This window comes from Rhinoraja longicauda, chromosome 14 (assembly GCF_053455715.1).
Source record: "Rhinoraja longicauda isolate Sanriku21f chromosome 14, sRhiLon1.1, whole genome shotgun sequence".
NCBI lineage: Eukaryota > Metazoa > Chordata > Chondrichthyes > Rajiformes > Arhynchobatidae > Rhinoraja > Rhinoraja longicauda.
Genome location: NC_135966.1, coordinates 9,308,136 through 9,452,314, shown reverse-complemented (window position 1 = coordinate 9,452,314; position 144,179 = coordinate 9,308,136). Strand labels below are relative to the sequence as shown.

Sequence of the window (144,179 nt, the reverse complement as noted above, 5' to 3'; positions counted from 1 at the left end):
CTGAACTACTATCCACCTCATTGGTGACCCTCGGACAATCTTTGATCGGACTTTACTGGCTTTATCTTGCAATAAACGTTATTGCCTTATCATGTATCTGTACTGTGAATGGCTCAGTTGAAATCATGTGTACTCTTTCCACTGACTGGTTAACACACAACAAAAGCTTTTCACTGTACCTCGGTACACATGACTATAAATAAACTGAACTAAACTAGACTGGCAATAGCTCTTTCGAAAAAGTCCCTAGTATGAAGAAAAAGTAAAACGTGGCCTAAAGGTATGTAGTGAACTGCAGAGTTTGTACTTACAAGAATGATCCCAGGAATGAGTAGGTTAACCTATGATGAGCGTTTGACGGCACTGGGCCTGTACTCGCTGGAGTTTAGAAGAATGAGGGGGGACCTCATTGAAACCTACAGAATAGTGAAAGGCTTGGATAGAATGGACGTGGAGAGGATGTTTCCACTAGTGGGAGAGTCTAGGACTAGAGGTCATGGCCTCAGAATTAAAGGACGTTCCTTTAGGAAGGAGATGAGGAGAAATTTCTTTCGTCGGAGGGTGGCGAATCTGTGGAGGCCAAGTCGGTGGATATTTTTAAGGCAGAAATAGATAGGTTCTTGATTAGTACAGGTGTCAGAGGTTATGGGGAGAAGGCAGGGGAATGGGGTCAGGTGGGAGAGATAGATCAGCCACGATGATTAAATGGTGGAGTAGACTTGATGGGCCGAATGGTCTCATTCTACTCCTATCACTTATGACCTTATGTCCTTATTGCTGGTGACCACTCTGAAATGACAGTGGTTCCCAATGATGCACATTCGAGCCCCATTGTAATATAACATGGGTTGCAGGTTTGCTCTTCCCACCTTCTTGATCTCAGACATAGCACCAAGAACAACAGCCTGTGTTTAAACAACACGGTTAAAATGATTTGAGGTACCACAGCAGAGTTGACATTCACAGGAACTAGCATGGAACGGAGCGATATAAACCACATACAGGCAGTTACACAGTTTACATTGGCATCATTTAGAAGGATGAGAGGGGATCTTATCGAAACGTATAAGATTATTAAGGGGTTGGACACGTTAGAGGCAGGAAACATGTTCCCAATGTTGGGGGAGTCCAGAACCAGGGGCCACAGTTTAAGAATAAGGGGTAGGCCATTTAGAACGGAGATGAGGAAAAACTTTTTCAGTCAGAGAGTTGTGAATCTGTGGAATTCTCTGCCTCAGAAGGCAGTGGAGGCCAATTCTCCGAATGCATTCAAGAGAGAGCTAGATAGAGCTCTTAAGGGTAGCGGAGTCAAGGGGTATGGGGAGAAGGCAGGAACGGGGTACTGATTGAGAATGATCTGCCATGATCACATTGAATGGCGGTGCTGGCTCGAAGAGCCGAATGGCCTACTCCTGCACCTATTGTCTATTGTCTATTATTATGGGTCGGCACAGAAATCGCGGGCCAAAGGACCTGTTGCTGTGCTGTACGGTACTGTTTTCTATGTTCCAATGTTCTATTAATCTAAAATGTTCTCTGCAGGAAGGAACTGCAGATGCTGGTTTAGACACAAAAAGCTGGAGTAATTCAGCAGGACAGGCAGCATCTCCGGATAGAAGGGATGGGTGGCGTTTCGGGTCGAGACCCTTCTTCTGATGTACCAAGAGGCATGAATCACAGAAAACAGGAATGAGCATGTAATGGTAGGTCTGATAATATCCCAATGTTATTATGTTTTCATTTAAATTTGTCCACTATCAAAATTCCTTGTGAATTGAAACAGGCAGGGAGCTGTTAGAAATGTAAAGAAGCAATTAGGCCCTAATATTTTATTTGCGACTGAAAGAGAACCAAGTGACCTACAATATCCTGATTCAGCACTCTCTTTCTCTGAAGAGACCGCTTCTTATTCCCTTCACTTCACATTCTCCTCTCCAGCTTCCCTCAGATTCTCAAAACCCAACAATTAAATCATAATGTGTAATAAGGAACTGCAGATGCTGGTTTAAACTGAAGATAGACACAAAAAGCTGGAGTAACTCAGCGGGACAGGCAGCATCTCTGGAGAGTAGGAATGGGTGATGTTTCGGGTCGAGACCCTTCTCCACAGTTCAAATGATAGTGATTTGTCCAACATAACTTAATGTATGAAATATCTTTTGGCAATTAGCTCCATTATTTTATCCTTACCACAGTGGGGTAGCCTGGTGGCGCAGCGGTAGAGTTGCAGCTGTTATTCCCTGTACATTATTCCCTTATCATGTTTCTATACAATGTAAATGGATCGATTGTAATCATGTATTGTCTTTTTGCTGACTGGTTAGCACGCAAAAAAAAGCTTTCCACTGTACCTCAGTAAAGGTGACAATAAACGAAACTGAACTAAGCTGCCTTACAGCGCCGGAGCACCCGGGTTCAATCCTGACTACGGGTGCTGTCTGTACGGAGTTTGTACGTTCTCCCCGTGAGCTGCATGGGTTTTCCCACACTCCAAAGACGTGCAGGTTTGTAGGTTTATTGGCTTGGTATAAATGTAAAATTGTCCCTAGTGTGTCGGGTAGTGTTAATATGCGGGGATCGCTGGTCGGTGCAGACTCGGTGGGCCGAAGGGCCTGTTTCCGCGCAGTATCTCCAAACTAAACTAAACTAAACTAAATTATAGATATCCAGTGAATTTCCTTTAAGAACAACCAATGTCTCAACAGTACAGGGAGTGAATAAGCAAATAAACATAGTTTGGCACAACATGTGGACTGAGGGTGGTGGGTCTATGGAGTGAGCTGCTGGAGGAGGTAGTTGAGGCAGAAACTATAACAACATGTTGAATTTGGACTGGTACATGAATAGGAAAGGTTTCGACGGATATGGGCCAAATGCAGGCAGGTGGGACTAGTGTGGATGGGATATGTTGGTCAGCATGGGCAAGTTGGACCGAAGGGCCTGTTTCCGTGTAGTATGACTAATTTTAAAACTCTTGACTTGACTCTAAACTCTCTCCTGTAAATACTGTGGATTATGTTTTCTCATATGTGTTTTCGTCAAGACAGCAAAAACCTGTTAATCAAACAAATAGACAATAGACAATAGGTGCAGGAGGAGGCCATTCGGCCCTTCTCAATCAGTACCCCGTTCCTGCCTTCTCCCCATACCCCCTGACTCCACTATCTTTAAGAGCTCTATCTAGCTCTCTCCTGAATGCATTCAGAGGATTGGCCTCCACTGCCTTCTGAGGCAGAGAATTCCACAGATTCACAACTCTCTGACTGAAAAAGTTTTTCCTCATCTCAGTTCTAAATGGCCTTATTCTTAAACTGTGGCCCCTGGTTCTGGACTCCCCCAACATTGGGAACATGTTTCCTGCCTCTAACGTGTCCATCCCCTTAATAATCTTATACGTTTCGATAAGATCTCCTCTCATCCTTCTAAATTCCAGTGTAAAATCTTTTTATGAAGTATTCATACGGAATCTGGCTTGAATTGAACTGAATACAAGAGAATATATCAGGCCAGACTGCGTTAACTACAAGAAAGGTGAAGGTGTGACTTTTAATGTTGCCTCTCTATCACTAGGCCGCAGAGTTGGCGCAGCAGATAGAGCCACTGACTCACAGCGCCAGAGTCCCATGTTTGATCCTGACACCAGGTGCTGTCTGTGTGGAGTTTCAATGATCTCCCATGGGTTTCCTCCGGGTGCTCCGGTTTCCTTCCACACTCCAAAGAGGTGCAGGCTCGCAAGGTTAATTGGCCCTCTGTAAATTGCCCCGAGAGTGTAGGGAGTGGATGAGAAAGTGAGATAACATAGAAATAATGTGAACGGCTGATCGGTGGTCTGAGTGGACTCGGTGGGCCGAAGGGCCTGTTTCGAAACTGAATCTCTGCACCACGGCAGAGAAATAATCATGTTTTCTCAAACACCAAAATATGCATTAAATGGGCAATATCATTTATCAGGAAAGTGGGACATCTCAAACAGAATCAACAAAGCCAGGAGCATCAACATAGTCTGGAAATCATCAAAATACACATTGGAACCAAACTCCAGGTTTATCAGAGTTGAGCATTTTCAACACTTCGCCATAGTGCAGAGTGTTGGGAAATGAAAGCGGGTGGCACGGTGGCGCAGCGGTAGAGTTGCTGCCTCACAGCGCCAGAGACCTGGGTTCGATCCCGACTACAGGTGCTGTCTGTACAGAGTTTGCACGTTCTCCCCGTGACCTGAGTGGGTTTTCTCCGGGTGCTCCGGTTTCCTCCCACACTCCAAAGACGTACAGGTTTGTAGGTTAATTGGCTCAGCAAAATTGTAAATTGTCCCGAGTGTGTGTAGGATAGTGCTAGTGTCGGGGGATTGCTGGTTGTCGCGGACTCGGTGGGCCGAAGGGCCTGTTTCCGCGCTGATTCTCTAAACTAAACTAAGTTGGTCATTCTGTCTACATTTCTTCTGCCTTCAACCTGGTACTTTGGTCCAGTACAATCATTAACCATTAGCCAAGAAAACAGCAGCACCATCATTACCAGAGACAATGGAGATGAATTGGCCGAGTGTTTCAGAAGGAAGTTGATTCCATCACAAGAACAGCAATAAGATGTACAGCAGAACGCAAGCAAAATCAAGTTACTCTGAAAACAAGAGCAGTTGAAGTCAAGTTTAAGAATTTGGGGCACGGCTTGGGAGGGGTGAGAAAGCTTAATTGATGGTAGTAACAGTGGCACAGCGGTAGAGTTGCTGCCTTACAGCTCCAGAGACATGGGTTCAATCCCGACTATGGGTGCTGTCCGTACGGAGTTTGTACGATCTCCCTGCGTGGGCTTTCTCCCAGATCTTCGGTTTCCTCCCACACTCCAAAGACATACAGGTTTGTAGGTTAATTGGCTTGGTATAAATGTACATTTTCCCTAGTGCGCGTAGGGTAGTGTTAGTGTGCGGGGATCGCTGGTCGGTGCGGATTCAGTAGGCCGAAGTGTCTAGTTCAATGCTGCATGTCTAAACTAAACTAAACTAAACTAAACTAAACTAAACTAAACTAAACTAAACTAATGCCTTTAATACCAGAGGCACAACGGGAGTAAATAAGCATGTAAACATAGTTTGGCACAGCATCTGGACTGATGACCTTCAGTTTCTAAAAGGCACACAACTGTGATGGTGTTATTGGTCAACATATTTCAAAGCAATTCACAAATTTACGACACGCCGCATATTCTAAATTATTCATAAAGGAAATCTACCTTAAAATATTGCACTATTATTCACATAATATTACACTATTATTTTCAAGAGAGAGTTAGATTTAGCTCTCAGGGTGAAAGGAATCGAGGGATATGGGGGAAAAGCAGGAACGGGGTACTGATTAAGCAGGAACGGGGTACTGATTATTAGATGATCAGCCATGATCATATTGAATGGTGATGCTGGCTAAAAGGGTCGAATGGCCTACTCCTGCACCTATTTTTCTATGTTTCTGAGAGATGGATGGTTTACGGGTTCAGTTCTAAGAATTTATGTTGGAATAGTGTGCCACTAATTTGAACTAGTTCACAATCTCCCTGAGAAATAGACCACACTGATGCAGGGCAGGGTTTATTGAAGGAGCAGGAGATCCCATCTTTGACCTTGGAATAATTGATACTAAGAAGCACAAAATGAGTACTGCTCAATGGCTTGGCACTAAATCCCTCCTTTAGGTGTTAACAAAAATGGAAATGTGAAAATTGTTTATCGTGCCACTTCTAAGTGGATGAGAGGCTGACCACTGTGGTTGTAGCTAAATTGTTTTGTTGTAACAGTGCTATTTTTTTTGTGTGCAGAATTTGGTTGTTTGGAAGCTGTGCAGATGAGAGCTGGAAGTTCTCAAAGGGACATCCATTAATTGTTTGGGAAACATTGTGGCAGAAGATAGTTTCATTGGATATGTTGCAAGATTACCCACTTTGTAACTGGGGAAGGTAAAAGTATTTTCGAACAGCGAAATACCAGGTATTAAAGAAGAACAGTGTGATATTTGGTCTCCAAATTTGAGGAAGGATATTCTTGCTATTGAGGGCGTGCAGCGTAGGTTTACTAGGTTAATTCCCGGAATGGCGGGACTGTCATATGTTGAAAGACTGGAGCGACTAGGCTTGTATACACTGGAATTTAGAAGGATGAGAGGGGATCTTATCGAAACGTATAAGATTATTAAGGGGTTAGACACGTTAGAGGCAGGAAAGATGTTCCCAATGTTGGGGGAGTCCAGAACAAGGGGCCACAGTTTAAGAATAAGGGATAGGCCATTTAGAACGGAGATGAGGAAAAAAAAATTCAGTCAGAGAGTTGTGAATCTGTGGAATTCTCTGCCTCAGAAGGCAGTGGAGGCCAATTCTCAAAAATGCATTCAAGAGAGAGCTAGATAGAGCTCTTAAGGATAGCGGAGTCAGGGGGTATGGGGAGAAGGCAGGAACAGGGTACTGATTGAGAATGATCAGCCATAATCACATTGAATGGCAGTGCTGGCTCGAAGAGCCGAATGGCCTCCTCCTGCACCTATTGTCTATTGTCTATATTGTCACACTTGTCATGCCTGCGGACACTTGAGACTCTTTCCACACTCCTCCCCTGAGCTCTTTGGAGTTACACCTGCATTTGATCTGCTCCTCTAATCTATCACTTGGTATAAATACCTGAGATCATCACCAATTGGGTGCTGACGAATCAGTTCTGCATTGTGTTGGTTGGACAGCAGTTTGTACTTGGCGCAAGTGTGGCCCGTCCCTCCCTCCTACGCCAAGGGGATCACCCGGGCCATTTTCCGCTTCATCTGGGGGTCGGCGATGGACCGGGTGCGATGAGCCACAATGCACAAGTCGGCAGACAACGGGGGTAAAAGCGTGCCCAACGTCGCCCTCATTCTGATGGCCACCTTCGTGTGTGGCTGCATCAGGCGGAGCATAGAGCCAAGGCACGTGGGCACCAAATGCCACTACCTGCTGAGGTTCTACCTGTCCCCGGTGTTGCGAAGGATGGGCCTGGCGCAGATGCCACGCAATGTGCCAGTCAGCTGGACATTGCCAAACAATCTGTCATTTGTGGAAAGGTTCTTCCGGACCAACACCTTTGACCACGTCCATCGGGCAGTGGTCAGCACGGAACGTCCTGCAGGCACTGCAGGGGAATAACTCCATGGATCCTGTGGCGTGGTTCCCAGAGCAGACCGCCCAGCTTGTCTGGCAAAATGCCTCATCGCCAGAACTCACCAACAAGCACCAATACCTGGCTTGGCTGGCGGTGAGGGGAGCCCTCTCAGTCAGATCCTTCCTGCACCGCCGGAACCTCACTACCAGCGCACGCTGCCTCCGGGACGGCTGCAACGGAGAGGAGACGGTGGCCCACCTCTTCACAGAGTGTGGATTTGCCAGGAGAGTCTGGAGAGGTCTGCGGGGGTCCCTGTCACGATTCATTCTGAGCAGCTCCGTCACAGAGGACTCTGTGCTCTACGGACTGTTCCCAGGGACGCATTCCGAGACTGACATCGAGTGCTGCTGGAAGGTCATCAACTCGGTGAAAGACGCTCTTTGGTCTGCCCGATCCTTGTTGACCTCCCAGCGGAGCGAGCTGTCCGTCAAGGAATGTTGCCGACTGGCCCGCTGCAGACTGCAGGAGTACGTGCTGAGGGACGCACTGAAGCTTGGTGCAGCCAACGCTAAGGCCCTGTGGGGGAGGACCACAGTCTAGGGTCCTTCCGCTGCTGGACATGGGGAGGGGGCAGGGTGTGGTGGAGAGAGACGCCTCTCCAAATAAGGGATACTGGGTAAATGTCTAAATGTAAGTAAATGTCTAAGTGAATGTCTGTATCAAATGTAACCTCCGGAAATGTCGGATGGGCTTGTTTAAAAATATGTTTTGTGAATGATATTTATTATTTGAATAAAGTATTTTTTGATATTAAAAAAAAAAAAAAAAAAAAAAAGCAGTTGTGTCGGTTCCTGGCCTACATCATTGGTGTCTGGGTTTGGGGTTTCCTTCAGTACTTCTCAGTGAGCCTGCATTTGTGTCCTTTCCATTTTGGGGCACTCTGACAGATATAGGTTCAGGGTTAAGTTTAGGTTTATTTTGTCATGTGTTCCATGGTACACATGACAAAAGTACGGTGAAAAGGCTTTGTTTTGCATGTTATCCATGAAATCAGATAATACTATACACTAAATACAATCGAAGCAAACTCATGTACAATAGGTAAAGCGAAGGGCAAGGTACAAGGTGCAGAATATAGTTCTCAGCTTTGTGGGGCATCAGTTCCATTTATAATAATAATAATAATAATTCATTTATTTTATATAGCGCCTTATCACATGCTCAAAGCGCTTTACAAATACAATTAACATAGAAACAAACAGACAAACTATCCTAACGGAAAAGCGGCAAATACTCAACGCCAGCGTCCTCTCACGTCAGGGTCCGGCAGTAGACATTAAAAAGCACAAGACACACAGATATAATTTTTTACACAAACAGCCATCACAGTGATTGCTCTAGGCACACCCTCACTGTGATGGAAGGCAAAGTCTTATCTCCTCCTCATTCTTCTCCCGTGGTGCCACGAGGTGATCGAGGCTCCCAACTTTTTGAAGCCCCCACCGGGCGATGGAAAGTCCCAGGGCCGAGCCGAGCAGGCCGATGAAAGTCCTGAGCCCCCACCGGGCGATGGAAAGTCCCAGGGCCGAGCCGAGCAGGCCGATGAAAGTCCTGAGCCCCCACCGGGCGATGGAAAGTCCCAGGGCCGAGCCGAGCAGGCCGATGAAAGTCCTGAGCCCCCACCGGGCGATGGAAAGTGCTGTGGCCGAGCCACGCAGGGCGATGAAGGGCCTGCGGGTGGGTTGATCGTACCTCGCGCTTCGGGGCGGTCGAAGCTGCTACGGCTGGAGCTCCCAAAAGCCGGTCGCCAGCCAGGGACCTGCGAACTCCCGATGTTGCGGTCTGCAGGGCCCACGGCCGAAGCCTCCGAGATGGTAAGTCCAGGCCCTGCGACCGGAGTCTTTGAGGTCGATCCCAGCTGGAGGCCGCCGACTCCACGATGTTAGGCCGTAGCGCGAATGGAGATACGACACGGTAAAGGTCGCATCTCCGTTGAGGAGGAGATTTGAAAAAAGGTTTCCCCCAACCCCCCCACCACCCCCCTACATACACAGAATTAAAAATAAAACAAAACGTACATTTAACAACGACAATGACAAAAAAAACAACAACAAAAACGGAGAGACTGCCGCTGAGCCGCAGCTGCAGAACACAGCCACGCCCCCAATTTATTGAATGGTGATGCTGGCTAGAAGAGTCGAATGGCCTACTCCTGCACCTATTTTTCTATGTTTCTGAGAGATGGATGGTTTACGGGTTCAGTTCTAAGAATTTATGTTGGAATAGTGTGCCACTAATTTGAACTAGTTGACAATCTCCCTGAGAAATAGACCACACTGATGCAGGGCAGGGTTTATTGAAGGAGCAGGAGATCCCATCTTTGACCTTGGAATAATTGATACTAAGAAGCACAAAATGAGTACTGCTCAATGGCTTGGCACTAAATCCCTCCTTTAGGTGTTAACAAAAATGGAAATGTGAAAATTGTTTATCGTGCCACTTCGAAGTGGATGAGAGGCTGACCACTGTGGTTGTGACTAAATTGTTTTGTTGTAACAGTGCTATTTTTTTTGTGTGCAGAATTTGGTTGTTTGGAAGCTGTGCAGATGAGAGCTGGAAGTTCTCAAAGGGACGGCGGCACGGTAGCGCAGCGGTAGAGTTGCTGCTTTACAGCGAATGCAGCGCCGTCGACTCAGGTTCGATCCTGACTACGGGTGCTGCACTGTAAGGAGTTTGTACGTTCTCCCCGTGACCTGCGTGGGTTTTCTCCGAGATCTTCGGTTTCCTCCCACACTCCAAAGACGTACAGGTATGTAGGTTAATTGGCTGGGTAAATGTAAAAATTGTCCCTAGTGGGTGTAGGATAGTGTTAATGTACGGGGATCACTGGGCGGCACGGACTTGGAGGGCCGAAAAGGCCTGTTTCCGGCTGTATATATATGATATGATGATATGACATCCATTAATTGTTTGGGAAACATTGTGGCAGAAGATAGTTTCATTGGATATGTTGCAAGATTACCCACTTTGTAACTGGGGAAGGAAAAAGTATTTTCGAACAGCAAAATACCAGGTATTAAAGAAGAACAGTGTAATATTTGGTCTCCAAATTTGAGGAAGGATATTCTTGCTATTGAGGGCGTGCAGCGTAGGTTTACTAGGTTAATTCCCGGAATGGCGGGACTGTCATATGTTGAAAGACTGGAGCGACTAGGCTTGTATACACTGGAATTTAGAAGGATGAGAGGGGATCTTATCGAAACGTATAAAATTATTAAGGGGTTGGACACGTTAGAGGCAGGAAAGGTGTTCCCAATGTTGGGGGAGTCCAGAACAAGGGGCCACAGTTTAAGAATAAGGGATAGGCCATTTAGAACGGAGATGAGGAAAAAAAATTTTAGTCAGAGAGTTGTGAATCTGTGGAATTCTCTGCCTCAGAAGGCAGTGGAGGCCAATTCTCTGAATGCATTCAAGAGAGAGCTAGATAGAGCTCTTAAGGATAGCGGAGTCAGGGGGTATGGGGAGAAGACAGGAACAGGGTACTGATTGAGAATGATCAGCCATAATCACATTGAATGGCAGTGCTGGCTCGAAGGGCCGAATGGCCTCCTCCTGCACCTATTGTCTATTGTCTATATTGTCACACTTGTCATGCCTGCGGACACTTGAGACTCTTTCCACACTCCTCCCCTGAGCTCTCTGGAGTTACACCTGCATTTGATCTGCTCCTCTAATCTATCACTTGGTATAAATACCTGAGATCATCACCAATTGGGTGCTGACGAATCAGTTCTGCATTGTGTTGGTTGGACAGCAGTTGTGTCGGTTCCTGGCCTACATCATTGGCGTCTGGGTTTGGGGTTTCCTTCAGTACTTCTCAGTGAGCCTGCATTTGAGTCCTTTCCATTTCGGGGCACTCTGACAGATATAGGTTCAGGGTCAAGTTTAGGTTTATTTTGTCATGTGTTCCATGGTACACATGACAAACGTACGGTGAAAAGGCTTTGTTTTGCATGTTATCCATGAAATCAGATAATACTATACACTAAATACAATCGAAGCAAACTCATGTACAATAGGGAAAGCGAAGGGCAAGGTACAAGGTGCAGAATATAGTTCTCAGTATTGTGGGGCATCAGTTCCATTTGTCAGGTCCAATGTCCGCAATGAGGTAGTGGAGAATCAGACTGTACCTTAGCTGATGGTACAACTGTTCAGAAGCCTGATAACAGAGGGGAAGAAGCTGTCTGGTGGTGCAAGTTTTCAAGCTTCTATATCTTCTGCCTGACAGGAGTAGTGAGAAGGAATGACTGAGGTGGCAGGGGTTTTTGATTATGTTGGCTGCTTTCTTGAGGCAACATGACATGTAGACGGAGTGAATGATTGAGACAATGATGTAGGAGACACAGGAGACGAGGAAGATTTCTTCAAAATCAGCATGCTTGGAAGAGACATGCCCTGACATAGTTCGGCCCATCAAGTCTACTCTGCCATTCAATCGTGGCTGATCTATCTCTCCCTCTATAGGAGCAAAGAGGTCCTTCTACAGTTGTACCGGGCCCTGGTGAGACCGCACCTGGAGTACTGTGTGCAGTTTTGGTCTCCAAATTTGAGGAAGGATATTCTTGCTATGGAGGGCATGCAGCGTAGGTTCACTAGGTTAATTCCCGGAATGGCGGGACTGTCGTATGTTGAAAGGCTGGAGCGATTGGGCTTGTATACACTGGAATTTAGAAGGATGAGGGGGGGTCTTATTGAAACATATAAGATAATTAGGGGATTGGACACATTAGAGGCAGGAAACATGTTCCCAATGTTGGGGGAGTCCAGAACAAGGGGCCACAGTTTAAGAATAAGGGGTAGGCCATTTAGAACGGAGATGAGAAGAACTTTTTCAGTCAGAGAGTGGTGAAGGTGTGGAATTCTCTGCCTCAGAAGGCAGTGGAGGCCAGTTCGTTGGATGCTTTCAAGAGAGAGCTGGATAGAGCTCTTAAGGATAGCGGAGTGAGGGGGTATGGGGAGAAGGCAGGAACGGGGTACTGATTGAGAGTGATCAGCCATGATCACATTGAATGGCGGTGCTGGCTCGAAGGGCTGAATGGCCTACTCCTGCACCTATTGTCTATTGTCTATTGTCTAAGCCCCATTCTCCTGCCTTCTCCCTGTAGCCCCTGACACACGTACTAATCAAGAATCTGGCAGTCCTGGTGCAGGGTCTCAACCCCAAATGTGGGCAATACCTTTCCCACCACAGATGCTGCTCGACCCACTGAGTTTAAACATTACGTTTACTTTGGAGATACAGCGCAGAAACAGGCCCTTCCACCCACTGAGTCCGCGTCGACCAGTGATCCCAATACACTAGCACTATCCGACACACACGAGGGACAATTTACAATTTTACCGAACCTGTATGTCTTTGAAGTGTGGGAGGAAACCCACGCGGTCAGGGGGTGAATGTACAGACCGCACCCATACTGGAGTGATTGGGCTTGTATACACTGGAATTTAGAAGGATGAGGGGGGATCTTATTGAAACATATAAGATAATTAGGGGATTGGACACATTAGAGGCAGGAAACATGTTCCCAATGTTGGGGGAGTCCAGAACAAGGGGCCACAGTTTAAGAATAAGGGGTAGGCCATTTAGAACGGAGATGAGGAAGAACTTTTTCAGTCAGAGAGTGGTGAAGGTGTGGAATTCTCTGCCTCAGAAGGCAGTGGAGGCCAGTTCGTTGGATGCTTTCAAGAGAGAGCTGGATAGAGCTCTTAAGGATAGCGGAGTGAGGGGGTATGGGGAGAAGGCAGGAACGGGGTACTGATTGAGAGTGATCAGCCATGATCACATTGAATGGCGGTGCTGGCTCGAAGGGCTGAATGGCCTCCTCCTGCACCTATTGTCTATTGTCATACTTGGGATTGAACCTGCGTCTCTGGCACTGTGAGGCAACAACTCTACCGCTGCGTCACCGTGCCGCTGGCTTCTAGCAGTTTCTTTTGCTTTAGCTTTTGAAATTGATTTAGGAGTCCACATATATATACAAATCATTTGACATTAACAGACGGGTACAAAATGCAATCAAAAAGACTAAAGAAAAATCGACCTTCATCTTATAGGAAGTTGCCAAATGGTGGGAAATAATATCTCGCCTGTGCGTTCAGTTTTGTCTATTGTGGACTGCACCTCAGGAAAAAACAGCCTGGGATAGTGCCCCAGAATATTACCAGGGTTAGAAGATTAAATAATGAGACCAGGTTGCATAAACCAGCCTGCAATCCCTTTAGCGTTGAAAACACAAAGTGAGATCTGGTTGAAAGATTTAAAAAAAATTAATATGATTCCATTAAATTTGTATAAAGAAACTAATCTATTGATGGGAACCTAGAAAGATCATAGCACTAGGATATCTATGTGGAAAACCAAGAATCATTTCACCACAGGTGGGGATTCAGAAATTTAAATTCTCTCCACCGAAACGCTAAGGTTGATGAACAGCACCTTGTATTTCGCTTGGGCAGCTTACAACCCGACGGTATCACTATAGATTTCTCTAACTTCAAGTAACCCTTGCTTTCCCTCTCTCTCCATCCCTCCCCCATCCTAGTTCTCCAACTAGTTTCACTCTACTCCTGATTACATTTTACTGATTGAACCTTGTAGTTGTCACCTTCCCCTCAGCTAACAATGATCCATTCTACATTTTCCTTTTTGCCGCATCCCCTTTGATCTCTCATTTTCACACCTAACTCTTCCATATCTCTATGGCTCCCTCTCCCCTGACTCTCAAGCCAAAATGTCACCCATTCCTTCTATCCAGGGATGCTGCCTGTCCTGGTGAGTTACTCCAACATTTTGTGTTTATATTTGAAGACTCAGACTGAAAAAAATATTGTTTGATACAGAAATTAAGAGGCATGGAACTAAAGAGAGGAAGTGAGGTTAAATAGAACTGAAACACAGATCCCTGCCACAGTAGGCAGTGGAGGCCAACTCACTGGATGTTTTCAAGAGAGAGTTAGATGTAGCTCTTGGGGCTAAAGGAATCAAGGGATATGGAGGGAGAAAGCAGGAACGGGGTACTGATTTTGGATGATCAGCCATGTTCATATTGAATGGCGGTGCTGGCTCGAAGGGCCAAATGGCCTCCTCCTGTTTTTATGTTTCTATCTGTTGTGATGACGCTGAATAGTGGAAAAGATTCAAGAGGTTGAATGAATCACTATGTTTCCACAATCGCAATTTTTTTTTCCCATGACTCACTACTTTCATTTTAAATAACTTTAAATTGTGCACTATTGTTTTATGCAGCATGCCATCCAATTTCAATGAAAAATTAACCATTGGTTGAAAATCCATGCCCAGCCAAATGTGCAGAGGATCCAGGATAAATGTAGTAACATCCGGGGAATGTACACCTTGACTAAAGTTGAAATATTTTCAATTCCATCTGGATGGCCCACACAATCTACAGGCTGTCACAAGGACAATGGAACCTGCTTCTGAGAGACTCAAAGGGCGTGAACCTGAATAGGTCATAAGTGATAGGAGCAGGATTTGGCCATTCGGCCCATCAAGTCTACTCCGCCATTCAATCATGGCTGATCTATCTCTCTCTCCCTCCTAACCCCATTCTCCTGCCTACTCCCCGTAACCCCTGACACCCGTACTAATCAAGAATCTATCTATCTCTGCCTTCAAAATATCCACTGACTTGGCCTCCACAGCCGTCTGTGGCAAAGAATTCCACAGATTTGCCACCCTCTGACTAAAAAAAAATCCTCCTCATCTTCCTAAAGGAAAGCCCTTTAATTCTGAGGATATGATGATCTCTGGTCCGAGACTCTCAGACTAGTGAAAACATCCTCTCCAGGTCCACTCTATCAAATAGGGCCCAGACACATGCAGGGATCCCGGATTCAGTTAATTTCCCCTTAAACTATTTTCTCAAGCTCTCTGCCTGGTGTGCCTGACCCATCTGTGTAATGTTCACCCCTGCCCCCCTCAAGTATGTCCAACCGACCGCTTCACCCACCAGTTCCCCAAACTGACTTGACTAAATACTATACCAGGCACCAATCTGTTGAACCAACCTTACAACCCCAACTCCTCACACCCCTAATAGAGACATAGAGTCACCGAGTCACACAGCATGGAAAATGTCCTTCAGCCCAACTTGCTAATGCTGCCCAAGATGCCCCCTTTATGCTATTCAAACTTGCCCATATTTGGCCCGTATCACTCTAAACCCTTCCTATCAATGTATCTGTCCAAATGTATTTTGAAAGTTGTTTTAGTACTTGCCTCAACCACCTCCTCTGGCAGCTTGTTCCATCACATTCACCACCACCCTCTGTGTGGAAAAGTTGCCCCTCAGGTTCCGATGAAATCTTTCTCCTCTCAACTTAAACGTAAGTTCTTGTTTCCTCTCATCTGGCTAATTCCCTTTCTACAGACGACTAGGCACAAAATGCTGGAGGAATTCAGCGGGACAGGCAGCATCTATAGGGAGAAGGAATGGGTGACATTTTGGGCCGAGGCCCTTCTTCAGTCTGAAGAAGGGTCTCGACACAAAACATCGGCCATTCCTTCTCTCCTGAGATGCTGCCTGACCTGCTGAGTTACTCCAGCATTTTGTGATGAAAGAATGGGTCGACTGGGCTTGTATTCGCTGGAATTTGGAAGGATGAGAGGGGATCTTATAGAAACGTATAAAATTCTTAGAGGATTGGACTGGGTAGATGCAGGAAAAATAATCCTGATGTTGGGGGAGCCCAGAACCAGGGGTCTCAGTTTAAGAATCAGGGGTAGGCCATTTAGGACTGAGATGAGGACAACCTTTTTCACCCAGAGAGTTGTGAATCTGTGAAATTCTCTTCCACAGAAGGCAGTGGAGGCCAATTCACTGGATGTTTTCAAGAGAGAGTTAGATTTAGCTCTGAGGGCTAAGGGAATCAAGGAATATGCGGAAAAAGCCGGAACAGGGTACTGATTTTGGATGATCAGCCATGATCATATTGAATGGTGGTGCTGGCTCGAAGGCCTGAATGGCCGACCCCTGCACCTATTTTCTATGTTTCTATATTTCTATGTTTCTTAAATGTTGGGATAGTCCCAGCCTCAACTACCTCCTCTGGAAGCTTGTTCCATACACCCACCACCCTACGTGTGAAAAAGTTACCCGTCAGATTCCTATTAAATCTTTTTCCCTTCACCTTGAACCTATGTCCTCTGGTCCTCGATTCACCTACTCCGGGCAAGAGACTCTGTGCATCTACCCGATCTATTCCTCTCATGATTTTACACACCTCTATAAGATCACCCCGCAACCTCCTGCGCTCCAAGGAATAGATTCCCAGCTGATGGAAGTCGATGTATGTAATATATTATACTCTGTGTATATCTGTGTGTACACATAATATCTGTGTGTAATATATTATGCCCTTCCCTCATGTTCTCTGGGTCATTTATGATCAATCTCAAGAGTTTCCTTAAGTTTACTACTGATGTGCAAAACTGCATTCTACATAGTGTGCTGAGTGGTGATGGAGCTCATGCCATGAGGTCATAGGTAATAGAAGCAGAATTAGGCCATTCGGCCGATCAAGTCTACTCCGCCATTCAATCATGGCTGATCTATCTCTCCCTCCTGACCCCATTCTCCTGCCTTCTCCCCACAACTCCTGACACCCGTACTAATCAAGTACTGGGGGCGGCACGGTGGCACAGCGGTAGAGTTGCTGCCTTACAGCGAATGCAGCGCCGGAGACTCAGGTTCGATCCTGACTACGGGCGCCGTCTGTACGGAGTTTGTACGTTCTCCCCGTGACCTGCGTGGGTTTTCTCCGAGATCTTCGGTTTCCTCCCACTCTCCAAAGACGTACAGGTATGTAGGTTAATTGGCTGGGCAAATGTAAAAATTGTCCCTAGTGTGTGTAGGATAGTGTTAATGTGCGGGGATCGCTGGGCGGCGCGGACCCGGTGGGCCAAAGGGCCTGTTTCCGCGCTGTATCTCTAAATCTAAAAAAAATATTTATCTCTACTTTGAAAATCTCCATTCACTTGGCCTCCACAGTCTTCTACGGCTGTGAATTCCACAGATTCTCCACCCTCTGACTGAAGAAATCCCTCCTCATCACCTTCCTAACGGAACGTCCTTTAAATCCTGAGGCTACGACCTCTAGTCCTAGACTCTCCCGAGAGTGGAAACATCCTGGTGGGATGAGGATGGGATGAGCTGATGGGAGGGAGGGAGGGAGGGAGGGAGGGGGGGGAATGTGAGGGGTGGGTGGTCCATGTCCTCAGGAAGTTTCCAGAATTATCATTCCATTCCTCTTACATCTCGACAAGGGAAAAAATGCAGTGTGCTGTGTTCTGGAACCGTTTCAGAACTACAGCAATTAACGTTGATAGTCAGATTGCTTCAGCCCCATGTCATTTAACTGTATATGTTAATCTAATCTCATTATTGCTCAAAGAATCACATTTAGAATCCTGCAAGATTACATATAACCACACAGTATATGCTTATATTCAAGAAAGCAATGCAAATGCTACAACCTGCAAAATTCTATTGCTATCTTGAATAGAATGTGTCTTTTCTTTGTGGTTTAAAATCTAAGGTCCTTCCCACCTCCATTAGTGCCAATGCTGACTGCGAGCATTGCTCAACCACAAATATTGGACGTACTGACTGAGTTACTCATACAGTTTGTTTGGATTTAACACTGAACCTTACATGGTGAAGGAGCTCACACAGCGAATGCCAAAGAGCCAGATGGAAAGAACGGTTGATCAGACTACCTTCATTGTGCAGTCGTGTGAGGATAGCGGAGTGGACGAAGAAGGGAGACAGAGTAACTGGAGTAACTCAGCGGGCCAGACAGCATCGCTGGAGAAAAGGAATAGGTGACGCTTCACAGGTTCACTAGTTCTTGCTATTGAGGGCGTGCAGCGTAGGTTTACTAGGTTAATTCCCGGAATGGCGGGACTATGGCGAGTCCGAAAACTTGTTGGTTGTAAAGGAAGTTTTTTGCAGCCGCAATATTCGAATACAGAGTTAAACAACAAGGTAAAGGACAACCATCAAAAACTTACTGTCTTCTTCGAAGACTTCGCCGAACTGGCTATTTCGAGCGCCAAACGCGCACATGACATCGCTGGCCAATCAGCGATGTCGCTCCCTGGACCAATCCCCATGGTCGCGTTCACACGTGACCTCGCTGGCCAATCCGAGGGTTCGACGACCTGGACCATTCTCTATGGTCGCTACATGACCCCCCCCAGAACCCGAGGTGCGGAACCTAGCAGGGAGCCGGATTTCGCGACCATAACGAGTACGGAGAGGGACAGCCTGAACCACAGGAGCCGGGGGTTCCGGACTTGGCGGAACAGCCGGAACGGGAGGTCCTGGAGGAACTACCGGAACGGGGGGTCCTGGAGGAACTGCCGGAACGGGGGGTCCTGGAGGAACTGTCGGAACGGGGGGTCCTGGACTGAGCGGAACTAACAGAGGTCGGCCTCTCCTAGGGGTTTGACCGACCAGGACTGGTTGATCCGGATCCAAATGTGCAGGTTTGAGCCGGGACACCGAGACGAGCTCACTCTTGCCGCACATGTCTAAGGTGAAGGTAGCTGTTCCCTTACGCAAAACCCGGAACGGCCCTTGATAGACCCTCTGCAACGGGGCGCGATGGGAATCTTTTCGCAGAAAAACGAACTCACAGTCCTTCAGGGAAGGCGGTTCATGTACCATGGGACACCCATGACGTGAAGTCGGAACTGGAGCCAGGGAGCCCACCCGTTCCCGGAGAGATGCTAACACTGATGGGACTGTAGGCAGCTGGTCTGAAGGGTCCGGAAACAGATCTCCGGGTACTCGAAGTGTCGAGCCATATACTAGCTCTGCGGACGACGCACCGAGATCTAGCTTAGGAGCAGTCCGGATGCCCAAAAGAACCCAAGGGAGCTAGTCTACCCAGTCCGGGCCTTCAAGCCTTGCACTGAGGGACGCCTTAAGTTGGCGGTGGAACCTTTCTACGAGTCCATTTGCCTGGGGGTGATATGCAGTAGTGGGTTGTAACTTGGACCCGTACAGTTCTGCGAGCGCGGCCCAGAGGGACGAAGTGAATTGTGGGCCTCTGTCAGTGGTAATAACTGCCGGGACCCCGAAACGAGCTACCCAATGAAGGGCCAAAGTCCTAGCACAAGACGCTGACGAAATATCAGACAATGGGAAAGCCTCTGGCCACCGGGTGAACTGATCCACCACCGTGAGGAGGTGGGTGTAGCCCCGGGAGGAAGGCAAAGGACCGACCAAATCCACGTGGATGTGGAAAAAACGAACAGCCGGGACCTCGAAATCCTGTACGGGGGGCTGGACATGGCGCTGGACTTTAGCGGTCTGACAGGGAACGCAGGAACGTGCCCAACCCGCTACCTGTTTCCGTAGGCCATGCCAGACAAACCGAGCTGCTACCAAGGCAGAGGTGGAGCGGATGGACGGGTGCGCCAGCCCATGAATGGCATCGAAAACCCGGCGCTGAAGGGAGGGCGGTACTACCGGCCTGGGACGGGGAAGAGAAACATCGCACCAGACTTTTGTGCCTTCCGACCCACAAGCTACCTGGGCCAACTTCAATCCCGAAGTGGTGGACCGGTATGCCGAAACGGTATCCGCTAGAAGCTGTGCCTTCGCAAGCTCCTGGGGATCCACTTCGCAGTCCACCGCCGAAATAGGGGGAAAAGCGGGTCTAGACAGGGCGTCAGCAACGGCATTAAGCTTACCCGCGACATCGGTGGTAAATTCGGAGATAGCAGTCAGGTGCCGCTGCTGGCGGGCCGACCATGGGTCAGACAATTTCAAAAAAGCAAATGTTAATGGTTTGTGGTCCGTAAAGGCCACAAATGGGCGGCCCTCGAGGAAGTACCTGAAATGACGAACAGCTAAATAGAGAGCCAGAAGCTCTCGGTCAAATGCGCTATACTTCAGCTCGGCCGAATTTAGTTGCCGGCTGAAAAACGCTAAAGGCTGCCAACGGCCACCGACCTGCTGCTCCAGAACCCCGCCCACCGCCACGTCAGAGGCGTCAACCATCAGGGCCGTGGGGGCGGAGGGGCTCGGATGGACCAACATGGTGGCGTCTGCCAAGGCTGCCTTAGCTGCTGTAAAAGCCGCCTCTGCAGTCGGGGACCATATCAACTCTACCGGATTCCCTGCAAGGCATTGGAAGAGTGGGCGCATGACTCGCGCAGCTGCCGGAACGAACCTATGGTAGAAATTAACCATGCCTACGAACTCCTGCAGCCCTTTTACTGTGGTGGGCCTAGGAAATGCCCGGATAGCCTCCACCTTCTCGGGCAAAGGGGAGGCGCCGGCAGGGGTAATTCTGTACCCTAGAAAATCAAGAGCAGGAAGGCCGAATTGACATTTGGAGGGTTGGATAATGAGCCCGTGGTCTTGGAGCCGCTGGAACATGGTCCGCAAGTGGGCCTGGTGTTCCTGCACTGATGGGCTGGCGACCAGGATGTCGTCTAAATAAATAAACAAAAAGGGTAAACCCCGGCCCACGCGGTCCATCAGTCGTTGGAAAGCCTGTGCCGCGTTCTTTAAACCGAAAGGCATACGCAACCATTCAAACAACCCGAACGGAGTAATCGTTGCAGTTTTCTGTATGTCCTCCGGTCGCACCGGGATCTGGTGGTATCCTCGCACCAAATCGATTTTGGAAAACACCACCGCTCCTTCCAGCCCAGATGAAAAGTCCTGTAGGTGCGGTATGGGGTAGCGATCAGCCGTGGTGACAGCATTGAGACGCCGATAATCGCCACATGGTCTCCACCCCCCAGATGCCTTGGAGACCAAATGTAACGGCGAGGCCCTCGGGCTGTCAGACTGGCGGACAATTCCCATTTCCTCCATCTTCCTGAACTCCGCCCGTGCCACCACCAGTTTGTCTGGCGGTAGTCTCCTGGCCCGAGCGAAAACGGGAGGGCCTTCGGTGCGGATGTGATGGACCACGCCGTGCTTGGCCGAAGGCGTGTCAAAACGTTGAATGAGCAGCTCTGGAAACTCTGCCAGAATCTCAGCATACGAGTCGGGGGCCGCGACGACGGCCTGGACAGTAGGGCTGGGCGAGGAGGCGATTGTCGGAGCGACGTGCTCATCTTCGGTGGAGGGTCGGAAGTCGTTACCGCGGACATCAGGAACCAGTGAAAAAGCCCAGAGAAAATCTGCGCCCAGGATCGCTTGTTTGACGTCGGCTATGATGAATGGCCATTCGTACGTGCGGAGGTCTAACACAAGGGACATCTTCCGTATACCGAAAGTGCGAATTGGGCTGCCATTAACCGCGATGAGGGTGGGACCTGTCTTACCCGATCTGGTTTCGAGGTCGGTCGGCGGCACTATGCTGACGATGGCTCCCGTGTCCACCAAAAATGCTGTGTCCGTGAATCGATCATGGACATAGAGGCGCCGGTTCTGGCCAATCGTAACTGCCCCTATGTACGATCGGCCGAGGCATTTCCCGCGAAGGTACAAGGCAAGCGGCAGTTGCGGGATTCGCTACCCCATCGTAGGTGATAATAGCACCAGCCGCGCTTGTGCGGATCTTTTTGGCGGGCTTTCGGAGAATTGGCGGGAGACGTGGCGCCATCTTGCCGTCGCTGTGGCGTGGTCACTGATGTCGAGACCTTGTTGATCGAACCGCTTGCCTTGTTTTTTGCCGCTATGAGCGCGTCCGCTCTCGCTGCATATGCTTCTGGGTCCTTAAAAGAACAATCCGTGAGCAGCAGTCGGACATCCTCAGGAAGTCTCTCGCGGAATGCCTGTTCGAACATAGGGCAATCCGTATGCTCACCGGCTAGCATCATCATTTCGGACATGAGGACGGAAGGCAGTTGGTCTCCAAGATCCGGTAGGTGCAGAAGTCTTGCCGCACCACCATGCTTATTAAACCCGAAGATTCGCAGTAATACTTTCTTCATGGCCTCGTACTTGCTTTCCGCAGGTGGATTCACGATGAACCGCATCACGCGCTTGGTTGTGTCCGGCGATAGAGCGCTGACGAGGTAGTAGTACATCGTGGATTCGTCCGATATCTTCTTTATGTGAAATTGAGCTTCGGTGTGGATAAACCAAGCTTGCGGTGCGTGCGTCCAAAACAACGGAAGGTGAACGCTTTCCGCGCTTAACTCCGGTGTGCCCGGCGCGGTCATCGTCAACGAGGCGTCGGGTTCCTGCTTAGTCGGTGATCATCCAGATCACGTCGGGGTCACCAATATGGCGAGTCCGAAAACTTGTTGGTTGTAAAGGAAGTTTATTGCAGCCGCAATATTCGAATACAGAGTTAAACAACAAGGTAAAGGACAACCATCAAAAACTTACTGTCTTCTTCGAAGACTTCGCCGAACTGGCTATTTCGGGCGCCAAACGCGCACATGACATCGCTGGCCAATCAGCGATGTTGCTCCCTGGACCAATCCCCATGGTCGCGTTCACACGTGACCTCGCTGGCCAATCCGAGGTTTCGACGACCTGGACCATTCTCTATGGTCGCTACAGGACTGTCATATGTTGAAAGACTGGAGCGACTAGGCTTGTATACACTGGAATTTAGAAGGATGAGAGGGGATCTTATCGAAACGTATAAGATTATTAAGGGGTTGGACATGTTAGAGGCAGGAAACATGTTCCCAATGTTGGGGGAGTCCAGAACCAGGGGCCACAGTTTAAGAATAAGGGGTAGGCCATTTAGAACAGAGATGAGGAAAAAAAAATTTAGTCAGAGAGTTGTGAATCTGTGGAATTCTCTGCCTCATAGGGCAGTGGAGGCCAATTCTCTGAATACATTCAAGAGAGAGCTAGATAGAGCTCTTCAGGTTAGCGGAGTCAGGGGGTATGGGGAGAAGGCAGGAACGGGGTACTGATTGAGAATGATCAGCCATGATCACATTGAATGGCGGTGCTGGCTCGAAGGCACCTATTGTCTATTGTCTATTGTTTATAATAGTAGAAGTAGGACATTCGGCCCATCGAGTCCACTCCACCATTCAATCATGGCTGATCTCTGCCTCCTAATCCCATTTTCCTGCCTTCTCCCCTTGACGCCCGTTCTAATCCAGAATTTGTCTATTGCTGCCTTAAAAATATCCTCTGTGGCAATGAGTTCCACAGATTAACTCCCCTCTGACTAAAGAAGTCCCTCCTCACCTCCTTTCTAAAAGAGCGCCCTTTAATTCTGAGGCTGTGACCTCTGGTCCTGGACTATCCCACCAGTGGAAACATCCTCTCCACATCCACTCTTATCTATGCCTTTCATTATGCTGTAAGTTTCAATGAGGTTTCCCCCTCAACCTTCTAAACTCCAGCGAGTACAGGCCCAGTGCTGTCTAGTTCGGTTCAAGACCCTTCTTCAGACTAGAGTCAGGGGAAAAGGAAATGAGAGATATGGACGGTGATGTAGAGAGATATAAAACAAATGAATGAAAGACATGCAAAAATGTATCGATGATAAAGGAAACAGGCCTTTGTTAGCTGTGCGCTAGGTGAAAACGAGTTCCAGACAATGAGACTTCAAGAGCAAAGAAAGATGGATGGAGATAAAGCAGCATTTGAACTTCACATCTTGAAAGAATTATTTTTTAAAGAAATTAAAGTTTTTATTTGTTTCTTGGTTTTTCACTTATCCTGATCCTGAATGCTAAAATTCTGTATCAAATCATTAGTTTCCTAATATTCTTAATTCTCTCCTCAGTCACTGGTATTTTAACTTGTGCTAGCTAAAGGCAGCTGTATCTGTAGATTATAGGCTTTTTTAACCTTGGGGAAATAGGTGGAACAAAATTACAATGAAGCTTAAAGGATAATAGACGTGCTGGAGCAACTCAGTGGATCAGGCAGCATATCTGGAGAACATGTGCAGGTGACCTTTTGGACCGGGGGCCTTCTTCAGACCCGAAGAAAGGTCTGAGGAAGATTCCTGATGAAACGTCCTCCACAGATACTGTCTGACCCGCTGAGTTACTCCAGCACTTTGCATCTTTATTTTGTAAACTAGCATCTGCAATTCCTTGTGTTTACGATCAAGCTCCTGTTGATTTGAATGAGATCAGTAAGGTCCTGTGTGGCTCTAATGCTTCCAATGTTAAATTAGCGTGAAGGTGACCATTTCTGAGGTGACAATTTTACCAGTTACTTCCAGTTCTGCTTTCCCCATCAGGCGCAGCTGGTAGAGCTGCTGCCTCACAGCTACCTCAATCCTGACCTCGGGTTTTGGCTATGTGGAGTTTGCTTGTTCTCCTTGTGACTGCTTGGAGTTCCTCAGAGGGCTCCTGTTTCCTCTTGCTTCCCAAAGATGTAGGGTTTTGTACGGAATGGATGAGAATGTGGGATAGCAGAGAGCAAGTGTGAACAGGCGTGGACTTGGTGGGCCGAAGGACCCTTTTCCTTGCTCTACCTCTAAACTGTACTATAAACCCCTCCTAGAATGACAAAGCGAAGTACTGTAAATGCCTGCTGGACTGTCCTCAGCTTGGCTGAGATGAGAAGGCAGGATTGTGGATGCATGTAACACATTGCTATTGTTTGCTAGGTTTACAGGTATTCATCCACACAGCAAGCTTTCAGATATTTATTTGCATTCCAAGTCAGAGGCGTCATTGCTAAGAATGGAATGCTTGAGTTTTGTTTTCAACTAAAGGACACTTGAAATAGAAGGAGAGTAAATCATCAATCTGGACCGACTCCTAAACTCAGATATTGGGCTTGGGCCTGGATAGAGTGGATGCGGAGAGGATGTTTCCACTAGTGGGAGAGTCTAGGACCAGAGGGCACAGCCTCAGAATTAAAGGATGTTCCTTTAGCAAAGGGGATGAGGAGGAATTTCTTAAGTCAGAGGGTGGTGAATCTGTGGGATTCTTTGCCACAGAAGGCTGTGGAGGGCAAGTCAGTGGATATTTTTCAGGCAGAGATAGATAGATTCTTGATTAGTACGGGTGTCAGGGGTTACGGGGAGAAGACAGGAGAATGGGGTTGGCTTGGAGAGATAGATCAGCCATGAATGAATGGCGGAGTAGACTTGATGGGCCGAATGGCCTAATTCTGCTCCTATCACTTATGTACTTATGACCTTATATAAATTTCAACTGCAGACATATGACATTGCCATTTCCAACATTCTGGAGTCCATTCTTGAGGCTTCCCTGTGTCAGATTGCCAGCCTGGTATCAGTTAGCATCAAATTATGGGCCATTTATTGTTGCACACTTATGCACTTAAAGAAAAGTGTTGAGATGTCTCTAAAACTATTTCCTTTGATGTCTCTAAAACTATTTCCTTTGAGCAGAGCAGGCTGAGGAGTTGGGAAAATATTATTAAATTGGTCTCGTATTTGATTGAGGTGCCAACTGGAAGCCATTCAGCCTCTGACAATAAAGTACTTCTGAACTGTCTTAGAGCCCAATATAAATCATTCCAAGTCCACTTTGACAGGCTAACTTTACAGTGACATTGATTGCATTTTTCTGAACTGCAATCAGGCTCAAAGGAGGAAATGCTGTGTTGCAGTTCAAAATGTTGAGATATCAACCAGACAGATGCATCTTTGGTTTTCCTGTGTCTAAGCCTTTCTTGCGTGCAAGGTAACCACAATGCAATAGCTACAGGTTAGGACTCAGATTAATAACGGCATATATTAATTAGTTCAGTTTCAGTTCAGCTTAGTTCAATGTCACTTGTACCGAGGTACAATGAAAAGTTTTTGTTGCCTGCTATCCAGACAGCAGAAAGATAATACATGATTACAATCGAGTCATTTACACTGTACAGATACATGATAAGGGAATAACGTTTAGTGCAAGGTTAAGCAAGCAAAGTTCGATCAAGGATAGTCCGAGGGTCACCAATGAGGTAGATAGTAGTTCAGCACTGCTCTCTGGTTGTGGTAGGATGATTCAGTTGCCTGATAACAGCTGGGAAGAAACTGTCCCTGAATCTGGAGGTGCGCGTTTTCATACGTCCAAACTTTTGCCCGATGGGAGAGGGAAGAAGAGGGAGTGGCCAGGGTGCGACTCGTCCTTGACAATGCTGATGGGCTTGCCGAGGCCTGCTTTGGCAAAGTACAGCCTCAACTGTGAGTCACCATTAGAATTTGAGCAGCGCCCAATGAAAAATGAAAATTAATAGTACGGATATTGTTGAAGCAACCATCGATGAGATCTCTGGGAAATATATATATATTTAAAAATATGAAACATATTGGGCTTCATTTTCTTTCTTTTTGTTGATCAGAATTTGTTTCTGTAGTATTTCCTTCCATTTTTCTGCTGGTGGAGGCAGTGGTTTGAAAGAGATTTTTAGATGGGCGCGTGCATGTGTAGGGAATGGAGCTGCCTGGATCATGTGCAGGCAGGTGAGATTAGTTTAGCTTGGCATCATATTCAGCACAGACATTGTGGGCCGAAGGGATTTTAATGTTTCCATTAGTGGTAATGTCTCCATTAGTGGGAGAGTCTAGGACTAGAGGTCACAGCCTCGGAATTAAAGGACGTTCTTTTAGGAAGGAGAGGAGGAAAATTTTATTTAGTCAGAGGGTGGTGAATCTGTGGAATTCTTTGCCACAGAAGGCAAAGTGGATATTTTTAAGGCAGAGGTAGATAGATACTTGATTAGTACAGGTGTCCGAGGTTATGGGGAGAAGGCCGGAGAATGGGGGTTAGGAGGGAGAGATAGATCAGCCATGATTGAATGGTGGAGTAGACTTGATGGGCCAAATGGCCTAATTCTACTCCTATTCCTTATGGCCTTATGGCTCCTAGCCCTCGAGCAATGTTATCCTAAAAGGGCCAAGAGAGTGTATGATCAGTAACTCATCATTGACATCACAACATGCTGGAGTAACTCAGCAGGTCAGGCAGTATCTTGGAGAGAAGGAACGGGTGACGTTTCGGGTCGAGATCCTTCCTCAGACTGATGGAAGTCAGTCTGAGGAAGGATCTCGGCCCGAAACGTCACGCATTCCTTCTCTCCAAGATGCTGCCTGACCTGCTGAGTTACTCCAGCATTTTGTGATACCTTCAATTTGTACCAGCATCTGCAGTTATATTCCTACACATCATTGACATCATTTCCTTCCCATCACTGCAGCACATCTTTGCATTGTTAATAATATTATAATATAAAAGTTCCTTGCAGCTTACTCTGAGGATATGTTTACTAATTGGTTTTTTTAGTTTAGAGATACAGCGCAGAAACAGGCCCTTCGGCCCACCGAGTCCATGCTGATCAGCGATTCCCGCACATTAACATCATCCTACACACTAAGGGCACTTTCATTCATTGTTCTATTTCTCTCTACATCATCGTCTATATCTCTTATTTCCCTTTCCCGTGACTTTCAGTCTGAAGAAGGGTCTCGACCCGAAACGTCACCCATTCCTTCTCTCCAGAGATGCTACCTGGCCCATTGTGTTACTCCAGCTTTTTTTTGTGTTTATCAATCTGGTAAGCCTTTGTATCCTCTTCAACGCCTTTACACCCTTGCAAAAAAAACATGGCAACCAGAATTATTCACAATGTTGCCTCTAAGGCCAGACCAGTGATTTGTAAAGGTTTAGTATGACTTTAAAAAAAAATACAATTATGTTTTCTCAATGAATTGAACATTACTATCTTGCAATTGAACTATTTATCCCTTTTCTTTTGAAATGTGTTTAACATTTGGTTTCCCTGATTGCTTAAACAGTTCACTTGAGACTTGGGCTCCTGAACAATGTGCCAACAACTTTAAAATAGCACAGGAGAAAGGATGTGCCAATAATTGATGTTAACTAACAGCTATCTTGAAGACTGTTTAGGATTAAGGATTTAAAAGGGCTATACCTTCATCGGAGAGTACTGTATTTTGAAAGTATAAATACCATTTGATGGCATGATTTATTTGAGAAGAAGCAATAAATGATTTTAGAAACATAGTAAATAGGTGCAGGAGAAGGCCATTCGGTCCATCGAGCCAGCACCACCATTCAATCTGATCATGACTGATCATCCAGAATCAGTACCCCATTCCTGCTTTCTCCCCATATCCCCTGATTCCGTTAGCCCTAAGAGCCATATCCAGCTCTCTCTTGAAAACATCCAGTGAATTGGCCTCCACTGCCTTCTGTGGCAGGGAATTCCACAGATTCACAACTCTCTGGCTGAAATTTTTTTTCCTCATCTCAGTCCTAAATGGCCTAACCCTTATTCTTAAACCGTGACCCCTGGTTCTGGACTCCCCCAAAATCGGGAGCATTTTTCCTGCATCTCGCCTGTCCAATCCCTTAATTTTTTTAAAATGTTTTATACGATTTTGCAAACAAATTCTTAATGACAATTAGCTTAGTTTAGTGTAGAGAACAGTATATATCTATCTTCAGCAGAGAAACTGCCCCTTAAGTCCACACTTACCATCGGTCACCCAAGTTCTATGTTATCCCATTTTCACATATGCATTGTATATGTTAGGGGCATTTTTAAAAAATATACAGAGACTAATTAATCTCTCATCAGCACATCTTTGGAATGTGGGAGAAAACGTGCAAACTGCACTCAGGCAGCACCTGAGGTCAGGATCGAACTTGGGTCCCTGGTGCTGTGAGGCAGCAGCCCCCTCACTGCTCCAAGCTTTTGACAAAAACCAAATCAAAACTGCCCCTGTTATTATTTTTACTGTTAGTTTGGTTGGAAAGAGAAGTGGGATTATCATATTTTCCATTCATTGATTTTTGTTTCCACAAAAATTAATGAGAAGATTAATTTGGTCCAGCAGTTGCTCGGGTAGGAAGCAGCATCGCACGATTATAGAGCCCAATAGCTTAACGATTTCACACTCATACTCCCGATGCTACACAGGTTGGTGAAGTGCATGAGATAAGATCCTCCAAGAAGGTCAAGGCACTGCCTTGGTCAGGGTTAAAAGGTGACAGAAGTTAGACACAAAATGCTGGAGTAACTCAGCGTGACAGGCAGCATCACTGGAGAGAAGGAATGGGTGACGTTTTGGGTCGAGGCCCTTCTTCAGACCAAGAGTCGGAGCTGAGGGAAACTGGAGATATGGAAGGGCACAAAGAGAATGTAAGGTGTGAAAAGGATAGATCAAAGTAGACGCTGGTCAAGGAGATGTAGAATGGAGCTGGAAAGCGGGAGGAATCACAGAGGGGGCGCAGCGAGAGAGGGTGTTGCAGAACTCTCGTCGGAGAGAGAAGGAGAACTTCTTCAAAGTCTGCATACCGTGCGAAGATTTCGCAGTGGAGCTGACAAAATTTGTAGGAGGCGACTGCGGATGCTGGTTTACACTGAAGAGAGGCACAAAATGCTGGTGCATCTCTGGGGAGAAGATGCAGGTGATGCTTCAGGAGCAGGAAGATCTGGCTGAGTTGCTAAACACAAGACCAATACTAGAGGTATTTAGATAGACATGAAATTGGAACAGAATTATTAATGACTGAATAAGGAAAAGAGCTTCCATGTTCAAACAATTTAGAGAAACGATTTGTATCTCAGCTTAGGAGTTGTATCAGACAGCAAATATTTAAGTAGTATAAGAAAATAACTGCAGATGCTGGTACAAATCGATTTATTCACAAAATGTTGGAGTAACTCAGCAGGTCAGGCAGCATCTCGGGAGAGAAGGAATGGGTGACGTTTCGGGTCGAGACCCTTCTTGGAGAAACGTCACCCATTCCCCCCCCTACATCAAAAATATTCTAACCCCCCTCTCTAACTCCAGGTCCCTCAGGTCGGCCGACTTGGGGCTACTCACTATCCCGCGGTCTAGGCTTAAGCCCAGGGGTGACCACGCTTTTGCGGTTGCAGCTCCTAGACTGTGGAACAGCATCCCTCTCCCCATCAGAACTGCCCCCTCCATCGACTCCTTTAAGTCCAGGCTCAAAACCTATTTCTACTCCCTAGCGTTTGAGGCTCATTGAGGAGGCGCTGTGAACTGTTTGCGTGCTACTGTATGTTTCATTTTTTCCCTTAGTACCTAATCAGATGTACAGCACTTTGGTCAACGTGGGTTGTTTTTAAATGTGCTATACAAATAAAATTGACTTGACTGACTTGACTTGACATTCCTTCTCTCCCGAGATGCTGCCTGACCTGCTGAGTTACTCCAGCATTTTGTGAATAAGCAAACATTTAAGTGTGCCACGCATCAGGTCTTTGTTGGAAAAACAGTCGCTTGGGTTTGTTCTTTCGTGACCCTTTATTGTTACCAGGTTCCTTGAGTTTATGCTGCGCTGATGCACAAAGGCACCCGGATGCGCAGAGTGCCATTTAAAGGTTTAATGTGCGAACTTGGGCAGCAATTCTACAAAGTTTAATGTACAAGCTGCAACCTGAGACACAAGGAACTGCTGACGCTGGTTTACAAAATAAAAACACAGAGTGCTGGAGTAACTCAGCAGGTCGGTAGCATCGCTGAGAGGACATGGTTAGGCAATGTTTCAGGCCAGACCCTTCTTCAGACTTTGGACAGAAGTATGAAGAAGAAAGGTCCTGGCATGAAACGTTGCCTATCCATGTTTTCCGGAGATGGGGCCTGGCCCACTGAGTTACTCCAGCACTTTGCGCTCCGTGCAAGATTCCACTCTCTGGAGTTCCTTGTTACTGCAGTGTGGAAGGTTTTCCAGGTATGTCCCATTCACAAATTCAAATACAATCCAACTCATTACTGCCTAATCAATCCACTCACTCCAAAGACGTATAGGTATGTAGGTTAATTGGCTGGGTAAATGTGAAAATTGTCCCTAGTGGGTGTAGGATAGTGTTAATGTACGGGGATCGCTGGGCGGCACGGACTTGGTGGGCCGAAAAGGCCTGTTTCCGGCTGTATATATATGATATGATATGATATGATAATCAGAAAGGTGATGGAAGACATCATCAACTGTGCTATTGAGCAGCACTGCTGGATCAATAATCTACTGATACTCGGTGTAGGGTTTGCCTGGACCATTCCACTCCAGACACAAGCACAACATTGGTCACCACCTTTGGAAACTACCTTTGAGGCAGAGTTTGGTTCAATGTAGCATCAGGACCATTGCCAGAAAGACTGCAGCAGTTTTGTTTAGTTTAGAGATACAGTGCGGAAACAGGCCCTTCGGCCCACTGAGTCGGCACCGACCAGCGATCCCCATACACTAGCACTATCCTACACACACTAGGGACAATTTACAATTATACCAAGCCATTTATTCACAAAATGCTGGAGTAACTCAGCAGGTCAGGCAGCATCTCGGGAGAGAAGGAATGGGTGGCGTTTCGGGTCGAGACCCTACTTCAGACTGATGTCAGGGGGGCGGGACAAAGGAAGGATATAGGTGGAGACAGGAAGATAGAGGGAGATCTGGGAAGGAGGAGGGGAAGAGGGGGACAGAGGAACTATCTAAAGTTGGAGAAGTCGATGTTCTCTTATTATACCAAGCCAATTAACCTACAAACCTGTACGTCTGGAGTGTGGGAGGAAACCGGAGCTTCCCGAATAAAACCCACGCAGGTCATGGGGAGAACGTGCAAACTCCGTACAGACAGCGCCCGTGGTCAGTTCATGAAGATAGTGGACTGGCGTCTCGTCGTTGTCTCTCGACAATGACTCCTCTTTGTCACAGGTCCTCTGTGATGCCCAGGTCTAGAAAATGATTATTTTTAAAATATGCATGGCCTGCAAATGGCATAAACCACTCATCCAAAAACAGGCTTTCATCAAAATGTAGGACACAGTCCAGCTCTGAAGTTTGAAGTCAACAATTGGAGCAATCCAGACACAAGCCCCATTTTTTTAAAAAAATCGATTTCCCCCTTATCACACATCTTCACTGAGCTCGCTCAGATCCCCAGCACAATGGCAACTCTACCTTCTTCACCAACTGTTCTTAACCCCAACACCCCTTTACAGTCAAATGTATTCTGACTCCACCTTCTACCTGTTCAAGCACCTCATGCAGGCCCATCAAACAATACTGATCTCCACTCTACCTTGTCCTGGTCTGACCCTTGAAACCTTGACCACCCCCACAACCGCTCTGACCCCACATCACCATCAATCGCAGGTTTCCACCCATGTTCACAATTGATAGGAGCAGAATTAGGCCATTCGGCCCATCAGGTTTACTCCGCCATTCAATTATGGCCGATCTATCTTTCCCTCTCAACCCCATTCTCCTGCCTCCTCTGCATAACCCCTGATCCCTGTACTAATCAAGATGTGGAGGAAAGGTTTCTGCTTGTGAAAGTGTGCTGAGTATTATTGCACATAACACCAAGGGTTTGGAGCTGGGGTCCCCTGAACAACATGGCCGCTCGCTGCCTGCCATTGGTTTCAAAAACTATTCTTGCCTTTGGACAACGTGGGTATTCTTGGCAATCTGATGGTGAATGAACACTTTATAACTCTGCCAAAATATGTGCGAATTTCATACTATGTTTCAGTATGTAAAGGAACAGTTTTGTACCAAGGGTTTTTAATTTAATTATACAAACCAAGCAGATTAGAAATGGAATTGATTGCAGGAAAGTGAAGCATTCATTTATACACCGACAGAAAACGAAACGAACATGTTCAAAGGAGCATCAATATAAAATCAGCATACATCTCTTGTAAATAACGGCACACTGTGCAGTAAGCAGCCACAGTCAACAAAAGGGCGACGTGGTGGCGCAGTGGTAGAGTTGCAGCCTTACAGCGCTTACAGCGCCAGAGACCCGGGTTCGATCCTGACTACATAGAAACATAGAAAATAGGTGCAGGAGTAGGCCATTCGGCCCTTCGAGCCTGCACCGCCATTCAATGTGATCATGGCTGATCATCCAGCTCAGTATCCTGTACCTGCCTTCTCTCCATAACCCCTGATCCCTTTAGCCACAAGGGCCACATCTAACTCCCTCTTAAATATAGCCAATGAACTGGCCTCAACTACCTTCTGTGGCAGAGAATTCCACAGATTCACCACTCTCTGTGTGAAGAAATGTTTTCTCATCTCGGTCCTAAAAGACTTCCCCCTTATCCTTAAGCTGTGACCCCTTGTTCTGGACTTCCCCAACATCGGGAACAATCTTCCCGCATCTAGCCTCTCCAACCCCTTAAGAATTTTATGTGTTTCTATAAGATCCCCCCTCAGTCTTCTGTACGGGTGCAGTCTGTACGGAGTTTGTACGTTCTCCCCGTGACCGCGTGGGCTTTCTCTGAGATCTCCGGATTCCTCCCACACTCCAAAGACGTACAGGTTTGTCGGTTAATTCGCTCGGTATAAGTGCAAATTGTCCCTAGTGTTAATGTGCGGGGATCGCTGGTCGGCGCGGACTCGGTGGGCCGAAGAGCCTGCTAACGTACTGTCTCTAAAACTAAACTAAGCTAAATGGGATGTAATCATATGAATGGTGGCATGAAATTGTGCCATAGTGGTGTATGGATTTTGCATTGTGCTTCAGGAATTTAATGCCATTGAGGGCAGTGAAAATGAATTTCAGAAACAGAGCAATGATGGGATCTCTTATATTGCAAATGAGATATTGAAACCGAGTGTGAATCTTCCAAAATTCCTAAACTTGTTTTACTTTTAATCATTGTTGGAGATTTTATGTACACCCTGATACTAGCTTGTGATACTTGTGAGAAAATCAAACATGAATTGATATAAATAAAATGTCAAACACTGATAAGATTGTACAGTCATTGTGAGGTTTGATATAACTTTTACATTCAACATTAGTTGGGAGGTCATGTTGCAGTTGTGTAAGACGTTGGTGAGACTGCATTTAGAATATTATGTTCAGTTCTGGGCACCATGTTATAGGAAAGATATTGTCAAGCTTGAAAGGGGTCAGAAAAGATTTGATTTTTGATTTAGAGATACAGCGCGGAAACAGGCCCTTCGGCCCACCGAGTCCGTGCCGCCCAGCGATCCCCGCACATTAACACTATCCTACACCCACTAGGGACAATTTTTTACATTTTCCCAGTCCATTAACCTACATACCTGTACGTCTTTGGAGTGTGGGAGAAAACCAAAGATCTCGGAGAAAACCCACGCAGGTCACGGGGAGAACGTACAAACTCCGTACAGACGGCGCCCGTAGTCAGGATCGAACCTGAGTCTCCGGCGCTGCATTCGCTGTAAGGCAGCAACTCCACCGCTGCGCCACCGTGCCGCCCTTGAATTACGAGGATGTTGCCAGGACTAGAGGGTGTGAGCCATAGGGAGAAGTTGAGTAGGCTGGGTCTCTATTCCTTGGAGCGCTGGAGGATGAGGGGTGATCTTATAGAGGTGTATAAAATCATAAGAGGAATAGATCGGGTAGATGCACAGAGTCTCTTGCCCAGAGTAGGGGAATCGAGGACCAGAGGACATAGGTTCAAGGTGAAGGGGAAAAGATTTAATAGGAATCTGAGGGGTAACATTTTCACACAAAGGGTGGTGGGTGTATGGAACAAGCTGCCAGAGGAGGTAGTTGAGGCTGGGACTATCCTGTCGTTTAATAAACTGTTAGACAGGTGCATGGATAGGACTGGTTTGGAGGGATATGGACCAAGCGCAGGCAGGAGGGACTTGTGTAGCTGGGACATTGTTGGCCAGTGTGGGTAAGTTGGGCCGAAGGGTCTGTTTCCACACTGGATCACTCTATTAGCTCTGTAGAAGGTGGAGGTACAATTAGTTAGAACCAGCAGCTTCTTTGTGAGTTGCAATACGGATTGAACAATCTGCTTTGAAACACGATAAAGAGCCCCATTTTGTGATATTGCACTTCTAAAATGTTTACTTAACAGTCAAGAGTATCTCCATATTTTCCAATCAAACACTTGCTGAGGGAATGATAGGTCTACTTTGAACTATTGCCAACATCGTTGTTTTCACATCTCTGTTCCTTTCTCTGGAATTCTGTGGAATTCTCTGCCACAGAAGGCAGTGGAGGCCAATTCACTGGATGTTTTCAACAGAGTTAGATATAACTCTTAGGGCTAATGGAACCAAGGGGTATGGGGAGAAAGCAGGAACGGGGTTACTGATTTAGGATGATCAGACATGATCATATTGAATGGTGGTGCAGGCTCGAAGGGCCAAATGGCCTACTCCTGCATCTATTTTCTATGTTTCTGTATCTCCAGTTTCTCTTGCCTCTGACTCTCAGTCTGAAGAAGGGTCTGGACCTGAAAAGTCACCCATTGCTTCTCTCCAGAGATGCTGAGTTGCTCCGGCATTTTGGGTCTTTCAATGGACATGAAGTCCGCTAACGTATCAGACAGAGCCTGCAGTCCCCATTGGAAGAGTGAACGCATGATTCAGATCTAGCTGCAGCTTGCCAGCGATCCCTCCACTGACACCAAACATTGTAACCCAAATGTCATCACCTCACAAAAACGCAAACTAGGAAGTAGCTATGTGAAGCCGATGACACTCATCCAGAAATGACTTCAGTAGACATGACTTTGCGCTTGTACAGATGCTGAGTTACTCCAACATTCTGTGTCTATCATTGGCTTGATTGTGCCAGCTCAGATATTCATGAGACTGAATCTCTGAGTCTTTTTAACGGGGGAGAAGCAATTCCCAGCAATACGAACGCGTTAGTAATTCTCAGACAGTTATTAACAGTCTTGTACCTGGAATGTAAAGTGTTAAACATGCCATGGAAAATTAACAAGGGTCCTAATACACCAAAGCCAGAGGCAAGTGCATTTAATTGTCTTATGTACTGACAATGACGTTCTTACTTCCAACAGCATAATAGGCCTGCAACATAATACACGTAGATAATGTATAATAAACTAATGTTCAATTAATTAATAACCACAGTACTAGTGCAGAAAAAGTCCAAAGTCCTTAGCGCAGCTAAAGACAGTCCATAGTTCATCAGTTAGTGCAAGAGTCCAAGAGGGTTGTTAGGAAGAAGCTTGTTGGAAAAAACATGAAATCAAGAGAGGAATAGAGCGGGTAGACGCACAGAGTGTCTTGTCCAGAGTTGGGGAATCGAGGACCAGAGGACATAGGTTCAAGGTGAAGGGGAAAAGATTTAATAGGAATCCGAGGTAACTTTTGCACACAAAGGGTGGAGAGTGTACGGAACGAGCTGCCGGAAGAGGCAGTTGAGGCTGGGACTCACGACATTTAAGAAACTGTTGAACGGGTACATGGATAGGACAGGTTTGAAGGGATATGGGCCAAACACAGGCAGGTGGGACTAGTGTAGCTGGGACATGTTAGTCAGTGTGGGCAAGCTGGGCCAAGTTGTTCCTCGCTGTATGACTCGATGTGCTGTCCTTGAACCTGGTGGGCACAGTTTGAATACTCCTACACCTTTGTCCTGATGGTTGGAGTGAAATGTGAGCGTGGCCAGGGTGGTGTGGCCATCATCATCTTTGATGATGTTGGCTGCCTTTTTGAGGCAGTGCCTCCTGTAGATCCCTTCAATGGTGGGGAGGTCAGTACCTGTGATGGACTGGGCAGTGTTCACCTATTTCTGTAATCTCCTTCATTCTTGGGCGTTTGCATACCAGTACCAGGCCGAGATACTATATCAATATGGTCTCTACCATACCCCTGTAGAATGAATGAATGAATCAATCAATCAATCAATCAATCAATGAATAAGTTGATTGGCCAAGTATGCAGATACAAGGAATGTGCCTTGGTGCTCCGCTCACAAATGACAACACAAACATACAGTTAACAATTAAGAATAAAGCATAAACACATCAAAACAATAAGGATACAACATTACGGTCTAAACATGTGGGTGAAAATAAACCAGAGCAAAAAAGAGACTACGGACTTTGGTTATTGAATAGAACTATCACTCGTGGAACAAAAAGCTGTTTTTATGTCTGGCTGTGGCTGCTTTGACAGTCCGGAATCGCCTTCCAGAGGGAAGTGCTTCGAAGATTTTGTGGCCAGGGTGAGAGGGGTCAGAGATGATCTTGCCCGCTCGCTTCCTGGCCCTTGCAGTGTACAGTTCGTCAATGGGGGGGAAGGTTGCAGCCAACAACCTTCTCAGCTGATCGAACGATCCGTTGCAGCCTCCGGATGTCGTGCTTGGTGGCTGAGCCAAACCAGTCCATGATGGAGAAGGTGAGGACGGACTCAATGATAGCAGTGTAGAATTGGACCATCATTGCCTGTGGCAGATTGTGTTTCCTCAGTTGCCGCAGGAAGTACATCCTCTGTTGGGCCTTTTTGACTGTGGAGTCGATGGTGGCCCCCCATTTAAGGTCCCTGGAGATGATGGTTCCAAGGAACTTAAATGACTCCACAAATGTGACTATGGTGTTGTTGATGGTAAGTGGGGGGAGGGGAGGAGGATCTCTTCGAAAGTTCTTAAACGGACTGAATCTCCTCAATCTTCTAACGAGTAGAAGCGTTAACGAGCCAAGTTATTGAGTAACCAAGTTATTGCATGTCGAGTCTCAATTTATGCTTCATCTTATATACTAAAACTCTAGTTTGTTTGCTTGTTCCGGAACTACAGCCAAAACGGTACACGATAGCCCACCTTACTCAACGTCGTCCCATGGTCCTATGGAAGACGTTTAGTTGAAATTGGTGTTATATTTTAAAAGTTATTCACATTTTAAAGTTTTTTAAAACGCACATGCGCATTTGGGGCTCCGTTGATTTGGTACTTAAGTAAGATGGCCGCCGCATCCGCACGTGCGCAGAACAAAAAGCGTCTGTGCCTGCGTAGTTGGGGCCCATTGAGCAGGGCTCGGCCACCTGTCTCTTGGGGGTGGAAGAGCCAGGCCTGGTGCCGGGGGAAGCAGCCGGAGCCTGGGCCTGAGCCTGGATGTGACTGGGTAACCGTGGGCCTGAGATGGGCCAAGGGGAATGGTGGCGGTGAGGCCGGGTGATGGTGGGGGCCGAAGCCTGGGCCTGGGCCTGGCGCTGGGCCTGGCCTCGGCTCCCCTGCTCCCCCTCCTCCTCTCCCCGGCCGGCTCAGCGCTTTCCTCCTGCCGCCCAGTGTTCAGCGGCTCAGCAACAGTGGGAGAGCCACCACCGTCTACCATTGAACATCCCCGCACCGGGACAGGACAGGATTCTTTGCCCCCATCCCCGCTCCACCAATGGTGACCACCCGGGCCGGGAGGCAGGTTGCTAAGGCCGGGAGACGGGTTGCTCCCGGGAGGGGGTGGGAGGGGAGGGGGAAGGGAGGGGGACGGGAGGGAGGTGGGGGGGTTTGGGAGGGAGAGGGGAGGGAGGAGGGGAGGGGAGGAGGGGAGGGAGGAGGGGAGGGAGGAGGAAGGGAGAGGGGGAGGGAGGGGGGAGTGGGGGAGGAGAGGGTGCTGCACCAATGCAGGAGAGGTGTAAAAAATTGTTTCATAGAGTTTAGTTTTTTAGTTTAGAGATACAGCGCGGAAACAGGTGCATTAGGTGGATCTGTGGTTAAAGCAAGGGCCGGTTTCTGTGCTGGCACGGTGGTGCAGCGGTAGAGTTGCTGCCTTTATTAAGGGGTTGGACATGTTAGAGGCAGGAAACATGTTCCCAATGTTGGGGGAGTCCAGAACAAGGGGCCACAGTTTAAGAATAAGGGGTAGGCCATTTAGAACTGAGATGAGGAAAAACTTTTTCAGTCAGAGAGTTGTGAATCTGTGGAATTCTTTGCCTCAGAAGGCAGTGGAGGCCAATTCTCTGAATGCATTCAAGAGAGAGCTGGATAGAGCTCTTAAGGATAGCGGAGTCAGGGGGTATGGGGAGAAGGCAGGAACGGGGTACTGATTGAGAATGATCAGCCATGATCACATTGAATGGCGGTGCTGGCTCGAAGGGCCGAATGGCCTCCTCCTGCACCTATTGTCTATTGTCTATTACAACGCCAGAGACCCGGGTTTGATCCTGACTACGGGTGCTGTCTGTACGGAGTTTGTACATTATCCACGTGACCTGTGTGGGTTTTCTCCGGGAGTTCCCTCATTCCAAAGGCATACAGGTCTGTAGACTAATTGGCTTGGTATAACTGCAAATTGTTCCTCGTGTGAGTAGGATCGTGTTAGTGTGCTGGGATCGCTGGTCGGTGGGCCAAGGGGCCTGTTTCCTCGCTGTATCTCTAAACTAAAAACTAAATGCTCTGACACCATTTTTTACACAAGGAATGAGAGGGATTGTTACTGATGCTGAGTGAGACTGAGTGATTTCGATTTTTTAGATTTTTAGATTTTTAGATTTAGAGATACAGCGCGGAAAGAGGCCCTTCGGCCCACCGAGTCCGCGCCGCCCAGCGATCCCCGCTCATTAACACTATCCTACACACACACTAGGGACAATTTTTACATTTACCCAGTCAATTAACCTACAAACCTGTACGTCTTTGTAGTGTGGGAGGAAACCGAAGATCTCGGAGAAAATCCACGCAGGTCATGGGGAGAACGTACAAAGTCCGTACAGACGGCGCCCGTAGTCAGGATCGAACCTGAGTCTCCGGCGCTGCATTCGCTGTAAGGCAGCAACTCTACCGCTGCGCCACCGTGCCGCCCTGGATTTAATTTCCAATTTTATCTGTGTGAGACGGCGTTCTTAGGGCAGTCCAGACAGCAATGTATTTGGCACATCAAGACAAGAGTATTTGGCACCTGGTCCTCTTCAATGTTTTCTTACCCACAGATGAACATGGGGCACATTTGTCCTCCTCCCCTGACAATCTTCTCTGCTTCATAATGTTAAGACCGTCAATTCATGAAAGAGGTCCTGCGGTCTGTTTGAGACGTACCGGCCTTCTATCAAAAGCAACTTTCCGTTGTCAATCAGAACACTCCTGGATCTGCAGGACTCAAGCAAAGTCTGACCTCTGTAAAGTTCCCATGGGGAAAGCTGTGTAACGTCGCTGCCACCAAGCTTTCGTTGAACAAAAATCAGATGAGGATCATTCCCGTCAAAGTCTCACCCATGCATCATTCCTGGTGAGCATCTTACCTGTGTACCATTCCCAATGAAAGTCTCACCTGCGTATCATTCTCATGACAGTCTCACCTATGCTCAATTCCCAATGAGCCTCTCACCTGTGACCATTCCCAGTAACCCTCTCACCTGTGCACCATTCCAGAAGCACCTCTCACCTGTGACCATTCCCAGTAACCCTCTCACCTGTGCACCATTCCAAGGGCACCTCTCACCTGTGACCATTCCCAGTAACCCTCTCACCTGTGCACCATTCCAAAAGCACCTCTCACCTGTGCACCATTCTAGTAACCCTCTCACCTGTGCACCATTCCAAGGGCAGCTCTCATCTGTGCACCATTCCAAAAGCACCTCTCACCTGTGACCATCCTAATAACCCTCTCACCTGTGCACCATTCCAAAAGCACCTCTCACCTGTGCACCATCCTAGTAACCCTCTCACCTGTGCACCATTCCAAGGGCAGCTCTCATCTGTGCACCATTCCAAAAGCACCTCTCACCTGTGACCATCCTAATAACCCTCTCACCTGTGCACCATTCCAAAAGCACCTCTCACCTGTGCACCATCCTAGTAACCCTCTCACCTGTGACCATTCCAAGGGCACCTCTCACCTGTGACCATTCCCAGTAACCCTCTCACCTGTGACCATTCCAAGGGCACCTCTCACCTGTGACCATTCCCAGTAACCCTCTCACCTGTGACCATTCCAAGGGCACCTCTCACCTGTGACCATTCCAAGGGCACCTCTCACCTGTGCACCATTCCTGGTGAGCGCCTGTCCTATGCACCCCGCTTCTCAATACCTCACGCTTTAGAAACATAGACAATAGGTGCAGGAGTAGGCCATTCGGCCCTTCGAGCCAGCACCGCCATTCAATATGTTTATGGCTGATTACCCAAAATCAGTACCCTGTTCCAGTTTTTTTCCTCCTATCCCTTGATTCCCTTAGCCCTAAGAACTACAGTGCATGTGCAACTCTCTCCAGCGTAGAGTTCTCCTCTGCATTTGGCTGCAACCTTTGCAACGCACTTTTCTCCTTGTTTCCTTATGTTCTCTCTCCCTTTCTGTCCAGCTGCGCTTCTTTCCCCAGTCCTCCTTTCCTCAGTTAGACACAAAGTGCTGGAGTAACCCAGCGGGGCAGGCAGCATCTCAGGAGAGAGGGAATGGGTGACGTTTCGGGTCGAGACCATTCTTCAGACTCGACCCGAAACGTCAACCATTCCTTCAATCCAGTTACTCCAGCATTTTGCGTCTATCTTCGGTGTAAACCAGCATCCACAGTTCCTTCCTACTCCTTTCCTCAGTGATCTCCCCCTTGCATTATCTTTCCTGTTCAAGGCATTCCACTGAAATTCTTTCCAGAAAGTCTGGGGGGAAAATGGATAGAAAAGAAGGAATCTCATACAGCTGAGTTTTAAACATAATATTAATCATCAAGGAGATCGCAGTCTCGGGTTGAGACCGACGTCGGGAAGCTCCAAGAGCCGCACGACGTTCGACTAGCCCCGACCCGGGGTAGATCGCCCGGCATGGGGGAGCTGAGATTCCCCACTGATGCAGGAGCTTGATTGCCCCGACGACGAAGACCCGCCACCGGCTATGGGAGTCAAGATCGTCCCGTCAACGGAAGGTTAGAGGCCCCCGACCGCTGGAGGACAAAGAAGGGAGAGATTGAACTTCTCTTCGCCTTCCATCACAGTGAGGAATGTGGAGGAGTCACTGTGGTGGATGTTCATGTTAAAATGTATTTTGCGTGTCCTGTTGCTTTTTATTGGTATGACTGTATGGCAAATGAAATTCCTCGTATGTTTGCTAATAAAGTATTATGATTATGATGATTATGAGCACTTGTGAATTATACAGACATGGTGCAGTTTTGGTCTCTTTACTTGAAGGCTTTACTTCTTTCAGGGGAAATGCACAAAGGTTCACTAGATTCGTTGCTGGGGTGAGATGGTTGTCTTGTGAGGAACTGTTGAGCAGAACGGGCCATACTCTCTAGATTTTAGAAGAATGTGTTGATCTTACTGAACCATGTAAGCTTGTGAGAGAACTGTATGCTGTGAAGATATTTCCCCCTGGTGGGAAGCCTCAGAACTATGGACATTGTCTCATCAACCACTCAATAATCAGGTGTGGAGAAATGCCTTCTCTCTAAAGGTTTCCAAACCCCTACCCTAGAGACCTTTGGATAGTTTAGTTTATTTTAATTTAGTTTAGTTTAGAGATACAGCGCGGAAACAGGCCTTTCGGCCCACCTGGGCCGCACCGACCAGCGATCCCCGCACATTAACACTATCCTACACCCACTACATTTACCAAGCCAATTAATCTACAAACCTGTACGTCTTTGGAGCGAAGATCTCGGAGAAAACCCACGCAGGTCACGGTGAGAACGTACAAATTCCGTACAGACAGCACCCCGAGTCGGGATCGAACCCGGTTCTCCGGCGCTGCATTCGCTGTATGGCAGCAACTCTACCGCTGCGCCACTGTGACCGCCCAGATGTATCATCGAATATATTCAAAGATGGGATAAGTGGATTATTGGTCTATTGGGGAATCAAGGGTCATAGGGAATCAGTCAGAAAAATGGATTGAGGCCAGGCATCAGGTTAAACATGATTTTAATGAATGGGAGACCAGGGCAGATATTTATGAGTGCTAATTTGTTCACATACCTCCTGTTACATGAATTATTGTTTCCACACAGAACTGTTCTATAAATCATCACAGTGAGAAGCAAACCTTTCACCAGAGAGAAGGAAAAGACTCCACATCTTTTTGTTTACAAAAGACAGGCACAAAAAGCTGAATTCCTGCACACTTTTGCTCACAAAATATCTTTATTCGCAATTTCCAGTATATTGTAGTCCACATAATACAATACAACATTCTCGTCTTATTCACGCTACTGGCATTAACAAAGCAGATAAAAATGAAAGGATTGTGAAAATAAAAATTAACCTTGCATAAACAAGTCATAGCCTCAGAACATCCCAACATTGTTTACAGCTGCTGAAGTCAATTTCACGACACAAAGTGCTGGAGTAACTTAACGGGTCTGAAGGAAGGTCCCAATCTGAAATGCAGTCTATCCATGTTCTCCAGAGATGCTGGCTGACCCGCTGAGTTACTCCAGCACTTTGTGTCTTTTTTTGTATTCCACAGTTCCTTGTGTTTACAAGTACATTTCATGGTTGTTCCCCATTAATTGAAAGGACATCTAAACAAGACTAATCAAATTGAGCCTTGTTCATTCTGCAAATATTTTATATGAACTATTGTAATTGTTTTTTTTTAAAGTTTCATGTGTGCAGATCTAAACACTAGTAGATTGTCAGGAACTTAAGCTCGCCATTGTTTGGGCATCTACAAAGCAAATATTGCTTTTGAGGTTTGTCAGTAAACCATGGCGGGTGTGCCAATACCAGACAACTGAATGCCAAATCAATTTAATACTCCATTGGCTGAGATCGTAAGTATAAACAAAGTTTTAAAGCTAAGGTTTTGAAGGCCTGTCTAAAATCAGTAACGCACACATACTTGACCCCCTGGAGCCTGAAGTATATCGATTTTTGGTTTCAAATTCACCCTATTCCATGAATACTAACAAATAAAGCTTTCACTATATTCAACTATTAATTTTCTAGTTTAGTTTAGTATAGAGATACAGCACGGAAACAGGCCTTTCGGCCCACCGTGCCCGCACCGACCAGCGATCCCCACACATTCATACTATAGAGCTCTTAATGATAGCGGACTCAGGGGATATGGGGAGAAGGCAGGAACGGGGTACTGATTGTGCATGATCAGCCATGATCACGGTGAATAGTGGTGCTGGCTCGAAGGGGCCAAATGGCCTACTCCTGCACCTATTGTCTATTGTCTATTGACACAGGCCCTTCGGCCCACCGAGTCCGTGCCGACCAGCGATCCCCACACATGAAAAATATCCTACACACACTAGGGACAATTTACAATTTTACCAATGCCAATTCACCTACAAACCTGCACGTCTTTGGAGTGTGGGAGGAAACTGGAGCACCCGGGGAAAACTCACGAAGGTCACAGGGAGAACGTACAAACTCCGTACAGATAGCACCCGTAGTCAGGATCAAACCCTGGTCTCTGGTGCTGTAAGGCAGCAACTCTACCGCTGCGCCACCGTGCCGAATAATGTCTCATCTTTTCAACAAAGAGTTTTAAATGCAACCAAAAATGATTTGTCTGATTGGTTTGTTTAATTCCTTTTGAACTATTTCCAGATGTCCAATTCTGCAAACTTCACCACGACACCACGATTTTTGTTAACAATCCTGGTTGATAGCAAGATTATTAGGATGTAAAATAGCACAATGTAATTATTTTATGCTTGGTACTTATTCTGAACTCTGTCAGTAACACACACCTCCAGCAGGTGATGGCTGTTCCTGTATAAAAAAACAAAAGTTATTTTCTGTTTTTGTTTCAGATTTCCAGCAGCTGCAGTTTTTTATTGCTTAAAATAGAATCAAAGAATCAAACAGCATGGAAACTGGCCATTCGGCCCACCACACCCATGTCGACCAAAGGGCACTTACCTGTATTAATCGCATCTTCCAGCATTTGGCCTGTAGTCCTCTATTCCTAAGTGCTTGCCTAAACATTTCTTAAATTTTGTAAATTACTTTGCTTGTACCACTCTCACACAGTGCACTCCAGTTACTCACCACTGGCTAAAAAAAGGTGCTCTCTACATCTCCTACCACCTTACCTTAAATCTATGTCCTCCATGGGATGGCACGGTGGCGCAGCGGTAGAGTTGCTGCCTCACAGCGCCAGAGGCCCGGGTTCGATCCTGACCACGGGTGCTGTCTGTACGGAGTTTGTACGTTCTCTCCGTGACTCGCGTGGGTTTTCTCCGGGTGCTCCGGTTTCCTACCACACTCCAAAGACGTGCAGGTTTGTAGGTTAATTGGCTTCGGTAAAATTGTAAATTGTCCCTAGTGTGTGTGTAGGATGGTGTTAGTGTGTGGGGATTGCATGTCTGCGCAGACTGGGTGGATCGAAGGGCCTGTTTCTGCGCTGTATCTCTAAACTAAACAATGTTTTCACCTCTAATAATGGGAAAGGCTTGCTGCAGTCTATCCTACCTATACCCATCATAATTTTGTTTTACCTCAGTCATGTGCCTTCATGATCTCTCCCCTCAAAGGAAAACGGGTCTAGCCATCTCTTCAGTACTCTCACATCTCTCCTACAGTGTGGAGATCAGAACTGCATGTAGTACTCCAGCTGAGACTTAACCAACATTTTATGAAATTGGAGCATTACAGAGCTGCTCATATTCAATGCCCTGATCAATGAAGCCAGTATTCCATTTGCCCTCTTAATCATGTTTGGAACTTTGGACTTGCACATCGAGTCCCTCTGTTCCTCAGTACTCCCTAGGTCCTAGCCTCGTGAATGCCTCTTGTCACATTTATCGGGATTAACCTTCATCTGCTATTACTCAGCCCATTTCGCCGACACATAAATATCTTCCTATAGTCTAGGACTACCCTCCACACTGATAACAACTCTACCAATCTCCATGCCAATTGCAAACTTACTGATCACGCCTCCTACATTCACATCTAAATCATTCATGTATGTTACGAGCAGCAAAGGTTCCAGCACCAATAATCTGTGGAACAGGCTTCCTACCTTTCTACAGGAGTTATTTTATAGTCAGTTGTTCTGAGCACAAGATTGTGCAGCTTCTGTAGATGACTCTTTGCTCTGGCCTTCTTGTGAAAGTTATTTGGCTATCACTCAATCATTATCATTATCACGAAGTACATTGAGAAACAGGCAGTAAACATGATGGGAGATAAACTGTACACATAAGCCAACGCTTGGTTGAGTATTGCAAAGTTCCAAACTGCCAAAATCAAAATTATTTTGAAGCATGAAACATGGACTTTTTTTAAAAAGATAATTGATGGGATGGGAGTTATGATGTGATTTCATTTACCAGTCAATTGAGCATGGCGTCCTCCTCACAGAAGATGTTTGTTTGATTTTACACCAGACTGCTGGATTAAGAACTAATTGAGCAAACAAGAGTGTTATTTTATGGTGTTGAAGTTGTTGAAGGCTAGCATTCTGTCTGGGTCAAGGTGACCGAAGTTCAATGTAACCACACTGAACATTTTTTTCAGAGGAATTCCGGTAAATCAGCTAGAGTGCCAGAAAGTAGTAAATTATCCACATAACTCACGATGATTTTGATCTCGTTTAAAGTTTTATCAATCTGAAATGAAATACTTGTTGCCTGACCATAATACACCAAACATATGAAAAGTAATAGAGGTAAAACATTGTGTACTGTTCAGACACATTTAATGGCTGTTAATTGATTTGGGCCCGAGTCAATCCTAATTGATTGTTAGGGGAAAGAATTCTAAATTGCTTGCTGCTTTCAGGCATGTGGCAAGAGCATTAAATAACTGACATTTTAATCTCCCACATCCAATTTAAAGGGCAAAATCGTCAAATGCAATGTCTGAAATATAACAGATTCCCATGAGAAGATCGAAGAATTGTGATGGTGACATAGATTCTTACAGCAACGCAAACAGGCCTTTCAGCCCAACTTGCCCATGCAAACCTAGTTGCCTTTCTACCCTCATCCGATTTTCCTGCATTTGGTTTATGTCCCTCTGTTCCTTTCCTATCCATATACCTGTCCAAATACTTTTTAACACTGTGATTGCACTTGCCTCTACCGCCTCCTCTGGCAGCTTGTTCCATTGACTCATCACCCTCTGTGTTGAAAACCTATCCCGCATATCACAGAATCGTTTATTGTCATGCACACCAGGGTGTCATACACACCAGAGCTTGTTCACTTGAAGCTCACAGAGTAAACATACACGTACAGTAATGATAATTGCAACAATGAATACAATGAAGAGTGCAAAAACAGCACAATGGTCAAGATTGTAGTGAAAGGCCAAGTGGCGCAAAAGAATATTGAAGTACAATAATGGAATAACCAATGAATTAAGATGAGATTTAAGTGGCAGCATCTCTGGGGTGGCGTGTGAAAGAGGTGATTGGTACAGGGGTCTGACTGTATGGGAGAGAGAATGCTTGTTCTTAAGCTGTCTGGATGTCTGAGCTTTGAAACTCCTGCACCTTCTCACAGAAGGTAGAAGAGAAAAGGGAGTGGCCAGTGTGACAGTCATACGTGACGATACTTCCCTCCTTCGTGATGCAACTTCCCGATGTAAGGATGTGATGGATGGATGAAAGTGATGAGGCAGTGATGGATGGGGCTGTGTTCACCATCCCGCAGGTTCTGGTTGCCAAGAGCAGAGCAGTTGCACACCAGACTGAGATACATCCTGTCAGAATACCTCTTACAGCGCATCTGCAGAAGATTGAGTGAATCTTCATAGACATGCCGAATCTTTAGATAGTTTAGTTTAGAGATACAGAGTGCAAACAGGCCCTTCGGCCCAACGAGTCCACGCCGACCATCGATCTCTGCACGCTAACACTATCCTACACACACTAGGGACAATTTACAATTTTACCAAGCCAATTAGCCTACAAACCTGTACGTCTTCGGAGTGTGGGAGGAAATCAAAGATCTTGGAGAAAACCCACGTGGTCACGGAGAGAAGGTACAAACCGCATACAGACACACCCGTAGTCCGGATCGAACCCGGGTCTCTGCCGCTGCAAGCGTTGTAAGGCAGCAACTCTACCGCTGCGCCACCGTGCCGCCCGGTCTGCTCAGATACCGACGAAAGTAAATCCGCTGATGCGCTCTCCTGATCACCACATCAGTTTGAAAGGACCAGGTTAGGATTCTGGTGATATGAATGCCTAGGAACATCAGGAGATCGACCATGAAGCAGTTGACCATTTCTACAGCAATGCCATTGATGAGGACTGGGTTCTGTTCATCCTCTCACTTCCTTTGTTCAATAATCGACTCTTTCGTTAACGTTACCCCTTTGCTGACGTTAAGGGCTAGGTTGTTGTCCTGACAAGTCTCTCAATCCCTTTCCTGCACGTCATCTTATCGCTGTTGTAGATTCAGTTGACAATCTTAAATCTCAATATCTTAAATATTGAGTTTGCGTTGTACTTGGCCACACAGTCATGGGTGTACAGGGAGTAGAGCAAGAGAAAGAGTACACTATAGTCAGGGGCATTATTTCAGTTCACTTCAGTTCAGTTTAGTATATTGTTGAAGGTCAGGATCATAAGATCATGTGATAGGAGTAGAATTAGGCCATTCGGCCCATCAAGTCTACATCATTCAAATCATGGCTGATCTATCTCTCCCTTCTAACCCCATTCTCTTGCCTTCCCCCAATAAACTCTGACCCCCGCACTAATCAAGAATCGATCTATCTCCGCCTTAAATATATCCACTGACTTTGCCTCAACAGCCTTCTGTGGCAATGAATTCCACAGATCCCCCACCCTCTGACTAAAGTAATTCCTCCTCATCTCCTTCCTAAAAGAACGCCCTTTAATTCTGAGGCTGTTACCTCCAGTCCTGGACTCTCCCACTGGTGGAAACATCCTCTCCACATCCACTCTGTCCAAGCCTTTCACTACTCTGTACGTTTCATCCTTCTAAACTCCAGCGAGCACAGGCCCAGTGCCAACAAACGCTCAAGACGAAGGATGAAGGATGAAGGAAATGTATGACCAATCGACTGAGGTCTGCTGGTCAAGAAGACCAGAAGCCAGATGCAGATGGAGGCCCCAAGGCCAAGGTCTAGAGGTTCAGGGATGAGCTTGATTGGTATTTTGGTGTTGACAGCTGAGCTGTAGTCAATGAAAAGCATCCTCACATAGGTATTCCTATGCACAAGATATTCTTATACACAAGGTGATCCATGCATGAATTCTGATCAGAGGCTGAGTCAATTGGCTTTGGCTGTAACACCATAGCTTGCATTACAAAGATGTATCATTTGTGTGATCATGTCTATAAACGTTCTTTGCTGAACCATTCTAAATCTAATTAAACAATAGACAATAGACAATAGGTGCAGGAGTAGGCCATTTGGCCCTTCGAGCCAGCACCACCATTCAATGTGATCATGCCTGATCATTCTCAATCAGTACCCCGTTCCTTCCTTCTCCCCATACCCCCTGACTCCACTATCTTTAAGACCTCTATCTAACTCTCTCTTGAATGCATTCAGAGAATTGGCCTCCACTGCCTTCTGAGGCAGAGAATTCCACAGATTCACAACTCTCTGACTGAAACGTTTTTTCCTCATCTCCGTTCTAAATGGCCTACCCCTTATTCTTAAACTGTGGCCCCTGGTTCTGGACTCCCCCAACATGTTTCCTGCCTCTAACGTGTCCAACCCCTTAATAATCATACGTTTCGATAAGATCCCCTCTCATCCTTCTAAATTCCAGTGTATACAAGCCTAGTCCCTCCAGTCTTTCAGTTGACATATGACAGTTCCGCCATTCCGGGAATTAAACTAGTAAACCTACGCTGCACTCCCTCAATAGCAAGAATATCCTTCCTCACATTTGAAGACCAAAACTGCACACAGTACTCCAGGTGCGGTCTCACCAGGGCCCTGTACAACTGCAGAAGGACCTCTTTGCTCCTATACTCATCTCCTCTTGTTATGAAGGCCAACATTCCATTGGCTTTCTTCACTGCCTGCTGCACCTGCATGCTTCCTTTCAGTGAAGAAACAACCTCACAATCTCTTAATGACTGTAGCTTCTCTGGTTTAAAATGTAACAAATTTTCACCTCATAGAGACAGAGGGCTCTGCCTTAACGACATATTTTGGTGAATAATTCTATACTGCAACAAAATTATTGCTCTGCACGCACTATTACCACATCATAAAAAATGCCATTCATTATCAAAAGGCTTCAATTATTTCTAATGCTCTTTTTACTCAAATCTTTCCGTCATATTGTGCAAATTGTTTCTCTGGTCTGTTCACATAATTGCAGTCCCCATCCTTGGCGTTATTGGCCTGGTATATCGTGCGCTTTCTATTGTTTTAATATAAGATATCCAAAACAGTATGGGTGTAATTTTTTTCATCAAGTCTACTCCGCCATTCAATCATCGCTGGTCTATCTCTCCCTCCTAACCCCATTCTCCTGCCACCTCCCCATAACCTCTGACACCTGTACAAATCAAGAATCTATCTATCCCAGCATTTTGAATGACAATTTCGTTATTCTTTAGTCTTGAATCATTGGGTTTTCATTTTTAATTCAACCCGTGGGAAGGTTAAGGGTTAAAATTGTTTATGCAATTCACCGGTTACAATACAATACAATACAATATATCTTTATTGTCATTGTACAGGGGTACAACGAGATTGGGAATGCGCCTCCCATACGATGCAATAAATTAATTAGCTAGTCAGTATTAATTTAAACAACCCAATGAAACAAATTAGAACAGTTTTAAAACAGAATAAAGTGCAAGTAGGTCTATGCCGGTTCACTGTGCGATGTGACCATCCGGCTCAGCAGGACCGGTTCGTAGCAGCTATGGCCCTGGGGATGAAGCTGTTCCTGAGTCTGGAGGTGCGGGCGTAGAAGGCCTTGTATCGTCTGCCCGATGGTAGAAGTTCGAACAGACTGTCGCAGGGGTGTGAAGATTCCTTGTGGATGCTGGTGGCTTTTCTGAGGCATCGTGTGTTGTAGATGCCCTCCAAGGCTGGTAGCTGTGTTCCGATAGTCTTCTGAGTATGGACTACCCACTGAAGAGCTTTCCTCTCTGCCTCCGTGCAGCTGAGATACCACACAGGGATGCCATGTGGATGCCATACGGAGACATGGCACACCCCTGACATGACTGACTGTGCCATTCAGCCCGAGGACTGCTTGGACCATACAACATCTTCGGGCAAGGTTGGTAGCCGTGGGATCTGCCTTCTATTCAATACCTTGTGGTGCTCAGATGCGGTGGTCTTGACAAGCTTATGCTCGCAGGACTGGGAATATCTGACTGTGAAGCGCCGTTCATAGAAACACAGAACCATAGAACATAGGTGCAGGAGGAGGCCATTTGGCCCTTCGAGCTTGCACTGCCATTCGTTGTGATCATGGCTGATCATCCACAATCAGTAACCTGTGCCAATAGACAATAGACAATAGGTGCAGGAGGAGGCCATTCGACCCTTCGAGCCAGCACCGCCATTCAATGTGATCATGGCTGATCATTCTCAATCAGTACCCCGTTCCTGCCTTCTCCCCATACCCCCTGACTCCGCTATCCTTAAGAGCTCTATCTAGCTCTATCATATCATATCATATATATACAGCGCGGAAACAGGCCTTTTCGGCCCACCAAGTCCGCGCCGCCCAGCGATGCCCGCACATTTACACTATCCTACACCCACTAGGGACAATTTTTTTAATACATTTACCCAGTCAATTAATCTACATACCTGTACGTCTTTGGAGTGTGGGAGGAAACCGAAGATCTTGGAGAAAACCCACGCAGGTCACGGGGAGAACGTACAAACTCCTTACAGAGCAGCACCCGTAGTCAGGATCGAACCTGAGTCTCCGGCGCTGCATTCGCTGTAAAGCAGCAACTCTACCGCTGCGCTACCGTGCCGCTCTCTCTTGAATGCATTCAGAGAATTGGCCTCCACTGCCTTCTGAGGTAGAGAATTCCACAGATTAACAACTCTCTGACTGAAAATGTTTTTCCTCATCTCAGTTCTAAATGGCCTACCCCTTATTCTTAAACTGTGGCCCCTTGTTCTGGACTCCCCCAACATTGGGAACATGGTTCCTGCCTCTAACGTGTCCAACCCTTTAATAATCGTATACGTTTCGATAAGATCTCCTCTCATCCTTCTAAATTCCAGTGTGTACAAGCCTAGTCGCTCCAGTCTTTCAACATATGACAGTCCCGCCATTCCGGGAATTAACCTAGTAAACCTACCTTCCTTCTCCCAATGTCCCTTAATTCCGTTGACCCCTACAGCTCTATCTAACTCTTTTAAATTCATCCAGTGAATTGGCCTCCACTGCCTTCTGTGGCAGAGAATTCCACAAATTCACAACCTCTGGATGAAAAAGTTTTTCTCACCTCAGTTTTAAATGGCCTCCCCTTCATTCTTAGACTGTGGCCCCTGGATCCTGCTACCTGCCGTCAGCTATCCTGATAGCAGTCTATATCTTTCCCCATATGGACATCAAGCTTGCTCTGAATGAATTTAATCTCCCCTACTGTGTTCTGAGGTACAAGACCATTATCATCCTCGTGTCATAAGGTCATAGGTGATCAGAGCAGAATTAGGCCATTCAGCCCATCAAGTCTACTCCGCCATTCAATCGTCGCTGATCTATCTCTCCCTCCTAACCCCATTCTCCTGCCTTCTCCCCATAACCTCTGACACCTGTACTAATCAAGAATCTATCTATCTCAGCAATATATCCACTGACTTGGCCTCCACAGCTTTCTGTGATAAAGAATTCCACAGATTCACCGCCCTCTGACTAAAGAAATTCTTCCTCACCTCCTTCCTAAAAAAACATCCTTTAATTCTGAGGCAATGACCTCTAGTCCTAGACTCTCCCACTAGTGGGAAAATCCTCTCTACATCCACTCAATCCAAGCCTTTCACTATTCTGTACGTTTCAATTCTCTCCCCTCATTCTTCTAAACTCCAGTGAGTACAGGCCCAGTGTCGTCAAACGCTCATCATCTGATAACCCGCTCATTCCCGGGATCATTCGTGTAAACCTTCTCTAGACCCTCTCCAGAGGCAGCAGGTCCTTCCTCAGATATGGTGCTCAAAATTGCTCATAATACTCCAAATGCGGCCTGACCAGCGCCTTATAGAGCCTCAGCATTACATCCCCGTTTTGGTTTTCTAGCCCTCTTGAAATAAATGCTAGCATTGCATTTGCTTTCTTTACAATTGATTCGACTTGCAGATTAACTTTGTGGGAATCCTGCACCAGCTTTCCCAAGTCCCTTTGTGTGTCAAAGAAAAGCAGGATCTCATGCCTTAATGACTACTGTCCACTGGCCTTGACATCCACCATCATGAAGTGCTTTGGGAGGCTGGTTATGAAATGCGTTAAATCCATTCTACCTAGCAACCAGGACCCACTGCTGTTCCCCTACTTCCACACAGTTCCATGGTTGATGCCATCTGGCTGGCCCTACACTCATCCCTGGAACACCTGGAAAAGAGAGACTCCGGCAGCGGCTTCGCCCGCCCCGAATCGCGGGGCTTGGGTCGGCCCACTGCGGACCTTTCACCGTCCGGCGCGGCCTGGGACCGACGGCGGGATTTTTTTCTGCCCGGCGGGGGCTTCAATGTCGGGAGCTACGACCTCTCCGACGTGCAGCGGCAGCGTCTTCTCCCGCCCCGATCGTGGGGCTTGGGTCGGCCCACGGCGGACCTTTCACCGTCCGGCGTGGCCTGGAACCTGGCAACTTCAACAGCCTGACCGCGGGAGAAGACGGCAGGGGAAGAGAAAATACATTCTGGCCTTCCATCACAGTGAGGAGGTGACTGGAGGAGACTCACTGTGATGGATGTTTCTTTTTTTTTGTTTGGTGTTGGTTTGTGATTGTGTGTTATATTGCTTATTTTTATTGCTCTTATTGTTGGACTGTGGGTAACGGAATTTCGTCCAAAAGACTTGTTTTTTTGGATGACAATAAAGGTTATTCTGATTCTGACACCTAAGTCAGACTTCCATTCATTGGCACAAAAAGCTGGAGTAACTCAGCGGGACAGGCAGCATCTCTCTAGAGAGAAGGAATGGGTGACGTTTCTGGTCGACACCCTTCTTCAGAGTCTCAAGAAGAGTCTCGACCCGAAACGTCACCCATTCTTTCTCTCCAGAGATGCTGCCTGTCCCGCTGAGTTACTCCAGCTTTTTGTGTCTATCTTCGGTTTAAACCAGAATCTGCAGTTCCTTCCTACACACTTTCTTTACTCCTTGTAGCCAAATACAAATCCAACTCAATTTACAAATTTGTAGACGACACCACCGTAGTGGTCTGGATATCACATAAGTTGATAAGCGGTACGGTGGCGCAGCGGTAGAGTTGCTGCCTTACAGCGAATGCAGCACTGGAGACTCAGGTTCGATCCTGACCATGGGCGCCGTCTGTACGGAGTTTGTACGTTCTCCCCGTGACCTGCGTGGGTTTTCTCCGAGATCTTCAGTTTCCTCCCACACTCCAAAGACGTACAGGTATGTAAGTTAATTGACTGGGTAAATGTAAAAATTGTCCCTAGTGTGTGTAGGATAGTGTTAATGTGCGGGGATCGCTGGGCGGCGCGGACTCGGTGGGCCGAAGAGCCTGTTTTCGCGCTGTATCTCTAAATCTAAATCTAAAAATGACGAGATGGAGCCTGTGGGAACCGTGCAACCTGGTGTCAAGACAACAAGCTGCCCCTCAATGTCAGCAAGATCGACCTCCCTTCCATTGATTCCATCCACGCTTCACGCTGCCTCGGCAAAGCCACCAGCATAGTCAAGGACGACTCTCACCACGGGCAATCCCTCTTCTTCCCTCTCCCATCAGGCAAGAGCTACAGAAATGTGAAAACGCACACCTCCAGATTCAAAGGCAGTTTCTTCCTAGCTGTTCTTAGGCAACCATCCTATTACAAACTAGAGAGCGATCCTGACCTACGATCTACCTCATTGTAGACCCTCAGATTATCTTTAATCCAACTTCACTGGACTTTATCTTGCACTAAGCATCATTTCCTTTATCCTGCATCCGTACACTGCAGATAGCTGGATTGTAATCAAGTAGAGTCTTTCTGCTGACTGGATGGCATGCAACAAAAACACTTTTCACTGTACCTTAGTGCACGTGACAATAAACTAAACTAAAGCAATCCAACTTAACAGAATTGCTTCGGAAGAAACTGCAGATGCTGGTTTAAACCAAAGATAGACACAAAATGCTGGAGTAACTCAGCAACATCTAGTCAGAGGAAGGGCCTCGACCCGAAACGTCACCCATTCCTTTTCTCCAGAGATGCTGCCTGTCCCGCTGAGATAATCCAACATTTTATGTTTATTAACAGAATTGCTGGTGTCTATTTTACGAAGACATGTTTTTCCTTATCTTATTGCAATGCCAAGGGGAATGGGCATAAATTGGAACAGCATGAATTAATGATAAAAGATATTAGTCACTACTTCATAAACCATTTGAATGTATGGGCCTATTTATTTTTCCTGGGAGAAGGGGAATTAGCTGATCAACCATTTAAAAACGACTTATTATTTAGTGTTTTTATTTCCCTTCAGAGCACCTCAAAAGAACTTCACAGCCAATAAAGTGCATCTGACTACCTTTTCAATTGTGTTACTGTTGTAAGGTAGGAACTACAACAATCAATTTGTACATAGCACCCTGCCATAAAATGAAATGTAACAAGGCAGTTGTGATGTAGAGTATACATGAGAAAATAAGTAGTGCATTAGACAACACTAATACGGTATTCATGGGGGACTTGAATTTACAGTAATCAGGGGAAATCAAAAAATACCAGAGGACCACAGGTCCATGATAAATGAGGAAGTAAACAAAATTAGTACAAGTGAGGAAATACTACTGGAGAATTTAATGAGCCTGAAAACTGTTCGAATACCCAAGGGTATTCCAGAGTTCTGAGCGAGGTGGCTCAGGAGATAATGGATGCTTCAGTTATCATTTTCCAAAATACTGCACAGTATGTGTGAGCGTATCCACTTTGCTATAAAACACAGAAGTGCTGGGAATGTTTTAATGGTGAGTGACTGAGAAACATTTTTGTTCAAATGAACCTGGATGCTTCGTATTTAAGTTACTGATAGTTAACATGCAGGAACAGCAAGCATTTATAAAGACAAATGGTGTATTAGTCTTTATTGCTCTAAGAAATTAGTATAAATGTAAAAACGTCATACTGCAGTTATCCCTTCTTTTTATGAAGTCCCTTGAGAACAACATATGGTGTATTGTGTACAATTAGTGTTTCCTTATTTAATAAAAGATATAGAAAACATAGAAAATAGGTGCAGGAGGAGGCCATTTGGCCCTTCCAGCCAGCGCTCATTCTCATACACTCATTCCAAACTACAGCAAAGACAGAACAGTCTGGTTCCTGACGAGTACAGATTGCCAATGCAAGGGATTTGTGCTCTAAAGTTAAAAGAAAATGAAGTGACCTCAATAGAAGGCACAACATCCTTCGAGGAGTTGACAAAACAGATTGTAGATTTCTAGATATCAAAGGAATCCATGGATTGGGCAGGAAAATGGTGTTTGAGTAGAAGGTCACATACAATCTGATTGAATAGTGGTGTACCACAAATAGTCAACTCTTGGTCCTGCCCCTATTTCATTTTTAAGTCTGAAGAAGGTTCTCGACCTCAAACGTCACTCGTTCCCTCTCTCCTGTCCCGCTGAGTTGCTCCATCAACTTGTGTCTATCGTGTGTGTTAGAAATATCAATTGAGAACTACATACTATCCAGTACACGAGGGACAGGTTCCCTTCACTACTTCAAATTTTTTAATAGCAATATGGCAGACATCTTGTCCATCTGAGGTGGCACTTCAAATATCTGATCAGATATTCATGTTTGGGAAGATAGACGCAAAAAGCTGGAGTAACTCAGCGGGACAGGCAGCATCTCTGGAGAGAAGGAATGAGTGACGTTTCAGGTCGAGACCCTTCTTCAGACTCCACAAAAAGCTGGAGCTACTCAGCGGGACAGCCAGCATCTCTGGGACACTGCTTCTGAATGATCTATTGAATCCAATAGAACTGAATTTGCCTTGCCCTAACTGAGGCCTGGTGCCAACTCTCGGACACCACCACATACAGTACTTACCCCTGGACCATGGCCTCACAGTCCCTTCTCTTCAAACAAGGGAAGGGATACCACCCCAGGGGGGGGGGGGGGGGTCACATGAGTGTTTTGTGTGAAGAAAAGTACCCTCTCAAACATGGAAAGGAATATCATCTTTGGGGGCACATGAGTGACAAAGATATTTTGTGTAAAGACTGGTGCCAACACTACAGACAATAATGCTATAGAGAACATATGAAGTTTTTGTACCTATTTTGTTTCGTATACCTTTTATATTCTGAATAAAATTTATTTTTGAAAATTAAAAGAAATATATATCCTCATGTCTAAGGTACTCACTTTGTCCTTGCTAATTGACTAATGTCTCGGTTCCCTTTTATTTCTGCCACGTGAGTGGCAAGGGCATTTTGTGTAAAGATTGGTACTAACACCAGAGGATGACACTACTGGTTTTGCCTGACCTGTTGGGAATGTAAACACAAAACGCTGGAGTAACTCAGCAGGACAGGCAGCATCTCTGGAGAGAAGGAATGGGTGACGTTTCGGTTCGAGAGCCTTCCTCAAAACGGAGAGTCAGGGGAGTGGGAGACACAGAGATATGGAAGGGTAAGGTGCGAAAACGACAGATCAAAGCAAACGTGACGAGGAAATGTGGGAATGGTTTATTGTTGGCCGAGAGGAGATGGTGACAAGGAGGCATACAATTAGCAAAAATAAATAGGGAGAGTGAAACGAATCGGGGAACTGGGAAGGGGGAGGTGATGGAGAGAGAGGGATAGCAAGGCAAGGGTTACGAAGTTAGAGAAGTCAATGTTCATACTGCTGGGCTGTAAGCTGCCCAAACAAAATGTGAGGTGCTGTTCCTCCAATTTGCGCTGGGCCTCACTCTGACAGTGGCGGAGGCCCAGGACAGAAAGATCAGTGTGGGAGTGGGAGGGGAACTTGTTTGGCAATTAGGAGGTCAGGTAGGTTTGGTCCAACTGAGTTGTTCTTTGACGTCACGGCTATCACGTCACAGTTCGCTCGCGTCACAGTTCGCTTGCGTCACTGTCCGTCTACGTCACTGTCAGCCTACGTCACTGCCCACAGACGTCATCGCTGGCGTCACCGGGCGCCGCGCGGTGGCTACCGGGAGCTCCCCTCCCCCCTCCCGCGGCGACCACTAGGACGACAAGATGGCGGACGAGCTGGATGAACTGCTGCGGGAGAACCGGGAGATCGTCGGCGTGGTGGACGGGCTGCGCGGCTGCTGGGAGAACGACAAGCACTGGCGGGCGCGCAGGGACTTTCTGATCAGGAACCTGCCCGACTTCCAGAGCGAGGAGGGCGAGGGAATGGACGACCTGATCGCGCTCTCCATGGTCTGGTCCAACCACGTCTTCATGGGCTGCCGGTGAGCGGAGCCCGACTCCATCTCCCCCCCACCCGTCCCTCCTCAACGCACACCCTCCTCCATGCACCATCTGGGCCTTCCCCCCCTCCCCTCCTGCCCCCCCCCTCCCCTCCTGCCCCCCCCCCTCCCCTCCTGCCCCCCCCCCCTCCCCTCCTGCCCCCCCCCCCTCCCCTCCTGCCCCCCCCCCTCCCCTCCTGCCCCCCCCCCTCCCCTCCTGCCCCCCTCCCCTCCTGCCCGCCCCCCCCTCCCCTCCTGCCCCCCCCCCCTCCCCTCCTGCCCCCCCCCTCCTGGGCCATACCCACCCCCCCTCCTGGGCCATACCCACCCCCCCCTCCTGGGCCATACCCACCCCCCCCTCCTGGGCCATACCCACCCCCCCCTCCTGGGCCATACCCCCCCCCCCCTCCTGGGCCATACCCCCCCTCCTGGGCCATACCCCCCCCCCTCCTCCTGGGCCATACCCCCCCCCTCCTCCTGGGCCATACCCCCCCCCCTCCTCCTGGGCCATACCCCCCCCCACTCCTCCTGGGCCATACCCCCCCACTCCTCCTGGGCCATACCCCCCCCTCCTCCTGGGCCATACCCCCCCCTCCTCCTGGGCCATACCCCCCCCCTCCTCCTGGGCCATACCCCCCCCCCTCCTCCTGGGCCATACCCCCCCCCTCCTCCTGGGCCATACCCCCCCCTCCTCCTGGGCCATACCCCCCCCTCCTCCTGGGCCATACCCACCCCCCCTCCTGGGCCATATACCCCCCCCTCCTGGGCCATACCCACCCCCCCTCCTGGGCCATAACCCCCCCCCCCCGGTCCTTTTCCTCCTCTCGACCCTCTTGGTCTCCTCTCTCTCCACCCCCTCTCGGACATCCTTCACTGCCTCTGCCCTGGTCCACTCACAGTCCCCCTCCTCCCCTTTTACAGCCCTCCCTCTCCTCCCATCTTGCAACCTACCCCCACAACACCCCTTCAACTCGCACAGCCCTCCATCTCCCCCCCCCCCTCTCCACTGTTGCAGCCCCTCCACCTTTGAGTTGTTCCAACACCCTCAGTCTGAAAAAGGGTCTCGACCCAAAACGTCACCCATTCCTTCTCTCCAGAGATGCTGCCTGACCCGCTGCGTTACTCCAGCATTTTGTGATACCTTCGATTTGTACCAGCATCTGCAGTTATTTTCCTACTCCTGCATTTTTATGGTCATTGAGTATGGATGGAGTTGGGATATCATGATGCATCTGTACAAAAGGAGACACAAGGAACGGCAAATGCTGGTTAACAAAAGAAGACACAAAAGGAAAGTCCTGACCCAAAATGTCAAATCTGTGTCAGATGCTGCCTGACTTGCTGAGTTACTCCAGCACTGTGCCCTTTTACTGCACAAAACATTGGATGGACCACACTTAAGAGTATAAGAAAATAACTGCAGATGCTGGTACAAATCGAAGGTATTTATTCACAAAATGTTGGAGCACCTCAGCAGGTCAGGCAGCATCTCATGAGAGAAGGAATGGGTGACGTTTCGGGTCAAGACCCGAAACGTCACCCATTCCTTCTCTCCTGAGACATTTAAGAGTATTGTACGCATTACCGGCTGTCACACTGCAGAAAGGATGTGGTAGCAATGGGGAGAGTGTAAAAGGGATTCATCAAGATGTTTCTAGGTGTGGAAAAATTGAGGTTGTAAAGGCTGATTTTATTCTCACTGCAGTGTTAGAGGCTAAGGGAGACTGTAGAGTTTTATAAAACAGTGAAGGGCAAAAGATGAAGGTCGGATAGATAGCTAATATCTTCATTCTAGGGCATGAGAGTGTGGTATAAGAAGGTATTGATATAAAGGAGATCTGGTAAGATGGAGAAGATACTCTTATCTGGAATGAGCTGCCAGAGAAGCTGTTGGACGCTGATCCAACTACAATATTTAATGGGTATCTTAAAGGTACTTGGATAGAAAAGGTGCAAAGGAACACATAACTATTGGAGGCTAATAGAACCACCATAAAGAGGCATCAGAGACTGCATGGACGTTTCTATGATTCTGTAAAATTCCATTTCATCTCCCAACTCCCCCAAAAAACCTCTGCTCCCACCCCAAAATACAAGGCTGCCATCCCTCCAAATCTCCTTGCTGCTGCCTGAAAACTCCTCTCAGGATGACTTCCCAAAACTCCACTCCACCCCGCCCTCCCCAAACTACTCTACTACCCCCATCCCAAACTCCTCTCGGCCTGCAATCTTCCCCCACCCCCAACTCCTCTGATTTACTCTCACCACCAAAAACTCTTCAAGGCACCCCCCACCCCCATAAAAACAGTTTTATAGAAACAGAAGTTGCAGGAGTAGGCCTTTCGACCCTTCGAGCCGGCATTATCATTCAATATGATCATGGCTGATCATCCGAAATCAGGACCCCGTTCCTGCTTTTTTCCCCGTATCGCTTGATTCTGTTAGCCCTAAGAGCTTTATCTACCTCTCTTGAAAACATCCAGTGAATTGGCCTCCATTGCCTTCTGGCAGAGAATTCCACAGATTCACAACTCTGGGTGAAAATGTTTTTCCTCATCTCAGTCCTAAATGGCCTAGCCCTTATTCTTAAACTGTGACCTCTGGTTCTGGACTCCCCCAACATCGGGAACATTTTTCCAGCATCTCGCCTGTCCAATCCTTTAAAGAATTTTATTTGTTTCAATAAGATCCCCTCTCATCCATCTAAATTCCAGTGAAGACAAGCCCAGGATGGGATATCACAAGCCCGTTGATTTTACACCAATTATTTTCATTTATTGAATACATTCTTTCCTTGTATGTTAGTCCTGCCATCCCAGGAATTAACCTGGTGAACCTATGCAGCACTCCCTCAAGAGCAAGAATGTCCTTCCTCAAATTAGGAGACCAAAACTGCACACAATACTCCAGGTATAATCTCACCAGGTCCCTATACAACTGCAGACGGACCTGCTTGCTCCTGTGCTCAAATCCTCTTGCTATGAAGGCCAACATGCCATTTGCTTACTCCACTCCCTGCTGTAGCTACATGCTTACTTTCAGTGACGGGTGTACAAGGACACCCAGGTCTCGTTGCACTTCCCCTTTTCCTAATCTGACACCATTCAGATAATAATCTGCCTCATTCATTTATTCACATTGTACTACATCTACCCACTCACCCAACCTATCCAAGTCACCATGCAGCCTCATAGCATTCTCCTCACAGCTCACATTGCCACCCAGCTTTGGGTCATCTGCAAACTTGGAGATGTTACTTTAATTCCTTTGTCTAAAGGTTCCTACTCATTCTCCCTGTGGCCTTCTGTTGATTAGTCCTGTGTGCTGTTTGTTGTCCATATTTATAATGGATGGTCACCTCAGTCCTGCTGCCTCATTCTCCCCTCCTTTCCTGCTGCTATTAAGAGGCAGATTGCCTTGTGGTCTGTATGGTCAGACCTGGTTTGTTGAGCAGCTTTTGGGCAGCTTCTGACAATTCACCATGTTCCATGTCAACATGCTTTCCATGCATTGTGCTATCCAGATGCAGCAGGCAAGTAAAGATATATAAATAGTTGAAAGGGAGGAACTGCAGATACTGGTTTACACTGAAGATAAACCCAAAAAGTTGGAATAACCATTCTACATCTACTTATCTTCTTTGATCTGTCATTTTCACACCTTACCCTTCCACATCTAGACTCCCTCTCCCTTGACTCTCAGTCTGAAGAAGGGACTCGACCCGAAACGTCACCCATTCCTTCTCTGCATGGATGCTGCCTGTCCTGCTGAGTTACTCCGGCATTTTGTGTCTATAAATAGTTGAAAGACTTGTTTAATTTCTGCTTTTCAGTTATAAAGATGACCTCATGGAGAAGGTATTGGAAATGGCAGATGGAGTTGAAGTTGAAGATGCGCCACAGTTCACCACCAGAGATGAGATCATGAAAGAGGTATTTTTCACACTCTTGCTTGAAGCTGAGCAACAATGAGGCATTTGGTACTTGTAGCATAAAAGTATGGTATTGTACAGGGCAAAGGAAAGAATTAGGAAAATACCCAGCTGTAAATGGGGGGAAGGGGGAGAGTGTTGTAAGAAGGTTGGTAAACACTCTCATGAATCACATGGGTTGGATGTTTACAGGTTAGGCAACTTTTAATTTAACATTTATTTGTCGCAGTATCTGTGACATGAGACTTAAGTTTTGCGTGAAGCACATGATCCAATGGATATGCTTTATTTAACTAACTAAAATACTGAGGCAACTTTTCTCCATTGCATATTAGACTTTAAAGTAATGCAGAAACAATGCCTCAATATTTTAGTTACACTCAATTAAATAAAGCATATCCATTGGGTCACATGCTTTATGCTAAACCTATGCATTTAATATCACATCTCCCCCTTTTCCCCTCTCTTCCCTGTGCTGCGCCTGATGCAGACTAATTTCTCCCGTGTCGTCCAACCTATATCCCCGTGTTTTGAGTTTTCATTTAAATACTTAAATGTTGTGAGGGTACCTGACTTCACAGTCGCCTCAAGCCATGTGCTCCAGATTTTAATCACTCACTGGATTAAAACTATCACAAATTCCTCCTAAATCTCCTCACCCATACCTTCAAATAACATCGTTTGATTATAGATAAGATTATTGCTACGAAGATAACATACTCACTTTTCATGCTATGTATTCCCTCCTCTCCCCGCCCAAAAATCTTTAACTTCTCGCTCCAAAGGTTAAAAAAAGTCTCTTGGCATAAACACTCCATCCTGATGAATTAAAAAATCTCAAATGTTTTCTATAGGATGGCAATAAGTGCTACACACAGCACTCCAGCTAGGACCTACCTGGTGATTTGTTGGCATGACCCGACCTCGTGGGTTTTTGTTGGCTGGGTTATATAAATTGATTTTGTATCGGTAAAGCTGAAATCTTGTTTCTCTTTTTCAGAGACGGTAGAAGTATTAACCACGACAGAGGTTCCTTTGAGAGTTCCTGCCGAATGTTTGCAAAGAGTGAGCATGCAAGTTGGATGGGGGCAGGGGACGAATTGGGAAGAAAAGAAAGAATGCTAAATAAATGTGCTGAGACTGTTGTCTTGAATGTGATAGAATCAAATTCATTTCAGGCCCTCATCTCAAATGGTTAAAATTAATAGTTTAAAACTTTGTGGTTTGCACAAATAGTTATAAATGATTAATGACCACAGAGACAGAGACAATGTGTTTACTTTATTTTCATATTGACAGAAAATGGTTGTATTTTTAATGCATCAATTAAATTTGTGACCAGTCTACTTTTTTTCATCCTGTATTGCAGGAAAATTAATGTCTTTTGAATTGCCTGGTGCAGATTATTTTTCAATGTTAGGGCATGTATGGACATAATGAAGGGAAGGCTAAAGAAATTTACCTTAACTTCATAGATTGTGACTTTTAAAATTGTAAACAGCCCAAAGATTTTGTGATCTGAGTATCCCTTATATTGACTCCTTGGTTATATTGTCTTCTAGGCATAAAGAACAAACACTTTTTTATCTCTATCTAAGCATCACTGGATTTGCATTCCCTCTAAATGTAGGTTATGCAAATCCCTAAATTTTGTTTGGTCAAAAGTCCAAAGTAAGATTTGTATTGTAGGAGCTTGCTGGTGGGGTGGATGGAATTTGGCAGTTAAAACAATAATTCAAAGAACTAATTGGGTTGCCCCTATATCGTCAATACTTGATGCTCCTATGTTGCCTGATTAGTGCATTTACTGTTTGAGATTTTTGTGATGTCAGCATTTTGAATCTTGGGGCCCAGTTTAGAATTAACTCCCCTTGCAAGTTCGATTCCTTATATTCCCAATGGAATTTGTAGAATACAAGAGATGTTTATGCATAATTCTGTTATTCTTGCTGTTGTTTTCAATAATGACCCATGTACACTGTCAATTTTGACTTTTGTGCAACACCTCTTTCAACTTAGGTATTATTTTTTACTGTTTTTTAAAAACTTTTACTGTTTTGTTGGACATTAACCTGAACAAGATCTTACCATTTGTACTACTGTATGCAATAGACATCTTGAACAAATTCTATTTATTTCTACCTTTGAGATTTAGAATTTGTGTTTTCTGTTAATCCTTTGTTACTGAGTCTTTGATTATTTCAAATGTTTGTCCGAGTAGAAAATTTTAAATGCATAATTATGTAATTCTCTACTTGAGCCATTGATAATCTTGCTCATTGTAGTGCTCTTCACCATGGGCACCAAATTAATAAACTTGGTACTTGGCAGTGTTTATTATTGCAAAAAAACATTTGTACATGATCCTACCTTATCCCGAGGATCTGGAAAGGCTATAGATTCAACGTTCTAATTGGTTCTGTATTTTGTATAGGTGCATGAAGCCAAATTTGGGAGTAGGATTCAAGAGATGAGTATTTTTTGAAACTCAACAAGGAAAAGAATGCAGTGCTCCCATGAAGTACCGTTTGAAACAAGGTGCTTCTTGCCCTGATGAATTATCCACCTATAAGAGTAACATTCCTAGTTGTTACAAGATTATCAATTTAATCATAAAGGCGTAATTTGTTTTCTAAAATACACAAATAGGTTTAAAAAAATAAATCTTTATAAATAAAGTATAATTGCATAATATATAACTTGACAAGTCTGAAGAAAGTGTACTTTCACAATAAAATGACCCTTTATTTAAATAGGTGCTAATCTCCAGATTCACAATAAATCAACTTTCCTCAAATATTTAGTCACTGCCTGGACCTAAAGCAGTTGGAATGGCTAATTTAATTTCCTGTGTATTCCCTCAAGGAAGAAAGAAATGACTGCTGGTGTAACTCAAGGGTCACACATCATCTTGGGAGAACATTAAAGATGATGATTTAGGTCAGGACCCTGGAAGAGAGGTGGGGGCAAGACAAAGTTTGGCAGATGGTTGGAAAAGGGCCAGAGATAAAGGCCAGAGTGGGGGGTGGGAACAATTAAACCAATACTATATATGGCACCATGTCAAAACAGGTGTCAGCATCAACCAGTTATTTCAGTGTCGTGGACATCGCAGCTGAGCTCTGTCCTTTCTCTGCTTGTCTTTGACGTAGCTGGAGTTTCCAGTATAGGTCACCACAATGCGTTAAGAGCAAGAATCCAAGCCGATTGATTTTCACTTGGCCGAGAGGGACACGCCAATTGCACACCTCGAATTTGCCTGATGAAGAACGGGCTGTTTGGCATACTGTTGCATCATATGATATTTATACACAGTCAGCACAGGCATTAAAATTGTGTTTGGATACAGCTTTGAGGATCAACACTTGACACCAAAATAGACAAAGACAAGTTTAGAACTCTTTAAATCTGTGTTCTTGGGGATTTGTGCGTCACATTGAAATGGGTTGCTAGTGGATTGGAAGTCATTTTAATACTATAGAGAATAATTTGTCTAAATGTCCGGTCATCTCAGATTTATTAATCAGTTCTTGTTTCAGGACTGCACGATGGTGCCTCATTGGCCGAGATGCTTGAAGAGTTACTCTCGGTACTGGAAATCCTGCACCGTGAACCACTCACACTTGCCTTGTAAATAAATCTGATTCAAAACAAGGAGACCCTGCCAGCCAAAACTGGTGCTGTTCCAAGCACGAGTGAACAAGAACATTTATCAGAAGAAAAAGCTTTCCTATTCTGTACAATAATTCTTGAGTTGGGGCAAAAATCTGCAAATTTTCTTTTAAAAATCTACCGCTGCTGCACAAATCCCTTTGATTTGAGAAATAAACATTTCTAGCAGTCCCCATTTTCCTGGTAATTTGCCATTGCATTGAATTAACATTACAATAGGTGCAGGAGTAGGCCATTCGGCCCTTCGAGCCAGCACCACCATTCAATGTGATCATGGCTGATCATTCCCAATCAGTACCCCATTCCTGCCTTCTCCCCATACCCCCTGACTCCGCTATCCTTAAGAGCTCTATCTAGCACTCAGAGAATTGGCCTCCTCCGCCTTCTGAGGCAGAGAATTCCACCAAACGTACTGCAGAACCTCGGGTTGTAATAGGGAAGGAGGCACTTGGCTCGTCAAGTCCACATCCAAGCAACCCAGCTAGGTGCAGTCTCTTAACCTCTGTGTGGCCATGGCAATCTTTTCCTTAACAGTAAAGGAAGAGTACACTTTTCAACATCACAAATAGTCATTGAATTAAAATAATTAAAACATTTGTTTTAGTTTCAGATAAATGGTTCAAAGCAAGAGCAGAATCTACACACCCAATTGTTGTTTCACTTCACATATTGGTCAGAGCCATGCAGCGTGGAAGCAGGCCCTTCGGCCCAACTTGCCAACCAAGATATCCCAGCCACACTAGTCCCACCTGCCTGTATTTGGCCCATTATCCCTCTAAATCTTTCCTATCCATGTACCCGCCCAAATGTCTTAAATGTTATAGTTCCCTCAATATAGTACCTTCCAAATAGCCTCAACTATCCCTTGTGGCAGCTCATTTCACTCTCTGCATGAAAAAGTTGCCCTTCAGGTTGCTAATAAAACTTTCCCCTCACCGTCAACCTATAGTCCAAAATAAGAATTATTTAATTAGGTGTTTGGCGTGAAAATTTCACAAACTGATTTTAACAACTGTCATTCCCCACCCCTCTCCCCCCCCCCCCCCCCCAGATTAAACTTTGCACAAATTTTCTGAGCCGGGTTGAGTGTTTATGGATTAACATTGCTAACTGCTCAGAACAAGATGCTGGACCACATAAATGGAGACAGAAGACACTGCAGGCCCTCCAGCACTTTGTTGAATTACAGTGTCTTGTCTGTAATAAGGCATCTCTTAGGTCAGGAGAAATAAAGTTTGAAAAGCAAAGAAACAGCATATCATTAGGATACGAGTTGGGACAAAAGTCTGAAGAAACTTATTTTTCAAAGTAACTGCAACAAAATGGGAATTATGGATAAAATAAGGATGATAAATTGCAGTACCAAGTTGGGCTCACCAATTGAAGATTCATGGCATAATTTCACCCGCCAACCCGAGTAATTAATATTTAGACTAAACATCTGGGCAAAAGCATTGGTTAAATAAATTAAGAAAATAATCTGGATGGCAAATCAGAATGATGTTAGGATTTCTCCGGATGGATGAGTCAAATGATCACAGTACTTTCCTCAGTTTGAATTATGTGCCACCTTATTACATTCATTGGGAGGATAGCAAACAGGTTTTATAACTATTAATTTCAAAGCATATTCATAAAGTAAGAGATTTTATTTAAAAAAATCTGAAAATGTGTTTGCATCAATACATATTGTACAACATAAGCATGAAACTGCAATCCCCAGAAGGCTGGAAACGTTTTTGCTGGAGTTGCCTCATTAAAAAGGAAATCCAGCCCGTCAATAGCTCAATTGTTTTTCCAAGTCTTCAAGACAAGAGTAAAAACAAGGCCAAAAAAAAACACTACCACGACAAACAATTACAGTTAATATCATTAATCACTTTCTGTATAAAACTTCTTAAGTGACTAAATGATTTGTTTTCTTCATAAAATAGATGGTGACCAATTACCACTAGTGAATTACCTGAATGGGTCATAAATACATTTTCCTTTACTCACTTCCTTATAAAAAGCATCGTAGATTACAAAAATGTTTGATGCACCTTAAATGGGGCTAAAGATTTGAATGAAAACATCTTTACAAAATAAGAATAAGAGTTCTTTATACAGAATAAACAGTAATTCTCACAAAATAGCTGAAATTGTAACCTTTGAAAAAACATTACTAGAGTACAGTGGACAATTATATTAAAGTTAATTACAGCGAAAGCAGAAAACAAGTATTTTCACTCGCACGCACACACATACGCATCACTAAACCATCTCCAAAGCTGCTTAAAAGGGAAAAAATGATCACCTGAACTACCCAGTTCACCGTGGTTACGGAAATTCCCTCCTGGAGAATGCACAGAACTGGGTGATTCCTACTAAACACATCAATAACGATAGATGCAATTCATGCTTCAGACGTGAAAGTGGCTCAGTAGTTTGTCTTTAAAACGTCTCATTTCAAGTTTGACTACCTGTCAGCTAAGCCTCCCATGATCATTGGGTGTGCTTTGGTGGAGGGGTTAGACAACAAGAATCTTTACTGTCGGTTAGCAGTCACTCCAACTCTGCTCCACAATGGCAGATACCCTCTTTACTCCACAAAATAATTTGGGAATACTCTACAGTTCATACTTGATTTTACAATCATTCTAATGGTTTTGTCCGTGTATTTAGTTTAGCACAGCAGTGACAAAGTATCATAAAATAAAACCACCAGCTTTATTTGTAACTAAATACACAGAACGCTACCGAGAATGACATTATCTTCAGTGCAAGAGCATTCCAATTGTCCCCATAGTTGCCACTAACAGGACAAAGTGAGAGAGGATACTGAATAGATGATAAAATTACAATAACTTTGAGATACTGCTCTCTATAAAAAGAAATCTGAAGCTTGGCTCCCCAGCGTACAAGATACCATTATGGACCGAACAAATGAAAATTAAGTGATGTTTAAATTAAAAGCCTAACTTGGATGGGCATCATGAAATGGCACCAGATTTTACTGTTGCATTTTACCATCAGGTGATCTAATAACACTCATTGCTTATCCAAACCTGTGTGAAAAATGAGTAACATCAGTAACCGAAGGATTTAATCTCCCAGATGAATAAGTACCCTGGGGGGTGGGGTGGGAGGAGGAGGGGAAATATTGGATACAATTTTATATTTGCTGGAACAGACTTCGAAGTCTGATCAAGTGCCTTACGATCTCTTCCAAACATAATCGACTTGGTCTCAGCACATGTATCGAATGAAGCAGGCTGCCAATTCTCCACAATACATTCTTAAATTTAATTGTGCTTTGTAGAGAATGTCCAAAAGTGAATAATTGAAAAGATGTAGCAAGTCATTAGTGATCCATGCTACAGATTAGTAATCCATGGTCATAATGCTAAAGGTGACTATTCTACATGCACTGAATAACAGAGACACCTGCTGTTTGTCGTTTTACATATTCAAGCCTTTTCTGATGAATGTGCGTGACCAATTGCCGGCTGTAAACACAACTAGTGCCAGTCATATTGGTCTAAACAGATTTGACACATGGTACACCTTTTCCAAGTGATAAACAGGCACGTTCCCTACCACTCCACCTGACCCCTCCAAGCTAAACTCCAAGAAAATATAGGCATGTATTCTCCCATCAATTTCATTGAGAAATTCTCCCAGTTTCATGGAGAACTGGATGAAAAAAAGGCCTGCTTACTACAAATCTACACTGAGATTCTAAGTAAGTTCCCAGTCGGCCAACATCACAACAGGCTGTTTGCTGTTGCTAGGCAGAATACATTGTAATTGTTCTTCAAGCGTACATAAGAGTTTCAGCTGATGATCAGGATACCAGCATTTAACAGTGAAGTAGAGGTTTAATACAAAGGATTCCAGAATCGGGAATTATTGCAATGGCAATGCAAATTAGGTATTGCTGCTAGCAATTCAACAATTTGCACTCACTTGTATGAGTGAGGAGCTATTATGCAGGTTGATGCACACATGGGTCAGTGATGATGCCTAAACAATGAAAGAGTGTACAGATTAATCAAATACTGCTTACAAATTCACATCATGCAACAGAAGAACCCCTTAACAGCACAAACGTTAAAAGGGTTGAATTCCTTAAGAATTTCAGCAAAGAACTTGTGCTGACTCTTCTGCCAGTCTCATGACACCATCTTCTGCGATTATTCAGACAGAACAATGCGCTGTGCAGATGGCAGAGAACTGTTGTTGCTGTAGGTTAGCAGTCACTCCAACTCTGCTCCACAATGGCAGATACCCTCTTCTCGTATTCTCGCTTGTTTTCTTGGTAAAGTTGTGCAGCCTGGCTATTTGCTGGACTATTTGGGTTTGGCTCATCAAGTAGCGACTAGATAAGCAGAACAGATAGATAATGGCATGTTAGATTTTGGAAAGTTGCTTCTAAAAACGTGTAAAGTTCGTTAACAGTGAATAAAATTCAATAAGGGTTAGAAACATAGAAAATAGGTGCAGGAGTTGGCCATTCCACCCTTCGAGCCAGCACCACCATTCAATATGATCACGGCTGATCATCCTAAATCAGTACCCCGTTTCTGCTTTCTCCCCATATCCCTTGATTCCGTTAGCCCCAAGAACGACATCTAACTCGGGTTCCGACCCGAGACATCACCGATCCACGTTCTCCAGAAATGCTGCCTGACCCGTTGCTCCAGGATTTTGTGCCTTTCCTTGGTAAATTAGCATCCACGTTCTTGGTTTCTAAATGTGACCAGTTTTGGTTCAGCATTACCTACATCTCTAAACTGTTTGGACGCCAAAAACATTAGTAAAGCGAGTAAATAGTGCATTTTCTCTAGATCTTAGCCAGCAATTAGGAACAAATTGTTTGAAGATTCCATACAGTCCAGGTTATTACCCTCCTTCCTGAAGTCATTACAGCACAGTACAATTCTTTGTACCATTAATATCTTTGAAAGCTTCTGAAAGTCTAAACAAACCACAATAACTGGCTCACTTTATACTTTAGAGATACATCAGGGAAAAAGGTCCTTCGGCCCACCAAGTCTGCGCCGACCAGCACACTGGCTCCAAGATGAATGGGAGTCTGCAACTTAGACACTGTTGCATCAGGAAGGAAAAGATACCGGACATTTTGTTCAGGGGGGCGCCTTACATGAAGTATCACCTCTTAGATTAAGTATTGTAAGTCACTGAGGTGTCCTTATACACAAACCATTTAATATTAAATCCTTTAGGAAGAAATAACAGTACCAAGGCCTTTATTGCAGGTCTGGAATAAAACGTCATAGTCTCAAAATCAAGTCTTGATCACTCATGAGAATTAGAGAAGAATGTTTTTAAACTAGAAGGTAGGAACCTTTGGCATTCTCTACCCAAGAGAGATCTGAAGGCTGTTGCCAGGAATATTAAGCCCGGCGATCAATTGGTTTTAAAACAAAATAATCAGGAGACATGGAGTTAGAGCAGAGATAAAAGATAAAGCCATGATCTTGTGAACAGTGGAGCAGATACGGTACATTGAATGAATATTGATTTCTCCAACTTCAAGTAACCCTTGCATCCCCTCTCTATCTCTCCCTCCCCCACCTTAATCCTCATATTTCTTTTACTATTGTCCTGTTGAGTTCCACCGTCAATCTAACTCGTTATCACCTATCTAACAGCCAACAATGGAACATTGTGGGCTCCACATGTCCTTGATTATCGCTGCTTTCTGCATATCTTCCATTCATTTGTTCTAACTACCATCTGTATCTCTCATTCCCCTGACTATCAGTCTGAAGTGTCTTGACCTGAAACGTCACCTATTCCTTTTCTTTGATGCTGCCTGACCCACTGAGTTACTCCAACTTTTTGTGTCTGTCTTCGAACAGGTGCAAAACATCCATACAGCCAACTGCTGTTTCTTTCTTAATGAAATCAAGAAAATAAGGTTTAAAAAAAATGGATGGATGGATACAGAAAACGAGCTAGTGTGGAAACACATCTAAGGACCAAGTTTGAAATAGGATAAATTATGGCATCAAAAGAAGATATTTTCTCAGAGGATAGGGAATGCCAACAAGCACGTTTCAAATATAAAATATGATAATGCAAGTTAGAGCAGACAAAATGGATGATGGAGCAATTGGATGATAGATATACTTCTTAGTACGGAAGTGGAGCTCAAAAATTATTTGAAATATCACGAAAGATTCGTTTTGGGATTCCCAATCTTAATAAATAAATGTGACAAAAATTATTTGATGTGGATTTATTACAGACATTATGGAGATGACAATGAGTGAAGAATAACATTATGAAGTAGACCGAGATTTCAGGAAAGAAATTTAGTGGGGGGAAAAAAAATCAAAATGATGGCAGAACTCAGCAAGTCAAGCAACATCTAGAGGGAGCGGATAGACGACGGTGCGAGTCAGGATCCTTCTTTAGACTGAGCAGAAACACTGTCCATTCCCCCCCACAGATGCTGCCTGGCATGCTGAGTACCTCAACCACTTTGTGTTTTGCTCACGTTTCCAGCATCTGCCATTTTTAATGTCGCCCACAAATTTATTTGATAGAGATGACATTTAAATTATAGAAAATGTACCTGAATAGATGTTAAAATTGAAGAAACATCGTAAGTTGGACTCCAGCGATTCTGAAGAATGTCTAAGCATATACTTCCATCTGCATACACTGAAAACACAAAACAATACAGGAAATTATCCCTCATTCTATAACAAACTATGCCGTGCACTAAGTGTTGTGCCATGGAATGAGATTTAAAAATCTATTTTTTTTTTTCTTTAAAAACCAGGAGCACAGAAACAGGCCCTTCGGCCCACCGAGTCCATGCCGACCAGTGTTCACCTGATCACATCCATAGTATATTACCATCACCCATGAAAGAGAGAAAACTGCATGAGAAATAAATGGAAGTAATTGTGGTATTTTGGGCAGCATATCCAAGGAAGGATGTGCTGGCCCTGGAGAGGATCCAGAGGTTTACAAAAATGATCCCAGCAATGAGTGGGTTAACATATGATGAGCATTTGTTGGCACTGGGTCTCATACTCACTGGAGTTTGGAGGGGGGACCTCATTGAAACGTAACGAACAGTGAAAGGCTTGGATAGAATGGATGTGGAGAGGATGTTTCCACTAGTGGGAGAGTCTAGGACTAGAGGTTAGCCTGAGAATTAAAGGATGTTCCTTTAGAAAGGAGGTGAAGAGAAATTTTGTTAGTCAGAGGATAGTGAATCTGTGTAATTCATTGCCACAGAAGGATGTGGAGACCGTCAATTGATATTTTTAATGCAGAGATAGATTCATGATTAATTTCGTTGTACTCGTTGCAATGACAATAAATGAATATTATTATTATTATTATTATTATGGGTGTCAGGAGTTATGGGGTGAAAACCGGAGAATGGGGTTAGGAGGGAGAGATAGATCAACCATGATGGAATGGCAGAGTAGACTTGATGGGTCGAATGGCCTAATTCTGCTCCTATTACTTATGACCTTATTATATCATGAAGAGTTAAGGACATGTGGCAGAAACAAAATTGTGTTGTACAAGAATTTATAACACTTACCATTTGGATGGAACATTTTTGACACAAATCTAACTGTTGGAGGCTTATTAGGGTACTCTTCTGTGAATTCTATAACCAATTTGAAAGTACCTGTAAACAAAAATGAATAAGTAATATCAATGAAAAAACCTCAGATGCTTAGCCATGAATGTGAACTTTTTTATTAATCATGAATTTGACCAAATATTGATACTCAATGTAAATCAAAGCTTAAAAACAAGATATCCTTCAACTTAAAATATCAAATAGCACGTTTCCGCAGTGTAAATGCTATAGTGGAGTTGTACTTTATTGGACACAGTGAAGCAACCATTCGAGCAGCAAACCTTCACAACAGCAGACCGAGGCTCCCGTTTCACCCCCGCCCCCACTCTCGCCAGTTCCCAACGAGCTGGCGCCACATCCGTGTTTCTTCCCTCCCGGCCTTGGATTAAACTTCACCCCCCCCCCCCTCACTCGGTTATACTGGACAATCGGCAATAACGGACACCTTACTCCCCCTCCCCCATGGTCCGCTATCACGAAGGTTTACTGCATTTCCATAGCCCAAGTCATTCGAATAGACTATGCCTGATGCCAACTTGATGTCCACTTTTCTAGATAAACTTTACTATTGCATCAAGTTAACATTACTCTCAAATACAAATGTATAGGCATTTGTGTTTCAAGATTGTGTTTCATTAATGTTACTCCTAAAATAAACCGTACGATCATGTACAACATCTTTTTCCTGCAAAATCATTCGGCACTTCATCAACCAAGTATACAACATTAAGAGCGGATTTGAAAGGTGTTACAAACAGGTCAGTGATCCAACATGCAAACACATATGACATGCCACAAGTTCATACATGGGTGAACACATTTCAATGACATGCCTCTTGATGGAGAATGACGTACGGTTCAAGAATCAGAAAATATTCCCTCCAACTTCGTCATAGAGTGATACAGTGTGGAACCTGGCCCTTCGGCCCAACTTGCCCACACCAACCAACAAACTACACAAGTCTCACCTGCCTGCGCTTGGTCCATATCCCTCCAAACCTGTCCTATCCATCTACCTGTCTAACTGTTTCTTAAACGTTGGGATAGTCCCAGCCTCAACTACCTCCTCTGGCAGCTTGTTCCATACACCCACCACCCTTTGTGTGAAAAAGTTACCCCTCAGATTCTTATGAAATCTTTTCCCCTTCACCATGAACCTATGTCCTCTGGTCCTCGATTCCTTTACTCTGGGCAAGAGATTCTGTGCATCTACCCGATCTATTCCTCTCATGATTTTATACACTTCTGCTTCCTCGCTAATTTTCCAAATAAAACAAAATTGTCTATTGTCTAAAAATGGATGAAGAAAGCCTGTTTTAACTTACCATCTTCAAAAGGCGTCCCTTCGGGTCTGGAAGCGGTATCAGGAAGTGAAAGAAAACATGCATTAGAAATATTAAAAAACAACCAGTAGTAGAATATGTAACATACAGCCTCAGGAGGATGAAATTATTCTCATACAACATATTGTACTTATGGTACAACTTAAAGCTGCTTTAATACACATGACATGAGTCACCAAGTCATCTGAGACAGCCTAAACAAAAAAATAATTTGCATGACTGTTCTGAAATGGCTCCAAATTGCATCATCCAAAAATTGACTTTACCAGCGTAAATTGTTCTATTCTAAATGCCGTCTCACCTGGATTAGCCTCAGTTTTAACATTTGCAGATTCCATTAGGCTAATCACACTTAAAAAATTTTTTTGGAGCAATTAAGTTATAATGTAGGAAAATAACTGCTGGTACAAATCGAAGGTATCACAAAATGGTGGAGTAACTCAGCAGGTCAGGCAGCATCTAGGAGAGAGGGAATGGGTGACGTTTCGGGTCGAGACCCTTCTTCAGACTGTCTGAAGAAGGGTCTCGACCCGAAGCATCACCTATTCCCTCTCTCCTAGATGATGCCTGACCTGCTGAGTTACTCCACCATTTTGTGATACCTAATTAAAATAAAATGATCGCACAAAAATTGTGGTGCAGCTCCAGTTTTACTAATTTCTGGAATTATTGAATCTTTCGGGGAAGGGATCTGTCCAGCTGCAATATAACATCACCCCACATCAAATTGTCATGTGCAAGCTCGGACAATGAGAGTTGACAAGCCACCAGATCATGATCGGCATCTGAAATTTCACCATGATCAGAGATTAGTGATCAGCTAGGAACACACTTTCCAACTACTGCATCCCAACATAGGGCCCAGGGTCTACACAACCCATTTAGCAATATTGATGAAAATCACTGAGTCTCCAGTTGTGGCTTCAATTGAATGTCGATGGAAGTTAATTAATAGTTTTTAAATATTCAAACATCCTAATCTGTGGAACATTTAAACCAAACATACTACCCCCCCCCCCCATAATGTCTGAATAATGCATTCTCTGGAGCAATATAGAGCAGAGGATTTTAGCCAAAGTTTTGTTTAGTTTCAAGTGTACTGAGGTATAGTGAAAAGCTTTTTGTTGCATGCAATCCAGTCAACAGAAAGACAACACATGATTACAATTGAGCCGTCCACAGTTTACAGACTAAATGTATAGGAAGGAACTGCAGACACTGACACAAAATGCTGGAGTAACTCAGTGGGACAATCAGCATGTCTGGATAGAAGGAATGGGTACAGACACAGGATAAAGGGAATTATACATAGTGCAAGATAAAGTCCAGTAGACAATAGGTGCAGGAGTAGGCCATTCGGCCCTTCGAGCCAGCACCGCCATTCAATGTGATCATGGCTGATCATTCTCAATCAGTACCCGTTCCTGCCTTCTCCCCATACCCCCTGACTCCGCTATCCTTAAGAGTTCTATCTAGCTCTCTCTTGAATGCATTCAGAGAATTGGCCTCCACTGTCTTCTGAGGCAGAAAATTCCACAGATTCACAACTCTCTGACTGAAAAGGTTTTTCCTCATCTCCGTTCTAAATGGCCTACCCCTTATTCTTAAACTGTTGCCCCTTGTTCTGGACTCCCCCAACATTGGGAACATGTTTCCTGCCTCTAACGTGTCCAACCCCTTAATAATCTTATACGTTTCGATAAGATCCCCTGTCATCCTTCTAAATTCCAGTGTATAAAAGCCTAGTCGCTCCAGTCTTTCCACATATGACAGTCCCGTCATTCCGGGAAAGTCTCATTGATGATAGTCTAAGGTAGATGGTAGCCCAGGTCCGTTCTCTAGTTGTTGAAAGTATGGTTCAGTTGCCTGATGAAAGCTGGGAAGAAACTGTCCCTAAGACTGGATTTTGTTCACAGGGATAATGAAGTGAGCTTTGGAGAACTCACATACAATGAAGTGTTAAATCAGAGGTGGCTGAAGGAATAATCCTCCACAGGGTACACTGCAAAAGTTCTCAACGGTGTTGTTTATTTTTTAAACAGAGTGGGGCTAATACAAATAGGAGATTAATGGAAGGACAAGAACAGCAATAAAGAATCATTTTCAAATTGGTAAACAGTCAATGTTTAAAAGCTAAGGGTCAGCAATTTAAGAAAGTCGAGGCAAAATATTCTCTGCGATCGAATCTTTGGAATTGGCTTCCTCAAAGGGCATTGCAAGCAATATTTTTAAGGAAGAGATTCTTTGGAAGCAAGTATGTGAAAGATCACAACAGAAACACAGAATTAACATTACATTCAGATCAGCCATGACCTTATAAAATGGCCAAGCAGACTCGAGAGGTCAGGTGGCCTTCTCCCATGTACTTCTGATGTATCACAGTGATCAAACCCAGAGCTTCAGCTATTAATAATTTACATTAATTTACATTAATTACATAGATTGTCCTTTAACCTGTGGCAAAATAAACTGTGAAGAGGATGCAGAGAATCTACAACAGGATACAGACAATTCGGAAAATAGCAGATGGAATACAACGTGGGAAAATTATATTTGATTTGAAGAAAAAGAACAGCAATTTTTAAAACCATCAAGTAGCAGTAAACTTCGACAAACCGAGGGATCTTTATACAATCGTTCACAAGATTTAAATAGGAAATGAACAAGCACAACATGCAAATAAAATAGCAAATGGTACATTGACTTTTATCGCAGAGGAATGGAGATTTTACTGGATTTTTGAGCATGAGGGGAATGGACAGGGAGAATGCACAGTCTTCTATCCAGAGTAGAGGAATCAAGAAACAGAGGCCCTAGCTTTGAGGTGCGAGGGGAAAGATTTAACAGCGACTCGCTGGATACATTTTTCCACACAGACGGTGGTGGGTACATGGAATGAGCTGCCAGGTGAGGTAGTCAATGCTCTAACAACATTTAAAAGACACTTGGACAAGTACATGGATAGGAAAGGTTTAAAGGGCAACTTGGCCAAACGTGGGACTAGCATAGATGGGATGTCTTGGTTAGTATGGTAAGTTGGGCCAAAGGGCTTGTTTCCGTGCTGTATGACTATGACTCTACCCAGTATTTTCCCCAGGAAATCATGTATGCTTTTGTTTCAACACTTTTGGTTCGCGCTAAAAGTAAATTCCAAATATCACCGCAGCTACTCTGCTTAAAGTACTCACCCAAATATAACTGCATTCCATGACATTATATTATTATCAGATGGTGCGCCACTCACTCCAGCTGGGGGGTCCTCTTGCAGCCTGGTTAAACAACATATTTTAAAATGTGAGCTCACAATTTCTTATTCAGTATTAAGAAAAGAATTCAATGGAATAATCAAACGAACTTTATTCTATGAACTGCACAGGTCATGATAAAAGTTGAGGGAACATACATTTGATTAAAAGACACAAAGTCCTCGAGTAACTCATGCAGCATCTCTGGGGAACATGGATAGGCAATGTTTCGGGACAGGACCCTTCGTCAGACCCAAAACGTCGTCAATCCACGTTCTTTGGAGATGCTACCCGATCTGCTGAGTTACTCGAGCAATGTGTGTCTTTTTTATCCTTGTGTATGCATGTCATTGAACTTGATTAGTAAATACACCCAATTGAATGTGTTTTTTGCAAGTCCCGACCCGAAACGTCACCCACCCAGTCTGAAGAAGGGTCCCAGCTCAAAATGTCACCCACCCAGTCTGAAGATGGGTCCCAGCTCAAAACCTCACCCACCCAGTCTGAAAAAGGGGCCCGACTCGAAAAGGGCTAAAACTGCACAATTTATTTTCTCTGTCTAAAATAGAAGAGACAAAGTAATGCCTAGCTCCCACATGCCCTTGCATTAGTCTCAAGCCTCCTACGTATGTGGATGCCAGTGAATGTTTTCACACTACAAGAGCAGGTTTGTCAAATGGCAGACTTTATTGCATGCTGCCAAGTTTTGTGCTGTGTGCAGTTCCTCACATATTTTGTGGATTGTTGTCAATTTACAAGAGGTGTAACAGGTGAACATTTTAAATCTCACAGTTGTAAACATCACTTCAGCTAAATTACTTGCTTGAAGAGCTTTTACGAGAACTCCTACGCATGTCATGAAAGGAGTTACTGAAACATCCATGTTGATAATAGCGTCCAAAATAGATTCTGAAACAGGTTATTTTTAGAAAGTAGTCGGTATAAATAGAAAAAGAGCTCAATCACTCCTGGGATTACAAAAACATCTTAGATGCAGATATGAAACAAGGCATTAGCATTAGGCATTGTAACAATAATTTATTAACTTCTTTCACCCACTTTCCAAATAAACTTGCTACAGAGTGGTGGCAACAGTGTGTACAAAGCCCCTGAAGGCAACACATTAGAATGAAGAGCATTTTTGGCAAAATTATTTTTGATAATTAAATCATCTTCTACATCCTTCACATCAGAAACTGAGTGGGTTGGTTGCATTATATATGTTCAATTTACATCAAACACTTCCCAGAAAGATGATCCACAACCCAACTTCAGAAACTCAACTCCAACCCTGAATGCAAAAAGGACCATTGACCCTTGTATTGCTAATCCTCTCCTGCCCAAGATCTCTTGTTCTTCCCTCCCCTCATGATTATACCATCCTTCATACTTAAAAGTCTGATACACAACCCGAGTTTTTTTCCTTTGGAAGAAAGCCAAGTTGTGTCGAATTCCAGATATCTTAGTCCTAGAGCTGCACAGCGCTGAAACAAGCCCTTCAGCCCACCTCGTCCATACCGACCAAGTTGGCATTTTGGTCAGGTCCCATTTGCCTGCATTTAGCCCATAGCCCTCTAAACCCTTCCTATCAATAAATCCATCCAAATGTCTGAACTGTTAATTCATTAAATTTGCCATAGATACTGCCTGACCTGCGGAGTATTTCCAATATTCATTCTTTAACTTCAAGAACAGCATCTTCCCAACAACCATCTGGCTCTTGAACACTACAAACACCAACTAAACTATGAACCGTTTTGGTTGCACGATGGACTTAGGATTTCCCCCCCCCCTTTTTTTTAAAATTAATTGAACTTTATTTTGTTTATTGTGTTATCTGTGTACGGTGAGTACTGTGCTCATGGAACCGTTTTGCTGCTGCAAGTAAGAATTCTATTGTTCTGTTTTCAGTACATATGACAATCGAACACTCAGTTTTATTCCCCACTATTTACCCAGGCAATAGTTCTCGTCTGTAATGCACTGTTATGGGAAGTGGTAGAAACAGATATGATAGCAATGTTTGAGCAGCTTCAAGGGCAGCACATGAACAGACAGGGAAATAGGATGTAGATTAGCATCGTAGTTGGCATAGTCATCGTGGGCCACAGGGTCGGTTCCTGTGCCTAATCTATCTCCTCCTCTTAGAACATTCAAATGCAACGCCCAGCAGTCTAAATACAAACATTGTAAATGCTGTTCAGGGACTGTTACGATGAATAAAATGCCAAACCAGCTGTACTGCTACGAAACCATCATTTTATCACCCTGTGTATTCTCACGATGTATAACTGCATGAGTTCAAAACGTAAAATCAATCATCTCAAATTAATTCACAGTTTCCTCTATTAAAAGAACCTTCAGGTAGGCTCTTCTGAACCAAATAGACAAATGGACTAATATAGATACGCTGCAGAAAGCATTGTATCGGGATGCATCATTTCCCAGTTTGGGAACAGCTCCATCCAAGACTGCAAGAAATTGCAGAGCATCACACAAACCAACCAACATTGACTCCATCTACACTTCATGCTGCCTTGGCAAAGCCACCAGCATAATCAAGGACCAGTCTCGCCCCGGACACTCCCTCTTCTCCCCTCTCCAGAGGTACAGTAGTGTGAGAACGCACACCTCCAGATTCGGAGAGAGTTCCTTCCCAGCTATTATCAGGCAACTGGACGATCCTCTCGTCAGCTAGAGTGTGGTCCTGACTTTCCATCAACGTCATTGGAGACCTTTGAACTGTCTTTAAATTTAACTTTATCTTGCGCTAAATGCTATATCCTTTATCTTTGCATTGTGGACGGCTCGATGGTCTTCTTTGACTGGATAGCACACAGCCAAAAGCTATTCACTGTACAGTACACGTGACAATAATAAACGAAACTAAAATTAAGTTGACAAAACAATAGAAGTTCAGTATCCACAAGTGAAGGAGAAAAAGTTAATATGGTCATGGCAACCACTCTCCACTGTACAATAATTCACATGCAGAATCTACTTGTGTGGATGCTGAGCTGGAAAAGGATAAGAATAGTACAGTGCATCCTTCAGATTACCTCTCATAACCAGCACACTGCTCACGGTCACAGATCACATGTTAAAAAAAACTTACTTGAATGGATTAACAATGGTAGAAACAAATTAAACTCAAGGAAGAGAGGAACATGGAGAGAGGGGATTTAAAAACAACATTGTCCAGAAAAAAACAGAAAATAAATTGATATGACAACTCCTGACACAACAGCTCTTGAATATAGGGCTCGAATCAAAGACAATGCAAAAATATCTTCTAAGAACTACTAACAGCCCTTTTAACAACTCTTGTCAACCAACTTACCCACAAACGGTCTGGTACCCATTTCTACCCTATTGGTGGAGTTCCTCCAGAGTTTTCTCACCTCATTAAGTTTGTCATATTAGTTGTTATTACTGTTATCTTAATTTCCTCATCAAATTAAGGAAGGAAGATTTAGCAAGGGAATCAAGAACCAGAGAACATGGGCTTATTTTTAGATTTAGAGATACAGCGCGGAAACAGGCCCTTCGGCCCACCAAGTCCGCGCCGCCCAGCGATCCCCGCATATTAACACTATCCTACACACACTAGGGACAATTTTTACATTTACCCAGTCAATTAACCTACATACCTGTACGTCTTTGTAGTGTGGGAGGAAACCGAAGATCTTGGAGAAAACTCACACAGGTCACGGGGAGAACGTACAAACTCCGTACAGACGGCGCCCGTAGTCAGGATCGAACCCGAGTCTCCGGCGCTGCATTCACTGTAAGGAAGCAACTCTACCGCTGCGCCACCGTGCCGCCCTGCGCCACCCTTATGGCGAGGGGGGAAAGATTTAACAGGAAACCAGAGGGGCAACTTTTCCATACACAGGGAACGAGCTTCCAGAGGAGGTAGTTGAGACAGGTACTACAATAATATTTGAAAGATATTTGGTCAAGTACATGGATGGGAAAGATTTAGATATGGGCCAAACATGGGCAGATGGGACCAGTGTAGACGAGGCATCTTGGTCGGCGCGGACAAGTTGAGCGGAACAGTTTGTTTCCGAGCAGTACGAATCTATGACTCTAAAAGGAGGATTCAATACAAAAACTACCGTAAGCCCTGTCAAACTACTGGCAATGCTGTTATTGAGCAGGAAATCTCATTTGCAGATGCAATTTGGAACATACCCATTACTATGGGTCAAGTAATTTTGTACTTGCCAGCAAATGATCAATACAAATGTGATCGGGTTTGTTCTGATAAACTGCTTAATTATAGATTATACAGCATGAAAACGGGCCCTTCAGCCCAACGTGATGCTTATTAAGAGATAAATATTGATTTAGACACCAGTGATAACTTCCCATAGGTCTTAAGGTTGGAGGTGAAAGATTTAAGGTGAGAGGCAACAGATTTAATAAGAACACAAGGAGCAACTTTCTCACACAGAGGTTGGAACACTGCCAGATGAGCTAATTGGGGCAGGTACTATAACAACATTTCAAAAAGACAATTGGACAGTTATATGGATAGGAAAGATTGAGAGGGACATGGGCCAAACGCAGTCGGGAGGGTCTAGGGTAGATGGGGCATCTTGGTTGGTACAGGCAAGTTCGGCTGAATGCGCCTGTTTCCATGCTGATTGACTATGGCTCAAAATCTTCTCCATGAAGGTGACATTGGATCTTATCCCTCCATGAGCCTCAGTTCAAAATCTCATCCCAAAATATTGCCTCTCTGACAGTGGGCACACACACCCTCAGTGTATCACTGAAGTGTCACTGGCTGGACTTGAACGCAGTCTTCTGTCTCAACTGCAAAAGTGCTAATAACCGAGCAAACACTGAGACATAAAAGTAATTTAGGGTTTTCATTTTGTTAAAGGCACAAAATTCTAAATATCAAATTAGAGATATGTTTATAAATTTAGATTTTTTTAAATACATAGAATAGGTTTAGAAGGATATGGAGTGGGTAAGTGGCCCGTTTCCATGCTGTATGACTTTATATTGTTTTTACAAACAAAATGTTGAGTGCTGCTTTTGACATTTTGCGCATGGACAGCTTAAACTGTGAAAACTCCTAGTTTAGTTGTAATCTTACTTCCAAATAAGATCCGTACATATTAGATCATTTTGAACTGCACAAGACTAGAATGGTTATTAGTGATGTTGCTTCTGACTTGAGGTAATGAAGTTAACAATCACACCAGAGTAGCTACTTGATACCTTCTCCTTGGACCATCCCTCAGGATACAGGATGACTTGTTTCGTGTTATCCTGTGGCTGAGGTCAATGTGGATGTGCAGATTTTGCCAGAGATGAGGCCAGTGGTGACTGACAGGACAAGGGGTTAGGTGCCCCTTCCCCGGTTAGGATCAGGCTCCTTTGTGCTCATGACAAATGAACTCCAATTCTCCTCCTCCATTTTGAACTATTAAGTTAGTGGGTGTGCTACACTTTCTCAGCTTAATGATGTCTAAATAGAGCTTAGATCAGTTTATGTTTTGAGACCTTGATGTTGGATATGTGAACAATTAAAAGAGCAGGGTAAGTAGGGCATCAATGTTGGTTGTGGATGTTAGCTTGGGATAGACATCAATGTAGCTTCACATTTCACCAAGGCAACTGTCAGTACCTCACCGGTACTGAGATGCTGCTGCAGGTAGTCCATGTGTCTGAAGCATAAAGGAGAGCACTGCCACCAAGACCATTGCACTTGGTACAAGCTCTTTGTCATGAAACACTCAGAAGGCCAACAACTCTGCTGCCACACTGATCTAATGATATGCACATTCATGGAGAGGCAGTACCTATGTGTCAGTTCCAGCCATGTATTTGGCTTTAAAGAAAAAAGGAACTCATAGTATTCTTTATCATGTTCCACACCACAACACCCACTTTGTTTGTGATTCTTCCTGTAAAACACATGACAGAATTGCAAAAGCATTTACAATTCAGGCTCATAGGAGGATGATTGCCAAGGGAACAGAGGGCTGCTGACATCTGCGAAAACACACATCCAGGTGTAGCAGCAGAGGGGGTACAGGGAAAGAAACATGTTCCATATCTTCATAATGTAAAATAAAATTTGTAATAGAAACATTTCTCCAATTTTAATGTGGTCAATTTTAATAAATATTATAACAAACAAAAGGGACTGAGAGTCCTACATTTTCTGGCAGAAACTGTGTTTTGCAGACGAAAATATAAGAGACAAATTTTAAAAGTCACTCACATCAATGCAGTTACGACACATTTAATTTTATTTACTCCTCAGGCACACAGGTCAGGAGTAACACACCAATATCATCCCATCATCAGAGGCCAGCACACTCTCAGGTTTCATCAACAATTATTGACATGCCAGATACACACAGAGATTGAGGGAGAGATACACACACAGAAACACTCAGAGAAGCACACAGAGACAAAGAGACCCAGAGAGAGAGAGACAGACGCCTATACAGAGACAGGCACAGACACCCAGAGAGAGAAAGACAGAGAGATAGAGACAAATACACACTCAGAGACAGACACAGCCACCCAGAGTGAGACAGACACACACACACCAGACAGACAGAGACAGACAGAGACAGACACACTGACAGACAGACACACACACTGACATACTCACACAGATATACATACACAGACCAGACAGACACACACACACAGTGACAGACACACACACACAGTGACAGACAGACACGCCGAGGCCGCAGAGCCGCCCGCACACCCTCCGCCAAAACCCCAGTCAAGTCACCTCTTAAAGTCCCTCATCAGCCGCCTTCTCGCCGGAGTGGACATGACGGGATCCGCCGCTCGCTGGTGCTGATGAAATACGTCCGGACACAGGCTGTGGCCCGGTGCCTGCGGCCTTGCCTTGCCTTGCCTGGCCCTCCGCCGCTCGGCTCTCCTTGGCTGCCGGCCCTCGACCCCCCCCCCCCCCTCGGCTCCACTCGGCCCTCGGCACCGCCGACACTTTCGCTCCGTTCGGGTTGGGTTTCGGGTTCGCTCGGTTCCTCTCGGCTCGGCCGCCGGTCCCCGACTGCCGCCGATCCACAGCAGCGCCCCGACCTGCCCGGCCCGACCCGGCCCGACCAATCAACGACCGTTGCCACGCACCCTGCGACCAATCACCTCGCCGGCACGGCCGCGACCAATCACGCGTCAGGACGGACCGGCCAATCATAGCCCATCCCTTCGCCCGCCGTCCAATCGGCGAGCCGGAGCTGTCAAATGAGGGCATCTCTTTCAATTCCAACCTTGGTCTTTTACATATTTTTGTCTGCTAGCAGGTGATTTTTTTTTTGTTGCGAGGATTAATAAGGCATATAATATGCATTTTATGAGGGGAAAACTATTTCTTTTCAGGTAATGAGTTCAACCTGGTCTCTGCCCCTCCCCCTCCCCCCCACAACCTCTCGCGCTCGCCGTGGACGCGCCCCGTGCGTCACCGACATTGGCGCGGGCCGCTGCTGACGCATTCGGCTGACGTCACCTCGTCGCCTGGCAACCGCGGAGGGCGCGGTGCGGAGCGGAAATGCGAGCGCGGGTGGAGCCCGGGTACAGCGCCCAGACTGCACCCAGACTACGCCCAGACTGTGCCTAGACTGTGCCTAGACTATGCCCAGACTGCACCCAAACTGCACCAAGACTGTACCCATACTGCCCTACGCCCAGACTGCGCCTAGACTGCACCCAGACTCTGCCTAGACTATGCCCAGACTGCACCCAGACTGCATTGACTGTGCCTAGACTGCATCTAGACTGTGCCCTGACTGCACCCAGACTGCATTCAGACTGCGCCCAGACTGTGCCTAGACTGCACCTAGACTATGCCCAGACTGCACCTAGACTATGCTCAGACTGCGCCTAGACTGCACCTAGACTATGCCCAGACTGCACCCAGACTGCATCTAGACTGTGCCCTGACTGCACCCAGACTGCACCCAGATTGCGCCCAGACTGTGCCTAGACTGCACCTAGACTATGCCCAGACTGCACCCAGACTGCGCCCAGACTGCGCCCAAACTGCCTAGACTGCACCCAGACTGTGCCTAGACGGCACCCAGACTGTGCCCAGACTGCACCCAGACTGATCCAGACTACACCCAGACTGCATCCAGACCACACCCAGACTACCACCAAACTACACCCAGACTGTGCCCAGACTGCGCCCAGACTACACCCAGACTGTGCCCAGACTGCACCCAGACTGCACCAGACTGTCCAGACTACACCCAGACTGCGCCAGACTACACCCAGACTGCACCACTGTGCCAAGACTGCGCCCAGACTACACCCAGACTGCACCATACTGTGCCCAGACTGTATTTAGACTGCCCAGAATGTGCCTAGACTGCATCCAGACTGCACCCAGACTGTGCCCAGACTGCACCCAGACTGTGCCCAGACTGCACCCAAACTGCACCCAGACTGCACCCAGACTGCGCCCAGACTGCATCTAGACTGCGCCCAGACTGCATCCAGACTACACCCAGACTGAGCCCAGACCACACCCAGACTGTGCCTATACTACACTCAGACTGCACCCGGACTGTGCCCTCCCCTCAGTCTCCCCCTCCCCTCACTCTCCCCCTTACTCTACACCCTCCCCTCACCATCCCCCTCAATTTACCCCTCACTCTCCCCCTCCCACTCTCCCCTCCCTCCTCTCTCTTCCCCCATGCCCCTCCAACGGACAGACAGCTCGACCCCTACCGAGGCCAGCGACCAGCTCAGCCCCCGCAAGGAGATGGAAGGTCCCGCGGCCGAGCCGCACCGGGCGCTGGAAAGTCCCGCGGCCGTACCGGGCGATGGAAGGCCTCGCGGGCGAGCCATACCGGGCGATGGTAAGTCCCATGGCCAAGCCGTACCGGGCGATGGTAAGTCCCGTGGCCGAGCCGCACCGGGCGCTGTTAAGTCCCGCAGCAGAGCCGCACCGGCGATGGAAAGTCCCGCAGCCACGCTGGAAAGTCCTAAGGCCGTACCGGGCGATGGAAAATCACACGTCCGAGCCGTACCGGGCGATAGAAGGCCCCGCGGCCGAGCCTCGCCCCGAGGAAGAGACCTAAGAAAAGAAAGATTTCCCCCACCCCACCCCACCACCCCCACACATACACGGCCAAAAACAAACCACCCCAACACCAACACACAAACAAAAAAGGAAAAAGGACAAACAGATTGCCAGCGAGCCGCAGCCATTACGGCGCCGTCACATGTACCTAGGTGCATGTGACAATAAGGTATCACTGTTCATTGTATTTCATAGAAAATAGGTGCAGGAGGAGGCCATTTGGCCCTTCGAGCCTGCACCACAAAAAACAATCCCACTCCCTTTCATTATAAGGAGTCAGACTGAAGAAGGACCCAAAACGTCACCCATTCCTTCTCTCCAGAGATGCTGCCTTTCCCGCTGGTTTACCCTAGCATTTTGTGTTTATCTGCTAGTTTCACTGTTTGTACCCCTTCATTATCACCTCTTCCACAGTCAACAATGGACCATTGTGAGCTCCACCTTTCCTTGGTCATTGCTGCTGGCTCTGATTTGTTCTGTACCTTTTCATGCCTCTAGTTTCCCTCTCCCCTGACTCAGTCTGAAGAAGGATTTCGACCCGAAATGTTAACTATTTTCTCCTGAGAAGCTGCCTGACCCACTGAGTTAGTCCAGCATTTTTGCGTCTATCTTCGGTGTAAACCAGCGTCTGCAGTTCCTACACCTACACACCATACTTCAGAATGATTTATTGAAGATTTGTTCAAGGAAACAACAGCAAGCACTCCCGTGCATGTTATACATTTGGAATTCTTTTAAAGTTTATTCTTACCCGTTACCCGTTATCCTTCCCTTAATAAACACATTCCGCTCCACAGTTGGGAAATGCTAGGAGTGGCTTCAATGAGGAACAATGATGGACTGGGCACTGTTCTAGGCAACCTATCCATGTTCTGAATGGTGGCCAATTAGGAAAAGGGGAGATGCAACGTGACCTGGGTGTCATGGTGCACCAGTCATTGAAAGCAAGCGTGCAGGTGCAGCAGGCAGTGAAGAAAGCGAATGGTATGTTAGCATTCATAGCAAGAGGATTTGAGTATAGGAGCAGGGAGGTTCTGCTGCAGTTGTACAGGGCCTTGGTGAGACCGCACCTGGAGTATTGTGTACGGTTTTGGTCTCCTAATCTGAGGAAAAAACATTCTAGCCTTAGAGGGAGTACAGAGAAGGTTCACCAGATTGATCCCTGGGATGGTAGGACTTTCATATGAAGAAAGACTGGATAGACTAAGCTTATACTCTCTGGAATTTAGAAGACTGAGGGGGGATCTTATAGAAACATATAAAATTCTTAAGGGGTTAGAGAGGCTAGATGCGGGAAGATTGTTCCCGATGTTGGGGAAGTCCAGAACTAGGGGTCACAGCTTAAGGATAAGGGGGAAGTCTTTTAGGACCGAGATGAGAAAACATTTCTTCACACAGAGAGTGGTGAGTCTGTGGAATTCTCTGCCACAGAAGGTAGTTGAGGCCAGTTCATTGGCTATATTTAAGAGGGAGTTAGATGTGGCCCTTGTGGCTAAAGGGATCAGGGGGTATGGAGAGAAGGCAGGTACAGATTACTGAGCTGGATGATCAGCCATGATCATATTGAATGGTGGTGCAGGCTCGAAGGGCCGAATGGCCTACTGCTGCACCTATTTTCTATGTTTCTATGTTTCTCCGGAGATGCTGCCTGATCTGCTGAGCTCCTCCAGCATTTTGTGTCCTTTTGTGTATCTGCAGTTTCTATAACTGCTGCATCTGTATAAACAAGCATAGAGTGTAGGAAGGAATCGCAGATGCTGTTTCTAACCAAAGATAGGCACAAAAAGCTGGAGTAACTCAGTGGGTCAGGCAGCATCTCTAGAGAAAAGGAATGGGTGATGTTTCGGGTCGAGATCCTTCTTCAGACAAGCATACTGTATATATCTATATATATATATCTACTATGAACCAGCATCTGCAGATCCTTGTTTCTGCTTTTCGTTGCTTTTCTGAACATGATGATGCAAACAAACCGACACTTCATTAAAGCTCAAAGCGAGTGGCTTAGACTGAACAAATGCAAGGTGCTGGAGGAACTCGGCAGGTCGGGCAGCATCTGTGGAGGGAGTGATTTGCATCGTGACTTTGGACGTTCGCAGGGTTTGTTCAGAATGTTTCCATGCCCAATAAGATTTTTAAAAACGAGGCATTCCCTATCTCCAGTCTCATCCCCCATGCAGCCTTGAGTCACAGGACGGAGGGGGAACACAAGGAACTGCAGGCGTTGGAACCTTGAGCAAAAGACAAAGTGCTGGAGGAACTCAGTGGATCAGGCAGCATGGAGGGACATGGACAGGAGGCTTCAGGTCGGGATCCTTCTTCAGACTGGAACCCTCTGGGGCAGTTCCTCTCGACCTGAAATGTCGCCTTGTTCATTTCCCCCACAGATACTGTGTGGGAAGGAACTGCAGATGCTGGTTTACACTGAAGATGGATACAAAAAAGCCATTCCTTCTCTCCAGAGATACTGCCTGTCCCGCTGAGTTACTCCTGCTTTTTGTGTCTACCCACAAGATGATCTGCAGGGTTCCTGCAGCACATTGTGTTTTTGCTGACAGGGATGGATTATTTGAAATGCCCTCACTCCTTTTTCAGTTTGGCGTTCTGTGCTCCGTTCTACTGATTCCACATTCTATTGTTTTGTGGTGACTGGGTGTTGCTATGGGTGCGGTAGTGGGGGATAAAGTGACCACACTGTTGGAACAGAAATGTGAGATCAAAACCTTTTCACAGCAGCATGGTTGGTGTACCACCAACTCCCGCCTCTTGAAGTGTTGGATCGACCTCTCGCCCTGAAAGGAGGACGGTTTTTTGCTTGCACTTGCTGGGGTTTCAATTGTCAGCCAGATGACGTTTATCTACTTGAGTCAAGACTGATTGGAGAGAAGCATTGAGAGAGAACACAACCCACCAATAGGTCGCGGCATGGATGTAATTGAGCACCACGCTAAATTCCTTCTAGCTTTTCATTGATCGGATTCATCCTTGCACAGGTAAGCTACCTACTCTTAAATACAACGCAAGGGATTTGTAGACGCAAAAAGCTGGAGTAACTCAGCGGGACAGGCAGCATCTCTGGAGAGAAGGAATGGGTGACGTTTCGGGTCGAGGCCCTTCTTCAGACTGGTTTGGGATAAGGGAAACGAGAGATAAAGACGGTGATGTGGGGAGATAAAGAACAATGAATGAAAGATATGCAGCCAAGTAACGATGATAAAGGAAACAGGCCATTGTTAGCTGTTTGAAAACGAGAAGCTAGTGGGACTTGGGTGGGGGAGGGATAGAGAGGGAGGGAATACCGAGGCTACCTGAAATGAGAGAAATCAAAAATCATACCACTGGGCTGTCAGCTGCCCAAGCGAAATATGAGATGCTATTCCTCCAATTTGATTGGTACCTGGAGCCCTCAATCTTAGTATTGACTTAATACATGCAGCATCTGATTTCCAAATAGTTAACCAGGGAATTCTGCACTTGAAGATACAGAAGGTGCAGAAGTGTGAAAACACACACCTCCACATTCAGGGACAGTTTCTTCCCGGCTGTTATTAGGCAACTGAATCATCCTACCACAACCAGAGAGCAGTGCAGAACTACTATCAACCTCATTGGTGACCCTTGGACTCTCCTTGATCAGACTTTACTGGCTTTACCTTGCACAAAACGTTATTCCCTTATGTATCTATACACTGTCAATGGATCGATTGTAATCATATATTGTCTTTCCGCTGACTGGATAGCACGATGCAAAAGCTTTTCACTGTACCTCGGTACATGTGACAATAAGCTAAAGGAACATCTTAGAGATTGACACAAAATGTTGGAGTAACTCAGCGGGTCAGGCAGCATCTCTGGAGGAAAGGAATCAGTGAAGTTTCGGGTCGAGACCCTCCTTCAGACTGAGAGTCAGGGGAGAGGGAAATTAGCAGCGTGAAAAGGTTCAGAACAAAGCAGCGAAGGCACAAATGACCAAGGAAAGGTGGAGCCCACAATGGTCCATTGTTGGCTGTAGAAGAGGTGATAACAAAGGGATACGAACAGTGAGACCAGTGGGACAACTAGGGTAGGGGAGGGACGGAGAGAGAAGGGATGCAAGGATTACTTAAAATTAGAGATTTCCATGTTCATACCACTGGGTTGCAAGCTGCCCAAGCAAAATATGAGGTGCTGTTCCTCCAATTTGCATTTGGCCTCATTCTGACAGTGGAGGAGACCCAGGACAGAAAGGGTCTGTAGGGGGAATAGGAGGGGGAGTTAAAATGTTTGGCAACTGGGAGAGTTGCCGATCGTCAAGTCAAGTCAATTTTATTTGTATAGCACATATAAAAACAACCCACATTGACCAAAGTGCTGTACATCAATTCAGGTACTAAGAACGAACATACAATGGCACACAAACATAACAGCACATACATAAACAATTCACAGTGCCCCCTCAGAGGGCCTCAAACCCTAGGGAGTGGAAATAGGTTTTGAGCCTGGACTTAAAGGAGTCGATGGAGGGAGCAGTTCTGATGGAGAGAGGGATCCTGTACAGTAGCTGTTCTTCCAATTTGGTAGAAACAGTGCAAATATGGCTCAGGTTGGTGTGTTTCCTCCAAAGTCTCAGGGTCTACTAGTTATTGGAAAATCAAATCCAGAAAGTTTCCATTATCAGGCAGACATCGAACATACAATAGTACAGCACACGAACATGCCCTTTGCTCCACAATGTCCATGCCGAACTTAATGCCAAGACCAACTCTTATCTGCCTTCACATAATCCATATCCCTCCATTCCCTGCAAATCAAGTCTTTTATTGTCATATGTCCCAAGATGGAACAATGAATTTTGTAGTACATGCCTATCTAAATGTCTCTTAAATGCCACTATAGGATCTGCTTCCACCATCATCCCCGGCAAGGCATTCCAGGCACCCACCACCCTCTGTGCAAAAAAACTTGCCATGAACATTTCCTTTACACTTTGTCCCTTTCACCTCAACGCTATCTAGTATTTGATATTTACATCCTGGGAAAATGGTTATGACTGTTTCCCTATCTATGCAGGTACTATCACAAAATGTAAGCAGGCACTATCACAACATTTAAGAAGCATTTAGACAGGTACAAGGATAGGAAAGATTTATTCCTTTTCTCCAGAGATGCTGCCTGACCCACTGAGTTTAGTTTAGAGGGTGGAAACAGGCCCTTCAGCCCAGTTAGTCCGCGCTGACCAGCGATCCTCGTGCACAAGCACTATCCTACATAAAATTTTACCAAGCCGATTAGCCTAGAAACCTGTACATCTTTGGAATGTGGGACAAAATTAGAGCACCCAGAAAAAACCCATGCGGTCACGGGGAGAAAGTACAGACTCCGTACAGACAGCACCCGTAGTCAGGAACGAACCCGGGTCTCTGGCGCTGTAAGGCAGCAACTCTACCGCCGTGCCACCGGGGTGCCCCAGTTGCTCCAGCATTTTGTGTCCATCTCCCTTTATTGTTTTCTTTCAGTAAAGGTACGAGGCTACGATATTAGAATAATATTTGCAGATCTAATCTATGACTCCTAACAGCAGCATGTCATGCATTCTGATCCAGGCTAAAAACATCCGGTCTAAGATGGAGTTGTATGAAAATCTAGGACTCGTGGGAGAGGGCACTTATGGATCCGTGATGAAATGCAGGCACAAAGAGACGGGGCAGATTGTTGCCATCAAAAGGTTTCAAGATCGAGAAGATGACAGATTAGTAAAGAAAATTGCTGTGCGGGAAATACGATTTCTGAAGGTAAGGGCATGAATTATTAATAATTTGAAAGACTTAAAAAATGCCATTTCAACTGTTATGAAGGATTCCTTCATTGAGGGGAGATTTGCTGAATGTCTCTAGGTAAATGCACCTTGACATTTGGTGTTGAGTTACATAAAATAGGACAGCCTAAATTCAGGTTGAAATGTTTAGTTCAGTTTAGTTTAGCCACACAATTGCGGAGTATCTCAGCGGGTCAGGCACCATCTGTGGAGAAAAGGAATGGGCGACGTTTCAGGTCGAGACCCTTCTTCAGACTGAGAGTCAGGGGAGAGGGAAAGTAGTGGTGTGAAAAGGTACAGGACAAATCAGAGCCGGTACTGCACCGATGGGCAAAGAGCCCACAATGGGCCATTGTTGGCTGTGGAGCAGCTGATAACAAAGGGATCTGGAACCCCAGAGTTGGAATCCCTGAGGCAGAAGATGGAAACACAGGCAAGCATCAAGGAAACTGTTTAGTTTAGAAAAAAGTTTAGTTTAATTTAGTGTAGAGAGATACAGCATGGAAACAGACCTTTGGCTCATGGGTCCACACTAACTATCGATCACCCGTTCACACTAATTCCACGTTATCTCACTTTCACATCCACTCCCCACACACTAGAGGCCATTTACAGTCCAAGATTGAGAGCTAAGAATCTCGTTTATATCGTATCTTAACACATTCTTCTGTTCTAACATAAGATTACAAGTATTAAGTATATAGAAACATAGAAACATAGAAAATAAATGCAGGAGGAGGCCATTCAGCCCTTCAAGCCAGCACCGCCATTCATTGTGATCATGGCTGATCGTCCACAATCAATAACCCGTGCCTGCCTTCGCCCCATATCCCTTGATTCCACTAGCCCCTAGAGCTCTATCTAACTCTGCTATGCTATCCAATCAAATCAGATTAGAGTTTTAGAAATAAAAGCCTTTAAGGAACTAATGTAATGCATCATTTGGAACTCTTAAGGGCATTTTTAAGGGCAGTTAGTTGGCGCAGCGGTAGAGTTGCTGCCTCACAGCACCAGAGACCCGGGTTCGATAGTGACTACGGATGCTGTCCGCACAGAGTTTGTACGTTCTCTGTGTGACAACATGGGCTTTCTCTGGGTGCTCCGGTTTCCTCCCACACTCCAAAGATGTCCAGGTTTGTAGGTTAATTGGCACCTGTAAGTTATAAATTGTTGTGGTGTACAGGGTGATCGCTGGTCGGCGCGGACTTGGTGGGCCGAAGGGCCTGTTTCCACACTGTATCTCTAAAGTAAAAGTAAGTCTAAAGTAATTATTATTTTCTTTCTGTTCACAATATTTGACAGCAATTTAGACACGAGAACCTTGTGAACCTTATTGAGGTGTTCAAGCAGAAGAAACGTTTATTCTTGGTGTTTGAATTTGTCGATCACACTGTTTTGGATGACTTGGAAAGGTTTCCAAATGGGTTGGAGAGTAAGAGACTTCGAAAGTGCCTCATCCAGGTGTTACGGGCCACAGAGTATCTTCACAAGAACAATGTAAGTGAACACAATCAAAGACACCTGAAACATAGAAACATAGAAACATAGAAAATAGGTGCAGGAGGAGGCCATTCGGTCCTTCGAGCCAGCACCACCATTCAATATAATCATGGCTGATCATCCAAAATCAGTACCCCGTTCCTGCTTTCTCCCCATATCTCTCGATTCCATTAACCCTCAGAGCTAAATCTAACTCTCTCTTGAAAACATCCAGTGAATTGGCCTCCACTGCCTTCTGTGGCACCACAGATTCACAACTCCCTGGTGAAAAAGTTTTTCCTCGTCTCAGTCCTAAATGGCCTACCCCTTATTCTTAAACTGTGACCCCCTGGTTCTGGACTCCCCCAACATGAGGAACATTTTTCTTGCATCTAGACTGACCAATTCCTTAAGAATTCTATATGTTTCTATAAGATCCTGGAAAGCTTCTGGTAAAGTGTCTGTGGCTTTCCTTGTTTTGAGTTGACAAATAAGATGGTGACTGAAGATAGACACAAAAAGCTGGAGTTTTAAGAAAATGGAACAATTGAAATTGAAGAATCTGAAGAAGGGTGTCGACCCACAACGTCATATATTCCTTTTCTCCAAGGATGCTGCCTGACCTGCTGAGTTACTCCTCTTCAGTTTTTTGTGTTTATCTTCGGTTTAAGCCAGCATCTGCAGTTCCTTCCTACACAAGATGGTGACTGAGCCAGGAGAATCACCAGATAAATGCAATGATAACAATAATTTTTGTGACAGGAGTGCACATGCCCAGTGGAAGATTTTAAATGCTACATGGATAAAAAAAATACTCACGAAAATTGGAGTCAGTTATATAAAAATTATAAATTGTCCCTACTGTGTGTGATAGTCGTGGTTGTGTACAGGCATTGCTGGTCGGTGCGGACTTGGTGGGCCGAAGGGCCTATTTCCGTGCTGTAAACTAAAGTAAAAGACTCTTGAACACAATATAACCATGGGTTATTTAGAAGGTTTGATAAAATAAAACTCGTGATAATAACTCCTTGTAGTTTGAAATGTAAAATGATGAAAATATAATTGAACCAGAAATAGCCTGTTATTGAACACAAACAAACTCAGGGAGAGATGAGGCAAATGAACAAACTGATTTACTGCTACGTGCTGTTCCCTTTATTTCATTTGATTTGTTGATAGCCCTGTTAATTTATTGATTTATCAATGTGATTGCTGCTCTATGACATAACAATTCATTGTTTATTACTGTTCCATAAAAAATATTGACTTATTAGTGTGCCTTTGATTTATTTTGATAATTCACTTCAGTGGTTCAATGGTGCTTTTATTGTTACATTTGCGAAGTGCAAATGCAGTGAAATTATTTCTTCACAAACAGTCCAGTAGACTACATAAGCGCATCCCCCATTAGCAAATTGTACAGAAATAGTCTACCAATCCCACACGTAAGATTATTAAGGGATTGGACACGTTAGAGGCAGGAAACATGTTCCCAATGTTGGGGGAGTCCAGAACCAGGGGCCACAGTTTAAGAATAAGGGGTAGGCCATTTGGAACGGAGATGAGGAAAAACTTTTTCAGTCAGAAAGTTGTAAATCTGTGGAATTCTCTGCCTCAGAAGGCAGTGGAGGCCAGTTCTCCGAATGCATTCAAGAGAGAGCTAGATAGAGCTCTTAAGGATTGCGGAGTCATGGGGTATGGGGAGAAGGCAGGAACGGGGTACTGATTGAGAATGATCAGCCATGATCACATTGAATGGCGGTGCTGGCTCGAAGGGCCGAATGGCCTACGCCTGCACCTACTGTCTATTGTCTATTGTCTATTGTAAGAGGTGCCATGTCTTGGTGCCATTGTCAGAGTCCAGTCCGCGCTCTAGGTTATATGAACGGTGCCCAATCCAGGCGAGTCCAGACAGCATCCCTTGTCAGAATCGAACTTAGGTCTCTAGCGCTGTAAGGCAGCAACTCTACGGCTGCGCCACCGCACCATGCCATTGTGTGTGTGCTTATTCATTTATTCAGTCATTAGTATGACCATTGCTCCATTACTTTATTTGTTGTGCGTTTGCTGCTCAATTAATTTACTAGTTCACTGGCATTTGCTTTCACTGTAATAATTAATTCACCTGCCTGGCACTTTGTTAATATATTTGTTGACGAGCATATGGCTCTATTAACTCGCGAGTGTTAGCCTCCCCATTAAGTACTTAATTTATGTGTTCAATGATCCAATAATTTACTTGTAGGTGCGCCAACTGCTAAACTATTTTTTAATTCACTGGTGCTTGCTGCCACTTCCATTAATTAATTAATCCACATGTTTAATGCTGCATGGAATCCTGTAGCCTGCTTCTTCTTCAATTGTGCTATTTTTTTGTTCATTAATTTAGCAATTTCTTCTTTGCCTGCCGACTAAAACATTTATTAATGTACTGCTCCTGCGGTTTTGCTTCTGTGTGCTACTTTGTTAACTTAAATTAAAGGTATTTGTTTAAAACAATGTAATGTTAGAGTCATAGCATCTTACAGCATGGAAATGGGACCTTCGGTCCAATTTGCCCACACTGGACAACATTTCCCATCTACACTAATCCCACCTACCTGCGTTTGGCCCATCGATATACTAAACAACTCATAACGAGAGTTTTGTTCGTTTGTTCCTGAACTTCAGCCAAAACGGTACACGATAGCGCGACAATTTTAGGCCCACCTTACTCACCATCGTCCCTTTGGAGCTAATGGAAGAAGTTTGATTGAAATCGGTGTTATATTTTTTAAGTTATTCACATTTTAAAGTTTAAATCTATCTCCTAGGGAGGGAGGAGGGTGGAGAAAGGGGGGAGGGAGGGAGAGTAAGGGGGGTTGAGGGGGATGGAGTGTGGGGGAGGGGAAGGGGGGAGGGGGTGTGGAGGGTGGGGGGAGGGGGGTGGAGGCGGGGATGGGGGGGAGGGGGGGAGAGGGGAGGAGAGGGGGGGGAAGGGTGCTGCACCAATGCAGGGGAGTTTTGGGCCCAATGGGTCCACTTGGTCTAGTATCCCTCTAAACCCAGGCTGCAGATGGAACATGTGTAGGAAGGAACTGCAGATGCTGGTTTAAACCGAAGATAGACACAAAAAGCTGGAGTAACTCAGCGGGACAGGCAGCATCTCTGGAGAGAAGGAATGGGTGACATTTCGGGTCGAAGAAGGGTCTTGACCCGAAACGTCACTCATTTCTTCTCTCCAGAGATGCTGCCTGAGTCACTCCAGCCTTTTGTGTCTATCTTGTAGATGGAACATGTTGGTCAGTGTGGGCAAGTTGGGCCGAAGGGTCTGTTTCCACGCTGTATGACTCTCTGACTCTGCTAAAATCATCATCACAGTATAATCGAGATATATTCAGTTATAATAACCTGGTGGTTTGAACTGGCTGATCACAAAACCTGTGAACCAATTTAGTCTGTTTCCCCTTCCTTCCTTCCTTCATCTGCAGATAATTCACCGCGATATCAAACCTGAGAATGTCCTGGTCTCTGGGTCTGGTGTTGTTAAACTGTGTGACTTTGGCTTTGCCCGTACATTGGCTGCACCTGGAGAAACGTACACTGAATACGTGGCCACTCGTTGGTATCGAGCACCAGAGCTGGTGGTTGGAGACAACAAATATGGAAAGTAGGTACATGTTGTGGAGAATCCTTCTCTTTCAATAATTTGATTTTTAGTGTAGTTTATTAATGCCACGAGTACCAAAGTACAGTGAAAAACTTTTGTTGCGTGCTGCCCAGTCTGTAGAAAGACAATACATGATCACAATCGAACCATTTACAGTGTATAGATACATGATAAGAGAATAACGTTGAGTGTGAGGTAAGGCCAGCAAAGTCCGATCAAGGATAGTCCGAGGGTCACCAAAGAGGTAGGTAGTAGTTTCGGACTGCTCTCTGGTTGTGGTAGAATGATTCAGTTGTATTTGTATCACATAGATGTCCTTTGGGTTTATATTGAACATAGGCAGGGGTTGCTTCATTTATTGAGAAGCAGCGGATGGAATCGAACATTGCACGATCATCAGCGAACATGCCCACTCCAGACCTTATTTTTCTGTTTAGTTTAGAGATACAGCGTGGAAACAGGCCCTTTGGCCCATCGAGTCCACAACCACCAGCGATCCCCACACACAAACGCTCCCCTGCACACACGAGGGACAATTTACATTTATACCAAGCCAATTAACCTATAAACCTACACCTCTTTGGAGTGTGAACTGAATATCTCAGAGAAAACCCACGCATGTCACGGGGAGAATGTACAAACTCTGTACAGACAACATTTGTAGTCAGAATCGAACCAGTGTCTCCGGCGCTGTAAGGCGGCAACTCTACCACTGTGCTGCTGTGCCGCATGGGGTTTATGTTGAATATAGGCATGGGTTTCTTAATTTATTGAGAAGTTGCAGATTAAAGTGAACGTCCCTACTTTAGACCTTATGATAGAAGGAAGGTCGTTGGTGAGGCAGGTGGAGATGGTAGTGCCTAGATACTATTCTGAGGTGCCAGTAGGGTCGCCAACTTTCTAACTCCCAAATAAGGGACAAAAGGTGACGTCACCACCCCCCCCCCCCCTCCCCCCCCGCCACGAGACCTCACCCAGCCAGCGGCCACGTGCTCCCGCTCCACCAATGGCGGCCGCCCGGCAAACACACTCGGTCCCACTCCCTGAACACACTCCGCCAGCCTACGGTGTCCGGGCCTACAGTGTCCTGGCCTACAGCGCCCCCTGGGCTTAATATGGGACAAGGGCGGTCCCATACGGGACAAACCAATTTAGCCCAAAATACGGGATGTCCCGGCTAATACGGGATAGTTGGTAACCCTAGGTACCAGCAGTAATGTTTTGCAGCTTGGACAACACACGACCTTTGTCCTTTTTAATTTTTCATTGTACAGACTACTATTCTCGCCGGCACCTTGCCAGATGAGTTTGCTGATTTAAGTCAAGGCAACAATAGAATCCAAAATATCAACATTCACAGACTCAGTCTCAAAAAATGAACTAAAGTCTTCAATTTTCATTACGTTCCTGTTCCCTCTGAATCACGGGCAAACATGTGGGAACCAACAGAGGTGGCACTGTGGCGCAGTGGTAGAGTTGCTGCCTTACAGCGAATGCAGCGCCGGAGACCCGGGTTCGATCCCGACTGCGGGTGCTGTCTGTACTGAGTTTGTACTTTCTCCCCGTGACCTGCATGGGTTTTCTCTGAGATCTTCGGTTTCCTCCCACACTCCAAAGATGTTCAGGTTTGTAGGTTAATTGGCTTGGTAAATGTAAAAATTGTCTGTAGTGGGTGTAGGATAGTGTTAATGTGCAGGGATCGCTGGTCGGCACGGACCCAGTGGGCTGAAAGGGCCTGTTTCCGCGCTGTATCTTTAAACTAAACTAAACTAAACTAAAACTTCCCTTGGTCGGCATAAATCAATATCACATGGATACGAAACGCTTAGAGAGATATGGGTCAAACACAGGCAGGTGGGACGAGCATAGATGGGGCACCTTGGTCAGCACGGACAAGCTGGGCTGAAAGGCCTGTGTCCGGGCTGTATGACTCCATTACTTGCGTAAAGCAAATTAGTTAAGGCTGACTGTACAGTTCAGCTGGTTGAATACCTGCTGATTGCTATTGACTGGGCTGACACAGAAGGAAGTGTCATAAAAATGAAGGACTAAAACCAAAGGGAAAAGACAGGGTAACTGGATTCGTAAAGCTAGCTGGTTAACTAACTTTGTTTTATTTCTGCAATTTGAATTGAAGATGAATCACGTGGAATCAAACAGTCATTCAGTAATCAATGACACTTTATTGTCACATGTGCAGTGAAATTCTTCGTTTTCTTGCACACAATACACAAAGTATGCGAAAGAGTCGACACGTTTCTGGCACCAACAAAGTTACACAAAATTACTCCACAGGGTCATGTTGGTCCCTCTCTGTTCTCAGCGGTCCCCACCAGCTGCTGGGTGCCTCTTAGTTCTTGGCCGCTCCCCCACGCCGGGTGCCTTCTGTTGTACTTCGTGGTCCGGTATCTGTTATACCTTTGTTATGACTCTGGACGGAACACAAGGACACGTGTTTAAAAGGTTAGAATGCTGGAGCTTAAATCCAGGCTGTTTATTCCATGGCCACCTGGAACCAGAGTGACCACCTAATCACCTCATTCTCTTATATACATGTTACTACACAGGCAAACAAAGTAGTCCTTGTGATACAACAAAGTAGTCCCTGCAATATCACAACACCTTCTTTGTTCTCGCCAGCCCCCCCTCCCCCCCCAGCACCGAGTCTTTATAAAAATGAATGTAAACTTGAGGGGGCCACAATGGCACAGCTGAGACAACCGCTGCCTCACAGCACCAGAGACCTGGGTTCCATCCTGACCACGGGCGTTGTCTGTGCGGTGTTTGCACGCATGACTGTGTGGGTTTCCCCCGGGTGCTCCGGTTTCCACCCACATCCCAAAGACGTGCGGGTTTGTCGGTGAATTGGCTTTCTGTAAATTGTCCGAGTGTGTCGGGGGTGGATGAGAATGTGGGATAACACGGAACCAGTGTGAACGGGTGATCGCTGGTCGGCGTGGACTCGGTGGGCCGAAGGGCCTGTTTCCGCGCGCTGTACCTCTAAACCAAGTGTGCAACGGATGGAAGTGAAGGCAAAGAAATTGGAAATAACTACAAGTTAATACTCTGCGGCAGTTTGGACGGGAGGTTTTTTTTTGTCAGATGTTGAGCAGACTTGTGATATTAGGTGCGTGCGAGTTAACGCTAACATTCTCCGTGACTAAAGTGTAAGAAAATAACTGCAGGTGCTGGAGCAAATCGAAGGTATTTATTCACAAAATGCTGGAGTAACTCAGCAGGTCAGGCAGCATCTCAGGAGAGAAGGAATGGGCGACGTTTCGGGTCGAGACCCTTCTTCAGACTGAAGCCCACCGTGACTAAAGCCTCTAATTCCTATGTTCAAAAAATGCTTCGTAGGAAGTAACTGATTGCAATAAATACTTATTTGGAAACTTTTTTGTAGGCCGGTGGACATTTGGGCATTTGGCTGCATGAGCATTGAAATGGCGACGGGCAGTCCTTACCTGCCAGGAAATTCGGACTTAGACCAGATCCATAAGATAGTGACGCAAGTGGGTGAGTATGAAGGCATAATTACAGGCATGGGTCAGAGCTGCTGCACCACACCAACCAACTCTTTTCTAATATCACAATATGTAATTCATCTTGATATCCTAAGTATATTTTCCATACTATGCATAAAGGTTGGCACAGTAGTGCAGCTAGTAGAGCTGCTGCCCCACAGCGCCAGAGACCCGGGTTCAATCCTGACTACAGGGTGCTGTTGGAAGGAGTTTGTACGTTCTCCCCGTGACCTGTGTGGGTTTTCTCCGAGATCTTCGGTTTCCTCCCACACTCCAAAGACGAACAGGTATGTAGGTTAATTGGCTGGGCAAATGTAAAAACATTTTTTTTAAATTGTCCCTAGTGTGTGTAGGATAGTGTTACTGTGCGGGGATCGCTGGGTGGCGTGGACCCGGTGGGCCGAAGGGCCTGTTTCCGCGCTGTATCTCTAAATCTAATTCTAAACAAATCTCCGGGGGCTCCGGTTTCCGCCCACACTCCAAAGACGTGCAGGTTTGTAGGCTAATTGGGTTGGATAACATTGTAAATTGTCACTAATGTGTGTGTAGGATAGTGTTAGTGTGCGGGGATCGCAGGTCAGCAGGGACTTGGTGGGCCGAAGGGCCTGTTTCCGTGCTGTGTCTCGAAGCTAAACTGAACAAAATATGTCATTTATATTGATATCCTAAGTATATATTCCGCAGTTTGCGTAAAAGGCAGCACAGTGGCTGCCTCACAGCGCCGGAGACCCAGGTTCAATCCTGACCTCGGGTGCTGTCCGTACGTAGTTTGTACAATCTCCCCATGACCGCGTGGGTTTTCTCTGGGTGGTCTGGTTCAAGCCACATTCCAAAGACGTACAGAATAGTAGGTTAACTGGCCTCTGGAAATTGCCACCTAGATTGTAGGGAGTGGATGAGAAAGTGGGATAACATAGAACGAGTGTGAACAGTTGGTGTGGACTTGGTAGGCCAAAGTGCCTGTTTCCATGTTGTAGCTCTAAAGTAAACTAAACTAAAATAAAACAAAATAAGTATGTAAATTGTGTTAGTAAATTCAAGTCGGAAGGGTGTCAGGGGTGATGCGGAAAAGGCAGGAGAATGGGGTTGAGAAGGAAAGATAAATCAGCCATAATTGAATGGCGGAGTAGACTTCATGGGCCAAATGGCCTAATTCTGGTCTTATAACTGATGAACTAAATATAATTTCATTGGAGATGGACACAAAATGCTGGAGTAACTCAGCGGGGCAGGCAGCATCTCTGGAGAGAAGGAATGGGTGACGCTTCGGGTCGAGAAGTCTGAAGAAGGATCTCGACCCGAAACATCACCCATTCCTTCACTCCACAGATGCTGCCTGTCCCGCCGATTTACTCCACCATTTTGTGTCTATCTTCGGTGTAAACCAGCATCTGCAGTTCCTTCCTACATAAATTTATTGGAAGTGGATATAATCAGATAAATTGCCAGAGTTCCAACCAGCAATGCAAATGCGTTTTGTGTCTGTCTTTCATTGGGGTTTCTTTGAGGATCTTTACAGTGTTACTTAGTGATGTGAGCTAACCTCTGAGCTGCCTCATTGTAACCTGCCTTCTTTACTTTGCTCAGGAAATTTAACACCCCGTCTCAAGAGTCTTTTTAGCAAAAACCCCACGTTTGCCGGTGCATGTCTACCCGATGTCCAGAGGCCAGAATCACCAGAGAAGAAGCTGTCAAAATATAACCCTTTGTTGACTCTGCTGGTGAAGGTAAATGTCTTTGAGGGGAAGAAAGCCATTAATCAGTTATTGCCGGTGGGATGTCGAATGCCATCACCATGTTTTCCGAGAATTTTTGTTCACAAACCTGCTACCTAATTATTAAAAGGTGGATACAATACTTGAAGAAGGGTCCCGACCCTAAACGCCACCTCTCCATGTTCTCCAGAGAGGCTGCCTGACCCGCTGAATTACTCCAGCACTTTGTGCCTACCCATGTTCTCCAGAGATGCTGCCTGACCCGCTGAGTTACTCCAGCACTTTGTACCTAACCATGTTCTCCAGAGATTCTGCCTGACCCGCTGAGTTACTCCAGCACTTTGTACCTACCCATGTTCTCCAGAGAGGCTGCCTGACCTGCTGAATTACTCCAGCACTTTGTGCCTACCCATGTTCTCCAGAGAGGCTGCCTGACCCACTGAATTACTCCAGCACTTTGTACCTACTCATGTTCTCCAGAGAGGCTGCCTGACACGCTGAATTACTCCAGCACTTTGTTCCTACCTATGTTCTCCAGAGAGGCTGCCTGACCCGCTGAGTTACTCCAGCACTTTGTGCCTACCCTGATCTCCAGAGAGCCTGGGGCAGGATAGTGAGAGAAATATGTGCACACCAGGGTGAAGGAAGGGGAAGCACTGGAAATAGAGAAGGGGAACAGGATGGTGTTATGTAAAATTGGAGAATTCTGTTCATGCAATAGACCATAGGCAATAGGTGTAGGAGGAGGCCATTCGGCCCTTTGAGCCAGCACCGCCATTCACTGTGATCATGGCTGATTATCCATAATCAGTACCCCGTTCCTGCCTTCACCCCATGTCCCTTGACTCCGCTATCTTTAAGAGCTCCATCTAACTCTCTCTTGAAAGCATCCAGAGAATCGGCCTCCACTGCCTTCTGAGGCAGAGAATTCCACAGATTCACAACTCTCTGGGTGAAAACGTTTTTCCTCATCTCCATTCTAAATGGCCTACCCCTTATTCTTAAACTGTGGCCCCTGGTTCTGAACTCCCCCAACATCGGGAACAAGTTTCCTGCCTCTAGCGCGTCCAACCCCTTAATAATCTTGTATGTTTCAACAAGATGCCCTCTCATTCCGCTGGGCTGTAAGCTGCCCAAGCGGAATACGAGGTGCTGTTCCTCTACTTTGCGCGTGGCCTCACTCTGGCAACGGAAGAGTCTCAGGACAGAAAGGTGAGCGTGGGAATGGGAAGGGGAATTAAAGTGGTTGGCAACCGGGGGATGTGGTGGGCCGGGCGCATGTGCTCGGGATAACCGGTAGCTGAGACATGGTTTGGGCCTACTCGAAGGCTTGTCGGTCGACGTGAGCGGGAGGGAGCTGGACATGCCGGACGTGTGGAGCAAGGGCCGGTGGGAGGGAGAAGCGGGGTAACGCCTCCAGCGCCCCAGCGGTCGGCTGCTGGAGGCGGCAACCCCCCCCCCTCCCCCCCACCCACCGGGGATACAAAGATGGCCGGGCGAGGCGGGGAGAGGAGAGGGACATCAGTTCGCGGGAACTGCTCCAGTACATCGAGCGCGCGGGCCGACCGGGACATTGTACAATGAATAACGACGCCAAAAATGTCGGTGCCAGCATGTGTAACACCATAGCGGCACAGTGGCACAGCGGTAGAGTTGCTGCCTTACAGCGAATGCAGCGCCAGAGACCCGGGTTCGATCCCCACTACGGGTGCCGTCTGTACGGAGTTTGTACGTTCTCCCCGTGACCTGCGTGGGTTTTCTCCGAGATCTTCGGTTTCCTCCCACACTCCAAAGACGTGCAGGTTTGTAGGTTAATTGGCTGGGCAAATGTAAAAATTGTCCCTAGTGTGTGTAGGATAGTGTTAATGTGCGGGGATCGCTGGTCGGCGTGGACCCGGTTTGCCGAAAGGGCCTGTTTCCGAGCTGTATAACTAAACTAAATTTCACTGTGCAGTTGCATACGTGCCAAATAAAGAACTATTGTTTCCGATTTGTTTGGACGTAAGGATTGATTGGAAATGCAATGTTTTTCTTTGCAGAAATGCTTACAGATGGACGCAGACAAGAGAGCCTCCTCCGCAGAGCTCCTGAAGCACGAATATTTCACAGCCGATGGATTCTCAGAGAAGTGAGCACTCTTTAAAACAACAGCTGTTTCAATGATATTCCTAACATCACTATTGCTATGGTCCGAAATCACTCAGGAAAAAAATCCATTCATCAACAAAGCAGTGTGCGATGATGACTGGATCAGTCAATCCTTGTAGGTTTTGGGTGGAAGTAGAAGTGGGCTGGAGACGGTGTGTTCTGGCCACCCCATGATAGGAAAGACGCGGGGACCTTTGGGGAGGGTGCAGATGACGTTTACCAGAATGCTTAGGAAGGAACTGCAGATGCTGGTTTACATCGATGATAGACACAAAATGCTGGAGTAACTCAGCGGGTCAGGCAGCATCTCTGGAGAAAAGGAATGGATGACGTTCCGGGTCTTTTAGATTTTTTAGATTTAGAGATACAGCGCGGAAACAGGCCCTTCGGCCCACCGAGTCCACGCCGCCCAGCGATCCCCGCACATTAACACTATCCTACACACACTAGGGACAATTTTTACATTTACCCAGTCAATTAACCTTCATACCTGTACATCTTTGGAGTGTGGGAGGAAACCGAAGATCTTGGAGAAAACCCACGCAGGTCACGGGGAGAACGTACAAACTCCGTACAGACGGTGCCCGTAGTCAGGATCGAACCTGAGTCTCCGGCGCTGCATTCGCTGTAAGGCAGCAACTCTATCGCTGCGCCACCGTGCCACCCTACATGCATCGATGATAGACACAAAATACTGGAGTAACTTAGCGGGTCAGGCAGCATCTCTGGAGAAAAGGAATGGATCCCTTCCATTAGAAGTGTAGTTTAGTTTAGTTAGAAGGGTCTCGACCCGAAACGTCACCCATTCCTTCTCTCCTGAGATGCTGCCTGACCCGCTGAGTTACTCCAGCATTTTGTGTCTACCTAGGAGTTTAGTTTAGTTTAGTTTAATTTAGAGATACAGCGCGGAAACAGGCCCTTCGGCCCACCGGGTCCGCGCCGATCAGCGATCCCCGCACATTAACACCATCCTACACACACTAGGGACAATTTTTTTACATTTGCCAAGCCGTAACCTACAAACCTGTACGTCTTAGAAGTGTGGGAGGAAACCAAAGATCTCGGAGAAAACCCACGCAGGTCATGGGGAGAACGTACAAACTCCGTACAGACAGCACCCGCATTCGAGATGGAACCCGGGCCTCCGGCGCTGCATTCGCTGTAAGGCAGCAACTCTACTGCTGCGCCACCGTGACCGCCCTGAGCTGCCCAAGAGTTTTCATTGTGCCTCTGCGAGATAGAACCCGGCTCACTGAACACGAACGTTACTGCCCATGTCCGCATAGTCCAGGGCCCTGGAGGTTCAGCGTGGCGACGTTGCAGTAAGTGAGAAGGGCAGGAAAACTGAAATAGCAGCTGTCAAACTGACAGTGTGCAGTGAAAGGCAGGCTCTAGAGGGGGTAAGAGGCAGAGTAATACTTGCAAATGGATTGAGAATTCTAGCGGTAAGAGAGAGTGTGTCCAGTGTTCTGGGAAATAATCCTAGCCAAAGATATGGCCTTCGAGGTGAAGGTAGTTGAAGATTAGGAAGAGGTCATATATAGATCAAAATGTGATGATATTTAGATGTGAGGGAATTGAATAGAATTGAATGGAATTGAGTTGAATTATTGAATTGAATTGAATTGAACTGAATTGAAATATACTGCATAGTAGCAAGCCCTTCGGCCCACTGAGTCCATGCTGACCATCAATCACCCACTCTAGTTCATGTTAGTTCTGTTATCCTACTTTCTCTTCCACCTCCTACACACCAGGGGGCAATTTACAGAGGGCCAATTAACCTACGAACCCGCACGTCTTTAGGATGAGGGATGAAACCGGAGCACCCGGAGGAAACCCACACGGTCACAGTGAGAATGTGCGGACAAGGCAAAGACAGCACCTGAGGGCAGGATCGAACCCGGGCCTTTGGCTCTGTGGTTCAGCAGCTCGACCAGCTGTGCCACTGTGAAGCCGAGATCTCCTTTGTATCTGCTGATCATTGAGTTTGGAGAGGGGATTAGAAGGGGGAATGCCGTACAGGTTTGTAGGTTAATTGGCAGGGCAAATGTTAAAAAATTGTCCCTAGTGGGTGTAGGATAGTGTTAGTGTGCGGGGATCGCTGGGCGGCGCGGACCCGGTGGGCCGAAGGGCCTGTTTCTGCGCTGTATCTCTAAAAAAAAATCTAGTTACATAAATAGATAAATAGAAGAAAGTGATGGGGAAGAAAGGAGGCCTCACAGTGCTGGTGGCCTAGGTTCAATCCTGACCTCGGGCACTGTCTGGGTGGAGTTTGCACATTCTCCCTGTGCCCACATGGGTTTCCTCCGGGTGCTCCGGTTTACTCCCACATCCCAAGGATGTGTGGGGCTGTAGGTTAATTGGCCTCTGTAAATTGCCCCCTACCTAGTGTGTAGGGAGTGGGTGTGAGAGTGGGCTAATATACCTGTAGAACTAGTGTGAATGGGTGATCGATGGTCACCTGTTAGGCCAAAGGGCCTGTTTCCAAGCTGTATTTCTAAAACTAAAACTAAAAACTAAATAGACACACAGAATGGCTTACAATATGGACAAAAGCTGTTCAATCTTGAAGTCTTTGACATCTGAAAGAACGAACATTTTTTGTTGAAATGCTTGTCATGCAATAATGATATTTTACCTGAAAATATACGTTACATTGCTCGAAAGGATTGGAAAATGTAAACTAACCAGTGGTAACATAAATAACTTGTGTAGGCTGTGGGTAATAGCTAGCCAGGAGCTGAAAGTGTTGCTTCAGTGAATCAGACTGGCAATGAATTTAAAACAAGTGAATTCCTGTAAAAAGTGAAAAGATTAACTGCAGAGGTTAATTCTGATTAAATTAAAGATTTAATGTGGGTTAAATTGGGCTAAACAGATGGGTGCTGGAGGTCGGATGGGCCCTCGGGTGTGTGCCCAAAACGGCGCAGAGATCAAAGAGGGACACGGCGTGGGGGGGTGGGGCGAGAACAACGAGGGACCCAGCGTGGGGGGGGTGGGCGAGAACAACGAGGGACCCAGCGTGGGGGGGGTGGGCGAGAACAACAAGGGAACCAGCATGGGGGGGGCGTGAACAACGAGAGACCCAGCGTGGGGGGGGGGGGGGGTGGGCGAGAACAACAAGGTAACCAGCATGGGGGGGGGGCGTGAACAACGAGGGACCAGCGTGGGGGGGGGGGGGGGAGAACAACGAGGGACCCAGCGTGGGTGGGGGGGGAGAACAACGAGGGACCCAGCGTGGGGGGGGCGAGTACAATGAGGGACCCAGCATGGGGGGGGGGCGAGAACAACGAGGCCCGGCGTGGGGGCGGGGCGAGTACAACGAGGGACCCAGCGTGGGGGGGGGGGGGCGAGTACAACGAGGGACCCAGCGTGGGGGGGGGGGCAGAACAACGAGGCCCGGCGTGGGGGGGGGGGGGGGCGAGAACAACGAGGCCCGGCGTGGGGGCGGGGCGAGTACAACGAGGGACCCAGCGTGGGGGGGGGGGGGGGGGGGCGCCGAGAACAAAGGGGGACCACTGGGGACTAAATGGAAAACTGTGTAACTTTGTCGGCGCCCTTTATGTGGCGACTCTTTGCATACCTGGCGTATGCAAAACAACGAATCTCACTGTGACTTGCCACATGTGATATAAAGTATCATTCATTCATTCATTCGTACATTCATTCATTCCGATTTGAAGTTCCCTTGCAAATATCAATCAAAAATGTTTAAAGAAATGCAGGTGCTGGAAATCTGAAATAAATGCAGAAAACACTGGAAAATCTTATCAAGTTATGTGTAATCTTGTAAAGTTACCCTTGTATTTCCAGATTTATCCCAGAAATCCAAGCTCAAGTTCTCAAGGATATGAAAGATAATCCACTGTTGATTAGAAAACGTAAAAATATCAGCAAGGAAATCACAGAACATGAAAAGACGCTGTTAGCTGTAAAACAAAGTGCCAAGAAGCATGGAAAGGTGAGGGTTGTTTTTTGTTTAGACTTTATTCTTTGGACTTTACAGATGCAGCGAGGACACAGGTCCTTCAGCTCACGATGATCATCGATCTCCCGTTCACACCAGTTCGATGTTATCCCAATTTTTCACCCTCTTCCCACACAACAAGGGCAATTTGTAGAGGCCAATTAACCTGTAAACCTGCTCGTCATTGGGATGTGGGATAAAACCCGAGGATGGCTAAACAAGACAGGGTGCTGGATCAACCCAGTGGGTCAGGCAGCATCTCTGGAGGACATGGCTAGTCGATGTTTCGGGTCGGGACCCTTCTTCAGACTGACTGCCGTAGGGGGGGGGGAGAAAGCTAGAAGAGAGGATGACCAGATTGGCAGGTGGTGCACTGATGCGTGAGGTGAGTTGAAGAGAGTTGTGGGCCATGGGTTTGACGGAGCTATGGTGCTGTTGTGAGAACAAGAAACAGCTTCAAATAACAAACTGAATGGAAGAGGAACGATGTAGGAAATTGGGAGCAGAACCGTCTCGTGTTAACGAAGGTACAAGAAATTGCAGATGCTAGTTTACAAAAAAGACACAGAGTGCTGGAGTAACTCAGCGGGTCAGGCAGCATCTCAGGAGAACATGCTAATCTCACACCTTTTGTCTTCTCATCTCTGGCCTAGGTCCAACCATCTGCCTATCAAACCCCCCTTGCCCTGTTATACAAAAGATGTTGTCAAGCTGGAAAGGGTACAGAGAAGATTTACAAGGATGTTGCCAGGACTAGAGGGTCTCAGCTATAGGGAGAGGTTGTGTAGGCTGGGACTCTATTCTTTGGAGTGCAGGAGGATATGGGGTAATCTTATTGAGGTGTATAAAATCATGAGAAGAATAGATCAGAGTAGGGGAATCGAGGACCGGAAGACATAGGTTTAAGGTGAAGGGGAAAAGATTTAATAGGAATCTGAGGGGTGACTTTTTCACACAAAGGGTGGTGGGTGTATGGAACAAGCTGCTAGAGGAGGCTGGGACTATCCCAACGTTTAAGAAACAGTTAAACAGGTTCATGGATGGGACAGGTTTGGAGGGATATGGACCAAACATGGGCAGGTGTGACTAGTGTAGCTGGGACATTGTTGGCCGGTGTGGGCAAGTCGGGCCGAAGGGCCTGTTTCCACACTGTATCACTCTATTACCTGTTTCCACCTATCACTCACCAGGCTTTGTCCTGGCCTCACCCACTCTTCAAGATTTCTCCCCACTCCACCGCAATCAGGCTGAAAAAGGGCCCCAACCCGAAATGACCCGAAACATCATTGAAATATTCTCCAGAGATGCTGACTGATCGGTTGAGTTACTCCAGCACTTTGTGTCGGCTGGTAGTTAATGCTGTTGAATAAAGTCATAGTCGTAGAGTCAAACAGCACAGAAATAGGCCCCTTGGACCAACTTCTCCATGCTGACCAAGATGCTCCATCTAAGGTAGTCCCATTTGCCTGCATTTGTTAAAAAAAAAACAGGCTTACAGCTCCCCACTTACATCCATTCCCCACCTCTCCCCTATCTCCACCATCACCTCAAGAAGAGGTGCAAGATGCAGTAACCCTGGGTCTCTGGCGCTGTAAGGCAGCAGATCTAACACTGTGCCACCATGCCCGCCTTAAATGAATCAAGCTAGATTATTAGTGTCTGCCAAGGATTTGTTTAATGAGCCTTCAGGGTAGGATAATTGAGTTCCAATCTTCTATCTTAACTCAACAACATTAACGGAAACAAGTCAGCTTGTTCCACCAAAAGTTGTTAATAATCTGTAATAATTTGTCTGTCCGACCCAGGTGACTCTTTGTGTGCTGGCCACAGAAGTGGGTCTGCAATCACGCCTTACAATCCCTCCACTCGTGTTAATCTCTACTCCTCCAGCAACATCTCTTACTGTAACTATGCTCTTCTTAACCTCCTCTCAGATCTGTATTTACGCTCTTCCCTTTATCATGTATCTGAACACTGTGGATGGCTAGATTGTAATCATGTGTTGTCTTTCCGCCGACTGGATAGCACGCAACAAAAGCTGCTCACTGTACCTCACTCGGTACATGTGAAAATAGACTAAACTGAACTAAGCTAACTCAACTAAAACAGTTCTGAAGCGAGTTAAAAGGGCCTGTCCCACTTAGGCGATTTTAAGGCGACTGCCGGTGACTAGGCTGTCGCCGACAGTTCGCCGGGGTGTCGCGGGCACGATCGTGAGGAGTCTTCCAAAGATCGTAGTGGATCTCGGCGCGTCACTGAGAAATCAAACGGTTTGAAATTTCTCGGCGACAGCTGGCTTGTCGCCAGGTATCGTTGCTTATTGCGGGCACTGTCGCATGCTGTCCCCCAGGTTTGATAGGTTCTCTTAAGATGCATTTAGAAGCACATAATATTAAACTAAGTAAAGTCATTTCAAAATACCATAAAATGCTTGTGTTTAACTAATTTATTTACCGTCAGGACATTTGACAGGTAGATTGGAGGCAACAGTTTGACAGTCAGGTAAGCGTGGGAATTTGCGCGATGTTTTTGGCCTCAGCCATTACATTTAAAGTGGGCTCCCAACCCAGATATTCAACCCAGAAACCAGATATGCATCTCCCTTACATTTTCAAAGAATGCCCACACACGTTTCACAAAAATCCACTGAACCACTTTCAAATTTTTTTTTTTTAATACAGCTATTAGTAAACTGGAAGTAAATTGTGTTTATTTCTTGTTTTAAAGTAACCCATATGACATGAAACATGTTATAGTTCAAAACTCTCAAGTACTTACCGACTTGTCAGTGATTTCAGCGAAAATTAGGACGCCGGAGAAGCATTGACAGCGTGGGAATTTTTACGATGTTTTTCGCCTCAGCCATTACATTTAAAGTGGGCTCCAAACCCAGATATGCAACCCAGAAACCAGATATGCATCTCCCTTACATTTTCAAAGAAAGCCCACACACCTTTCACAAAAATCCACTTAACCATTTTTAATACAGCTATTAGTAAACTGGAAGTAAATTGGGTTTATTTCTTGTTACAGTGAAGCTTGGTTTTTAAGTAACCCATACAAGGTGTTATAGTTCAAAACTCTCAAGTACTTACCGACTTGTCAGTGATTTCAGCGAAAACCAGGACGCCGGAGAAGCATTGACAGCATGGGAATTTTCGCGATGTTTCAGAAGACGCTGTAATCTCGACCAGACTCGGCATTGTCGCGGTCATTGTCGTCGGGTAAAAGGAAAGTTCGGCGATCTGCTACGACTTTGACAGTCGCCGGCAGTCGCCTTACAATCGCCTAAGTGGGACATGCCCTGAGTAGCATGTATCTGGCTAATTAACAATGACAACATGACTTCAGTGAATTTTTGCTTTACTGAGTGAATAACGACATCCTGGCCGAAATGTGATCACGGTTATTTTCTCACTTGGAACGGACAAGTAATCATTAATTGTGTGCTTCTGTCGATGGAACATTATTTTAATGCTCATTGAGAAATTAATTTCATACTCATTTCTCCAAAAAAAAAGTCCTTAATGATTTAGGCTGGGAACAAACCAGCTATTTGTTTCATTGATAGAGAATAATAGATTGCCTCATGCAATATTGAAGGAACGTGCTCACATTTAAGCAGATTTATATTTGTACAAATAAAAAGTGATTGTCATTTAATTCCAATTTCCACTGCAGAAGTGATTTAGAGTTATTTAATATTAAAAATATTCAAATGTACTCGATTCAAATACATTCAATGGATTGAATCAGCTAAAGTCCAACACAATCATTCACTAAACTATAGACTACTGATTCTATTTCCATTTCAGCTGTAACTTGGGTGATGAACTGTGGTAGTTATTTAAGTGATATTTAATTCTCGTTTTAAAAGGCAGTGTACAATGCAGAATATGCAGAAAACCACTGCACAGGCCAACAGTGTAGATCGCTGAGTTCTTTTGCTCAGTTATCCATTTTGTAAGTTAATTGGCCGCTATAAGTTGGTTCTAATATGTTGGTGAGTGGTACCGTCAGAAGGAGTTTATAAGAACGGCACGGTGGCACAGAGGTAGAATTGCTGCCTCACAGCGCCAGAGACCCGACTGCAAGTTCTGTCCGTACAGAGTTTGTACGTTCTCCCTGTGACCGCGTGGGTTTTCCCCGGGTGCTCCAGTTTCCGCCCACGCACGAAAGACGTACAGGGTTGTAGGTTCATTGCCGTCGGTAAAGATTGTAAATGGTCCCTATGATTGTGTTAGTGTGTGGGGATGGCTGGTCAGCACGGACTCGGTGGAGCTTGTGTGTTCTCCCCGTGACCGCGTGTGTTTTCTCCGGGTGTTCTGGTTTCTTCCCGAAGACATACAGGTTTGTAGCTTAATTGGCCTCTGTGAATTGCCCCCAGTGTGTAGGACATGTTGAAAGACTGGAGCGATTAGGCTTGTATGCACTGAAATTTAGAAGGATGAGAGGGGATCTTATCGAAACGTATAAGATTATTAAGGGGTTGGATTCGTTAGAGGCAGGAAACATGTTCCCAATGTTGGGGGAGTCCAGAACAAGGGGCCACAGTTTAAGAATAAGGGGTAGGCCATTTAGAACGGAGATGAGGAAAAACTTTTTCAGGCAGAGAGTTGTGAATCTGTGGAATTCTCTGCCTCAGAAGGCAGTGGAGGCCAATTCTCTGAATGCATTCAAGAGAGAGCTAGATAGAGCTCTTAAGGATAGTGGAGTCAGTGGGTATGGGGAGAAGGCAGGAATGGGGTACTGATTGAGAATGATCAGCCATGATCACATTGAATGGCGGTGCTGGCTCGAAGGGCCGAATGGCCTACTCCTGCACCTATTGTCTATTGATAGAACTAGTGAACGGGGTGATTGTTGGTCGGCGTGGACTCAGTGGGCCGAAGGACGTGTTTCCGAGCTGTAGCTCTAGACTAGACTAGACAGGCCACGGGTTACTTCCTCTTCAAGCGCTAATCATTCAGAATTATCCCCTTGTGCAGGACACTCATTCATAATCATTCCTTGTGTAGGACACCGTAAAGGACAAAGAACCTAAAAGCAGGAAGTACAAGCGTATTGGGTCAAAGGGGGAGAAAATAAAAGGAGAGCAAGTGGACCATCCGACAGTTTGTAAGTCTTCCCCAATGCTTCAGGAATCCTCTCTGGGAAGTCCTTCCGTCGGAACGGAAAGGGTTGGTGGAAGTCCGCAGGGAATGGAAGGGAAGCTGGCAGCGGCAGAAGCAAAGTATACGAATTGCAACAAAGCAAATCCCACAGCGACCTCCCTGAAGGATTTGAACAGCGGTGAAGAAGCTTTAAACAGCACGCCAGCTGCCAGCATCCCTCCCATCGGCTCGCACGCCGGAATGACCACGGGCCCCTCGCCGAACAAAAATCTCAATGTTGACGCCAACGAGACATCAATATCAAACTCAAGGTAACTATCGATAAAGTGTGTCACCAAAGTTTGCAGTACCCTCATGAGTAATACACAAGTCCTCCCTGTTAGACTGGCCAAAGGCACTAAATAGACTTCCCTCAGTCTGAAGAAGGGTCTCGACCCGAAACGTCACCCATTCCTTCTCTCCAGAGATGCTGCCTGTCCCGCTGAGTTACTCCAGCATTTTGTGTCTATCTTGGATTTAAACCAGCTTCTGCAGTTCCTTCCTACACAAATAGACTTCCCTGCTAGACTGGTCAATGGTGCTAAATTACTAAGTAGACTTGCCTGATCTCCCGGTTGCTAAACACTTTAATTCCCCTCCGATTCCCACACTGACCTTTCTGTCCTGGGCCTCCTCCACTGTCAGACTGAGGCCCAATGCAAATTGGAGGAACAGCACCTCACATTTCACTTGGGTACTTACAACCCAGCAGCATGAATATTGAATTGTCTAACTTCAAGTAACCCTTGTTTTCCCTCTCTCTCCATCCCTCCACCACCCTAGTTCTCCGACTAATTTCATTCGCTGTACTGATTAATTTTACTGATTTTATGTCTCCTTCCCTCAGCTAGCAATGAACCATTCTACATTTCCCTATCACCATCTGCTTTGATCTGTCGTTTTCACACCTTAACCTTTCATATCTCTAGACTCCCCTCTCCCCTGACTCTCAGTTTGAAGAAGGGTCTTTGGCGCTGTAAGGCAGTAGGATTTTGGTTCGATCCTGACTTGGTACGTAGGATTTTGGTTCGATCCTGACCTCGGGTGCTGTCTGTGTAGAATGTGCACGTTCTCCCTGTTGTCCGCGTGGGTTGCCTCCGGGTGCTCCGGTTTCGTGCCACATCCGAAAGACGTGCGGGGTTGTAGATGAATTGGTCACTGTAAAATTGTGTAGGGCGGGTGAGAAAGTGGACTAACATAGAACTAGGGTGAACGGCTGATCGATGGTCGGCGTGGAGTCGATGGGCCTGTTTCCATGCCGTACCGCTAAGCTAAACTAAATGAACTAAACTCTCCTTATCGGTAATACCCCCTCTAACCCAGGCAGCATTCTGGTGGTCATCTTCTACACACAGATAAAGGTCAGGGAGGTAATCAAGTGGCTTTAATTAGTTTTAGCATAGACGAGACCAAATGGACCCGTTAGGCCCAAACCTCTCCTGCATTGGTGCAGCACCTCTCCTCCCCCCTCCTCTCCCCTCCCCCCTTCCCCTCCCCTCCCCTCCCACCATCCCCCTCAACCCCCCTTATCCTCCTTCCCCCCACTCCCTCCACCCCCCCACTCCCTCCACCCCTCTCCCTCCCTTCCTCCCCCCTCCCTCCTTAGGAGATAGATTTAAACTTTAAAATGTGAATAATTAAAAAAATATAACACCAATTTCAATGCAACCTCTTCCATTAGCACCAAAGACACGGCGGTGAGTAAGGTGGGCCTTAAATTGTCGCGCTATCGTGTACCGTTTTGGCTGTAGTTCAGGAACAAACAAACAAACAAACGAGAGTTTTAGTATATAGATGTCCAGGTAAAATGACCCTCATCACCACATCCTTATGTTCATAAGTGATAGGACCAGAATTAGGCCATTCGGCCCGTCAAGTCTACTCCGCCATTCAATCATGGCTGAACTATCCCTCTTAACCCCATTCTCCTGCCTTCTCCCCATAACCCCTGACACCCGTACTATCCAAGAATCTATCTGTCTCTGCCTTAAAAATATCCACTGACTTGGCCTCCACAGCTGCCTGTGGCAAAGAATTCCACAGATTCCTCTGACGCAAGAAATTTCTCCTCATCTCCTTCCTGAAAGAACGTCCTTTAATTCTGATGCTGTGACCTCTAGTCCCAGACTGTCCAACTAGTGGAAACAATAGACAATAGGTGCAGGAGGAGGCCATTCGGCCCTTTGAGCCAGCACCGCCATTCAATGTGATCATGGCTGATCATTCTCAATCAGTACCCCGTTCCTGCTTTCTCCCCATACCCCCTGACTCCGCTATCCTTAAGAGCTCTATCTAGATCTCTCTTGAATGCATTCAGAGAATTGGCCTCCACTGCCTTCTGAGGCAGAGAATTCCACAGATTCACAACTCTCTGACTGAAATAGTTTTTCCTCATCTCAGTTCTAAATGGCCTACCCCTTATTCTTAAACTGTGGCCCCTTGTACTGGACTCCCCCAACATTGGGAACATGTTTCCTGCCTCTAAGGTGTCCAACCCCTTAATAATCTTATATGAAACATCCTCTCCACATCCACTCTAACCAGGCATTTCACTACTCGACCTCCGTTTAGTTGCTTTTTTTTGTTGAGAAAATACAGTAAGCGTGCAACTTTTTTAGGACACAAGAGAAGGTGAAGAAAAAAAACAGCCCGTGTGTCAACCAGATGGGTGAAACACATCCAGCATCAGTAAGTAATTAGATGAAGTAACCGTGCGTCAATTATTTACGAATATCACGTGGAAAATTGTTTTCTAATTGTTTGTTGCAGATTTATGCTATAATTTGACAGTATTTCTTGTGTAATATTTGCAATAAAAATGGGCACAAATAATAAAATTCCAGGGTATGTTTGACACCTGCTACTTTGTCGATGTCAAAACGTGCCGAGGTGAGGCCTGCTGTGTGATTTTACTGAGTTGTGTGCAAAACCAAGCATTTCACTGTCCCTAGGTACATGCGACAATAAAGTATCATCGAATCATTGAAATAAATTAGGAAGAACTTTTAAGGGCGGCACGGTGGCGCAGCGGTGGTGTAGCTGCCTTTCAGCGCCAGAGACCCGGGTTCGATCCTGACTATGAGTGCTGTCTGTACGGAGTCTATATGTTCTCCCCGTGCCCTGCGTGGGTTTTCCCCGAGATCTTCGGTTTCCTCCCACACTCCAAAGACCGACAGGTTTGTAGGGTAATTGGCTTTGGTTGAATAGTAAATTGTCCCTAGTGTGTGTAGGGTAGTGTTAGTGTGCGGGGATTGCTGGTCAATAAACAATAGACAATAGGTGCAGGAGTAGGCCATCTGGCCCTTCGAGCCAGCACCACCATTCAATGTGATCATGGCTGATCATTCTCAATCAGTACCCCGTTCCTGCCTTCTCCCCATACCCCCTGACTCCGCTATCCTTAAGAGCTCTATCTGGTTCTCTCTTGAATGCATTCAGAGACTTGGCCTCCACTGCCTTCTGAGGCAGTGAATTCCACATATTTACAACTGACTGACTGAAAAAGTTTTTCATCATCTCCGTTCTAAATGGCCTACCCCTTATTCTTAAACTGTGGCCCCTTGTTCTGGACTCCCCCAACATTGGGAACATGTTTCCTGCCTCTAACGTGTCCAACCCCTTAATAATCTTATATGTTTCGATAAGACCCCCTCTCAATCCTTCTAAATTCAGTCTTTCAACATACGACAGTCCCGCCATTCCGGGAATTAACATAGTAAACCTACGCTGCACGCCCTCAATAGCAAGAATATCCTTCCTCAAATTTGGAGACCAAAACTGCACACGGTACCCCAGGTGCGGTCTCACTAGGGCCCTGTACAACTTATCTCTAAAGTAAACTAAACTAAAATCTTGGTGACACTTGTATACTGCCTAGGTGATGTCTGTTGTATGATTTATACCGGGTTGTGTGTAAAACAAAGCATCTCACTGTACCTAGGTACGTGCGACAATAAAGTATCATCAAATCACTGAATCGTTGACATAAATTAAGGAGAAGAAATTATCTGTTTCCCCGACCGCTGAAGATAAATGAATGAAGACTGTATTCTCCTGACTGTAGACAGACACAAAGTGCTGGAGTAACTCAGCGGGTCAGGCAGCATCTCGAAAGGGAATCTCTTCCGAGATGCTGCCTGACCCGCTGAGTTACTCCAGCATTTTGTGTCTACCTTCGATTTAGACCAGCATCTGCAGTTTTTTTTCTTACAACCCAGCGGTATGAATATTGATTTCTCCCCTTGCTTACCCTCCATCTCTGTCCCTACCCCATTCTAGTTCTATGACTGGTTCCAGTGTCCTCCTGATTGTGTGCCTCGTTGTCACCTTCCCCTCGGCTAACAAAGTACCATTCTACATTCCCTTGATCATCGTCCCCCCTTGATCTGTGTTTTCACACCTTACCCTTCCATATCTCTGTCTCTCTCTCCCCTGAGTCCGAAGAAGGGTCTCGACCTAAAACGTCACCCGTTCCTTCTCTTCAGAGATGCCGCCTGTCCCGTTGAGTTACTTCAGCATTTTGTGTCTACCTTTGCAAAAGTCATCATTTATCTTTCAATCTCCTTGTGACATTTTGGGCCGGGACCCATTTTCGGACTCTGACTGTATCTTAATATCAACATTATCTACCCTGACTAGTTGCATTTCGAAGTAACTAACAAATGTGGAATTAGACTATTCCATGCTCAAACCTAGAACCTTTGTGGTGTGTGTGTGTTTCAACATCACATCATGTGCTATATTTACTCACCGAGGCATTTATGGTTCTCAACATTTAATACCTCGTAAATGTTTAAGTGCATAATCCATTAGAAGTGTAATACAAAACTCTGATGGCATAGTTACAAACATTGTAATGGCTGAAATTTACGGTCTACTTGGTTTTAGATCTACATCACAAATCTCAGTGCGTCGAGTTCCTATTTCAGCTGCATTGTTACGCAAACATGTTAAGTTGTAACCTAGGAGAATATCTGTCATGTTAGAAACCATGTACTCAAATGGTGGCACAAGGGACTGCAGATGCTGGTTTACATTTTTAAGAAAACACCGTGTGCTGGAGTAACTCACTACTGATAGAAGTATATAAAATTATGAGAAGCGTAGAGAGGATAGACAGAACCTTTTTCTAGGATGGAATTATCTAATGATACATGAGTTAGATATAGCTCCTAGGGCTTACGGGTGTTAGCTACAGCTCTTAGGGCTAACAGAATCAAGGGATATGGGGAGAAAGCAGGAACGGGGTACTGATGTTGGATGATCAGCCATGATCATATTGAATGGCGGTGCTGGCTCGAAGGGCCGAATGGCCTACTCCTCCACTTATTTTCTATGTTTCTAATAATGGAGGGCATGGCCTTAATGTGAGAGGGGCAAAGTTTAAAGGAGATGTGCGGGTTAGTGGGCCAGGCAACATCTCTGGGCAGCACGGTGGCGCAGAGGTAGAGCTACTGCCTTACAGCGCCAAAGACCCGAGTTCGATCCTGACTAGGGATACTTGTCTATATGGAGTTTGTACGTTATCCGCGTGACCTTCTACAGTTGTACCGGGCCCTGGTGAGACCGCACCTGGAGTACTGTGTGCAGTTTTGGTCTCCAAATTCGAGGAAGGATATTCTTGCTATGGAGGGCGTGCAGCGTAGGTTCACTAGGTTAATTCCCGGAATGGCGGGACTGTCGTATGTTGAAAGGCTGGAGCAATTAGGCTTGTATACACTGGAATTTAGAAGGATGAGGGGGGATCTTATTGAAACATATAAGATAATTAGGGGATTGGACACATTAGAGGCAGGAAACATGTTCCCAATGTTGGGGGAGTCCAGAACAAGGGGCCACAGTTTAAGAATAAGGGGTAGGCCATTTAGAACGGAGATGAGGAAGAACTTTTTCAGTCAAAGAGTGGTGAAGGTGTGGAATTCTCTGCCTCAGAAGGCAGTGGAGGCCAGTTCGTTGGATGCTTTCAAGAGAGAGCTGGATAGAGCTCTTAAGGATAGCGGAGTGAGGGGGTATGGGGAGAAGGCAGGAACGGGGTACTGATTGAGAGTGATCAGCCATGATCGCATTGAATGGCGGTGCTGGCTCGAAGGGCTGAATGGCCTACTCCTGCACCTATTGTCTATTGTCTATTGTCTATTGACCTGCGTGGGTTTTCTCCGAGATCTTCGGTTTCCTCCCACACGCCTAAGATATACAGGTACGTAGGATAATTGGCTTGGTATAAATGTAAAATTGTCCCGAGTGTGTGTAAGATAGTGTTAGTGTGCGGGGATCACTGGTCGGTGCGGACTCGATGGGCCGAAGGGCCTGTTCCCGTGCTGTATCTCTAACTTAAACTAAACTAAATATGGTTCCGGTGCTGTATCTCTAAACTAAACTAAACTAAATATGGACAGGTGGCTTTTTTGGATAGTAGGGAGGATGATAAAATATCTACCTCTAGTGGTTAGTTTCTGCATGGCCATTAGTTGGGGCCTAGGAGTAAGCACCCAGGTGAAAGGGAGATTTATGATTGGCAGATAGGTGCACACAGGCTGGACTCAAAGAGGAGACAATCGGGGGACAAAAAGGTGTTGAGAAGAAGTTTGAAAGAGCAGTGAAATGTAGAGCCTGAGGGAGGAAGGAATATAAGTGGAAGGGGATGGTGTGTGTGGGTGGGGGAAAGAGGGGCGGGATAGTGGGAGAATGGGGGTGCATTGGGGATAGAAAAAGGGAAGAAAAAGAATGGGAGAATTGGAAGAATGGGAGAAATGGAATTCTCCCATTACCTCAAACGGGAGAATCCAATGTTCATACCGCAGTCTGATGAAGGGCATCACCTATCCTTTTTTCTCCAGAGATGGTGCCTGACCCGCTGAGTTACTCCAGCACTTTGTGTCTCTCTTCAATGTTCTCATCATCGGGTTGGAAGCTGCCCAAGCGGAATATGAGGGGCTGCTCCTTCATATTGCACTTGGCCTCACTCTGGCAATGGAGGAGGCTCAGGACAGAAAGGTCCTGGTTGGGGAAGGGGGGGGGGTTTAAAAGGTATAGCAACCGGGAGGTCCAGCAAGCTTCGGCGGATCGAGTGCAAGCGTTCGGTGGAACGGTCGTCTTGTCCCACAGTGACCGTGAAGATGAGCTGTAAACAAAGTTATCTGGTCAGTGCATGAAGGGGATCATTTTAGAGAGTGAGAACTTAGAAGAAAAAATGAGAGTGTTGTGTAATGCAAAGCAGGAGAACAGGTCAGGCCAGGCAATTCTTCCAGTCCCAGAGAGGAGAAAACAGGCAAAATAAAAAGCGAGTTCAGCATATATTACTGACCGATGACTGATACAGATTGGGGGGAGTCAATTTACCTGTATTTGTTGAATTTAACTATCAAAAACTTCCCTCGCCTGCATCCACCTATCACTCGCCAGGCTTTGAGGCCTTTTTGGGGGCGCTGTAAACTGTTTATGTATGTGCTGTTATGTTTGTGTGCCATTGTATGTTCGTTTCTTAGTACCTGAACTGATGTACAGCACTTTGGTCAACGTGGGTTGTTTTTAAATGTGCTATACAAATAAAATTGACTTGACTTGACTTTGGCTCGCACCCATGTCTCTTGCAGCTTTCTCCCTCCCCCCCCCCCCCCCCCCCCCCTCACAATCAATCTGAAGATGAGTCCCGACCCGAAATGTTCTTGTTCATAATTCGCTGGAATTGAGGGGGGATCTTATAGAAACTTACAAAATTCTTAAGGGGTTGGACAGGCTAGACGCAGGAAGATTGTTCCCGATGTTGGGGAAGTCCAGAACAAGGGGTCACAGTTTAAGGATAAGGGGGAAGTCTTTTAGGACCGAGATGAGAAAGTTTTTTTTTCACACAGAGAGTGGTGAATCTGTGGAATTCTCTGCCACAGAAGGTAGTTGAGGCCAGTTCATTGGCTATATTTAAGAGGGAGTTAGATGTGGCCCTTGTGGCTAAAGGGATCAGGGGGTATGGAGAGAAGGCAGGTACGGGATACTGAGTTGGATGATCAGCCATGATCATATTGGATGGCGGTGCAAGCTCGAAGGGCCGAATGGCCTACTCCTGCACCTATTTTCTGTTTCTATGTTTCTATAAGTCATTGGAGCAGAATTAGGCCATTCGGCCCACCGAGACTACTCCGCCATTCAATCATGGCTGATCCATCTCTCCCTCTCAATCCCATTTTCCTGTTCTCTCCACGTAAGCCTTGAAGTGGATTTCTCCTCTAACGATATTTTTTTCTGCTTCAGACTCAGGATGAAGAGGCTGGTCTTGGTGAACAAACTGCACAAATGGATCAAGAACTTACCGGAAGCAAAAAAAAGCCCAAAACCTCGAAGACGGGAAAGGGAGATCTCCATTTTCCTGAGCTCCCATCAACTGGCCATCAACTGGAAGCGAAGGGTTTGGAAGGTATAAATAGAATAGTGTCTTGTAACACCAATGTACTTATCTGGTCACATTATGTGAAGCAGCAGAACTACGTTGGTACAAGTCTGAGGTGGGAGATGAATTCCATCTCTTGGCAATTTCTTCTTCAACCACGAACGTGGCACCACAGTTCACCATGGGGTCCATGCCCATAACCAGAGTGGTGACCTGCTTTAAATCAAAGATTCTGTCTGGAAATGAAAAGTTTTAGGCAACTAATCTAATGCATAATTTGGAACTCTTCAAGGCATTTTTACGGGCGGCACGGTGTCGCAGCGGTAGAGTTGCTGCCTTACAGCGCCGGAGACCCGGGTTCAATCCTGACTATGGGTGCTGTCGGTACAGAGTTTGTACGTTCTCCCTGTGACCGTGTACGTTTTCTCCGGGTGCTCCGGTTTCCTCCTACACTCCAAAGGCGTACAGGTTTCTAGGTTAATTGGCTTTGGTAAAATTGTGAATGGTCCTCTTGTGTGTGTGTAGGATAGTGCTAGTGTACGGGGATTGCTGGTTGGTGCCGAGTCGGTGGGCCAAAGGGCCTGTTTCCGCACTGTATCTCTAAACTAAACTAGTATTGCAATGCCTGTGATTGCTTGGGAAAGTTCTCTTCCCACAGATGCTGCCTGACCTTCTGAGTATTTCCAGCATTTTCTGTTTTTATTTTAGATTTCCGGCATCTGCATCTGTACATTTTTATAGCTTAAATAACATGGTAAACTAATTCTTAAAGTGAGTGGAATTGTTTTGCCACAGACAGCTTTGTGGCCACGACATTGGGTATTTTTTAGGCAGAGATTGACAGATACTTGATTGGTACAGTTGTCAAGGGCTCTAGGGAGAAGGCAGGAGAATGGGGTTGAGAGGGAAAGATAGATCAGCCATGATTGAATGGTGAAGTAGACTCGATGGGCCGTATAGCCTACTTCTGCACTGATCACATGAATTTAGGGAATTGTATTAAATGCTTGGCAATGATCCTAGGAATGATGAGCTTTTGTCGCCACTGGGCAGGTACTCGCTGGAGTTTAGAAGAATAGTGAAAGGCTTGGATAGAGTGGATGTGGAGAGGGTGTTTCCACTAGTGGGAGAGTCTAGAACTAGAGGTCATAGCCTCAGAATTAAAGGATGTTCCTTTCGCAAAGGAGATGAGGAGGAATCTCTTTTGACAGAGAGTGGTGAATCTGTGGAATTCTTTGCCACAGAAGGCTGTGGAGGCCAAGTCAGTGGATATTTTTACGGCAGAGATAGATAGATTCTTGATTAGTACGGATGTCAGAGGTTATGGGGAGAAAGCAGGAGAATGGGGTTAGGAGGGAGAGATAGATCAGCCATGATTGAATAGCCGAGACTTGATGGGCTGAATGGCCTAATTCTACTCCTATCACTTATGGCCTTATAACCATTTGTGACTAACATTGAGAAAAGGCCCTGGCTTTATTGGATAGACCCAGATTTTCCACTGCATTTCATCACTGGTGAGTAACAGAGGACTTGGTGTAAATTTGTGTTCCACCCCATCCCAATACTGGTTTTCCCCAGATTTAATAGTTCCCTTCACCAACCCTTTACCACGCAACGTTCTAAAACAGAGAGAATCCTAATCCTGGAACATGGCGATTTACACATTTCCCTTTTACTGTTGAAGATTTAAAAAACTGCTGCAAAAGATTTTAAAAGACGTCACTGCAAACATGCAAATTGAACTCCCTGAGATTTTGGAGACTGAATTCTTTTCAAAGTAGAAAACTCGAGATTCTACTGATTAGAAAGACTTCTACAGATAGACTGAGGATCTCAGTCGTTATTTCTTCCTGAATTTTGCTCTTGTTAGGATGCTTCAGATTTAAACAGGGGACTGGTTTATTCTGCGTTGACTCTGGACAAACACAGACAATGTCTGTATTTATTGCACCAGGAAGCTTTCCTTTACATGGATAGGAAAGGTTTACGCAAAGGTTTAGAGTGGTATGGTCCAAACGCACGCAGGTGGGACGAGTGCAGATAGGGCATCTTAGTTGGCATGGGCAAGTTAGGCCAAAGGGCCTGTTTCATGCTGTAAGACTTATGACCCTAAAACACTCATTGTATTTTTCATAGAAGCATCAATTTCTAATGCCACATATGTATGTTGTTTTTTTTCCTCATTTTGTTGCCTCTCACCATCACTTATGTGCGGGCTAGCTCAGGTAGGGCTCATTAGAAATGTTTGTTTAGGTTCGTTTATTATTATTGTCATGTGCACCGAGGTACAGTGAAAAGCTTTTTGGTGACTGCTATCCAGTCAGCGAAAAGACTATGCATGATTGCAATCACGCCATTCACAGTGTACAGATATAGGATAAAGGGAATAATGTTTAGTACAAGGTAAAGTCCAGTAAAGTGCAATTAAAGATATGTAGGAAAGAACTGCAGATGCTGGTTTAATGTCAATAGTCAATAGTCAATAGTCGTTTATTTGTTACATACACATAAATGTGTAGTGAAATGAAACATTACCCGCAGTTGAACAATAAGACCAATAAGATTAATCAATAAAAATGCAATAACACATGCAATCACAACTAACACCAAACAAAAATAAACATCCATCACAGTGAGTCTCCTCCAGTCCCTCCTCACTGTGATGGAAGGCCAGAATGTTTTTTTCTCTTCCCTGCCGTCTTGTCCCGCGGTCAGGCTGTTGGAGTTGCCACGTCGGGGCGGTCGGGGCTCCCGATATTGAAGCCCCCGCTGGGCGGTGAAAAATCCCGCGGCCTATTTCAGGTCGCGCCGGACGGTGAAAGGTCCGTGGCGGGCCGACCCAAGCCCCACGATTCGGGGCGGGCGAACACGCTGCCTCTGCCGCTGCCGCAGCTCCCGATGTCGGCCCCCATCCAGGGGCCTGCGGGCTTCCGACGTCCACGCGGCCCGCGCCGGAGCCTCCGGAGACGAGTCGCAGCCGTTCCCGCAGCATCCGCAGGCAGCCAGCGCCGCAGGTGGTGAGTCCGGGCCGCGGGCTCTGCGAACCAGAGCCCCAGGTGGTCCCAGGTGCATGGCCGGTGGTAGGCCGCAACGGGAACGGAGACACGACACAGAACAAAGGTCGCGTCTCCGTTCGGGAGAGAGAATGTTACAGTTCCCGTTCCCTCCCACCCCCCCCCCCCCAAAACATAACATACAACACTACATCATATTAAACTACAATTCAGACAAAAACAACAAAAAACACAAAAGACAGACGGACTGCAGGCAAGCCGCAGCTGCGACGGCAGCGCTGGCTCCTCCCAGAGCGATTAAAGATAGTTTGAAAGTTAGCAATGAGGTAGCTGGGAGCGTGGAAACAAGCCCTTCGGCCAAACTTGCCAAGGCCAACCAAAATGCCCCATCTATGCTAGTCCCACCTGTCTGTATTTAGCCCATAAACCTATCCTATCCATGTACCTGTCTAAGTGTTCCTTAAAAGTAGTGATAGTATCCGCCTTAACTACCTCCCCTGGCAGCTGGTTGCACACACCCACCATCCTTTGTGTGAAAAAGCTGCCTCTCAGGTTCTATTCAATCTTTCCTCCCTCACCTTAAACCTATGTCCTCTGGTTCTCCATTACCCTGCTCTTGGTAAAAGACTGCGCATTTACTTTGTGTAAGAAAGAACTGCAGATGCTGGTTTAAATCGAAGGTAGACACAAAATGCTGGAGTAACTCAAGAGGGACAGGCAGCATCTCTGGAGAAGAATGGGTGACGTTTTGGGTCGAGACCCTTCTTCAGACTAATGTCAGGGGAGTGGGCGGGACAAAGATAGAATGTAGTCGGAGACAGTAAGACTGGTGGGAGAACTGGGAAAGGGGAGGGGATAGAGAGGGAAAGCAAGGGCTATTTGAAGTTAGAGAAGTCAATGTTCATATCGCTGGGGTATAAACTACCCAAGCGAAATATGAGGTGCTGTTTCTCCAATTTGTGCTGGGCCTCACTCTGACTATTAAGGAGGCCCAGGACAGAAAGGTCAGATTGGGAATGGGAGGGGGAGTTGAAGTGCTGAGCCACCGGGTGATCAGGCAGGTTAAGACGGACTGAGCGGAGGTGTTCAGTGAAACGATCGCCGAGCCTACGCTTGGTCTCGCCGATGTAGAGAAGTTGACACCTGGAACAGCGGATACAGTAGAAGAGGTTTGAGGAGGTGCAAGTGAACCTCTGCCTCACCTGGAAAGACTGTTTGGGTCCTTGGATGGAGTCGAGGGGGGAGGTAAAGGAACGCGTGTTGCATCTCCTGCGGTTGCAGGGGAAAGTACCTGGGGAGGGGGTGGTTTGGGTGGGAAGGGATGAATTGACCAGGGAGTTTTGAAGGGAACTGTCTCTGCGGAAAGCAGAAAGGGGTGGGGGGGAGATGGGAAGATGTGGCCAGTAGTGGGATCCCTTTGGAGGTAGCGAAAATGGTGGAGGATTATATGCTGTATAATCTTCCGAAACTCCCATGTCAACTCGTCTATCTATTATGTATGGCGAAAAGTTGATGACTATGAATAATCTCCAGGTTTTATTGTAATAAAGTTGCATTTGGATTGATCTCGTAGCTGTTCATATCTTAAGTCCTCCTCTCTCTCTGAGATGATTATTGCCGCCTTCAGGCAGGGGCAAAAACAAACTGGTCAGAAACAACCTGCTGTGAGATACTTACCCCATGGCCAAATATATGGTAGGATGAGGAGAATTGGATGGAAGTGCATGTAACTGGCCTTTAAATTCTCTTACATAAATATCCCAAGCCAAATGCAAACCCAGTTGCGTGACTTTACATTCACTGATCAATAACAATTTCTCTCCACAAACCAATGCTCTAATTCCAGGAAAATACAAGATGCTGAAAAAGGAGTTGAGAATTCCTTCGTTGGTGACGTCTGATCAGGATCAAACAAGGAACATGCTCCACCAGGTAAAACGGTTATATCCCACTACAGTACCAACTGTACTTGACGTTTCTGTCAAATAATTGCTTCATGCAGTTAATTTTTGCCTTGTTCCACTCTTGACCCAGCATCATGGAAACCTGATCTCAGTGCAAGAGTATTATTCCAGCATTTTCGCCTGTTGTCTTGGTTGGGTTTTTCCGGCATTTCCTGCATTTGTTTCGGAATTCCAGCATCTGCAGGTTTTTGCCATTATTTTCAATCTGATCTCAGCACCTTAACAATGGTTCCTTCAGTCATTTTCTTTGGATTTTTCATCCACCTTCTCACCATAGTTGAAGAGATGGGGTTGATGTTCCATCAATGGGTGGATTCTAACTTTCTCTGCTGGGACCATTAGCAACGCATTTCCGTCTTTGAGAAATAAACGCATGAAAACAGAAACTTAAAATCACTCAGCAGGTCAGGCAGCATCTGTGGAAAGGGAAAAATATTTATCATTCTGATGAAAAGTCAATAGATTTCAACCACAAACTCTGCTTCTCTCTCTCTCTTTATCAAGGCTGCCTGACCGAGATGAATATTTTCATCATTTTCTGTTTTTATTTCAAGTTTCCAAACTCTACCTGTTAGGGTTTTGATTGAAAAAATAAAATCTTGCAACTTGGATAAACAGGTGGCCAATCCTGATCACTTGGTGATAGGCACAAAATCCTGGAGTAACTCAGCGGGGACAGGCAGCATCTCTGGAGAGAAGGAGGGGGTGACGTTTCGGGTCGAGACTGATGGTTCTTCAGACTGATGGTCAGATGGACTGATAGATCAGTCTGAAGAAGGGTCTCGACCCGAAACGTCACCCGTTCCTTCTCTCCAGAGATGCTGCCTGTCCCGCTGAGTTAATCCAGATTTTTTTGTCTGTCTTCGGTTTAAAGCAGCATCTGCGGTTCCTTCCTACACATTTCGCCTGATCACTTGTGATGAGTCTTTCTTCAGGAATGTGGAGGTCTCCAGAGACAAATCCACAACATTGAGTACAAGAGTCAGGAAGTCAAGATGCAGCTACATAGGACTTTGGTTAGGCTGTATTTGGAGTCTCGTGTGTGGCTCTGGTAGCCTCAATACTGGAAGGATAGTGGAGGTTTTGCAAAGGTTGTTTTATCAGATTAATGCCTGGATTAAGGGGGGCCTTGGGTGCAGGGAGAGGTAGGAGAGACTTGGTTTGTTTCCACTGGAACTAGGGTTGCCAACTTCCTCACTCCCAAATACGGGCAAGGTGACGTCACCGCTCTGTGCCCCACGTGACCTCACCCAGCCAGCGGCCATGTGCTCCCGCTCCACCAATGTACTAATACGGGACAAAGGCGGTCCTGTACGGGACACACTAATTTAGCCCAAAATACAGGATGTCCCGGCTAATATTGGACAGTTGGCAACCCTACCTGGAACGCTGGAGATTGAGGGAAGTTCTGACAGAGGTGCCTGTATATAAAACGATGAGAGGTGTAGATAGGATAGACAGTCAGAATTATTTTTTCCCCCAAGGATGGGAATATCCCACACCAGAATGTGAGAAGAGTTTTTGAACAGTTTTTGTCTTGTATATATTTTTTTATTCTGAATAAAGCTTATTTTTGGAAATTAAAGAAATGTGCTGACAGATGAGATAGTGTGGATGTGGAGAGGATGTTTCCAGTAACGGGAGTGTCTGGGATCAGAAGGCACAGCCTCAGAATGAAAGGACGTGCCTTTAGAATGGAGATGAGGAGGAATTTCTTTAGCCAGAGGATGGAATTCATTGCCACAGACTGCAGTGGAGGCCATGGGTAGTTTTAAAGTGGAGATTGGGAGGTTCTTGAAGAGTTAAAGGTTATGGTGAGAAGGCAGGGGAATGAGGGAAAAATAGATCAGCCCTGATCGAATGGCAGAGCAGACTCAATGGCCTAATTCTGCTACAATGTCTTATGGACAATGGGACAATGAGATTGCCCAACAGAATCAGGATGAAACAGAGCTGAAAAAATCCCACGACAATGCAAATATTATCACAATGTTTAAAAAACATTTGGAAATGTGCATGGGTTAGATCGGTTTAGAGGGATATGGGCCAAATGCGGGCAGGTGGGACTAGTGTAGATGGGACATCTTTGTTGGTACGGATGAGGGGCCGAAGGGCCTGTTTCCATGCTGTATGACTCTGAGATGGAAAAGACCCATGCAAATATTTATTTCTGGTCCAATTGGAATACCATGAATAAGAGGCAATTTATGTCTCCAGTCCTAGTGCCTTGAGAATGGAATTTAGCATGCTTGTGTAGGAAGGAACTGCAGATGCTGGTTTACGCCCGAAGAGAGACACAAAAAGCCAGGGTAACTCAGTGGGACAGGCAGCATCTCTGGAGACAAGGAGTGGGTGACATTTTGGGTCTGAAGAAGGATCTCGACCTGAAACGTCATCTATTCCTTATCTCCAGAGATGCTGCCTGACCCGCTGAGTTACTTCAGATTTTGGTGTTTAGCATTGTCTTCGATATATTAATGTTTACAACTGGGCAAGTTGGTCATGTTACTCATTGTCGCTAAATCTTACTGAAAGATATGTCTCGCCGACACTGTGAGATCTTTGTGCTTTCAAAATAGAGCGTGACAGATTGACTGTTTACACGATGTTTTCAGAGAACAAATGTTCACATAATTATTCTTGGTTTGACTTTCAGGCCACGGGAGAGTCGCAGAAAGCCAGGAACTCTGCGTGTCGAATGCATTGCCCAGGATGAAAAATTCCCATATAATAAAGACTGTCACTACTGATTGAAATGAGTGCCACCTTTATTTTAGCTGAATTAAAACAAAAACATTTATTGAAAATCCTCTAGTTTCAGCACATTTTTGTTCTGTAATTTAGGATACGCTGCAGATTTGGATAAATCTAATTTTTTTTTAAAACAAAGTGCTGGAGGAACTGAGCGGGTCAGGCAGCATCTGTGGAGGGAACGGACAGATGATGTTTCTGTTTGGAACCTTCCTTCAGGCTGATGGGGACTTGTGTTGCTATAAATCTAGGGATGTTGTAGTCTTAATCTAATCTTCCAATTAGATTTATATTAATTGAGATACACATTTCGATCAAGCCACCATTTCATGAGGTATGATGTGTATTTGTGCAATGGAAGAATGATGGTAAGAATATATTGATACATTTTGGCGTCGCAGTGGTAGAGTTGCTGCCTTACAACGTCAGAGACCTGGGTTCGATCCTGACTACGGGTACTATCTGTATGGAGTTTGAATGTTCTCCCCTTGACCTGCGTGGGTTTTCGCCTTGTGCTTTGTTTTCCTCCCACATTTGCAAGGAAGTACAGGTATGTAGGTTAAGTGGCTTCTGTAACTTGTTCCTAGTGTGAAGAATAGGACTGGTGAATGGGTTGGCATGGACTTGCTGGACAGGAGCGGGGAAAAGAAGGAATGATCGGGGAGGGACTAGTCTTTGATTATGTTGGCTGCATTTCCGAGGCAGCGTGAAATGTAGATGGAGTCAATGTTGGGGAGTCTGATCTGTGTGATGGACTAGACTGCATCCATGACTCTCTGCAGTCCCCTTTGGATGATGCCATCAAAGATGATGGATGAGACGAAGGAAACTTAACCCGAGAAGCCTAAAAACATTTTATGAGGGATTATCAGCAGATTGAACACCAAGTTTCGAACAGCAAAATACAGGCAATTATATGCTTCCTTCTCTAAATCATTAAAATCAACTTCCAGATGTTATTTGGCATTGTACGTTCCAAAAGCACTTTTTTAAAAAATAGAGTAATCACTGCACAATTACAACTAGTGGGGTACCGCAAGGCTCGGTGCTGGGACCGCAGCTATTTACAATATACATTAATGACGTAGATGAAGGGATTAAAAGTACCATTAGCAAATTTGCAGATGATACAAAGCTGGATGGTAGTGTGAACTGTGAGGAAGATGCTATGAGGTTGCAGGGTGACTTGGACAGGTTGTGTGAGTGGGCGGATGCATGGCAGATGCAGTTTAATGTGGATAAGTGTGAGGTTATCCACTTTGGTGGAGAGAATAGGAGGGCAGAGTATTATCTGAATGGTGTCAAGTTAGGAAAAGGGGACATACAACGAGATCTGGGTGTCCTAGTGCATCAGTCACTGAAAGGAAGCATGCAGGTACAGCAGGCAGTGAAGAAAGCCAATGGAATGTTGGCCTTCATAACAAGAGGAGTTGAGTATAGGAGCAAAGAGGTCCTTCTGCAGTGGTACAGGGCCCTAGTGAGACCGCACCTGGAGTACTGTGTGCAGTTTTGGTCTCCAAATTTGAGGAAGGATATTCTTGCTATTGAGGGCGTGCAGCGTAGGTTTTGTTGTATTTCTTGCACATTATTCTCAGTTTTTTTTTCGAATGTCCAACCTTCTGTTCTCAAAGCTTGAGAATGCTCGCGATTGAGGTGTTTCATGCCTTGGAGAAAACCCACGTGGTCACGGGGAGAACGTACAAACTCCATACACAGTCAGGATTGAACCCGGGTCTCTGTCGCTGAAAGTGCTGTAAGGTAAGAACTAAAATTAAACTCAATTAAACTTAAATGAATAGCTCAAACAAAATCAAGGCGTGAAACACCTCAATTGGACTTGAGGGACTCAGTTTTAAGAAGTGATTTTTTTTTCCAGATTTTTTTTCAGATTTAGAGATACAGCGCGGAAACAGGCCCTTCGGCCCACTGGGTCCGCGCCGCCTAGCGATCCCCGTACATTAACACTATCCTACACACCCTAGGGACAATTTTTACATTTGCCCAGCCAATTAACCTACAAACCTGTACGTCTTTGGAGTGTGGGAGGAAACCGAAGATCTCGGAGAAAACCCACGCAGGTCACGGGGGGAACGTACAAACTCCGTACAGACAGCGCCCGTAGTCAGGATCGAACCTGAGTCTCCGGCGCTGCATTCGCTGTAAGGCAGCAACTCTACCGCTGCCCTTGGGCAGGCTAGGACTTTTCTTGGAGTGCAGGAGGCTGAGGGGCGATCTTATAGAGATGTACTAAATCACAGGGTAAACGCACGCACTCTTTTACACGGATTTGGAGAAATAAAAATCTGAGAACATTTGTTCAAGGTGAAACGGGCAAGATTTAATACTATTACCTGCCACGCGTTGTCCTACCTCTCTCCTTTTCCAGCTTTCTTCACCCCACCCTACAATCAGTCCAAAGAAGGATCTCGACTCAAAACATCACCTGTCCATATTCCTAGTTCTCCGACTAGTGTGACTGACCTCCTGATTAAATTTTACTTTGTATGCCTCGTTGTCATCTTCCCCTTGCTAACAATGGTCCATTCTACATTTTCCCCTTTGAACTCTCGTTTTCACACCTTACCCTTCCATATCTCTGTCTCCCTCTCCCCTGACCCTCAATCTGAAGAAGGGTCTCGACCCGAAACGTCACCCATCCCTTCTATCCAGAAATGCTGCCTGTCCTGCTGAGTTACTCCAGCATTGGCCCCATAGCAAAAGTGTCCACGTCGCGGGGCTGGAAACTGGAAGTGGCCTGAGCTAATTCTGCTACCACCATCATCTACTGTACAAGTGATGGCTCCCACTGATTGTCGCCGGAAGCTTGCGTCCTTTTCAGGACGGACGAAGACAGTGATGTAACATTTGAAACATAGATGATGGACACGAAAAAAGACTCCAGCATTTTGTGTCTTTCTCCAGAGATGCTGCCTAACCTGCTGAGTTACTCCAGCACTTTGTGTCTTTCTCCAGAGATGCTGCCTAACCTGCTGAGTTACTCCAGCACTTTGTGTCTTTCTCCAGAGATGCTGCCTGACCTGCTGAGTTACTCCAGCACTTTGTGCCATTTTAGGGTTGACTAGAGTTATATTTACAGCTGAGAGATTACACATATGCAGCATTTGGTGGCAAGGAGGGTTTAAGCCAAGTGAGCTGTTTCTATGCCAGATGATATAGGTCTGTGTAACTTAGGGCCTCTTTGCTAAGGCACCTACTCCTTCTTTCACTGTAGCAAATTTGATACCATTACAACCAACAATTGCAATTAAATGTAATGATTTGTTAAAGATGAAGGCAAAGAAAACATTCTTTGTGCAAATTCAGAACATGAAAATAAATAATATGCCCAGAAACAAACTGCTCATTTATATTGTGGAAGTGGGAAATGTAATACTTAATTGAGCTACACATCAGAAAGTAGTCTAAAAATCTAGCTATTCCAGTTAAGCAATCACTTATCGGATATAAATAGTTTACTGCGAGAAATCTGAGTCCATGGGCAGGGAAAATACAAAGAATGATTGAAAATGAAGGCAGTGGCTTAAGGCCAAGTTAACGCTGATCTGCAGATCAGAGTTACCAGTTCATGGGTAGGGTTAAGGAACAAAGGCAAATGTCTTAGGGCGGCATAGTGGCGCAGTAGTAGAGTTGCTGCCATACAATCGGGTTCGATCCTCACTACGGGTGCTGTCTGTGCGGAGTCCGTACATTCTCCCTGTGACCTGCGTGGGTTTTCTCCGAGTGCTCCAGTTTCCTCCCACACTCCAAAGACGTACAGGTTTGTAGGTTAATTGGCCAAGGTAAAAAAATTAAATTGGCCCTAGTTTGATTTAGAGATACAGCACGGATACAGGCCCTTCGGCCCACCGAGTCCGTGCCGACCCCTCACATTAACGCATCCTACACACACTAGGGACAATTTACACTCATACCAAGCCAATTAATCTACAAACCTGTACGTCTTTGGAGTGTGGGGGGAAACCGAAGTTCTGTACACTGTGGATAGCTTGATTGTAATCATGTATCGTCTTTTCTTTGACTGAATAGCATGCAACATAAAGCTTTTCACTGTACCTCGGTACATGTGACACTGATAAACTAAACTAAACTAAAATGCGTAGGAAGGAACTGCAGATGCTGGTTCAAACTGAAGATAGACACAAAAAGCTGGAGTAACTCAGCGGGACAGGCAACGTCTCTGGAGAGAAGGAATGGGTGACGTTTCGGGTTGAGACCCTTCTTCAGAAGAAGGGTCTCGACCCAAAACGTCACCCCTAAACTAAAATGAACTGACTATACTAAAAGCTGTTTTGGCCAATCACATTTCTTGTTTCATTTTATTCTGGAGATTATTATAGAAAAGATTGAATGTGATCATCGTGTGATTGGCGACATACATCGATGGTGGGATGGGTAATGGGACCGTGATATATCCTGGGGTTTAGATGAAATCACTGGCCACAAACTCAACCCCAAGATACTTAAGTCAGTCACATGGACCTTGAGATTGAAGTACAGCCTTGTATTCATACTGTCATGTGTCTTCTTATATTAGACCATCACCAATCTTGCTCTGCACAATGCCAAAGAATTTGCTGTTTTGTTCAACATGTTTAGCATGTTATCTGATTTACAGAGTTTGAATAAACATCATTATCTTTTTATTACATGGTAAAATTGAAGTGTTTTTGCTGTATCTGGGATTAAATGCAATGATTGACCATATTCAGAAGTTCACAAGTCATAGCAGCAGAAGTAGGCCATTTGGCCCATCGAGTCTACCCCGCCATTTAATCATGGTCGATCTATTTTTCCCTCTCAACCCCATTCTCCTCTTTCATGTCTATTTTCAACAAAGACAACTGACCTTTTTTAAAAAACTTTCTTCTACCCATAACCCTTGACACCCTTATCAACTATCTGTCAAACTCTGCCTTAAAAATACCAGACACCAATATTTCGCAAGTGCAGTCAGATGTGCAAGTTATTTTTTGTTCTACATTAATTTAACAAGATATTTTTAAAGATTGTACTCTAGTTGGTAAATGAGGGAAATGCTTTGCAATTTTCCTCTTAAGATCATGGACAATGCAAGCAACATGGATTAGCATAGATGTGCAAAGATGGTGGCATGGACATGATTGGCCAAATAGCCTATTTCTGCACCGTGGAGCACTATGACTATGAAAAATGATGCTCAAGCTTAAGAGAGATCTTTATTTTATATTTGAAGATTCCATAAGCCATTGATAAAACAAAGTGCGGCACGGCACGGTGGCGCACCAGTAGAGTTGCTGCCTTAAAATGCCGGAGACCTGGGTTCGATGCTGATCTCGGGTGCTGTCGGTATGGAGTTTGTACATTCTCCCTGTGACCTGCGTGGGTTTTCTCTGGGTGTTCCAAGGTCAAGATCTCAGACTAAGCGGTAGACCATTTAGGAATGAGATGATTTCTTCGTTCAGTGGTGCACAACTGGTGGATTTGCTGCCCCGTAACACCAGAGATCCGAGTTTGATCCTGACCTTGGTTGCTGTCTGTGCGGAGTTTGCACGTTCTCCCTGTGATCGCAAGGTTTGCCTCTGGGTGACCCGGTTTCCTTCCACATCCCAAAGTCATGCAGAGTTGTAGATTAATTGGCCTCTGTAAAAAATAAATTGCCCCACATGCATAGGGAGTGGATGAGAAAATGTAAATAACATAGAACTGGTGTGAACGGTCAGTGTGGACTCAGTTGGACGAAAGACCTATTTCCAAGCAGTATCTCTGACCAAAGGTAAACTTTGGTTGGTGATTCTTTAAATTCTCAGTGGCAGAGGGAATGGAAACTCTGTCACTGAGTTCATTCACAATGGAGTTCTCTGGTTGTTAAGGGAATTAAGGAAAAAGTAACTGAGGATTAAGATTTGTCATGATCTTGGTGAATGTCGGAGTAAGTCTACTCTTGCTCCTAATTCTTCTTTGGCTGCTGCCTGACCCGTTGAGTTACTCCAGCACTTTATGTCCTTTTTTATTGTAAACCAGCATTTGCAGCTCCTTGTCTACATCTTATAGCTGGAGTTTAGTCACTGTTACAACGTGGGAATGTTTATTAAACCAACAAGTTCAACCTAGGACAAGACTTTTGTAAACTCTGACCATGTTACACTGTCATTTATACACAATAAAAGTCCAAATACTGTATAAATCTAATACTACAAAGCATCTTATAGCTGAAGTTTACTCCCTGCTAAAATTTGGGAATGTTTATTAAACTAACCTTCTGGAAATTCTAGGGTCAAGGGGGAAGACTATTGAAATCTCTTATTTAGCCTGCAAAAGGATTTCCCCAAAGTATCAAATAATAAACGTAATGTTGCAAAGCATCTTATGGCTTAAGTTTTGTCACTGTTGCAACATGGAAATATTTAATAAACCAACCTTGTATTTGGGACCAATGTACCTGGTGGGTGGAAGAGTGAGTCTGAAGAAGGGCCTCAACCCGAAACGTAACCCATTCTTTCTCTCCTGAGATGCTGCCTGCCCCGCTGTTACTCCAGCACTGTGTGTCTGTCTGTGAGCGCATATCTGTGTGTCTTTATGTATGTGTCTATGTGTCTCTATGAATGCGTGTGAGTCTGTGTGCATGTGTGTATGTCTCTGTGTGTGCATGTTTGTGTGTGTGTACGTCTGTATGTGTGTGTATCTGTGTGTGTGTCTCTGTGCTAGTGGAATCATGGGATATGGGGAGAAGGCAGGCACAAGGTTACTTATTGTGGATGGTCAGCCATGATCGCAAAGAATGGCGGTGCTAGCTCGAAGGGCTTAATGGCCTCCTCCTGCATCTATTTTCTTTGTGTGTGTTTGTGTGTGTGTGTGTATGTATGTGTATATGTTTCTGTGTGTGTGTGTGTATGTATGTTTTTGTGTGTGTGTATGTATGTTTCTGTGTGTGTGTGTGTGTGTGTGTGTGTTTCTGTGTGTGTGTGTATGTATGTTTCTGTGTGTGTGTATGTTTCTGTGTGTGTGTGTGTGTATGTTTCTGTGTGTGTGTGTGTGTGTGTATATGTTTCTGTGTGTGTGTGTGTATATGTTTCTGTGTGTGTGTGTGTGTGTGTGTGTGTGTATATGTTTCTGTGTGTGTGTGTGTGTGTGTGTGTGTATATGTTTCTGTGTGTGTGTGTGTGTGTATATGTTTCTGTGTGTGTGTGTGTGTGTATGTTTCTGTGTGTGTGTGTGTGTGTATGTTTCTGTGTGTGTGTGTGTGTGTGTGTATGTATGTTTCTGTGTGTGTGTGTGTGTGTGTGTGTGTGTGTTTCTGTGTGTGTGTGTGTATATGTTTCTGTGTGTGTGCGTGTGAGTCTCTTTGTGTCTCTTTGTTTTGAGGTGTCCACCAAAGATAATCCACTGCTGTGTCTCTAGGAGTGCAGTCAGAGCACGGTTGTCCCTCCCCGGTCCGGCTTGCAGCCGCGCCTGCGCGCTGGCGCCACTGCGGGCGGGGCGGGGCGGGTCGGGTCGGGGCGGCCATTTTCTCGGCCGGAGAGGGATCGGGCGTCGACGCTGCCACTTCCCGGCGTTTTCGCTGCTGCTGCTGCTGCTGCTGCCGCCTCCTCTCCCTCCACTCCCCTTTCAATACAGAGAAACTAAATATTTGTTGAAGGGTTTTGTGAAGGAAGGAGGGAGGGGGCGGCGGGGAGGGGGGAAGAAGAAGAAAGGGAAGCGGGTCGGTTCAGTCTGTGTGAGGGAGGGAGCGAGTGATCGGTCGGTCGGTCGGCGGCCCCGCTGCGAGCCGGCGGCCAGCGTCGTCGTCGTCGTCGTTGTTGTTGAGCGATGGAGGAGAAGGTGTTCACCAAGGACCTGGACCAGTGGATCGAGCAGCTGAACGACTGCAAGCAGCTGACCGAGAGCCAAGTCAAGACGCTGTGCGAGAAGGTGAGGCGGCTCTGGGGGAGAGAGAGAGAGAGGGAGAGAGAGTGGGGGGTGGGAGAGGGGGAAGGAGAGGGAGGGAGGAGAGAGAGGGAGGAGGGAGAGAGAGGGAGGAAGGAGAGAGAGGGAGGAAGGAGAGAGAGGGGAGGGAGGGGAGAAGGAGGGAAGGGGAAGGAGAGAAGGGGAAGGAGAAGGAGGGAAGGAGAAGGAGGGAAGGGGAAGGAGAAGGAGGGAAGGGGAAGGAGAAGGAGGGAGAAGGAGAAAGAAGGAGAAGGAGGGAGAGAGAGAGGAAGGAGAAGCTGCCGGCGCGGCCCAGCACAGCGGCAGAGAGCGCCTTTTATTACAATTCAACCCACCCCCGACAAGATATTTAACCCCCCCCCACCCGATCCATCGTTGCATATCGAAGGATGGGCTGCATTTCACTCACAGCGTCGGGGGTTTTGTTCACCCGGCGTCTGAGCGCGGTGCAAAATTAAAAGCCTTTCAAAGTGTGTGTGGGTGTGGGTGCACCTAAAATGGCGCCTTCCGGCCCGAGCCCGCCGCCTCACACAGCAACTGCAAACACAGCTCACAGTCATTCTCCCCTCCTCCCCTTCCTGCCTTCCCTCACCTCCCCCCCTCCCCTCTTCCTCTTCCCCCTCTCCCCTCCTCTTCCCCCTCTCCCCTCCTCTTCCCCCTCTCCCCTCCTCTTCCCCTTCCCCCTCCCCCCCTCTTCCCTCTTCCCCCTTCTCTTCCCCCTCCCCCTTCCCCTCCCTCTTCCCCCTCCCTCTCCCCTCTCCCCCCTTCCCCCTCCCTCCCCCCCTTTCCCTCCCTCCCCCCCTTTCCCTCCCTCCCCCCCTTTCCCTCCCTCTCCCCCTTTCCCTCCCTCTCCCCCTTTCCCTCCCTCTCCCCCCTTCCCCCTCCCCTTCCCCCTCCCCTTCCCTCTCCCCTTCCCCCTCCCTCTCCCCCTCCCTCTTCCCCCACCCTCTTCCCCTTCCCTCTCCCCCCCTTCCCCTCCCCTCTTTCCATTCCTTCCCTCCCTCCCACTCCCCTTCCCGCCCTTCGCTCCCCCTTCCCTTCCCCCACTTCCCTCTCCACCCCCCTTCCCTCTTACCCCCCCCCCCCTCTCTTGCATGCCCTGTAGTTAATTGTGGTGCTAATTTGGGTCTGTGTTTAATATTTGTTTTTAATACTGATGTTGCTTTCCTTGTAGAGGTGCCCTGTTAGAGGTATCTAAAAATTATAGAGGTTAACCATTCGGAATCTATTTTTCATAGCAGGGATATCAAAATAATTTAAGGAGATGCTGACTGGCTGAAGGAATGTATAGATAAGTGGAAGTTGAAACATAATGTTCAGAAATGTAAATGTTATATTTTGGTTGGAGGCAAAATAAGCTAGATGTGGCTATGTGCACACAGACCAGATCAAAACTATCAAGGAAGATTGAAAACAAATGATTTTTGTTTGCAGGGTAAAAAACAGCTGTACTGTATACAGTACAAGTAAAAGGGAATTATAATAAACCTAGATAAAGTACTGGTTCAGCTACTGGTGGTCTATCATATCCTTAAGGGAAGATTTAAGGCTTTAGTGTGTACAAGATATCAACCAAATTGAGGGAATTTATGTAGGCAGGAACTGCAGAATTTGTTTTAAACCGAAGGTACACACAAAATGCTGGAGTAACTCAGCCGGTACAGGCAGCATCTCTGGAGAGAACGAATGTGTTGAGAAGCTGTGTGTTCACGAGCAGATCGGATGGAGGAAAAGTATAGGCAGATCTGATGGAGGAAGGTATCGACAAAGTAGTTGTGGATGAATTATTCCCAGTGATTTTTCCAGAAATTAGGGGATGGAGAATGACAGATTGCAGAGAGTTGCAAGGGCAGCACAGTGGCGCAGCTGGGAGAGCTGCTGCCTCATGGTGCCAAAGCCTGGGTTTGATCTTGACCTCTGCTGCTGCCTGTGTGGAGTTTGCATGTTCTTCCTGTGATCGTCAGAGCTTCCTCGGGGCGCTCTGGTTTCATTCCACGCCCCAAGTTTGGTAAGTTAATTGGCTTTTGTCAATGCCCCTATATGTAGGGAGTGGGTGGGGAAGTGGTATAACGTAAGATTAACGTGAACAGGTGGTCGGCTTGCACTGGGTGGGCTGAAAGGCCTGTTTCCATGTAATATCTTTCAATCATTCAAAGTATTTTCCCACTGGTTAACGTATGGAATGTGCTGTAAAGGGTAGTGGTGGAACAGCAATAAATGTCAGTTCCAAATGGGAGTGAGATAACTATGAAAGGAAAGAAAGGGGAACGGGACTAGTTTTACTCTCATAATGCTGGTGTGAAATCAATGAGCTGAAGGCTGACTTCTATACTATAGTTATAATTATTCTGATTATGTTCTTTTGTTCATGTCACATTTTTTGGATATTTGCAATTCACTTAAGAATATCTTTTTAGAATTACATAATTGTTTGCTTTACTAGAGGGTGTGTTTTTAAAACTCAATTGACGTCATCGAAGATTGAAATGCGCATTTGCCCTTTAAGTGCATTGTTCTGTCTCCAGTTCTGCTTAAATGACGAGTTATTTTGTCTTGCAACATTTTAGCTGTAGTTGTCATGTATTTTAATTGACACCTTTCTTTCAGGATGTCCAATGCTTGGAAATGGGTCATTTGATATGAAAAATTATATATTTCTGATAATCTTAATTTCTCAACTTTTGAATTTAGCCCTGGAATGCAAACTTTGGTTTTGAAGGTTTTAAGTCACTTAAATGGTCTGTATGTCAATGCAAAAACAAAGCTCTGCATGTTTGAAATTTAAAGTGGAACATATTCGGAATAATCAGCAGATCCGGCAGCATCTGTGAAAGGAAAACACAGGACATTGACCTGAAATATTGATAATTCTTTCTACATTGCTGTCTAACTTGAGTGTTTCTAACATTCTATAATTTGATCACGTCTTATAATGAGACTTGAATGTATAGATTGTCTATGTACAGTGCTGTCCATAATATTTGGGACAAAGACCCATCATTTATTTATTTGCCTCTGTACTCCACAATTTGAGATTTGTAATAGAAAAAAAAAAATCACATGTGGTTAAAGCGCACATTGGCAGATTTTAATAAAGGCCATTTTTATGCATTTTGGTTTCACCATGTAGAAATTACAGCAGTGTTTATACATAGTCCCTCCATTTCAGGCACCATAATGTTTGGGACACAGCAATGTCATGTAAATGAAAGTAGTCTTGTTTAGCATTTTGTTGCATAATCCTTTGCATAATCCTTTGCATGCAATGACTGCTTGAAGTTTGTGATTCATGGACATACCAGTTGCTGGGTGTCTTCTCTGGTGATGTTCTGCCAGGCCTGTATTGCATCCATCTTTAGCTTATGCTTGCTTTGGGGGCTAGTCCCCTTCTGTTTTCTCTTCAGCAAAAAAAAAGCATGCTCAATTGGGTTCAGATCGAGTGATTGACTTGGCCACTCAAGAATTGACCAGTTTTTAGCTTTGAAAAACTCCTTTGCTTTAGCAGTATGTTTGGGATCATTGTCTTGCTGTAGAATGAACTGCCGGCCAATGTGTTTTGAGGCATTTGTTTGAACTTGTGCAGATAGGATGTGTCTATACACATCAGAATTCTTTATGCTACTACCATCAGCAGTTGTATCATCAATGAAGATAAGTGAGTCAGTACCTTCAGCAGCCATACATGCCCAGACCATAACACCCCCACCACCGTGTTTCACAGATGAGGCGGCATGCTTTGGATCTTGGGCAGTTCCTTCTCTCCTTCATACTTTGCTCTTCCCATCATTCTGATATAAGTTAATCTTTGTCTCATCTGTCCACAAGAGTTTTTTCCAGAACTGTGGTTGCTCTTTTAAGTACTTCTTGGCAAACTGTAACCTGGCCATCCTATTTTTGCGGCTAACCAGTGGTTTGCATCTTGCAGTGTTGCCTCTGTATTTCTGGTCATGAAGTCTTCTGCAGACATTGGTCATTGACAAATCCACACCTGACTCTTGAAGAGTGTTTCTGATCTGTCGGACAGGTGTTTGGGGATTTTTCTTCATTATAGAGAGAATTCTTCTGTCATCAGCTGTGGAGGTCTTCCTTGGCCTGCCAGTCCCTTTGCAATTTGTAAGCTCACCAGTGCTCTCTTTCTTCTTAATGATGTTCCAAACAGTTGATTTTGGTAAGCCTAAGGTTTGACTGATGCCTCTAACAGTTTTATTCTTGTTTCTCAGTCTCATAATGGCTTATTTGACTTTCATTGGCACAACTTTGGTCCTCATGTTGATAACAACAATAAAAGTTTCCAAAGGTGATGGAAAGACTGGAGGAAAAACTAGCCGCTGAGAGCTCTCTTATACCTGCATTAAGGAGGCAATTAAACACACCTGAGCAATTACAAACACCTATGAAACCATGTGTCCCAAACATGGTGCCCTGAAATGGGGGGGAACTATGTATAAGCACTGCTGTAATTTCTACATGGTGAAACCAAGATGTATAAAAATACCCTTTAATAAAATCTGACATTGTGCACATTAACCACGTGATTCTTTCAACTACAAATCTCAAATTGTGGAGTACAGCGGCAAATAAATAAATGATGTGTCTTTGTCCCAAACATTATGGATGGCACTGTGCATGTATTTTGCCAGTGTTTATGTAATATTTAAATCTGGGCTACTTGGGATATTTGATAATCTTCAAGGAATGTTTAAACATTTAATGTTTGAGGTATTTAGCCTGGAATTACTTTCAGAATTTATTTTTCCCATTTGGAGCGCAATTACATCTGGCCACAAAACATTAATTTATCACTATCACTAAAATAGTTATATGTTTGGTGTTATTGTGGTTTAAGCCCAAGACTGACAATGAGCTTTGAAGTTGTGAGTATTCTTAATGATGGATTCATTATAGTAATGACTCATGGAGTCATACAGCGTGGTAACAGGCCCTTCGACCCAACTTGCCCACACAGACCACCATGTCCCCTATACACCAGTCCTAACTGTCTGCGATTGGCCCATGTCCCTTTAAACCTGTCCTATCCATATCTAAATGTTTCTTAAATGTTGCAAAAGTACCCGCCCTAGCAACTCGTTCCATAGCAGGGTGACTTGGACAGGTTGTGTGAGTGGGCGGATGCATGGCAGATGCAGTTTAATGTGGATAAGTGTGAGGTTATCCACTTTGGTGGTGAGGATAGGAAGGCAATGTATTATCTGAATTGTGTCAAGTTAGGAAAAGGGGGCGTACAATGAGATCCGGGGGTCCTAGTGCATCAGTCACTGAAAGGAAGCATGCAGGTATAGCAGGCAGTGAAGAAAGCCATTGGAATGTTGGCCTTCATAACAAGAGGTGTTGAGTATAGGAGCAAAGAGGTCCTTCTGCAGTTGTGCAGGGCCCTAGTGAGACCGCACCTGGAGTACTGTGTGCAGTTTTCGTCTCCAAATTTGAGGAAGGATATTCTTGCTATTGAGGGCGTGCAGCGTAGGTTTACTAGGTTAATTCCCGGAATGGCGGGACTGTCATATGTTGAAAGACTGGAGCGACT

The 144,179-nt window shown here is 45.7% G+C and overlaps 4 protein-coding genes across 6 annotated transcripts in view; 3 read left to right on the top strand and 1 right to left on the bottom strand.

Annotated features, from left to right (window-relative positions):
• The first annotated feature begins 58,010 nt into the window (after positions 1–58,010).
• Positions 58,011–64,533, top strand: cdkn2aipnl (CDKN2A interacting protein N-terminal like). The gene is made up of 3 exons (XM_078411068.1): positions 58,011–58,270; positions 62,100–62,199; positions 63,199–64,533. Exons 1-3 carry the CDS (start codon positions 58,053–58,055, stop codon positions 63,205–63,207), a joined length of 327 nt encoding a protein of 108 aa, XP_078267194.1. The 5' UTR covers positions 58,011–58,052; the 3' UTR covers positions 63,208–64,533.
• Positions 64,534–67,506: 2,973 nt separating this feature from the next.
• On the bottom strand, positions 67,507–85,167 carry LOC144600034 (ubiquitin-conjugating enzyme E2 A-like). The gene is made up of 6 exons (XM_078411377.1): positions 84,855–85,167; positions 78,023–78,103; positions 74,817–74,842; positions 73,447–73,536; positions 72,457–72,545; positions 67,507–70,230 (listed from the first exon to the last, which is right to left on the bottom strand). Exons 1-6 carry the CDS (start codon positions 84,896–84,898, stop codon positions 70,102–70,104), a joined length of 459 nt encoding a protein of 152 aa, XP_078267503.1. The 5' UTR covers positions 84,899–85,167; the 3' UTR covers positions 67,507–70,101.
• Positions 85,168–85,613: 446 nt separating this feature from the next.
• LOC144599817 (cyclin-dependent kinase-like 2) lies at positions 85,614–130,726 on the top strand. Of its 3 annotated transcripts, XM_078411066.1 has the most exons (15): positions 85,614–86,946; positions 89,904–90,163; positions 92,753–92,941; positions 94,267–94,461; positions 97,914–98,092; positions 101,496–101,608; positions 103,204–103,343; positions 105,371–105,459; positions 109,296–109,443; positions 111,255–111,353; positions 114,468–114,874; positions 117,221–117,290; positions 122,847–123,009; positions 127,846–127,931; positions 130,620–130,726. In XM_078411066.1, exons 3-15 carry the CDS (start codon positions 92,774–92,776, stop codon positions 130,677–130,679), a joined length of 1,917 nt encoding a protein of 638 aa, XP_078267192.1. In that variant the 5' UTR covers positions 85,614–86,946; positions 89,904–90,163; positions 92,753–92,773; the 3' UTR covers positions 130,680–130,726. The 3 variants fall into 3 exon arrangements, with proteins under 3 accessions (XP_078267192.1, XP_078267191.1, XP_078267193.1); XM_078411065.1 differs by lacking the exon at positions 89,904–90,163; XM_078411067.1 differs by lacking the exons at positions 89,904–90,163; positions 111,255–111,353.
• A 7,487-nt stretch (positions 130,727–138,213) lies between these two features.
• LOC144600032 (serine/threonine-protein phosphatase 2A catalytic subunit alpha isoform) overlaps positions 138,214–144,179 on the top strand; it is a 21,484-nt gene continuing 15,518 nt past the window's right edge. Inside the window, exon 1 of the mRNA XM_078411373.1 lies at positions 138,214–138,622. Within this exon, the coding sequence (XP_078267499.1) occupies positions 138,521–138,622 (102 nt within the window). The 5' untranslated portion in view covers positions 138,214–138,520. The remainder of the gene's footprint in view (positions 138,623–144,179) is intronic.

What these genes read in the sequence shown, in the direction of transcription:
- LOC144599817 (XM_078411065.1), top strand. Translation starts at nt 86,911, where the DNA reads ATGGAAGGCCTCGCGGGCGAGCCATACCGGGCGATG. An exon ending in ACATCAATATCAAACTCAAG is followed by an intron (nt 114,875 to 117,220) that starts GTAACTATCGAT and finishes CAACTTTTTTAG; the next exon opens with GACACAAGAGAAGGTGAAGA. An exon ending in CAAGGAACATGCTCCACCAG is followed by an intron (nt 127,932 to 130,619) that starts GTAAAACGGTTA and finishes TTTGACTTTCAG; the next exon opens with GCCACGGGAGAGTCGCAGAA.
- cdkn2aipnl (XM_078411068.1), top strand. Translation starts at nt 58,053, where the DNA reads ATGGCGGACGAGCTGGATGAACTGCTGCGGGAGAACCGGGAGATCGTC. An exon ending in CACGTCTTCATGGGCTGCCG is followed by an intron (nt 58,271 to 62,099) that starts GTGAGCGGAGCC and finishes TCTGCTTTTCAG; the next exon opens with TTATAAAGATGACCTCATGG.
- LOC144600034 (XM_078411377.1), bottom strand. Translation starts at nt 84,898, where the DNA reads ATGTCCACTCCGGCGAGAAGGCGGCTGATGAGGGACTTTAAGAG. An exon ending in AAAAATGTTCCATCCAAATG is followed by an intron (nt 72,546 to 73,446) that starts GTAAGTGTTATA and finishes TTGTGTTTTCAG; the next exon opens with TGTATGCAGATGGAAGTATA. An exon ending in CAATTTTAACATCTATTCAG is followed by an intron (nt 70,231 to 72,456) that starts GTACATTTTCTA and finishes CTGCTTATCTAG; the next exon opens with TCGCTACTTGATGAGCCAAA.